The following is a 132,500-nucleotide window of genomic DNA, read 5'->3' as shown; positions in this document are numbered from 1 at the left end:
AGCGCCTCTGTCCCATGGGGCTCTGATCGTGCCCTTCACCCCAGGCAGAAATCAGGGTTTGGTGTTTGAGCAGAGCCATGAGGGAAGGGATTTAATCCCTGACGCGAGCAGGAGCAGCCACGGTGTGTTGATGGATGATCAGGGCAAAGACTGGATTCTGGAGACGTGGTCTCTGCCTCGCTTGGCCAAATGGTTTGATTTATCCACAACTCATTTTCATTCTGCGTAAAACCCGCGGATGTTGATACTCTTTGGCTTCACAAGACACGGTGCAAACGAGTTATTATTTGTAAAGCGCTGCAGGTGTTTTGGGTGAAAGGGAATGTTGTAATTGCAAAGCAATGCTATTAAGTGGCAAATTGGATGAAACCTTTTACTAAATGAACTGTGTTTCAAAACACTGCATTTGTGAAGACCGTTCCTTTGCAAATGAATCCACTTTTTAATGTTTCTTGCTTTAATCTTAGTTCTTAAAGGAGATTTACAGTCTCATCAAGTCCTGAGAGTCAATGTTAAATTATTGTAATTTATTCCACATTATGTTACGTTAGTTTTTGCCACATATGGTATGTTACATTAATTTAGCTAATGTATGCTAATTTTGTGCTAAATTTATGTCACAGTTCCCAGATAGTATGGCAATTGATGCCTCAGAAATTAATGTAATAATAGTAATAATTAATAGTAATAATATGAAGCCTTTGCCATTGCTGCGTTGTAATCTCTGAAACCTCCAACTGAGTTTATTGCAGTTTTGTAGCACAACTCACCAGCTACTCAAAGAGAAAAGAAAAAGAACTTGTCTCTCCTTTATGGAGTCATATATCAGTCCCATAAAACACAATCCCAGTTCTTGATAGCCCCATTGCAGCAAAAATTGTTAGTCTCTGTGGCACAGGACCTCCGAGCGCAATAATCTTTTGTGCTTGTAAACTTCACAACAGCTGGACATTAAATCTCTGGATTAATTCAACAAGTTTCCCTGTTTCTCTCCACCCAGTAACCAAAGGCTTTTTTATTAAAGAAAGCACCTAATATTTAATGGCGGGGCAGGGCTCTGGCTCTCTCCATCCCCTTGGAGGGGTGTGATGCTGGTGTGTTGCTTTCCAGCCTGACTCCAGATGTGGATGCAACATCTGGTCCAGCTCAGAGGCTTCACCTTCCCACCATGCGGGTGGCAGCTCCCGAGGGGGCTGCGGAGAAGGGGAAAGCACCCACCATGCACCCCATTCCCCATCCTGTCTCTTTCTGGCATTCATCCTTCACCCAGATCGGTTGGGATTTTGCATGTGAAGAATTTAACTGGTTCATTGTCGTGGGGGGAGAGTGTGGCCCCTTCCCTGGAGCCATCCAGCCCCTCCTCCAGGTTCCCCCCCGGACCACTGGGATGCAAATTCTCCTGCATTTGTAAGGGCTCACAAACCCTGGAGAAGGCAAACGCAGCCAGAAACACCCTAAACTGAATTTTCTGCTTAAAATTCCTTTTATGCAAACTCTGCCTATTAAATCTGCCCTGTATTTATAGAGTTATTAGTGGGTACGTTAATTACAACAGGCTTTGATTAAAGGCATAGACTGTAAAAGCAGATTAATGTTCCCCTGATTTTAAGCTTCTACGTGAAACTGTGTATGCACCCGTTCAGAAAAACCCCGTTGTTTCAGGAAAAATGAATCCTGCACCTTGCTGTGGGCAGAGCCTGACCCCACCCCTTTAATCTCGTGTCTCTTCACCACGCTGAATTAATGGGAGCTCAGAAGAATTTCATCTGTTGCTCTAAGCCCTCTTGGTGTTATTATTTAAGAATATTTAATCTCAAGGACAACAAGTAAATATTAAATCAGCGTCAAGCCATTTGTCCCACTTTGGCGGCTGAAATGCTGTTGTTACAGGTGAGGGAGGAGGAATCATAGAACAGTTTGGGTTGGAAAGGACCTTCCCAGCTCCCCCATCCCACCCCAGCCACGAGCAGGGACATCTTCACCAGCTCAGGTTGCTCAGAGCCCCATCCAGCCTGGCCTGGGATGTCTCCAGGGATGGTTCATCCACCACCTCTGGCCAACCTGGACCAATGTTTCACCACCTTCATTGTCACCGTCAGGTAGAAAACCCATAAAGCAGCAAAATTTCTCCTCATTTCATGGCAGGGAAATGCTTTTTCTTCTAAATATGACATTTGCAAACTATTGGAAATCTTTTTCCTCAAACCCCAGGCTGATGTGAAGAGTAGATTTTGAAAATTTGGTGCAGGCAACACAACCGTGCGGGATGATGAAGCGAGCAATATAACTTGGCCTGAGGCCCATGTCTCGGTAGCCCTGGAGAAACTTGCCTGGTGACAATGACAGTGATTTTATAAATGAATCTGTTTGTTATTGGCAGGCAGGCTGGTGCTGTCACGGGTAGGAAAATCAGACTCCCTTCAGACACAGTCCTCTGTTGCACAATGGCTGACAAATATTACTTGAAATACGTGTGTTGATATACAGCATCTTTAGAGCACTGTGGCTTACCTTCACATCTGTCATATTTTGGACTCAGGCTAAAATATACCCAGTGTACAAACTGGTTGCTCCCTTGCCTGGGCACTGGGTATTGTGGTGGGATGCTGGGGTTGGGTTAGATTTCCGGTTATTCATGAGAGGGAACCCCCCAGAAGTAGTTTGTTTTTCAGAAGTACAGACCAGAAGAGAGGCTCCTTTAACTAGCTAGTCTAGGAGTAGCTGAATTTTCTGCGCCTTGGCCAGACCCCCAGACTGTATGTCACAGACGGGGAGAGACAAAGACCTCTCTGGGTTTGCTTTTTGCTGCAGATTGAGGCAATGACAACATGGTCTCAAGTAAAAGCCTCCTGCATCCCCAGGCACTGGTCTCGGAGGCTGCCAGGCAGTGGGAGCTCTGAAAGAGCTCTTGCTTTTTGAGAAACCAGCTCCCAACTTTGCTTCATTTTGCTTGCTGGCAAGTCCTCTGATGGAAATGGATTGCAGCTCCTCCTGCCAGATGGTGATGTGAACCAAGGGCTGCAGACAGAGATCGCCTCCGGGCTGAATTTAAAATGCCTCAATACATTTTATTTTTGTCCAGGATGCCTTTTAAGAGCCACTTGGCTCAGTGGCAGTGAGCCATCCTGCAAAGTCCCTGGGACGTGCAAGGGGCTCCTCCAGCAGAACCTTTTGCTGCAGCAGCCATCAGCAATGGCTTGTATTCCCCTGGATGGGCTTGTATTCCCCTGGATGGGCTTGTATTCCCCTGGATGGCTTGTATTCACCCAGCACAACCCAGTGCAAACACTCCCTGTGCAGAGGAACAGCTTTTTCTGCAGCCCCAGCTGTCCTGGGCTGGGGAACGACCAGCCAGGTCTGGGCTCAGCAGAGCTCTACTGTGCCAAGAAAAATTAGAGAAATCCTTTATTTCATTGGAATTCTTAAGAAATCTCTTAGCTTGTGCAGTCCAATGCTGGAGGAGCCCCCAAGGGAGGGCTGGGAATGGGTTAGTACCTGCAAAATCACTTCTCTAAATGCTGTGTAAGTGGAGAGCCCTCCTTGGAACAACCCGTCTGATGGCTGGGATAGGGGCGCTCATCCTCAGCGGTGCTTGAGATAAAAGGCCATTTATGCAAACCCACGATCTGTTGTTTACTCAGCTTTCTGTATTCCCCACTCTACAGCAGGTGGTATTTGCTCTTGAGCAAAAAGTTCCCTCTGAACGCGGGTCCCGCCATGAAGTCATGTGCCCGCATTTATGACATCAGTCGTTGCTATGGCGGCGGTGTCAAAAATTCCTCTTTGATTATTGTTTAAAGGGAATTATTCAGTACGTTCCAGATCAGAAGCACTGGGATCTCGGGATGTGCCTCTGAGCTGCAAAAGAAACTCAAACAAAGCCAAAAATAGCAATATTTGGATAAACTGGATGACAGCCAGATTGTCCTGCGCTCATTTTCCTGTCTACATTATTCACTGCCCTTTTTAAGCTGCAGGGAGCTAATTCAGTGTCTGAGATGCATCTTCCCAGGAGCTTTCCATGCCGCAAGGCACGAGCCTCGGCACGCAGCCACCTCTGCGTTGCTGGCTGAGCCATGTGCACGTGTTCAACATGGCTTCTTTCAATCCCAGTTGTATTTCTGGCTCATCTCTTTGGTGATGGATGAGAAGCGGTACCCAGGACTTGACTGACAGTAGCAGACTCACCAAAATGATCTGGGTTTTGGTAGGATGCAGGAAAATTCAGGAAACTCTATCCATAGGCTCAGGAATCATTAGCAGCTGTCTTAAAATCCAGACATGATGCTGTTGAAAGCCTGGAGGTGAGATTTGGTTGACAGGTGACATTCAGAACAAGTCTTTGTTGGGAACACGAGGAGTCTTGGCTGCCAGTCCTGCCCTCCCACCTCTCTCCGGGGACAAATGTGGAGACTCTCTACTTATTTTGTCGAAATTTTTAGGAATTTAATATCTTGGAGATTTTCAGGCTCTGTCAGCATCAGCTGATATCAGCCATAGGCTCAAATGTTGGGAGAGGGAAAGGAAAGGTGTGAGAACACACAAATTCACGTGTACATGGCACTGTCCTGCAAGCCTCGTTTCATTAGGCTAAAAATATTAAGGTGCATGAGTTTAGCTGTTCATTTGCCTCATACCTGCTCTCAAAGGTCTCTCTTCCCCCCACCTCCCCCCCTTCCTGCATCTTTCCATCCTTCAGACTCCCACACAGGATCAGCCATTTGGCTCCTACAGCCTTGGTCACCTGCTGAGAGGTGGTTTGCAGCTGGCAGTGACAATGACCATTGATTTCCAATGGCAGTTAGGGACCGTAACATAACTAAATGAATGAATGGAATATATGCGTTTGCATTTGGCCCTGTATCCTCAAAGCTGGGGCCTTACAAGAGGTGCCTGCAGATGCAGAAGCATTTCAGTGACTTCTTTAGGGGTCTCTTCCAAGAAGCAGAGAGGACAAAACGTGCCACTGATGATGAGGATAAATGTTCCTCTTGGTACCACGATGCTCAGCACCATCTATATCCATTGCTGACAGACCGCAGTGGGTTGTCCTGCTTCTATGCCATCTGGAATTCTCATTTTTTTGCAAATGGCTTTGATCCCCGAGCAGCTGGTTGGGAGTGACGCCGGTGCCTCCTGACCCTCTCCCGGCGACAAATCTGCACGGCCGGGTTCACTTCTCACCCATCCTACCACCCTCCCACACTCCAAATTGTCATTCTGGGCCACCTCTCTGAGAAATTACAGCCAATGTTTCCAGTCAGTGCAGCTAAGGAAGACAGATGCCAATGGGATGGATATTTCACAGCTCCACCGACCCATTGATATAATTTGACTTTTATATCAATACCAAAGCGATCTGGAAAGGAGCTGGGGTATTGCAGTGATACAACACCGCACATTGCTATGGCTCAGCGTGTGTGATAGTGATTTTTTTAAGTAATCAAATGGCTTTCACAAATGAAGGGTAATTTCTTACAAGAATAAATCCTTTCCATTAGGAAAATATAAAGTGCGGGAGACAGGGTGGTTTTGTGTGTGTGTTGTTTTTTAAGGAAAAGCTTTGGAATTACTACTTATCATCCAAAATAGAGAGTTGTTTGGAGGCTGCATGTGAGAAAATTGTCAACTCTTATTCAATATCTCATTTACTTGCAAAGTAAAAAAGAAAGTAAATAAGAAGCTCTGCAAAATATCTGCATCTCTAGCAATTTCCCTGTGTGCAATCACATACACCGCCTACGGTCTCTGCAATAAATTGTAATCCCGGTCGTTTGCTTCCTCTCCTTATGTACATACATTATATTTTTGCTCAGCAATTTTGACTTCCACCCACTTTTGTTGATGGGCGGAAGGAGGGGGAACAGGGAATAAAAAATGTTGTCATATTTTCAGCGTGACAAACTACAGTGGATATTTTATTTCCAGCTGGAATGTCTAATGATAAATAAATGTGCGTAGTGTTGTCCCCCCAGGGTAGCCAATGGGCATTTGAGTGTTTTATTTCAAATATCCCTATATACAAGAACTGTGGTGTTTCCAAGGTGAGATGGAGCTGTGAGGAAGGAGTTGTTTTGTAGCATTGTTGGAGAAAACAAACAATCGTTTGCTGTTGAGCATTGACTGGGCTTGCTGTGCTGTCGTTGGCTTTTTCCCTGTTCAATCAACCATGTCTTATAGATTATTATAGTGACTTTCTGTCAGAGGAACCTAAAGAGGTTTCATCATTATCTGCTGGATTTGGGGCTGCTCTTTTGCACGTAAGACCAGTGGAAATGGAGATGCTGGTGTTCAGGGGGCTGCTGCATCACCCCCTTTTTGGGGCATCTCTTTGTGCGCATCCATTGCAGCGTGACCAAGGAACAACCTCCTGGTTTTGCTCCTGTGTGTAACCAACAGGATGGTCACTTCATCAGCAATTTTTACAGGTCTTGCAATTTACTCAAGTCCTGATTTTTCTGCTTAAAACTTCTGTCTTCCTCCTTTCTAAATCAACTTTCTGACGGTCTGACTATGGTTTGAAGGTGGCTCTTAGGCACATGATGGAGGCAGGACCATGTCTGGGCATCTCTGGCTTGAAATCCCAGTTAATTCAGCCTTGTCTTCACTTCTTTTAAAACATTAATTCCCATCAAGATCGGTTTTCCCGTATCTGTATTTTCTGGCCACATCCTCAGCCCACACAGCTCAGTCTATTCTATCAGCCCATCATCTTCCAAATCAAACATGTCAGCCGTGCCTCACATGAGCTGGGCCTCGCTAGGTCTAATTTGCAGATCTGGGGTAGCTAGATTAAAGTTTGTTAAAAAAATAATAAGTAGAAACTTCAATGGATCAGAAGAAGTTTAAATTGAAATACTATATACAACCTGTGCTAATCCTCCCCCACTGCTAGACTTTAATTACTCAAAGATATTAAGAAAAAGCTGTGTTTTGTGCCTGCAGTCTTTAAATATGATTTTAGTCTTCATTAAAGGGACAGCCTCAAGGGAGCGGTTTAAATTGATACTCCGAAATAGAAACCTGTTTTCTTTCTCATTCTTTTGCTCATCTATTGTGCATGTAATTGTCCTTAGTGTAAGGTTCTAATTGACCTCAGCTGCAATTAGATCAGACCCCAAAAGGCAGAGGACAAACCCAAAACCCATCCAAGCAACAAAAGCAGCACAAGCACTGGCTGGGGTCCAAGCTGGAGCCCTCTCTGTCAGACACATTTAGATGGATGTGTTGGAGGATTCATGTTATTGACTGCAGCAGTGGAAGCAGTGGAGAAATACGCCTGTTCTCAGAGTGTAGCACTTCCCTGATAATTTTGACTGTGAGCTCTAAACCCATCAATTCCTTCATGTTTGCTCTAGACCAGTGGATGCTGGACAAAACAAGCCCCTGATGTTACCTGCTGGTGGTCGGGGTGCGATGTGGGCTGGTGAGCATCACTTCTTGCTCTTGGATGGTACCACTGAACATTCTGTAAGGCACATCTGAGGCTGCAGAACAGGAATTTTATTTCCAAGCCCAACAGCCCGGAACCAGTATTTTACAATTTCAAGCCTCAAGGGGTTCGTCTTATTTACCATAAAGATTTTATGACCCAAGTCAAAAATCACTCAGCTTCATACTTTCCTCAGTCATGTTACACTCCTTCAGCTCAGCCCTGGGCTTAGCCTGTCTTCCGAGCATCAGGAGCTGTCAAATCCATCCGTGGGCAGGGGAGGATGTGAGCACAAGGGACACCAAAGGAGCTGCCGTGTTTCTAGGTCACTGGAGATGAAGGTTAAGGAGCTTACAAACCCAGCAGGTTTATTCGATGAAATGCTGGCTTTCCCCAAACCCACAGGAAGAGGAGCTGTGCCACGTGGTGCTGCTGGCCACAATGCGGAGATGTCTTACTCGTAGGAGACCAAGTCAGGCTTTATTCAGTGGTTTATACTGCATCCTGATTCAGGCACAATTTCCCTCAGTGACTGGGGATGTGACCTGTCCTATTAATCTGATGGTGGTGGTGTTTTGGGGGGAGAAATAGAAAAAAAAGTTGTCTTTTCCCAAACCGTTATTCTCCTACATGCACGAGCAATTCTGAAATTAAGGTGCTGCAACTCATTCTGCAAGGGCGGTTAACTTTACATCCTAATTGCTTAATTAAGCTGTCTTGATCCAGGTAATAATTGCAAACTTTCTATCTGAGAAAGGTTTGCCGAGTTAAGCAAGAATTGATTAAACATTTATGCTTCTGACAGAGCTGCCTGCCCTTTATTTCTTTCCGTTTGCTGTGAAAAAGTCTTCTCGAGCCAGACGTCTTCCCCCCTGACAGGTTCTATTTCACCCAAATTTAAGTGTGTAACCAACATCGCACCGTGGGTTGGTGCCAGGGGAGCACTGCAAACCGCTCCTGGCACGGCCGTTCCCTCCGACGCAGGAGCGGGGACACTGAAGGAACATGAAACCCGGCCAGCTTTGCATTTCCCTTAAAGGGTAGTTAGGCACTTTAGCAGCAATAAAAATAGATTTAAGAGCTCGTCAGCAAAATTGCATTAAAAGCACCCGCAGAAAAGGCACGATACATATTCATCTGCTCTTCTTCGGGAGTGTGCTGGGTCATGCTTTAAGCACAGATCAAAAAAACCCAGTGCAAAAGCTACTTGTCTGTCTAAAAGAATACATCGATTCCTTACAAGAGCGGAACAGGCAGGGAGGTGGTGGCATCGCCTCAGACACCACCGACATGCTCCAGTTCTGGAGACGTGACCTAATCCCTCGCTCGTGGCTTTGATTCAGCACAAATCAGAGCGCTTTGTCCAGCAGCCTGTCCTGGGTAACTGCTGGATTAAGGGGTGAAGAATTGGGGCTGGTGGCGGTTTAGGGAGATGCAGAGCAGATCTTCCTTTGGGGGCACTTTCTGCTTCAGGAGGATGCAGCATCTCGCTGCTGGGAGGTTTTGGGGGTACTGGCTGTGAGCCCCCCCTCCACGCTGCCCCTGCTCCCTCCATCTATTAACCAGGCACCCCCTCAATGTCAATGCTTTACATCAAGAGGGGGGAAATGAACAAAAAAACCCCACAGGGATGTGGCATCCTGTGAAACGCCCTGACCTACAGCTCCTTTTGATCCTCTGTCCTTGCAAATCTTGATGTGGGATATGTCAGCTCCATCAAGGAGTGTCCCCACAGTATTTCCAGGTGTCTTTTATCACTGCTGTCCCCAGTTACGTTTGTTTTTGTGGTGTGGTGAGGGTTTGTAATTTTTTTCCTGCCACTTAGAGATTCGGATCAGGAAGCAACTAGTTGAGGTTGCTATTGTCATGGTCTGACTTTCCGGGAGCCTTCTGAATAAATTTCCCTTTATTAGACACAAAGGCTCCCATTACTGCACCTTCGTCCTCATTACTCCCAGATAAGCACCTATATAACCCGTCTCAAGTTCTGCTTTGGTGTTCAAGGTCCTGTGTCTCTTACAGCTCCTGCTGATGTGTGTGGGAGCTGGAAGGGAAATAGAACCTTCTCCAGCCACTGATTAAGCAACCTCCCTGTGTCCGCTGCTGTCTCCATCTCCTGCAAAACCGCTGAGCACCGTCAATTAGAACGGCGTGACACATTCTCTTGTGCCTGTAAATGAGGATGAATTCCACTGATGAGCATGTTAGGTGAAAGGATATATTTCCCCAGTTCGTGGATTGAAAAAAAAAAGAGACATTTTTAATTGTCTCTATGTTTTTGAATGTTGAAGTCTGCCTGCTTACAGGGGATTGGCACTGCTGGGCTGAATAAGAACAGTTGTTCAGAGGCATTTTGGAGGGGAAATCCCTGCAACACTGGGCGGTAAGGGGGATTGGCGAGAGGCAAACAGCCCCTCTTGGCTCTCAGCTCTCATCTCTGCCCTTCAGTACCGGTGATGGGGTGGCTGGCAAGCAAAGACACATCTGCGTGGTTAACTTGGTTGGCTTGCGTTGTTTTATGCATCTTTTGGCTATGGCAACATCAGATGATGAAGCAAAGCTGGTCACTGTAGCATCATTTCAGCTTCTGGAGCAGTGGGAGAGTCAAGGGCAAAAAAATCCTACCTGTTTGTTTAAATTTCAAGCTGTTGAAACGAGGTGGAAGATGAGAGGGAAAGGACGGGGACAGCGGTCACTCTCCTCTTGCTTGCAGACGAGGGGCAGAGCTGGCTGGAATGCATGCAGGAGCATGGGAGAGCCTGAGGAGCAAATATTGGCTCCTGCCCTGTGTGAAGGGGAAGCTTGAAGCAGTGGGGGGGGATGCAAAACAAACGCCTTTCCTCCTGCTCCCTTCAGCTATCCAAACATCTCACGAGGCGAAAAGCGTTTTGCACTAAGGAGTGGATGTGCCATGTATGTCAAAAGCCCAAACTGTCCTTTCCTGTCGAAGGAGAAAGTTGTGTTGAATGCACAGGAGGAGGATGGGGATGGAGAGTCCTCGCAGCAGCGTTTGCTGAGTCCAGCCAGGGCCAGAGCGTTGGACATAAGGGTGTCAAGCAGAACAAGGAGGACACAGGGGTCCAAGGGCATGGTGGGACAACACCAGGACCGAGCTCCTGTGGAGTTAGGTGAAGGAAAGCTTTGCTGGTTTCCATTGAATTTAGTTGGTTTGAATATTTTATTATATTTTTCTGACAAAGACCACTGAGCAGTCAGGGTAGAGATAAGTTTGTAGCTGCATTGAGACTGTCCAGCAGCAGGGAGGGGGCTGGAACCCCTGGGGTCTCCTCTCCAGCCAGAACCCCCCCAAGTATACTTGCATCCTTTCCCTCTTTAAGCATCTCCTGTATCCCCATCCCAGAACCAGCTGCACTTCTGCAGTCAACAGCAGGAAAGCACTGAAGTCACAGCCACCAGTGTGAGGCCATTGGGGTCACACGTGTCCATTTAGTATCTTCCCACAAAGTCCATTGATCAGGTTTTACACACAGCAGCACATGGCCATAAAAAGCCTGAGGAGCTGTTGATTTACACTCCCTGGCCATCAGATTTTATCAGCGTTAAGGAGCCCGGCATAGTCCCAGCTTCCGCCCTTCTTCTGGGTACAGCCCAGCTCCCCATGCTGCCCCAAAAACAAGCCGGGCACCCACAGAATAATTCACAGAAGCCGCCAGGGAGAACCCCTGCTCCCCAGGGCTTTGGGAAAGTCAAAATTAGCCCCTTTTCCTGCATCTCCATCCCCCTGAGGTGCCCTAAGAGCCTGTGAACCCCTGCAGCCCCATTAGAGTGGTCCCCACCCCATCACCGGTGCTGCTGGTCTGGGGGATGGATGCTGCTGGGGGATGGATGCTGCTGGCAGCACAGGGCTGGGGTTGGAAAGGGAAGAACTGTGGTAAATCACTGTTTCGGTTGTGATGGAATGGGAAACCCCATGGGAAGGCAGGAGGGGACAGCGGGAGGACGGGCAGCACTGGGTGGTGGCAGCAGCTTGGCATGGAAAGGAACAAGGGTCTTCCCCACCATGGGCACAAGCATCCCAGATGGACCATTTCCAGTCTTCTCACCCCATTCCCTAATGATTTTGTTGGTCTGAGAACACACAAAAAAGAACAGCATCTATTTGCCAGTCAGGTGAGAATTGAGCTTTAAAATCCAGCCGTCAGGAATAAAATGCAAATAGGAGCACGCAGGGCAGCAAAGAAGCGATCTGATGTCTTTCATTGTTCCTGGCTGGGTCTCGTAAATCATTGCTGTCTCAGTCCTGTGCCCTGCTTTCTAATTCCTGCCATTACTACTGCATTTATCCACTCACATAGTTGGTTGGAATTCGAGATGTTGGTTTAATGTGGCACTGATGAGATGGTAGGCATTTATAAAAGGTACAGCAGCAACCTGCTTTGTGGAGGATACAGATTTTTTTTAAACAGTAATAATACAAAAGGAAATAGCATCTCTGGCTGAAACATCAAAGGCAATTGGAACAATTTTGCAAAAGGTTTTATGCTCTATAATAATTTAGTTATTTTTTCTTCTTTTGATTTCACCTTCCCTCTGATTCTAAATGCAAGTAGGCTGTGTATGATAAAGGCCATGCCTTGGGGGAACATGGTCCTTCACCTATTTCATGTGCACTAGTTGTATGTCTAACACAAGATTGAATTCATACTTAAACCATTGACACATGTGCCTGGCTTTAGTTCTGGTTTTGAATGGAGCCTGTGGGATGTGAGTGATACTCAGGGCGTATGAGACGGACTGTGGGAACTCTGTCCCTGGTGTGACACTGATGTCACCTCCATGAGAGATGACATGGGCACTAACAGCACTGAGGGTGTGGACTGGTGTTGGGCACAGCACTGGGAATTTACCCTCTAAGGGATGGGGTGAGGGAGCGGAGGAAGGAGCAGCGGGAAGGGATGGGAACCACGTCCTCCGTTTCCCAACCTCTCCCATCTCCCCTCCCTGTCCCGTGTCCCCCGTGCTGGTGGAGCACTGAGGTGAGAGGAGAGCATCAGCTGTCCTCTTGGAATAGGTATGTTTTGAAGTCTTATTGAAAATTAAAACATTTAAAATAGGATGGAGCCAATTGGGACCAGAGCCCTTTTGATATCACTGCAAAGCAGGGAACGAGCTCACCCCCCAGCAGCGGTGTCTGCTGGAGCAATTCAGCCTTAAGCACAGTTAATTTCCCATCGATCGCTGTCTCCCGGATTAAAGAAGGGCTTTTGATCGGAAGTGTCATGAACCCCTGTCACACAGAAGGGCCAGAGCTGCTCCCCTGGGGTATTGATCGGGGTGCAGGCAGGACAGCCGGTGTCACCCGCGGGCAGGGAGCAGGGAAGCGATAACCAGCACAAAGCTGGAGCCGGGTGCTCCTGGAAATGGCTTTTCCAGTGGGGTGTGGGGCAGGAGAGTGGCCGGGGCACCCATGGGATGCAGCGGCATCTCCTTGTTGCTGCCTGCTCGGGAAGGGCTGACCCATCCGCTCTCCCGGCCGCGGCAGAAAACGTCAGGCTGCCTCATGTTTTCAAACTGCAACGAAAATAATTTTCTTCTGGAGGCTTCAGAAGGCAAAAAATAAAAGACAATATTTACATTTCCCTGTGATGTGTCACTCTGCGTGGGCTGTCATCACTCCTCCTGCGGAGGCCCTGCAGGTAAGCGAGTGACAGGAGGAGGCTGTGACTCACCAGATGGGACACGTCTCTCCAATGTGACTTCAAACGTGGGACATTAAAGAGGGGTTGTCAGATTACAACAAGTACCACTCTGGATTTCCAAGCAGCGAGCAGAAAACCTGGTGCTTTGAGGAGGGTGCTTGGGCACCTGCCCCTTAAAAACCAGCTGCTCACCAGTGACCCTGCACCAAGTTGTGTCTGGTCTCTGCAGTTTGGTGTAACTGTTCTTTGTGTTTTTCCAAACAGACAAATAGCACCAAGCCCCCATGAGCTGGAGAAACCCCCTTTTCCCATGTGGAGCCCCGCTGTGGCACTGTTGTTCCTGGATGTGTCTTATGTGACGCCCGCGAGGCCAAGGGAACGCAAAGCACCTTGAGCGTTTGGCAAGGAGCTTGCATGCAAACATTAATACACAGAATGATTAATTACTATTTGCCTCCTATCATTATTTGTTTTCTATCAGCATCCTTGCTCTGGTTCTCTTCTGAATCCAGCCCTCGATGCCAAGCGGGGATATTTTAGGAAATGCAGATTATATAATATTTACATCTGTGCCACTTGTTTATTCCTCTCTGACGGTTAATTTTATTACTGCTCCTCTCGTACAAAAGCAGTGATTTGCAGAGCCAAAAGCATGCTACGTCTTTTCAAGGATGCACTAATTTTAATAATTAAAAAGCTGCTGCTTTCCATCTGCCCGGGCAGGGATGGTGGGGACAGCAGGAGGGCACGGGGGAGGACAGAGCTCCGACCAGCCACGGCCCCCACAGCATAAACGTACCCTCATGCCCTCCCACTGGAAAATCCCTCCCTGCACCAGCTCAATACAACCCAAAATGTGATGGAATTTGTGGGTCTGGTCCAAGGTCTACAGGTTTATCTTGGCTTTCTTTTCTGGGAAGAGGAAAAGACCCCAGGAAGGGAGAACAAGTCATCAGGGATTTTTTTTTTCAGGGCTATAGGGATGAGCTGGAAAACTTGGACTGGGACAAAGCTGCATTTTCCATTGGTCAGAATCAACTTTTCCCTTGACAAAAATCAGCAGTTTGGGACAAAGACCAGGTTAGTGTTGCTGGGGAGGAGCATCCAGCCTGGAGGAAGCGCTGGGGATGGAAACACTCTTCTCTCCATCAGGCAGTGCGGCCTGGGGACCCCAAAACGCAGCCCTGTCCCTGAGCCAGAGAGGGGCTGCCAGCCTCCAGCATGGACAGGGACAGTGCCACAGGGCCACCAAAATGGGGCTTCACTGGCACCGCTGCAGCAGACGGGCCATAAAGTCCTTTTGATAGATGCCGTGCCCCAGAACAGGTAGCTGGATACCCAGGACCCCAGGCGTCACCACTCAGACCAGCACCAGAACAAACTGGTACAGTTGGTCGCATCCCGTTGTGCAAAGCAAACATGAATCAGTCGGTTTGGCTCCTTCCAAACCTGCCTCTCAAGGCTTGGGCTGCGTCCTCGGGTGCCTATTAAACCCAGCTGTTGTAGCATTTCTGATCTCTCCCGGTATAAAAAGCTTCAGGCATTAACCTCCAGGACTGCAGCCGTACCCAGCTGCTCGTTACCACCACCCCCATTTGATAGCAGTCCTGTAGGATTCCCTCTCTGAGAACAAAAGCAGTATCTGTAGCACACGGGGATGTATAAGACAAATAATAGCAAAAGGTTAACAGCATTTAGTAATATAAACCCCCCTGGCACTACTACCACATCTAAGCAAGGAGCCTGACAAGCATAATCCAAAGAAAATATAAAAGATGCAAATGAAAACAGGCAGAAAGGACAGTGTGACACGCGGTAGGAGGTTTTTCTCTGTGGTACAAGCTCTTTTCAGAGGAGCAGATGTCTAGGCTGGCAGGGAGGAGAAGAGGGGATTTGTTTATTGAGGGGAAAAATAATCTTTTAATTTGGCTCATGGATCAAAATCTGAAAATTCATCCCCAAAGATCCTGTTTGCTGGCATTTCTTCTCACTGGTGCTAGCAGCAAAATTGAGGGAAGGCTGTTTGCAGCGGGCAGGGCTGGCCTTGGGGAGGCCACGTCCCCAAAAGTGGCTGTGCCACCACCCACCGTGACCCAGGGGATGCTTTGTGGTGCCTGGCCCTGGATCATCCCACACATCCACGCTCTGGCCTAACAGAGGGTGTATATAAAAAAGGAGCATGATGTATGGTTCCCACAAGGCTTGGCTAATTCCTGTCTCTCCTCCTGCCCTGTAAGTGCTGCCTTGAAAATCGGGAGGTGATGCTGCCGAGTGCACTGAGGGCTGCTGTCTGAGACCATAATTACACGCAATGTTAAGTGCAGAAGCAGTTCCAAGGCTCCGCTGAGACCAGAAGCAAAGGGAAGGGGAGGCTGTTTTAATTGAAAAAAAAGCAAAAAACAACAACAATCCTCTTATCTAAGCAAGCCTGTTGTGTCACCATCCCCCGCAGTGCCAGTGGCTGCAGAATCGGTGCTGTGTCCCGTCTCTGCTGTTTTGGGTGAGGATGATGAGGGTGTTTCCGAAGGGCTTTTCTGGAAGCCAGCTGAAGAGCTGGCAGGAAGCCACAGGCTCAGTGGTGCTGCTTCTCCATCCCTGCCGCCTGAATTAGGAGGAGCCCAACCCCGCATCAGGAACAGCGCCTAAGCAAACCCCTAACAACACCCTGCTTAATATAGCTACCAAAAAAATCCATGCAGCTCCGTTCACCTCCCCTCCCTGCTCTGCTAGCAGGTCATGCTGTATATGCAGGAGCCCAGCATCCTTCTGGCAGGGTGACCTGTTCCTGCTGCTGTTTAAATCAGTCACAAAAAACCCCAAACCAACCTTTTTCTCCAAAGAAGACCTGGGACGACAGCTCCTCGCACGTTGTGGGCCCACCTGATGGCTGAAAAGCAGCAAAGAAGGAAAAATTAGAAGGAAGGCAGTAATAAAACAAGTCACAGCTATTCAAATGGGAAGTGAGATGCTCATGATTTTTCTCCTCTACCCTTATGGGGCCGAGCAGCTCAGCTCTGGGAGTTTATCAAGGATGATTTTGCCAACAGCAGCACTGGGATGGTGACAGTCCTCACCCCAAAAATGTGTGGGGAAAATGGGGCACTGAGATGTACAGAGATCCCCAGCCACACACCTTCCGTTTTTGCCTTAAACACTGTGATTTCCAACCAACTCCCCCTCCAGTGTCCGCATCAATTGAGCCTCCTCCAGTTTTCAACACAGGCTGACCTGACAGCTGCTGCCACCTTTTTCAGGTAAAAAAAAATCCTTCAAATTGTTTATGATGTTTGACAGAGCAAATGAAGTGTGCCCACCAGTACCCCCAGATGTCATTTTACATCAGGGCTGGTCAAGATTACTGAGTTTTGCTGCAACCCAGCGTTCAGGCAGCAGCTTTGTGGTGTAGGAGCAGATTTTTAGAATGACTTAAAACCAGCCGACTTGATGTGCATCATCACGTTAGAAAGCAAGCAGGTTCTGCAAGGAGAAAATAAGCACCGTTGACATCACACTTGAGAGATCACTCACTGCTTTGCTCAGGATCCCCGGCTTCCAGCTCCCACCTCTTTTATCCATTAACTTCAGTTATTGGTCTTATCAATGCAAAGAATTAATGGTCTGTTATTTCTAAAGAAAGAAGGGGTCAATCTGAAAGAAATAAAAGTTTGAGTTAAAAACCTCCCAAATGGTTTCAACTTTTCTTCAGCAAGGGAAAACATTTCTACCCTTCTTCCCCTAGAAAAGCAGGTTGTATTTGCCATAAGTGTGCAGGATACAGTGATGTTCCTCTGCCTACAGAAAAATAAATAAATAAATATATAAATATATATATATATATATATATATATAATTTTTTTTTTTTTGCTAAAGACTTTTTATTCAGCCCCAATTCACGTTTTCTCTCTGCTTAGGAAAAGTGAATTTTCCCATTTTATGGAAGGAAATAAAATCTCTTTGCTATTATATCACAACAACAGTCATGCGTACATACATGAGCCGAGTGGTTTTCCCCTTGATAGTCCCTTCAGAGGAGGTGTTCGCTTGACATCAGTTACACACGGGAAAGTAATGAGTTATGTTAATTGAACTCATCCTTGCAAATTGATATTGCTCCTGCAAATAGAAAAAAAAAAAAATCTTTAATATGTTTGCGCACCATCTGTATGGAGCTCATATCCAATAGCAACAGGGTCAGCTGTGGCTCAGCTCTCCAGTCTTACTGCTAAACTAAGGGAAATGAGCTTTGACTGACGGTGATAAAAAGCTCCCCAGTTGGAAGGATGCTGCTTCAGCATCCCTGCCCTATGCGCCACTCAAACCTGACCACAGGCTGAGTTCAGACTTTGAAAGGGCATCTCTGGCTGAAGAGATGGGTTTGTTTCCCCCCCACTGCAGCTCCTGCCCTCCCTTCCCCAGACCCAGCCTTGGTTTTCATGAGTTTTGGTCCACGCTCAAGCCACGTCACCCCAGCCCAGCACATCTGTCAGTGACACCAGGCAGAGAAACCACAATTACAGCACCAGGCAGTTCCAAGACCAATTAACAGGGCCTGAACTTTAGGATACCATTTAATTGAAGAACTTGTGCCTGATTCGGGCTCTGCGGAGCTTGGAAGCAGCGGAGCGGTGAATGATAGATAATGAATTTCAAACCACTTTGCTAGCCCAGTAGCCTCATATCTACAAGGTGTTTTGCAATCGGGATTATTTTCACATTGATGTGTGCCTTGGTTTGAGTCTGCATTTATCATGTTTGCTTCTAATATCAGTGCATAAAACATCCATCAGAGAACAATATGGCTTTATATTCAATTTTGAACATATACATGCATGCATACATCTCATATGTACTCATTTATACACGCACACACACCTATAGGGGAATGCAGAGCTCCCTGCACCCAGCCTGGCTGTGAGCACGGCTCAGGTCTCACTCCTGGAATTGCTGAATGCAGGAAAAATACATGAAATCTCTGGGGAGGCAAATGAGAACAGGAGCTGGTAGATGCTCCCACCAGAGGTATCAGTGGTACCACTCAAAGTGAACATACTTTTCAAACAGATCCCCCCAGTGCGGGGGCAGCCCCCAGGACAGGGGTACGCAGGGATGGGGACAGGGACAGGGCATTGCAAGGTGTCCCTCTGCAACGTTGTGCCCTCTCAGTCATGTCTTGTTACCGAATGTCCGCACATTTCTCTGAGCACCAGGTCACACTTTTGCGAAGCTGCTTCTAGATCCTATCGATCCAGTGGGAGAAAGATAGAGATCATTAAGTATTTAAATGGAGACAAATGAGTCTCTGTTGCTGTGACATCCAATAAACTTGCAGCCAGCCACCCTAATTCCTAGTAAATTTAAAAAAAAAATAAATTTCTGTTCAATCAGTCATTAATGAAGCCATAAATCATTAGCAGAATAATTCTTTCCAAATTGAATTACTCCTTTCAATTATTTTGCTTTCCTTCCTCCTTTCCTTTCATTCCTTCATTCCCCAAGGAGCTGAACAGAGTCAATGCATTGGAATTAAACTTAACCAGCCTGATGCTGCTCAGTAACGCTTTGACTTCTCTCTTCTCCTTTCTGGTCTCACATCTGTCCTTTTTCTCTGCAAAACCTGTGGCAGGAGAAAATGAAAACCAGGATGTCAAAGACTCTGGTTTCCCCTGAGGATTACTCAGGAAGGGATTTGTTATTTACCTTTTTATTGAATGAGTCCTTCTAGAAAACAGAGAGCAGGAGCCTGTCTTTGATTTTATCTTAATGAACATTACTGATCCAGCTCGCAGCCTTTCAAACCTTATCATTCGACAAAGCTGTGCCGAGGTGTGATAGAGAGCCACGCTGAAACAAGATGTAATCTGTCCAGCATTTCTGCGCCAGTGCCTCATCCCTAATGTAATCTGGGCTTGTTCGCAGCCCCATGCAAACACAGAATGTACAAGTGGCAGGTGCAGAAGCAGAATCTCTTCCAGGTCCTACCACGCTACATGTTCTTACTCCCAGGGACCAAAACCAGCAGAATTATTCTAGCAAGATGAAAAGTGGCATCCCCAGGGTAATTTTAGGAGAGGATTTTCATTTTCCTTTTCACATTTCCACAAAAAACACATAACATTTGTCAACTTCTCCCCCCCATCCACATCCCCCAAATCCTGCAGAACAGATAGTGCTGTGCCAGATTTTTCCCCACATGCTTCTTTTGCCCTTCCTTTCCCCTGGCATTCACAAAAGGGTTAAAAACACCTTCTCTGTTTCATTTCTCATCCTCTGCACTGACCACCACCAGCTTTCCCAAGCTGTGCTTGAAACAAGTTAATTCTTAATTAAGCTCTTCCATCCTGTTTGATATTCATGATTCTTTTCATTACTTCTTAACTCTGTTGAGTTTCTTACCTTATTTTTATGCAACTCAGCCTACTCTCCATTCACTAAATCCTTTGAATCCCTGAATTGCATTTTTGTTATCCTTACTGTTATTGCTTACATCCCGTCTCGGCCGGTGTGGCATTTCGATTTTTTTTTTTCCCCGAGGCTTAGATTTGCGCATGTGTGCGTATGGATATATAATACATAATTTGCTGAGCAGCATGCAAATTGCAGTCTCTGGGAGAACAGCAACCTGCATATTGCCAGAATGAGCATCAGTGAAATATGGGAAATTAATTTAGCCCCATGAAGTAGATAATTACTATTTTGCAGATTGAGAAAGTGGGGCATAAAGAGATTAAGGCCCAAGGCCCCAATCTAGCCAAAACCCAATCATATGCTTAATTTAAAGGAGTTTAGATAGTTCCCCTAAAGCCAGCAGGAGCAGACATTGCTTAATATCAGGCACACATGGAAATGTTTTGCTGAAGGAGACAGCGTGGGGTTGGGACCAGGGGACAGAAGGACATGGCTCAGTGAGGAAGGGCTCGAGCAGCCTCTAACAAACCTGGGCTGAAATTCAAGGGCTGACAGTTGGCAGGAGGGAAAAAATGTGTCAGTAGGACTTGTGACCTCCAAACACTGTCAAAAGCCAGTTTAAGGCATCTCAGCGTAAGCAGCCCAAGTCTACCTAGCTGGTGATTGTTCCTTATTAAACTTCCCCTTGGGACAGCTCAAATCCCTTGTTTTTATGCTCGATTAGATCTCAGATAGTCCGAGCCTGCTGTGTCTCCGCAGCAGGGATGCGGCGCAGCCCATCTGGGTCCCTCTGCTCCCATCAACACCCACGGCATCCCCCGTCCTGCCCACGCCCGAATTGCTGGAGGTTTGCAAAATTAATTGCTGTTACCTACTAATGCGTGTTAAATGCATTGAGGTTCTCAGTTAAGCAGCTTTATGAAATTATAGGAGAATTAATATACTATAGACTGCTGCTTCGTCAGGTTAATCGAGCTACTTTTTTTAGTGCTGGATACTTGATTACGGAGGTCATGCCACACGTGTGAAACAGCGTGAAAACCTACTGGTTTACCTCCCAGGGCTCCAGAGGACGGGCACAGCTCCCTCCTCGCTTCCACTCTCGCATCACTTGGGGCAGGGACAGTCTCTCCAAATGTCCTTGGCAGAGCCAGCAAAATGGTCTGTGGGTAAAAAAGACAAAGTAATCAGAAACCCTGGTTGGTGCGATCTGCTTTTGCTTCTGCCACGAGCACCAGATGCACGGGGAGAGCAGTCATGGGATGGGAGCTGGATGTGACACATCTCACTGCTTGGCAAGGAGTAAAACCTGCGTGGAAAGCAGGAGCGCTTGTCCCATCAGGGATGGCGAGGTCTGAACAACCCAGCTGTGGAGGAGGATGATGCTGGGGGGATGAAGGTCCTGCTGCCTCACGAAAGAGGGGCTTTGCAAAAGACTCAAACGCCAAGTTTTACATGTTGTTAACATATTCGGTGGCTTCTCCCTGAAGTTTCACCTGCCATCCTCAGCTTTGGAGCTGGTCTGACATTAACACTGATTTTATTTTTTAACATTTTGAGAAAAGAGGAAAGCCTGTGAGGACATCTCCTCCTCCTCCGGCACAGCTGTAGGTGCCACATACACATCTCGAGGAAGCCACACATGTCATTTATACACAGATTCACGTCTTCACATGTAGCTCCTTGAGTTGGGCTCACCTTTGACAAGGCCGCTATGGTCCATCTAGCCTGTTGTATATATTTCAAACTAATGCGCAAATACAGTTTTACATAAAATACCAGAGCAGAAGAGTTATGCCAGTCCTCTGGGAAAGTAATACCCATCTTAATAAAGTGTGTAAATACATATTTATTTGCTAGACTGGAACCAGAGAGGCTGTTCTGGTCTGCCAGGGAAAAGAAATATACATTTTAAGACTGCCTAGGTACATAATTACCTTAGAGAGAGTGAAATAAATCATCAGTGTCTTCTTGCTCTCCAGGAAGGAACAGTCCTGAGCTCTCCTTTAGTTTCCTTTGCCAGCAACAAACATTCCCAGGCACTGTGTGAACCCACCCAGCGGCAACTAGTGAGTCTGGGAGGGAAACCAGTACAAACCAGTACATGCAGTGGTAGGGCAGACCCTTCCTCTAGACTTTGTCTTGGAAAACATTTGGGTCCTACCCAGCACAGGATATATTTATCACTACTAATGGAACAAGATGTCTACTCTATGGAGACAAAGTGAAGTGAAGGAGAATTGATTTGGTAAAGATACACCGGTGTTACCTGCCTGCCTGGCGCCTGGGGAGGGAGTCGGAGGCTCCGAGCCCTGGCTCTGACCTGGATTTGGGAGCAAAACTCAGTTATTTTAGGGGGTTGTGGTCCTTCCATTTGACATTAAGGTTCTGCTCGTTGTCCATAAAGAGTTAATGAATAGACGTCTTAATAAGCAGCCAGTCAATGCCAATGGATTGCGCAGCCCTCCAGTCGATAACTCACTGACAACATCCTTATGACCATCTGCAGTAAAAACTCCCCGTGTCTGCAATATGCTTATAATGGCTATTAATTATTTATTGGTCTTTTAGAAAATGTTTGCAAGCGGGGCCGCAGAATAAAAGGCTGCTGGCTCCTCTTTCCATCTCCCTTCTCCCACTGCTGCGCACGTACTCACGAGGGGCTGCATCTCCATCTCCCCCTGAGCCCAGGGGCGGGGCAGGGGGACTTGAACAAGGTTACACAGCTCCCTCCTTCATTTTCAAATCTATCGGCTCTTTCCTGAGCTGGTGGAAACTGGCTTTGCTCTTGGGGTGAGAGATGCAACCCCAAATCTGCAGCAACGCGAAGGCTTGTGCAACATGGTTCCCAGCACCAAGGGATGCATGGAGAGGACGGGCACCGAGGATGCACACAGACAGGGATAAACTCAGCAGCAGCTCTCGCTAGGCTGTCACATTCACATGAACATGAAGAAGCCAAGGACTCTGCACACCCAGATGCCCAAGTTGCTTTTCTTGAGGAGCCAGAAAGTAGATGCAGTGGGGAGGTGCCAGACTGGGCTTGGTTCGAGATGCAGAGAGAATGAATTATGCATCATGGCCCAGCCTGGAGATCCTTGATGATAAATAACGCTAAGTGGGAGCTTGCTGCATGCTTCAGCTCCAGCCTGCCCCTACACTGCTTTTTTTTTAAAGAGTGCTATGGATTATGGAGCACAGTTCGATGTGAAAGGAGTAGTTTTTGCAATTGTTCTTTAGGCTGGAAGAATTGCCTCCTTTTGCAAGGTTCCCAGGAGCTGTTCTTCAGTTGCATCCTTCAATCATCGCTCCAAGCTGTGGGCTGAAGTGCACCCCAGAGAATTCAAACACAAATGTCAGGCTGAGCAGGGGGTTCCCTGGGATTTGTTCAAACAAATGAAATTTCCTGGAAACAGAGGTCATAAAACTGCATTGCAGACAAGGTGAGGGCGAGAGAAATCACCTGGGGCACAAGAGAGCCCATGGGCAGGCAAAACCCCCCAAACACACACCCACAGCCCCATGCACCCTATGAAATTTTGCTAAATACCTTTAAAAACCACCCCACTCTCAGTTACCACAATGTGCCTCATACCTGCTGTGCCTCTAGTTGCTTTCTCCATTCCTCTTCAAACCAGGAGCTTATTCAAGCCCCAGACTCACTCAGATTTATGCTGAGGATTAATTAGGGTGGGTGGGGGTTTGGGAGAAGCTCCTGGTCCCATCACAGCTGGGTTTGTTAATTCCTGACATGGTTCTTTTCCCCACCTGTTAATCTCTTGGTTTTTCTCCCTTTCTGTTTCCTTTGCAGTATAAAAAGGCACAGGCATTCAAGGCTTTTTTTTAAAGTAATTAATAGACCTTGTTTATAAATGGTGACATCAGCCCTATTGCAAATGGGGCTCATTCCAAACATACCCCAGGAGAAGTTTGTCTGTGCTCTGTTTTTCAGGTGGGGGTGCAAGAAGAGCTCCAGGGCTGGGCATCTTCCACATCCCCCAATTCACCTGTTTATTGAGTAGCAAGAAGGACATAAAATCACTTTTGTGCTTGGAAACTGTGAAAGATACCTGCAAAGGGGTTAAATAGCATCATTACAGTTAATGACTCCTGATGACCACTTGCAAATAAAAGGACAGATGGTGCCACCCTGCCCAACCTCTGGCAATGCCTCAGAAACTGTGCACAAGCCCAAACCAGGTGATTAAAATTCTGTATTTTCTTAACAGCCCATTGCCATTTCAGAAAAGCAGATATGTAAATACAGCCTTTTCGTGTACAGGGATTTGTTATACCTTCAGCGCTCTGACAAGGGATGATTGACAACAAGGGCGATGGGACTGTTTGCCACGCTCTCTGCCAGGCAAACACATCAAGAAAAGCACAAAGAAAAGAACAGGGCAGAGCTTAAAGTGGGTGTAATTTATCTGCCGAGGAGATCACTTAGAGAAAGCCAGTGGGCTACAGCCGCAGGGTCAGGAATGGCTTCAATCTACCGGTTTCAAAACAAGCGGGGTCTGGCAGGAGCATCCGAAATAAAGGGCTATGTCTCTGAAGAAAAGGGCCTTCCCTCCTGCCTGCTCCTCTTTCCATTGCTCGCTGATGCAAGGAATTATCTGCTCATCATGGTGGTAACTGGGGACATCTGCTCCTGCATCCTCAGCCATGGAGGATGCTCTGGTCCTGCCCCTGGTGCCTCCCGCTCCCCTCTCCCCCATGCACAAAGGGACGTGCACGGGAGTTTTGCACCCAGGAAGCAGAAGCAAAGGAAGCATTAAGGGCTGCATTTTTCCACTCGTGCTGAAAAGCTATTGTCCTCGTTGGTGTCAAGCAGGAATTTTGAGCCTGCCACTGGCTCTGAGCATTTAATCGTATGTGACCTCTCCGAAGAAACATGGGAAATTAGCTGCAGAGTTAAGAACAGAGCCCAGGAGTCCTGATCCCTACCTCCTTCATTTAATCACAAGACGAAGCTTGCTCTTGATGGAAAGCAAACAGATGAGAGCTGGAACAGAGCTTTGCAGTGAATTACAAATGTTCTGACTATTGCTTAGATTTGAGTTGTTAATCCCAGTTTCTCCTGGTTTCTGCTCTTAACTCATTTCCACTTCTCAGCCTGCAAAGGGATCACACAGGATGTGGCTTTGCAAGAGTCTCTGAGCTCATGTACATGTTGTACACGTTGTTTGCCAGGTCTGGGGGATCTTAATCCCTACAAATTTTAAAGGCAGCTTTATCTGCCATAAATGATGCCAGAGGTGCTGCCTAAGATCCCACGCTTTCCTTCCACTCATAAAACCAGCTTCATCATCCAGAATTAATCTAGGACATCATACGGTGTCACGACCACTTCGCCACAATTGCCTCCTTTTGTTATTTTTAAGAAAACTCCCAACATCTTGGGGATCGCCAGCTGGCTTGGCTTTTTTGTCAGAAAACTGACTGATCCTCTGATCCATCATAGTCCTAATGTAATAAAACATGAAAGATAACAGGTTTTTCCTGGAGAAACCTTCTGCCACCAGTTAGATCTGGGGTTAAGGAGGTTGCGACTGCACGATATAAGTAATATCTTCCCTTAGAAGATGCATTACTAAAGCAGTTTGTCTTGAATAGGCATTTTGCTTTTCTGTGTATTTCTGCACTAGAGAGCGAGGAATTGACTCTGTTTCAACTGCTTTAATTAAACTGAGTTAAAATCTGTCAGAGCAAACTTTCCTGCTATGCCTACACGAAATCTGTTAAACGAGAAAACCAAAATACAATGGCTATTACTTTCTGTCAAGTTCTACAGGATTTTCTTTTTTTAAGAGAGGCTGAACCGCTCATTCTGCACTAGTTAAATTCCGGCTTTCACTTCGAAGCATTTTATTTCCAATGGATATATCTTTGTTAAACAAGCTGGGTTGAAATCCTGCCTTCTCCACCCATCCATTCTCTTAAGGAGCTTGATTGATGCAACAGCATCAACACAATGCAGGGAGTGAGACGGAGGGTGATGGGAGCAGAGGCAGGGACCTGCATCAGGGTTCCTACTTTCAGAGCAAAAAGGGAGATTTGTGCATCAGTATTGGTCCAGAGCAGGTCGGTTTGGGTTGCAATCAGCATTTAACATATCTTCAATATGACCGTGTCCGTCACAAGTGACCAACCCATGGATGTAAAAAGGGAAGCTGCTCCTGACAAGTGGAAAGGATTGTTTTTCTTTTATTTTTTGAGAGGCACCCCAAGCCATACGTTGAATGCTGGCGGCAGATTGGGGTGGGTGTGATGGAGGCAAGTGCCCTGCTCTCTGCCCCACTTCCCAGCACAGGGATGCAGGATGCTGCGCACTCATCTTAATCACCATGAAAAGCTTTGGGAGCCATGCAGGTAAAGACTTTGTTTAAACCTAAGATGAGGTATTAAGATACATTTGCTGCTCTTACTGTGATATGTGCCATTTCCAAAGGGTGAAAGGGCAGGTTCTTCACGCAAAAAGCAGCGCATGGAATTTAAAATATGCCAGCCATTACTGCTGTGCATCTCTTAGCATCATCTTATACCAGCAACCTCTGCTGGGGAGATTTCCAGGAGGATTAAACCGAAAAACCCTTTTCCAGCATCTGCTGCTTGGAGAGAGAGGGTTGCTATGGAAACAGCATCTGGCCTATTCACATGAGTTTTATAAGGAAAGAAACAAATAAAAAATAAAGCAAAAACAACACACACATCGCACAAAACAGAGGTGACTTTGTCTGCCTTCATCAAAGAGAGAATAAGAGTAGTAATGAATAATACAGCCTGGCTGTTTGTTTATGGATGCAGGTTTACCTCCCAGCCCTCCTGGATCGCCTCCAAAGCTGGAGTTAAGCAAAGAGCGGAGGACCTGAGGTGACAACACATGTGTTTGGTCTGTGCCATGGACACCTCTCTGGGTGACGCACCAGCCATTCTCCACCTTTTCTCCACCAGCTTCAGTGCGTCCTTGGGAATGGTTTCATTTCTAACAGCATGACAGTGCTGAAGAAATGTTGATAGATGCTCTTTGGACCCGACCTCTTCACCAGCTCAATTCACATTTCAGGGCACAATAGCAGATATTAGTTCTGGCTCCAAGCCAGTGCACTTGGACCAAGGTCTGGAGAATGGCAGCTGATCTGTGTGAACCTTCTCATGATGGGGCACTGGCAGCTAACCGGTTAATCGTGGCAAAACACCGGGAAAATGCAGATTTTTGCTGAGAAGCTGGTGCTGTGTGGGCTGACACAAGGTGCCCACACAGTCCAGCACCTTTGTGCTTCTGCTAATTCGGGTGTAAATTGGAGAAATGGTACCATAGTACCCAGAGCAGTAACTTACTCAAGGACTAGATCTAGATCAGGTGTTTGACCCAAGCGTGCTGTGTGCTGGCTTCACCTCTCTGAGCGCTCCTGGGGGTTCCTCCTCCTTCACACCCACACAGGTGGTTTTAAGGCTGAGGCAAAACACTGCACTGTAACCCAAGCATGGCTTGTTTCCCAGCTCATGCAAGCAGGGTCATTTCAGAGACCCGCTGCCATCACCAAAGCCCCATTCAAGCCCAGCATATATTTCTGTTGTTTTCAGGAACACACACAATTTACCATCTGGCCTGGTGCTCTTTATGCTCTGAGCTTGACGCAAATCAACACAGCTCCACTAATTGCTGGGATGTTAATGATGCTCACACCAAGACACGGTCCGGCTGAGCAGCCCAGTGCCAGCTCTGCACGGAGCAGCAGGACTGTCCTGCAGCCTGCAAGATGCCACCGACCCTGCAGTCCTGGTCCATGGCTTGTTGTGCAAGATAAACTTGCCTTGAGATAGATGCTCGCAGAACCTAAAATGAAAAGGTGACAGCAACTCTGGCTAAAGGAAAAGGAGCGGTGATGTAAAGAAGGAATTTAGCCCTGCAGATAAGCTGCCCCGCAAATGCCCTGGTGCAGAGAGGAGAGGGCTGGTAGTGATAGACCAGTGTTGGGTGAGTCTTCTCTGGGAGCAGATGGGCTGAAATCCTTATCAGCAGATACAGACGGGGAGAATATGGGAGTCAGCGCGGCGTGAAAGCCAGTGCCGAGGTGGTGTTGCAGCAATCAGCACTTAAGTAACAGCCAGGCAGCTCCTGGATCAGGCAGGCTGCCTGCCGGTGGTCCTCCTGCCCATCACCTGCCTCCTCCTGCCCATCACCTGCCTCCTGCCCATCACCTGCCTCCTCCTGCAGGCACAGAGCAGGGCTGATGCTCTGGGGATGCTGCCCAGAACAGTGACAGCCACATCCTGTATCCCCCCCAGGGCTGGTCCTGCCTCCCCACTCCAGCCCCAGCCGGAGTTACTGCTGTGCCTGCAGCATAGAGACTTCACTATCACAGTTAAAAATGACCCTGCCACTGCAAATCCACAGAGCTGTGGTCAAGCAGCAAAAAAGGAGCCAATTTGGGAACCCGAAACAAATGTATTCCCGTGGCTGGTGATTAGGAAGAGGCTTAGATTAGATGTAAGGCTTTATGTGTGTCTACGCTGGCTCATGGCTGTGAATCCTCAAGCATCCTCCCCAGTAACCTTTCCTTTGTCTTTATTTTGTTCTTTCATGACTGATCAGCAACTTCTCTTCCCAGCACTTGAAACGGGAGAATAAGAATTTCAGGGCACTCTGCAGGACTCATTTATTTACCTGTTACCTTCTCCTGCGTGGAGGAACAGCTCCTTTTTACCCGCTCAGTCCTCCTGGGACAAGGGCCGGCAGCACAGCTGAAGCCCAGCCAGGTTTGTGCAGAAACAACCTGCAGAAAGAGCTACGGGCTGGCACCGAGGATGATGCCCGGCTCCAGAGAGCCACAACCAGCCCAGGGCTGGACTCTGCTGCCAGCTGGCTTTAAAACATCTGCCCCCCTCTTCCCCTCCTTTTTTATTCCTCGTTCATCAGCAGTGGCATTAAATCCTTTAGGAGTTTTCCGCAGGTCCCCTTTGAGGCTGAGGAAAGGCAAGTGAGCTGCTTTCATGCTGCCCCGGTGTTTGCCCAGCGCTGATTTACACCCTTTCCCGGAGGGCACAGGTCGTACATCAGGGCCAAGCTCATGCTGCTCACCGCAGCAGTAGTTCTCCCCCTCTCCTGAACCGTGGCCTATTTTGGAGCTAATAAATCCCCCCAGCAGCCTGCCAGACTCCTCCTGTTCAACCCCAAAGAGTGGGAAAGGAAAGGGAATAAAAACAGGGAAAATAAAAAACTGGCATCACCATGGCAACCTCCTCTTTCCTGGCACTGCAAAACCTTAAAGTTCCCACTCCCCATTTATCAGTTGCGTTCGATCAGGCAGTGATGACAGTCGGCATCACTACGTGTTACAAGTGTCAGATGCTCATGGTTGTGCTTAGAGCAAGTTGCACTTTTATGCATCCTCCCTCGGGCCGGCCGGAGCTGTGTATCCCTCCGTGGGCTGTTTTCCAGTGGGTGACTGTGTGGTTTGGGGGAACAGGACCATCCCCGGGGCATCCACCCGGGCATTACCAAAGTATTTATCTACTGCATGAGATGTTTGACCAGACAACTCACCCCAGGTCAAAATGATTAAATACTTCTCTCCTTCTCAAAGCTGGCCTTTGCCAGGCTTTTCCTTTTCCACAGTGCTGCTGGACATCATTACCTCTCAGTCCAACTTTGCATTAAATAGTTGAGCTGTCCTTTACCAGGAGGGAAACTTGGGCACGGACAGGACCTTCTTGTGAATGTCCCTCTGCAGCAAGAGCACCGCAGAGCAGCCCCTTCCCCTCTGCCCCCCGCAGCTGAGCCGTCCCCCATGGCTTTGTGCAAGGCAGAAGCTCCGGCACTTGTCCCATCTTGTCCCCTGCCCTGTGTGTCACCACAACTCCCCAGGGCGTTTGCTTAATGGAGATTAAAGAAGCGCTGCTGCAAATATGTCAGTCATAAAATAACATAAAATAATAAAAGAAATAAAGCACTCCAGCTATCAGCCGGAGTGGAAGTCTCAATTAGCAAATATATCAATCATTGATGACATCTTAAGTAGCATTTACAGTGAGAGTATTACAAAAATGATTTGCAATTACAGCGCTGCTGCATCTTTGCTGGGAGCAGAACTCCTCGAGAAGCAACATCACCACAGGGAAGCACCATCCAGGCCCCCAGCCCAGCACAAAGCTGGGGTTCACCAGCCTGGGTGGGATTTGAAAGTAGTGGCTCTGCAACCCCAAGAAATGTTGTTGTCTTCAGAGTTGTCAGGACAGAGCCCTGGAGGTTGATAAGGATGCTGTGGCACAGCTCTGTCAAGGGGTACCCAGGTATGTCTGCTCCTGCCTTGGCCACTGCATTGCTGCTGGTGGCACTGGCCGAGGGTGGGTGGATGTTAGATTGGATATTAGGAACAATTTCTTCCTGAAAATGGTTGTCAGGCACTGGATCAGGCTGCAGTGGTGGAGTCACCATCCCTGGAGGTGTTTAAAACATGCAGAGAAGAGGTTCTTGGGGACATGGGTTAGTACCAGGGCTGGGTTAATGGTTGGACTTGATGACCGTGAGGGTCTCTTCCAACCAAAATGATTCTATGATTCTATGATGTGATATTCCCTTCCAGCCACAAGTTGGGGATGGAGGGAGAACACACAGCTGGGTCTCACCCAGCTTCGCTCCAGCCTCCTGCCCGGGAGGGGTTTTGCTTTGCGAAGCAACTGAGGCTCTGAAAGAGCCAGGTGGCCAGGTCCCATCTGGCTGTCCCTGGCCCCGGTACCAGGGGAATTAGCAGCCCCATGGCACTGGCTGCAAGGAGCAGGATAATGGTCCAGCACGCTCTGCCAGCATCACTGTCAGGTACCCGCTGCCTGCCCCTGCCTGGTGGTCCTGCCCAAGCTAGGGACCAGCCCACCGGGGATGGAGCCAAAGATGATTTACAGCTCCACTGCTAATGCCTAAGGCCGAGGATAAAAAGGGTCTGCACAAAGGCACTGGAACATGCACAGTCATTTATGAATTTTACTAAATTACAGGCGGCTTACAGGCTCCCAGCTGTGATCAAACCCCTCCAGACAGCCCCGGTGAGATAAAGATGATGGCATGTGCAGCAGGAGCAGTGAAAGCTCTCCCAAACCTCCCCCAGCCCTGAGATGTGTTTCTACACAGACACACACAAAATCCCACTGTTTGTTTGTTTTAAAAGAATTTGTTGGATTTTGCACAAAGCCCCAGCTACAAACATCCCACCTGGGCCATAGATTTCAGCAGCGAGGAGAATCAGAAAAGCAGCTTCTCCTTGAAGAAAGGAAGAAATGCACTCTTTTTAAAAAAAAAAAAAAAAATTAGAAACTCCAACATCTCCCACCAAGAAAAAATGATAGATAAAAGATCCATTTATCCACTTATTTTGTTTTCAATCCCTCTTCTACTCAAGCCCACACACCATCCTGCAGACACAGGTACTTTGCTGGACTGATTTAATCAGCTGTGCAACCAGATGCAAAGGCTGAATGGAAGGAAGACGCCTGGGAGGGCACAGCGCAGCCAAAACGTTTCTGTGCTCAACATGCAATGTGAGCTCCCAGGGCTCCAGCATCCCGGTGGGATGATGCCCAAGTCCCGCAGGGTCCCGGCTTTGCTCCGTGTCACTGCACATGTTCACAGGGAGCAGCGGGGAGTGAGTGCAGCAAATCTCTCCTGGGAGTCCCCCCTGCCCTGGGTACCCGCAGTTTTCTGCACCGATGAAAGTCTCACGCTCAGCTGCAAAACCTCCTTTAGCTTCAGGGCTTCATGCTGGAAAGGATGGAAGGATGTCAGGTTTCCCAAGGCATGTTTCATCCCTGCAGGTTTGGGCACCAATAGGAGACTGTGGTGCTGGTGGGACCTGCTGTCCTGAGTCCTGGTGCCAGCAGCATCCTTGGGAGCATCCCCTGAGCCTGCAGCCTCCTCCCAGCTCAGCTGCTTTGCCAGCTCAGCTTACATTTGCCCAGAAGTTCAGAAAGTTTATAGCAAATTTGCCCTTGGCAGTTGGTCTCCTTACAACCCTCTCCAAGGAACTGCAGTGGTCAAAAGAGAGCAGAATTATTCAGAAGAGTGTAACGAGGAATAATGCATTGGCGTGGGAAGACAGGGAGATGGGAAGTATGAGAGTAGCAGGAATAATGATTATCTCTAGGTGAGTAATTTGCCCAAGGGTTTGCTTTCTGGAGCAAAAGGCTGAATGGGGACTGAGGGAGCCCAGAGGATGGGGGCAGCTTGGGGTCGTCCCATGAAGGACAGTGGCGCACAGCTCGGTGATTTTGGCAACCTCCAGTTACCCCAGTGCAGGGTGGGATGTGAGCTGGAGGCCAGTGCTGGTCTCTCCAGCATCCCGGAGCTCCCGATTCTGATCCCACACTGGGGCAGCTCGTGCGCAGGCGCCGCTCCAATCCGGCACCGTCACTGTGATTCCATTAACGCGCAGGCAGAGCCACTAAATTACATTTAATAAATACCTAATGAGAAGATGACAGCCACTTCTGGACTCTCAGCAGTCCCTTTGGTTATTCACAAGCTCAGGAAAGTACAACTCGGCTTCAATAATTGATAGTCCACTGATGCAGAGCTCAGGGGTAGAAGGGGCCCCATTAATTACTGCTGGGCAGCCGCATGGCGTAGGCACCAAATGCCACCAAGTGAGCACTTCCAAAATGATGCTAATAAATACAGCAGCTCTGCATGCTGAAAAGAATGAGTGGGTCCTGTCTGTTCCCTCCAGAGATGAGCTGGTGGTTCTGGGGCTTCTCAGGGGCCACACCAAAGTGCAATTAAAATGAAGGTACTTTAGGAAAACCAACCTGATTGTGGGTCTGCAGTGATCTTTTGGACACTGGAGGGCTTGGGGTGAGGTGTGATCCCTCCAGCCCCAGCCCCAGGAGGTCAGCCCAAAGCCATCTGCGGCTGCACACCCCCTGCTCCAGGGTGGAAATGGGTCTGGCAGGGCTCTGCCATGTTTTCTTGTTTTAGAGCAGGGCGATGATCTTTCTGGAACGCTTTTTGAGCTACTTGAGTTACAGCCAGCAGCAGGTTGTTAGCATTGCCCTGGGGCTGGAGGGTGGGAGCTGCACGGCTCCCTCGGAGCTGGCTGCAAGGGGAGGGAAAAAAGGGATATTTGCAGAGTGGATCATCCAGTAAAGAGGAAAACAGAGGCAGAAAGAGGAGAGCTGCTCTTCAAACCCCTCAGGAGACTGCACCCCATATTCCTGCTCTGCTCCAGCCTTAGCCCACCCCCATGCTTCATCCGTGCAATAAAAATGGGGAGATTTCCATCTACAGCAAGGGAGGAAGAAAGATGGTCCCCAAGTCTGTAAAGGTCTATAGAGCAAACAATCAAAAAGTCATTGTAAATGCAATCACATTAAACCCTACACTTCAGAAATGTTCAGGCGGCTTCCTAAAGCCTTCCCCTGCTGCGGCAATGAATCTCTGGGTAATTTGCACAGCACCTGTCAATGAGAAAATTTTCACCTTTCAATGAGGTTTTTAGGATGTTTCGGTCAATGGGATTTGGGGGGGATAAGCGGGGAGGGAGGGTACGGTGGAGGCAGAGGCTGGTGATGAGCCCCAGGGAGCCACAAGTGCCTGGGGTGGATGATGTGCTCTTGGAAAGTCAGTGTAAACCTGGGCTGTGACCTGTGTCCTGTCTCCCCCAGAAAAGCTTTCCTCCCCCTGCCACCAGGAAGGGCTGCTCTTGTATTTTGTGAGAAGAAAGCAATTTTTGCAAGAAAATATGGTGTTGCAGAAGAGGGGACACAAGGAGGTGACAGCAGGTCTGGAGAGGAGAGGGCTCACGACGTCCCTATGCAGGCTCTGGGGTCCCCTGTCCCCCAAAGCAATGCTGGCTTGGGGGCTCCTGTGTCCCCAACACCTCCCCGCTGTTGGCATCTCTGCAAACCCTGGGTTCAGACAACTGGTTTTCCCTTTTAAAACTCCTTTTAAAGTTTTTAGCTAAAGTATCCAACACAAACCAGGCATTCAGGGCCCAGGCAAGGTGTCCTGGGAGAGAAGGATGTTAAATAAGCAAACCCTGCACATATATATCCACCAAAGATGCAGGAGTTATTAATGCATACGCATAAAAATGGTTTTTCATTAGGAGCCAAATAATACCTTGTCCATATGGTGTTATATTTACCATCCGCACTCCTCGTCAGCTCCAAAAGCTTCTCGCTAAAAAGAGGGTGGAGGTGATAATGGATTTTCAAAGAGACAATTATTTGCTGGCACTGTCATGATGCAGAGATCAATGGCAGATGTTTCTGCCATATCCTGGCCCATTTTTGATCCTGAAAACGAGTGCGTGTCAGGGCTGCCTGGCCCGTACAGAACTTGCAAAGCCAGGCTGGAAATTGTCCCTATCTGCTTGTTTTTGCATCTCTGGAAGGGACAGGAGCCATTTACTAATCTGAGCGACAGCTGGGCTGTGGTGGCATTGCTGGGGCTGATCCCCATCAATGGGCTGGTGGGGAGAGTGGGATTTTGGCTCCCCCAGCAACAGGGATGGGGATGAGACTGCGAGAAACCCCATCCCAGCCCTCCTGCCGTGGAAAACACACCCTGGTCTGAGCTGGCAGGTCTGGGATTTGATGTGACACAGAAGAAAAGCATCAGGGTGTCCCTGCATCCCCCCCAGCCCCTTGCAGGAAACCTGCTCTGGGTGAGTCATTCTTAAGCATCGTGCGGTGCCTGCGAGATTACGATAGTTCGGGCGAGCAGATGCCTCCCTAGATCAGCTTCCTGCTAAATTGGCATTAGCTTTTCACAACACCGGCAAGCTGTCGGCTTCCCAGAGCACACCCTTCTGCTGGGCTTTAAAAAGGGCTTTGCAATGTAATAACCAGCCAGCATCACAAGAACAAGTGTTTTCAGTTTCCAGCCCCTATGTGTTCTATGCCAAGCTTGGCAGGATGGCTGCGGAGAGCAAAGCGCCGACCTGCCCGGGTGCTGCTCAGCACGGCAGAGCCTGGAAATGGGGCAGGTTCCCAAAAAAGTGGAGCTCCCACTCCATGCCACTGCTGGGGCAAGAGCTGCTTTGATTCCCAGTCCCAAGGAGCACTTGTCTTGTGTGGGTTGGTGGATAATTTATAGTTTGCTCATGAGGAAAGGCAATGGGGAGTGTGGAAAGTGGGGGGAGAATAAATATGTATTTATAAAAAATGGAAAAAGCTAAAAAAAAAATAATAATGTGCAAACCTACCCTGTAAACTGCTCCTTTGATCTAATCCAGAATAAATTATACATAATGGAGTTGGTTGGTTTTGCTTGCCGACAGCATGAATAAAAAACCAGAAAGCAAGAAAGCGAGCCAAACCATTTGAGCTAATAACAACGTGCTCAGTGGATATGCTTCATCTGGTATAATTTTGCAGCAGCTAGTGCAGATTTTTATGCAAAAAACCCCCATTTTTAAACTGGGGATGTGCTGTGCAGGCAATGAGCTGGCAGTAATGCTCCATGGGCATGGAGCATCCAAGGAGAATCTTCTTCTTCCTCATGCAAGACCAAGAGATTCCCCAATATCTTCCAGTAAGAATCTGGAGGTCACCAGGTCTTTCAAGACAACACTTTGCTGCAGGCCTTAGTGCAGATGCATTTACTAAAATTCCGAAACAATATTGTTTCAACAACAAAAAAAACCTTAACTTCTGATTTACAAAATAGAACCACAGGAAAGTTTTGAGGGTCCTTCGCCCTCCTTCCTCTTCCTCCCCTCTCTACCCTCCTTCCTCCTCCTGCAGAAAGGAAATATTGAGTGAGGCAACTTAACAGAACTGATTGTTCACGAACAGCTCAGCTTATTGCTCCAGGATGCAGATTCATCAAGAAACACAGTCTATAAAGAATTCCCACCCAGCTCGGGAGCCGATTCCGTTTTAAAGGCTAATGGAAAATCACTACCGCTAAGAAGTCAGGCTGCACTGACTTTCCCAGGCAAGAAGGGTATTGACCAAATAGCCAATGCTCCAAAAGTTGGAAAAAAAAAAGTCCCCCAAGGTTGGTTTCAGCATCCAATTAAAAATCCCAGCAAAAATCCCAGCCCTTTGAAACAAGCAATTACAGAGCCGAGGAGTCAGACAGGTGCTGATATGGGGGCAGAAGGGGTCAGCTGCGAACCAAAAATGCCTCCTTGAATTTAGTCTTTTGTCAAAAAATGAGAGAGATCACCAGTGGAAAACGGCAATCAATTAGCTTGGGAAGAATAAAAGGTCTCGGAAGGTCTGCACTTAATCAGCATCCTCAGTTAAGGAGGGATCCAGCCTCTCCCACCGTGCCCTGGCAGAGCAAGAAAATCAGCCTGCCCTTTTTTATTGAAGGAAAGCCACAGTTTTCCTTCCGGATCGCTGCTTTGGGAGTAAAGAGATTTTCCATCTCAACCAGGATGCTCGGGATGGCTGTGGTGTGGGGACAAGCCAGGAGCATCGTGAGTAAACACGGAGATCATCAAGAGTTCCCCGAGAGCCTCCGCAGCTGAACCCCTTTCACACAGGGAGGCTCGCAGCAAAACCCAGGGTGAATGTCATGTTTGCATCACTAATTGGTACCTGGTTGCTGTGAGCTTTGCAAAGGAAGTATTAGCCCTGAAGCCCAGGAGGAAGGAAACAAGTTACCTGTGACCGCGCGGAGATGTGGAACAAGCCAAGCAAAGCTTCGGCACCTCGCGGATCAATCACAATTATAAATCTAGTTAGAAGTGGATGAATGTTCGCTGGGGGTCACCTAAGGGCACCCTTATTAGAGAAGTCTATTAGCAAAGAGGCTAATAATATATGTTAGGCTGCCAAATAGTCTAATTATAAACATCACACAATGGCACAGGCTCATCTGCTCCCTGCTGGTGTTTTGCTTTGCTCCAGATATCAGCTTCACGCTGGAGGTGACACATTTTCTTGGGGAAGATGCAGAGGTTCCCGCAGTATCTGTGGGCCCAGCTGTGCCCACAGTGCAGCACAGGGGTTCTGCATCTCACCCCAAAAGCACTGACCTGCTGTCCATCCTCAGGGGAAGGCGGTACCCTGCAGAGATGACATTACCCAGGCAGTGTGATCGTGTCCTTTTTATGGATGAGAAATGAAGACCAAGGTCCCACAGAAACCCGCCATCACCTGCGGTGCATCCTCTAAATGCAGATGAAGCTCATCAGCCAAAGATTTGCTTGCCCTAGAAGTCCCTCCTGTGTGACCTCTGCAAACCCTGTGCCCCCCCAGCACAGACAGGAGGCAGCCAGGAAGGGCTCAACCCCCCCAAAAAATGTCCCAATGGGACCATGTGCTGCCCTGCACACTCATCATCCTCCAGGGAAGGGACATGTTGGTACCAGGGGCTCAGGAGCATCAGCGAGGGTGTTGGAGCAGAGGCAGGCAGAGCAAGGCTGACCCTGGCCGCTTTGACGGAGACATCTTTCAAGGAATCCTAAACAGCCTTATTAGATGTTTTATTCAGTTTTTATAAGTATTCCTCGCTGTAAAAGAGTAAATGAGGAGCCTGGGGCAATGCCAAGGGGTCTCTTTTTGTTCCTCTTGGCAGTACAACAGCTTTCAAATGATTTTTGCCATAAGGAAAAACAACATGCAAATTCAGGCCCCTCTCCCTTTTATCTCCCCCTCCCCTCCTCTTCTCTGCAACCACTCCTTTCCTTTCTGCTGATTCCCCCTCTTTTAAATGCAGATCAGCCCTGGCACTCCTCATTCAGTCTCTCCCTGTTGTTGGGAGGTGGCACTTGTATTTTTCTTATTCAAACTGTTATTGGGGGTCGGGGGAGTCCTTCTTTCTGTCCTTCCTTATCCCATTTTAGGATGCAGGGCAGGAGCTGATGCCCAGGCAATGCAAGGAGGTCACAGAGATAAGGCTGGGGTGATACATCACTAAATACCATGTGCTTGGGTCCATCCACCTGCCTGAGCTGCTGATGAACATCTGGGATATATGAGAAATGCTGATATCTGGAGCAAACTGGGCATAGGAGAGGGATGGCGGGTTCCCCAAGCGGGCAAAGGGCCACATTGAGTGCAAAGCATCAGTTTGCACAATCCTGAGTAAGATCCAAAGCGACGGTGATGGGGAGAGGCCGAGCAGGTCTGAGTGAGCTGCTGCCAGAGCAAAGGTTTAACCTGACGTGGGCATCAAAAGAGAAATGATTGCTGCCCTCAGGATGGCAGCAAGGAGGGGAGTGGGGCTGGACTGCGGTGCAGGGCAGTGAGCAGTCAGGTTCCCACTGATGGAAACCCACCACGAGCACTAAGTCCCTCTCTTCAAAGCACCAAACATGTTCCCCTGCGAGCACAAGGCTGAGAAATCCTCTACTGCACTTCTTTCCTATTTGAAAACCCATTAAGAAAAAAAGAAACGCTGCAAACATCTATAGAAGTTGTAAATAAATTATAAAAGCAACAGAAGGGAAAGCCAAAGGGGAAAATCCATCAGTGGCTGAGGCAGCAACGCTCTCCCAGGGCTCGCAGTTGCCCCCGGCACCGACACAGCACCCACTGGGTGATGATGTATTTAAGAGGAGACTCGCGCCTCCGTGTCTGGGTAGACAAAAGGGCTTTGAGTAAGATCAGGTCTTCTGATCCTGCCCAGAGAGCCTGAGTCAAACACCAGCATTTCTCAAAGCATGACAGGAAAAACCCAACCCATTCATTAACTGTTCCAAAGCCTCGCGGTGCTGTGCTTGGGGTGCTGCGGGTGCTCCCGACAGCATCCTGAACTCCGCGGGATGCTGATGTGAACAGCAGGCAGGGATCCGGCAGCGGTGCTGAGCAGCTTGATCCAAAACACACATAAAAAGAGAAAAGTTGCTCTGAAGAGCAGCCCTAGAGATGCAGACGGCTGCAGTCACAGGGGCTGAGGGGTCACATCCCCAGCGGGCACGAATCAATGTGGTATCATTAAATCCCAGGCAGCTTTTCTCCTCCCGGAGCACTGACCCACTCACCTCCTGGCCGTCGTCTCGCCTCCCAGCCTTTATTAAAAACCTGCCTCAGGAGATGTGAATGGCATGAAATATTGCTGGAGATTTGCATGAATAAAACTCCCTGAAACAAATTACTTTCATGGGGCAAAAGTTCACATCAGAATGGCCCACAGGGCACCGGGGTGACTTCGGGAACATCTCAGTGTTGCTTAATGCCATCAGCATCATACGCTGATTTTCCCAGTGATGAGGCAGGAGCAGAGTTGTGCTGCTGTGAACAAGACCAGCCTCTCCCGACAGCTACAAAGCAACATTTCCCGAGGCTGCAAAAGGACCCTCGGTGGCTTTGGTGACCCCGTCCAAGTGACACCTTGGCTGGTATGTGGCCAGTCAGCCCGGACGGGCATCCAGACCCCGCTCCCCATCCCTCGGGTCCTGCAGGGCACAGATCCCTCTGGGGCTGGTTTGATTTGCAGTTTGGCTTCAGCATCTGCCTGGGCAGGTCGGAGCGAGCTCTCAGCTCCTGGAAATAACTCCCGCACCGCTATTCCATCAATAGCAGCCTCCGCACAGTCGATTGCTTTTTGTGTTTCTTCCCAACGCACTGCAGCACATGTATACACACATAAAAAACACAAACTAGTATAAATTACCTTCCAGGCAAAGCCTGAGGACTTATAAATTGCTTAAAAATCAAAGCACATTCCAGGGGGAAAATGCGGTAAATTGGAAGGGGAAAAATGTGCATATAGGCTTTTAATAAAAACAGTGTCATGGAGGAATCTCACAGCCCTTTCAAGATGTTAATTAACTGAGTCCCAGTGCACCCCTTCGAGGCAGAGAAGAGTTAATGCCCCTAACCATTTTCCAGATGGATATGTAGGCACAGCCTGCTGAAACACCCCAGCCATGGCGGGGGGAGCATCTTGGGGTGCCCTCCTGGGGTGTCGCAGCTCCGCTGTGCTGTGAGCACACCAAGAGCCAGGGCTGAATCGCTCGGGTGTGTGAGCCACCAACGGCTTTTCCAGGGGAAGGAAATAGGATCAGAGGGAAAATAGTTTGGAAGGAAAGCAAAACCTCCAACCAAAATATAAAAGAGTGGGGAAGGGGTGGCTCTAAATGAAAAATATAAATTTAAAATGCAACACTGGTTTTTCTCATTGCAAAGCAATGAAGTTTTAATGTCTGAAGCTGGAAGACAACCAGCAAGTGATGAAAAGGAGGTTCAGCCCAAATATCTCTATTGGGAAAGCAGAGACCTCCGCGCTCGCTCGACTGCAGGATCTGGAGCCGTGATCAATACACCAAATATTGCAAGCCGGGAGATCGTAAAATATTTGCTTTAATTACTCACACACTGCAGCTGAGCAGCAAGCCCAGATTTAGGACCTGAAGCCTCTTGGGGGCCGCGGTGGCTTTGCCGGGCAGCCCCTGTGCATGTTTTCCTGTTGAACTCACCCCAGATCCAGCCCGCTGCCCATTCCCCAGCAAGCTTTAGTATTTCCCTGGCTAATCTTAGCAAAGCCTGAGTCAGAATAGGGATTGATGTGTGAAATGGAATATATTGAGATATATTCTGAATATATAGCCGGGAGCATTTCGTGCTGCGAAACCAGCAATGACTCTTGCGGTGTTTTTTCCCCAGACTCAATCTTGGCACTCTTTGGTTTTTCTTCCCAAGGACCCATTAGTCACTCCCCTGAATATAAACCAGACCTGCGAGTAGCAAACCACCCAGTTCCTTCAGTCTCTCCAAGATTCCTCACATTGTAATTCCAAAATAACATCACACTTCTTTAATGATCAATAGCAATTACTAAGTCATTTATATCCAATAAAGGCTGCAGCAGGAGGTCTGTGTGATGCATTACTGTATAAATTCACACTATGAAACAGATTAACAAAGCATTATGAAAAGCAGGCTTATTATTTGCATGAATACGAGGCTCAAGAGCTAATTGAAGCAATCCAGCAAAATGTCAATGACTTCTTTTGTATATGAAATATTCATTAAAGGCGAGCACTTATTTGTGAGCGATTGTTTATTTATACCTTTTCATTTGCATTCTGCTGTAAAACTGGCTGTCTTTCCATTAGGGTCGCAGCCAGCGCCGCTATAATTTGGAAATGCTGGGTCTTTAAAATTGCCTCCTGTCTTGGGAGAGCGGTGGGGGATTTTTCTCTCGCTGCTCTTATGGCTGGGGAGGGAAGAGGAGCAGCCGAATGAGTGATGAGCCTCCTCGCCCCTCCTTATCCTCCCTCTGCCCTTGTCCTGGTGCTGCCCTTCTTGTCATAGAGCCTCATTTAATGCCATGTTGGACACCCCAATCCTCTGCAGGAAACCCCAGGGCTGTGCTCATCCCGGGACAAGGGCAGGTTCTCCTTCCCTCCCCCTAAACCCACTGGAAATGGCTGGTTGGGGTGTTATTGCTCTTGGTGTTGTGTCCAAGCCGCAGTGCAGCAAGTGCTGAGCAGGGCACACAGGGCTGGGGAAGACCCCGTGGAGCCATAGGGAAAAGCATCCCAAAGGAAAGAGAGAGAGCTGGAAGAACATCCCTCCGGGGTTCGCACCCCCTTGTGCCACGTGTCCCCAGGGAGAATGGGGACAGCGGGGTCTGGGCACTGCGCCCCGTCCCCATGCTCGCTGCTTGCTCCATTTTAAGTCACAAATGAAGTTTTTTCCCCAGCCCATCTATTTGCGAGGACAGCTCTCAGACTACAAATCAATGCGCCACCGTATCTTATTTGCTCTGCAGCCAGCTGAGCAAAACAATGTAGCACCAACAGAGACATGAATCTCCTTCATTTATCTTCACGCTAGAAAAATTTCAAGGCTGAAGCTTTTTTTGGCCATTTGGCGGCACTGTCAGGAACGTGATGTGTTACAAATGGCTGGATGGGGGCTCCGTGTTTGTTTTCTCCCTGATTTCCTTGGTCTAAATTGCAGTTTTACTAGCATACGTCCCCAGTTACTAGAAAGACAAATGTTTGACCAACGGCTTAGGACGGGATGCGAGGATCAATCTTGCATTGCCTCTTGGAGGAAGGCTGCAGGGGAGACGAAATTATAACTATCCCTAATAATACCAAAGGAAAACGCTACCAGCAGAAGCCCATGGAGGGGGGTTTGTCCAGACCCCATCCTACCACTCACCCCACAACAGGAGCGAGCAGGATCTTTGCTGGCCCTTCCCAAAGCCCTCAGCACATCACCGGAGCAGCGAACCCCCGGGAACCCTGTGGCCGCATTGCAGAGACATGTCCGGTCCTCACAGGTGGGAGCACAGGCTCCATCTCTTGAGCATCAGCAGGAACACCAGACAAACACAGGCAGTAACCCGTGTGTCCCACAGCCCCCGCATGTCCATCCTGCCATTAACAGCAGCTGTTGTTTTCATTGCCAATTTATTAGCAGAGATACTGAGGGGTAAAGACTTCTGTTTATTTTTTGAAGGCACCTAGCAAGCCCTGCCCGGTGCTCTCCCCTGAAGTGGAATTCAGAGTATGATGGAAAAATACCTGCTCCTGTTGCAGGAGCTCAGCCCCAGGTGTCCCAGAGACCAGCAGCGAGCATGAAGATGCAGGAGATGAGTGTGCTGAGGATAGAGGGGATGAGCATGTCCAAGGATGCAGGAGATGAGTGTGCTGAGGATACAGGGGATAAGCATGCCCAAGGATGCAGGGGATGAGTGTGCTGAGGATGCAGGAGGTAAGCGTGCTGAAGATACAGGGGATGAGCATGCCCAAGGATGCAGGAGGTGAATGTGCAGTGCCCAACGGTTAAGACGCAGACAGTTGCCACCCTGTGCTGCAGAGCTGCAGGAGGAGAAGGATCCCAGCACTGCTGAAGCCCCCCAGCAGCAAACACATGTTTTTTAGAGCCAGGAGCAGCACTGGGAAACTGCTGACACCAATGCGCTGGCTGGGGCCTTTAATGGCTTTTAAATCACAGAGGTTCAACAGGGAAAAACAACCCCTAATGTTTACTCACACTTGCGCAGTCTCTTATTTGCATATAATTGCTTCCTGTCACAACACGGACCATCCAGTGCCACCTTAATTGCAGCAATCAGTCCTGGCGCAGCGCAGGGCGTGCGAGCAAACAAGTCCTCGGATGCTCCAAGGAGCTGTGGCCACATCCCATGGCAGCACAGGGGCCCACGTGGACATCGCAGCAGAGGATTAATTATAGAGGAGAGCACAGCAAAAAAAAATGAGGCTGGTGAAAACAGATGAGCCCCCCTCCTTTTTTTTTTTTGCTCAATCCCCATTAATCACGGGGATCCCAGAAACACCAGCCACCAGCATCCGAGCACAGCTCGCTTCTGCAGCAGACTTTTTTTTCCTATTTAGCGTGCACTGCTATCATTTAACTTCGAAAGCACATAAAAGCTTCCCAATAATCACATTAAACTGGGGTGATTACACAGACCTACTGCGCACCCCGCTGCCCCAGCCTGAACCAGACCCAGCACCCTCCAGCGCAGAAATGGTTTTGATGGTTCATTTGCCAGTGGCCTGTGCCACAGGGTTTTCTCTTGCTGCTGATTTTCAAATCTGAAGTAAACTCGTTGCAATGCCTCCCAGGCCTTTCGCAGGAGAAATAACTGCTGCTCCCCCACTTTGGGGCTGGATTTGAGGTGAGGCATCAATGGCACGGAACGGCTCAGATGATCCAGGACTTAGTAAGCGGCACCAGCAGCCCAGCTCTGGTGGGGGTAGGCAGGCGTATGGCAAACATCGTGCTTGTCCTACTTTCCTGCTCATGTGATGGTGCTGATGATGATGATGCACTCGCGATGCATTTTTTAAAAACCCAAGTCTGTCTTGAGGCTTTAACTCTAGAGACATTTGCTGAGGATGACGCTAGAGAAGTTGGAAAACATCGTTTCCAGGGAAGGCTGAGAACCAGCTGAAACCAGTCCGCTGTGCATCTCCAAAGCTGTTAATTAGACAAGAATTAACACCCAGGGAAACACTTGATTCCTAACAAGGGCATATCTCTATTTCTCCAGGATTAGCATCATTTGGACTCCTCAAGCTCAGTAAGATTCTCCGGTACATATATCTGCTTTTCCCTCTCCCTGCCTTTCTTAATACTTTGGTGTTAAGTGGGCTTAGAAGGTTTTAGGGCTTTCAACCTCCCTCTTTACATAGAGCATCTGAGGTTCAGCGAGAAACTTTGGTGGAGAAAGCCTGGTTATAACAGCAAGGCAACAGATTTAGGCTGACATGTTATAGGAGGTTGAGATGAGGTAGTTTTTTCCCTAACAAAAGCCCTTAGTGGGGGGGAAGTGCCCCATATTTTGTTGTATTGCATTTTATTTTTCCTCTTTCCCAGTCCTGTGCTCTTCCCCCAAAGACGTCACTGCGAGCGAGCAAAAGTGTGAGCTCCCATGATTTATTCAGAAGCCATATTGGCTCTGCCTTCCACTCTAGCGGTCTCAGGATCTCAATATTTCATGTGGAAATCTCCAGTTCTCTGCCCCTGTTTCCGTTTAAAGCTGCTTGGTTTGTACACTCGTCTCCGGGGTGCAAAGACATAACAGGTGCCGCGCTCCTCTGCCGCTCCGAAGTTCCTTCTGAGTTTTCTGGATGCTTTTGGATGTCTCCCTCCCCTCGGTCCCTCCAGCAGCCCGGCCCGTCAGCGAAGTGACAGAGCGTGTGATGGACCTGGGATGGCACCGTGTCCCCAGCCAGTGGCACCGTCCCCGCTCTGTGCCTGCAATTCATCCACGAGCCGCTTCCCCGGGTGACAGCCGCAGCGCGGCAGCCAGCCGAGGTTGTGCCTGGAGTTAACCGGGTTTCACCTGCCATGAACCCCTCTTTTAGGTAAAAAACTCTCTTTCCTGGAGCTGAAGAAATGGTCCCTTTCAGGGTGGGCGCAGGGGATGGAGGGCAGGTTTTGTCTTTTTCTGCGCTGCAACATCCGCAAAGATTTGCTTTGTGCACGGAAAACAGCACCTGGGATTTATTAGTATTGGGGGATGCTAAAATCACTGCATTTCCGGGGCTGCATCCTGAATCCCCGCGGGCTCACCGGCATCTTGGGTGCTGTGCTGGGCTCTGGCACTGCCGACAGCGACACTTTTCTGCCCGAAACCACAGGCAGCACCTGCACGCTGATCTGCTTGTAGGATTAAGAACTGTTCTGAGGAACAAGGCAGAGAAACATGTACAACCTAATTGCTCCTAGGGAGAGGGTAATAGCGTTGATTAATATTATTCTTGCAGAAACACTTGGCGGTGATGCCATGTAACTTGTTGCCGGTGATGAGTTGCCCCAATTCTGTTCAAATTTTGGGAGGGGGAGCGGGATGGAGAACTTCACTGGTGGGGATGTCTGGTGGGACAAGTGGTCTGTACCCCCAAAAACCAGCACGGTCCTGTCCCAAAGTGATGCGCTGGTCCAGAGGGAGAATCAGGGATGGAGCAGAGGGGCTGAGATGATGCTCAAACGCTTCTTACATCTGGCTGAAAGTTGGGGGGTTTTTAATTTTAAGGTCTGCATTGCTCCAGAAAGAAAAATAAAAGTCTCTTTGGGAAGGCAATTGCAAACCCACCCCAAATCCTTGGTTGCTCAGGCCGGCTTTGGAGCTCCTCAGCACTTTTTAAACTTCTTGAATACAAATTTGGGTTTCGGTTGAAAGGAGTGAGGGATGTCAACCAGCTCGATGTAAAGAAGCCAGAGCAGGAGGTTCAAGAAACTGCTGTTCTCCCCTGGAATGTATCAGAGAGAAGGTGTGAGGATGCGCCGGGTGCAGGCGGCTGATTTCTGCTCCATATTTCCATCCCACTCCATCCCACAGCATCCATATGGAACAGGGCCGCTAGCGAGAGAGGCGAGAGCAAGCAGAAAGTTATGGTTCAATTGGAGAGAATAAAGGGAACAACCGAGATAAATCAATTTCAAGAGGGGGGAAAAACTCATATCTTTTACTGCTCTCCCAACAAAAACGTAAAACACAAACAAATCAAAGGGCTGGAACTGCTTCCAGTCCGGGACATGACCTGACTGAATAACAGGCTTTAATGTGGAGGAAGCTCCCGCGAGGATTAAACCGCTGATAATAAATTATTGAGAAATATTAAGCAGTGAATAGGCCTGACGCCAGATTGATTCACTGCGACATTTGTGAAGAACAAATGTAAAAAAAAAAAAGAAAAAAAAAGGAAAAAAAAAAACAAGCGGAAAGAGAAGCAAAGTGGCAACAAGACCACGAGCTTTGAGCTGAGAAAAAGGGAATGAAAGCCTCACCCAAAAGCTGGTTTGGGGCATGAAAGGGACCTGTGCAGGGGCTGGTGTTCACAGGGAGGATCTTCACACCTGGTTCAACTCAGTTTGGCTGCAAAAAATGTCGAGGAGCAAGAAACCTCCCAGGTGCTCGTGCTCCTGTGTACGAGCATCTCGGGGGCACAAGCATCCCTGGTACATGAGCATCCTGGGTACGTGAGCATCCTGGGTACGTGAGCCTCCTGGGTACATGAGCATCCCGGGTACATGAGCATCCTGGGTACATGAGCATCCCAGGCACGTGAGCATCCTGGGTACGTGAGCATCCTGGGTACATGAGCATCCCAGGTACATGAGCATCCTGGGTACACAAGTGTCTGGGGGGCACAAGCATCCCAGGGATGCAGGAGCGACCCTGCCACTCACCAGCTGCCTGATGTAATGAAGGGAACAAAGGAGCCACACGCAGCCACAGCCATTAAAGGCAGCTCCATGAATTTAATTTAATTTTATTTTTTTTGTTAATGCTATTAATCACCATAGCACACGTCAGGAGCCTTATGCATATTTAAACTGGGCCAGGAGCCAGTGATTTCTCGTATGCAATTTCCTAATGTTAATAATGTTTCCATTAGCCATATTCAGGAAATCTGCCGTTTTTTGTCCCCTTCTGGCCCATACTTTTTACTTTTAATTATGACCCAGTGTCAGCTATTGAATAGGTTGACGCATTTGAAGCGTCTGCAGAGATTTCTTTTTAATAATGCAATTTCTCGGCTGTAATAGCCCTATAACTTGAGTAATTAATGAGCGTCGCAGGCAGTGCGCTCTCAGACGCTGCCCATTCATTCGCAGCAAAACCTGCTGGTGGAAAAGACGCTGCAAACCAGGAGAGACCCAGGAAAAATCCAACAGGGCCCGTTGCCGCCCTTTTCCTTGGGAGAGCAGAGCTGGGTGCCACTGCAGCAGCCTTGCAGGTGACGCTCCAGCTGTGTCCCCTCCTTGGCAGCCTGTTTAATTCACACCGGTGTCCCAGTTGTCTGATTGCATTGCTTTGCCTCACGCATAGTGATACATGCAGAGATTTGGGGGAGAAATGGGTTATTTTCTGTTCTGCGTTCTCTTTCTCCAGCTTCAGTCCCTTTGAGCGCCACTGTTTGTTGCTCTCGGTGCTGCTTGTTTGGGAGCTGGTTTACACTGCCCCGAACAGAAGCTCTCGCTGAGGAAGTTGTGTAAGGAGCAGAGCGAAGGAAAATCTATTGCTGAACGTATCGATCTGCACATTTTTTGAGGCGAGGCGGGCTGAGATGATGGCAGCTGCTCTCCAGGTCTGCAGCGCCTGGGGCTGCTGGGGAGGAGGTGGAAGGAGAGAGGTTCCAGCAGAAATAGCAGTCTGCCAGGGGGCTGGGATGCTGCACATGGTGCCAGGAGCCCTGTTTGCCCAAATTCTGCTCGGGACCGAGAGGCAGCGATCCCTGGAGCAGTGGGGCTCTGTGTCCCCATCCCCATCCCTGTCTCCTTCCCCACCTTTTATGCACAAAGCATGGCAGAGATGGCTACATCGCATCCTGGGCAGCCCCGGAGCCCAGTGGCTTAAATAATCACCTGAGGCCACATTCCCAGCCTCCCACCACTCCAAAAATTAATAAAATCCAGCAGCAGAAAAAGCAGATATTTCATCCAAAACTGACTCGTAGCAGGATTTATCATTTATTGTACTGATGTGGCAGTCTATCGCACCGATGGGATACAAGGAATTTCACCTACCACTTTGCTACTTAGAAAAATATCTGTGAAAGCAAGAAAGGCTCAAAAGAAAAGGCCTGGGGCTCAGAGAGGGTCCTGCTGTGCCAGGCGGAGGGTTTGGGCTTTGGGGCTGGGACCTGCCAGCACCGATGTTCTCTGCAGTATTACACACTGGCTTTCTGCTTCCCCTGTTTTTTTGCCGACTGCTCAGCCGTGTGAGACAGCTCATTAGAGCAGCCGCAGATTTGAGCAGAAGAGATGATCAAGTTGTATGGGGAAAAAAATAAACCATTTAAAAAGTGGCTGGTTTCGGTTCACAGCTGTCGGTGGTGTTAATAACACAATCGCAGCCCATCTCCCCGCTGCCGGGGATGAGAAGTTTTGCTTTGCCCAACGTGATGCACCCACATCTGGGGCAGGAGCTGCTTTGGGGAATAATATTGAGTTTTGACTGAGGGTGAGGAAAATATGGGCCAGGATTCAGGGTATGAAAGTCTTTCTTTCTCTCCAGGGCACGTTTGAGTCTGTGCGAGGGCTGGGCAGCTGAAGCCTCAGCTGTGCAGCTCCGATGAAGCTCCAGCAGCAGGTTCCAGCCGACACGCTCGCTCCCGGCTCCTGGTTCCCCCATTGCGGGCACAGCTCGGTGCAGAGCCGGCTCTGCCTTGGCAGGAGCCACGCGGCGTGTTCCTGGGCTGGATGCCTGGGAAGCACCAGGGAGCCGGGCTGGTGACACATCTTGGCTGTCGCAAGAGGTTGGGATGTCCTGGATGAATTTTTAAAGTGTGGGGGAGGAAATCAAACAGCTAGTGTTGGCTCGGGTCTTCTTCAGCATTCAGCCAAGGCTTGCGCTGTCATCGGCGCTGAAGTCACCAGCCAGGGGACACAGAACCACCGGCACCTGGTGCCATGGACATCAGTGCTCGTGGGATGGTGCCTTCCCTGGCACTGCACCCATGCTGGCACCTGGAAATACTGTCGCTTCCCAGACCGTCCCTCCTGCCAGCCCTGCTCCCAGCAGATGGGTAGAAAAACCCTGATAAAAGCCGTGGCTGAGCATCCTGCCGGGCTCCGCATCACCCCAGCCCCCGCATCCAACCTGCCTCTGCAGTTCAGATGAAACATGACAACAAAAGTAAAGCCGGTCTTTGGGGAACCAAATGGGGGTTTTGCAGCAAAGAGTCATGAATCAGCCTCCTTGTTGGGAGCTATTAGTGTCTCCCTTGCTGCACCTTCAGGTACTCCGTGCTGAATTTCATGGCAGGTCGTATGTCTGTTACTAAACCAAAGGGGCCAAAAAGCACGTTATTAAATAAGCAATTATGCCGTCCCCCCACCTGGTTTATGTCTTAAAAAGTAGCTGGGTTTGCAGGGCTGTGGTGTGTGACAGAATCAACACACAGCACCGTGTCCTTTGCCCAGGAGGAGGGGACAGATCCAGACGGCTGAAACAGGACAAGAAGTGGCAGCTTCCCGGCCCCCACACCCGGGCTGAGGGTCCTGTGGCACCTCCCAGCTGTCCCCATGCTGTCACCTGCCTGCACACTGCCACTGCTGCTGGTGACACTTCAGCTCCTGCAAATACACCACCATTTATTAGATAAGTGCATTGGGGCAGCAGCGAAGCGACGGCGCATCTGAGGCGCCGCTGAAGCCCATCGCCTGATTCATTCCGATTTCTCTATGGGAGGAGTTCTGGCCCTGTCCTCCTGCCACACAACCACTGAGGCCACGGTGACAGGCACAAGGCTGCAGGGAAAGGTCTCCCGTGCCAGGGAGGATGGAGATACTGTTTCTGGGTAGCGCAGGTTGGGGCATCCCATGGTAAGAGGTTAATTTATTACCCACATTTGGTAAGAGGTTAATTTATCTGAAATGCAGGAAAAATATAAAGCGCTCTCTTCTTTGTAGCAACCAAATTTCAAAGGGGAATTATTTTACCGTAAGGTAAAAAATACCCCCATTGCCTCATTGTTGCGATGCCCGGGGAGCGCCTGCCCCTCCAAGGACCGTCCTTTGCCGCAGCAGCATCCGATGCACAGGGTGGGGAGGAGGGGGATGAATCCTCGCTTCGCCCAGCAGCTGCCTCTGCTCGTGGCTGATATTAAAAAGAGAGTGAGAAGGGAAATGAAGAGGGCCCTGAGAAGCCTGAAAGGTAATTAAGGTAAAACTCGTTAATATTTCAAGCCAACGCTGTGCCTATTACAGCAAAAGGCCTGGCTGGAGCCGGGGAAGTGACGGGAAAGAACTTGTCTTGTTGCATAACGGCACATTATGGGATCAAAGCAATAAAACTTGAGAAACCTGCTGAAAGCCCTTGCAGGGTGAGGGGGGGGAAGGTGCCTCTGGAAAAGCCTGGGAGAGCAGAAAATAAAAAAGCTGCCAGTTCTTGTTAGACGTGAATAATCACGCAGAAAAATTCCCCGCGATCCTCTTAGAACGGTGCTAAGTCTCCTTTGTCTGAGAGGAGCCCATGTAGGGAACGGGGCTGTCACTCCTGGGCTGTGGGGGGTTTGGGTGCCGTCGGGAAGGAGTTTGGTCCCGGCTGGTGTAGGGGGTGCCCCTGGGGAGCAGAGATGGGGGAACCATCCAGCATTCCTCTGTGCCCCCCAACATCTCCCCCAGACCAGCAGCTGCTGGGGCAGCCCAGCTCTGAGCAGGAGTGGAGGAGCTCAGGTAATTATTGGGGCTGGAGGGGCTCGACTGATTATTGGGGTTGGAGGAGCAGTTAATTATCAGGATTGGAGGGGTTCAGCTAATTATTGGAGTTGGAGGGGCTCAGTTGATTATTGGGGTTGGAGGGGTTCAATTCATTATAGGGTTGGAGGAGCTCAACTAATTATCTCTCACAGTCATTGCTATTCTGGCGGTGGCAGTGAGGGCGGCTCAGCTCTCCGGAGCAGCTCGATCTCCGTTTTAATCTCCATGAGGAGGGGAGGGGAGGAGAAATGTGGTTTTTCCTTTGCTGTAAAATCTTCCAGCCATCTCCCAGTCACTGTTGTCAGCACAGGCTGCTCAGGGAGGGGAGGTGGCAGCAGGTCCTGGGGGTCCCCAGCCTCAGTTCCCAGGACTGAGCCCATCCCATACCTCCCCACGGAAACCTCTCCCCTTTGCAGAGGAGCAGAAAAGCCCATGAAGGCCCAATGCCCCGGGCTTTCTGAGGCCACCAAAGGTCCTAAGGCAGCAGAAGGTCCTATTGAAGTTCTGGGGCTGGCAGCATCCCCTGGGACAGGGCTTCCCCGCAGCCCAAACTCAACCCCAGCCTCTCCTATGATGCTCTCGATGCGGGCTGCCTTCCAAATATTGGATTAGCAGATATGAGAGCAGGGACTTGCCGAGGTGTGGAGTGGATTAGAGGCACTCCAGTGCTCTGGTACCCAGTAATTACTGTCCTAGATCTGCCAAGAATACATCAGCAAATGTTTGTCTCTTAAGCAAACAAACTAAATCAACATTAATTCCCCATTTCACGCATCTCTGTGCGAGGGTCCCGCTGCGGATGGGCCGGGGGCGAGGGATGCCCGCATCCATCCCACGCCATGCAGTGTTCTATGCGGAGCTGTGAAATTCCCAACTTGTCATGATTTATTGATGCCAGAGATCTCCACTCTCCTCCTCTGCGGCTTCTCTGAGCAGAATGATTCCCAAATCAAATTGCGGCATTTTCTATAGCACCCGCGCCTCTGAATACACAAGGCATGCAGGTTAGGCAAGGAAAATAACACAATTGCAGCAGAGAAATTACAGGATGGCTTCTTTATTTGTGCTTCAGAACAAGGAGCTGGTGTCTCCCAGCTGGTGCTATGGGGATCAGCCCCAGGGAAAGGAATTTGGGAGGAAAGCAGGCAGGATTGGAGGGGCCTGCGGACAGGGCATATTCTGGGGGAACTTTTAGGAAGGGAGAGAAATTTAAAATGCATTGAAAACATATAACATAAGATTTAAGGGCTGGTAAAAGAGCGCGAAGGAATGAAGGGCTGGCTGGGAGTCAGCAGCTGGCCAGGAGGGGAAGCCCCGGGATTTGGGGTCTCCTCCCAAACCCATGAATCTGGCCCCGCTGGCCTTCCCTGCATAATGCAAGGGAAGCAGAGAGCTCGCTTTCCCGCTGTGCTGGAGATGATACCCAGAATATTCTACTTGGATCCCTCCAGCCTCCGTGAAAACCAATTTCCCTTGCACCAGCAAAAGTGGGTTTTATTAACAGCAATTTGAGCTCTCCGATAAATCTCAGCAAGGCATAATTTCTCCACAAATGGCATGTCCGCATTGTTACTATCTTGCTCTGAACCATTTAGGACAATACTTACTTGATGGAGTCTATTAAGCAGGATATTTTGGGTTGTGCAACAATTGCTGTCGTTAAGCCTTCTCAGGGGCTGCTCATTGACCAGGCAATGGCCCCATCTGAGGAGAGGATGCTCACCCATCCATCTTGGGTGAAACCACCTCGTTTGTGGGCTGGATGCTGCTACCACCACATCTTTGTGTCCTGATCTGAGGAAAATGCACTAAAACGGGAGCTGAGCTTAGTGGCAAGGCCGGATGTGCAGCGAGCGAATGCATTGGGTGGGCAGGGGATGGGAAAAAGCTCCTGAGTCATCTGGGACCCAACACCAAGGGTGCAAAAGTTAAGATTTCCATCCATTTATTTGCAAGCTGGACTGCATGGAGACAATGGCAGGAGAACATCCCCCTTCCCCTTCCCCTTCCCCTTCCCCTTCCCCTTCCCCTTCCCCTTCCCCTTCCCCTTCCCCTTCCCCTTCCCCTTCCCCTTCCCCTTCCCCTTCCCCTTCCCCTTCCCCTTTCCTTCCCTTCCCTTCCCTTCCCTTCCCTTCCCTTCCCTTCCCTTCCCTTCCCTTCCCTTCCCTTCCCTTCCCTTCCCTTCCCTTCCCTTCCCTTCCCTTCCCTTCCCTTCCCCTTCCCCTTCCCCTTCCCCTTCCCCTTCCCCTTCCCCTTTCCCTTTCCTCTTTTTCCCTTTCCCTTTCCCTTTCCCTTTCCCTTTCCCTTCCTTTTCCCCTTCCCTTTCCCAGCAAACCCAGCACTTTTGGGAGAACACACCGGCCTCTCCAGCAGAGCCCATATATCTTATTTTAATTTGAAGAATGAACAGTTTCCAGGAACTGCTCCGAAGTTAGAAACAATATGATGCTGCTGGTGAATAAGTCATGAGGGCTGGAGCCTGAATCTACATATTTATGTGCACACTCCCTCATCTGAGGGGATGATTTATATAATTTATACAAGTGAGAATACTTCGGTGCCAAACTGCAGCCATCAGAGCTGCTCTGCTAAGGGTCCCACTCAGCCCCAGGCCGGGTTGTGTACCCCAAAAGTCAAAGTGCCACCCGGAGTCCCACTGCAAGGCTGGCACTGAACCTCCAGCTTCACCCACTGCCCAGGTGGCTCTGGGGACACGTTGGTCCCTGCAAAGTCTGACCTCAAGTTGGCGGTTTCCACTTCTCAGTGCTGCCAAAGCCACCGACAGGAGCTTTCTTATTAGAGGAATTTAAAATATTGCCAGCCGATGGTATCACAGAGTGGGGAAGTCGGCAAAAACCTACTTTCATGTACTTTCCATACCCACTGTTATTATTTTTCCTTGTTTAATAATGGAAAGTTTCTGCATCGAAAAGCTTTGCTGCTCTCAGGGGAAAAAAAAATAGATTAAAAGGGCCTTTTGTTAATCTCTGCCTTTGAATCCACGGCAGAGGTGCAGTTATCCAGGAGCACTGGCTGCAGAGCCCCCGGCCACCTCCCCTGTCTGCAGCAGCATCAGCTGCCCCGGGGTTTGCCTCCTGCTCCCCGCTAAGAGAGAAAGCAAAACTAATTAAATCACAAAATTGCAACTGGCGCTTTTCCTTTATTTTTCCTTTTTTTTTTCACTCAGCGCTCGGTTTTGCCTTTAATTACCACCTTTAATTATTTATCACTTCAAGGCCCAAGCCCCACTGTTGAAAAGCCTTTTGCTTCAGTCAAGGGACAAAAACTGTGGAAAGCATTGGAAGGCAGGGGGAAACGAGCTTGTGTGTGGATCTCCCAGGCACCCGCTTAACTTAGGCATGTGCTTAAGTGCCTAAGTTACAGTTAAGTGTTTTTTGAGGCTCAGAGCATCTCCATGCCTCAGTTTCCCCCGATCACCCAGAGCAGCACCTGCCCCTGGGGCTGGATTTGTCCCTTCCTCTTGAACTGACTGAAGCCACCAGCATTGTCACCACTCTGCGGAGACACGGGCACCCCCTCTCACTGCCCTGTGGGGGCCAGCACAAGTACCTGACACAAGCTGGGGGGCACACAGAGCCCCTGGCCCCTCCTGCCCTTGAGCAGCGCTGGAGCCTGTGACAGCCTGATGCATCTGCCCTCCCATCCTGGTGCCACCAGCAGAAATGCCCCCATGGACTTTTCCCCCTCCAAGCCATCCCCAGGGCCCCGCTGCAGGGGTCAGAGGGGAGTTTGAAGCCAGCAGAGAAGGTTTTTCTCCTGGAGAAGCGTTTTCCAAGAGGGCGGCTTCATGAGTGCCCCAGGCAGGAGAGATCTCACCATGGTCACAAAAACATCGAGGATTTGGTTGGCGATCAAACGTTTTCCCAGTCTGCTTTCAAAGACAGCTGGGGTAGTGCTAAGAGCCTGGGATTTCTCTCCCAGCAAGCGTCCTCCTCCCCTCCATCCTTCTGAAACACCTCCACGCTTTCATGTATCCATCAGTGCCCCCTCCCTGCGCTAGCAGGACTGGCCAGAAAAATCCAAAAAGGGAACTAAATCCTCTCTGAGACACTCACAAGCTCTCCAGCTGCCAGACCTGCCCCTGCATAGCAGAGGGAGGGGTGGGGAAAAGCACAACTTGAGAAGCCCTTGCTGCTCCCCAGTGGTGGGTGCCCAGATGCTGGAGCATCACTGGGTGCTGAGCAGCAAAGCCGGCACTTGGGGACCACAGGGATTCAAACCGCTGGGGTCCCCGGCTCGGAGTGGCACAGGGAGATGTCAAGCAAAGTGTCCTTGTGCATGAGAATTCCTACAAAGATGCCGAGGGGTCTGGAGCATCTTCTGAGAAAAGGCTGAGGGAGCTGTGCCTGTTCAGCCTGGAGTAGAGAAGGCTGAGAGGGGACTTTATTTTTGTTGATAAATATCTCCAGGGTAGGTGTCAAGATGATGGACCAGACTCTTTTCAGTGGCGCCTTTGGGCCCAGCGGGTGCGCGGCTTCTACCTGCTCCGTCTCTTTCCGAAAGATCTGGGGGAGAAAAAAGAGAAGGAAAAAAGAGCTTGTGCAAGGAGCGGGGAGGAGGAGGATGCGTTTCCCAGTAATGAGTCCTTTGCATCAAGTGAGGAAGGGGAACTACGAAGCATTAGCACAGACATGAAAATTAAGAGTCAGAAGCAATTAGAAGAGCCTGGATCACTGCTTAGCCCCAAAGGAACCCCTGCTAACGGTGTGGGTGCTCATTAAAGAGATATAATTAGGATTCTGAAGCCACTGATGAGCCACTCTGCATCCCCAGCTCCGCAGTCTCTGCACAGGCGGCTCCCGCTCCCTGTTCTCCTCTCGCAGGACCCTGCGGAGCTGAGGCACACGGCAAATCCCCCCAGCCCCAACACTGCCAGAGCATCAGCAGAGGCGACAGGCAACCAGGAGCAAACCTGAAGCATCAGTCACTGCTTCCATCTGCATTTTGCATTTTGCAATGAGATGCCAAACCCCATGCGAGGGGTTTTTTGCCTGAGGCGGGAGCAGGGGTTTGTGGCAGCTGTGTGGATCATAAATCCCAAAAAGATGAAATGGGGAAAAGTCACATATGTGGGGCTATTTGTATTTTGTGGGGCTATTTTGGTGCATGCCAAGAGGGTTGAATGAGACTACGTGGCCTCAGGGAGCTGCTGTGCCCTGAGTTTGGCCAGGTCAGCTTTGAGATGCTCTTTGATACGGCTCTAAGGACGGAGCATTAACACCAAGGGCTGCCCGAGCCCTGGCAGGAGCAGGGGACACGTGACAGAAATAATTGAAAGGGCCCCACTCACACCGCAGCTGGACGCGACCCTTGGTCTGCCGAGAACTGCGGACGCAAAGATGCAATGAATTGTTTGAACACATGATGAAAACCCTTGAGTGAGCTCAGACTCAATAGGGTGTTGTGAGGCTTAATTAATTTGTGTCCGAAAGCACTTTGAGGGTGTCAGATGAATGAGGTTATTACAGGAGTGCAAAGAGATCCTTTATCCCACAAGATGGAAGCAGGAACAGCCCCGGCCATGCTCCCTCTTTAAAGAGCACAGGCTATTAGCACAAAGGCCAGTGATGAATAGGAGCTATTTTATTTTTTTTATCTTATGGAAATGATCCTGCAGCTTCTGGTGATGACACATCATCCTGGCACAAGAGGGCATGGAGGGGGACAAGTTCCTGGTGAAAAACAGAGAGCTAATTATTTCTTCCTAAAAGCCTGAGATGAGCAAACGTGAGAGTTTGGACCAAAATCCCCCTTTTCCACAATGCCCTGGGGAGCGCTCACCTCTGCACCAGCATCCTACTGAGCTTATCTGCTGGGGTGGGCAAAATGGGTTTGAAACCAGCCCCAGTCCCACAAGAAGGATTGTTTTTCCTGTGTCTCTTTCCTCAAGCTGGTGGCTCTTTGGCTGTCAGGGGAGGATCAGGCCCTTTTGTGGCTGTAGATCTTGGGAACTGCAACCTGCAGGACAGATTCCTTCCCAACTACCCTCAGAAAAACCTCTGGGGAATTAAAAGCACCCCCACACAACAGCCTGAAGCATTCACAGCCCCTGTGCAAGCCCTTCCCGGGGTCAGCAGCACCCGTCCTGCCCCAGGCCAGGAGAACTGGGGAGCTTGGGGTACGGGGGAGCTGGCACATGGACAAGGATGGGGACAGGAGGCACCGCAGGGTGGGAGCTGTGGAGGTTTCTCATTACACTGCTCTTGCAGGAATGTTTAATTGCAGCTCCGCAGCAGAGATAATTTGTAGGTATGAATGCCGTCCTCGTGGGCGTTAATTTTTGTTGGCTGTTTATGTGAGCGGGGAAAGCTTCCACTCCCAGGTTGATGCTTCCCGGCTGCTGAGACGCCAGAGCGCAGACACACATCCCGCTGGGGACACCTCTCCTGGTGGGAACACCGCCCCAGACACCCCCACACTGCGGAGCCCACCGAGGCAGCAGCTCAGGGCATCTCAGGGATGGATCTTTCTGCTTCTGCTGCTTTGCTGCGAAAAATCCCCCCAAGGAAGCTGTTTCTGATGCCCAGACCTCCTGCATTCGCAGGACGAGGTGCTCTGGTCCTGCTGGGAGCACAGTTTGGTGCAGCGTGGCCCCCCCAGCACCCCTGCACAGCACAGGGACGTGGGTGGGGAGATCTCGCAGATGCAGTTGCCATGGAAAAATAAAGCCCCTCATCAAGATTCAGAGGAAGCTAATGAAATAATTAGCAAGTAACAAAAATGAAAGAGAAGGATCGTTGTGGTGCTTCTGCCCAAGGTGGGCAATGGTGGAGGGGAATTGACCCTGAAAGTGAAGCAATGGAAAAAGCGGGGAAATAAATCCCACCAAAATCTGCCCTGGACCACATTCCTCCTGGGACTGGGATTTTCTGAATCTTCTTTTGTTTTCTGCCTGGGAGGGTCTGTGCAGCTGAAAGCTGGGGGGACGCTGGGAGAAACCCCCAGTTGCATTCATCTAAGATGTCTGGACACTGTCACAGAAGGACCAGTTTTTAAGAATCATGAACATCCTGATGGCAAAAGGCACCAACGGGAACCCTTGCTCAACTGCTCTGAGGGCTCAGTACTGGCCTCGAACTGGATGGACCAGCTCCTCCGTTAGCTGAAGGCTATGAAATGAAATACAGCATCAGACACATCCCTGCACCAATTTGTGCAGGCTTGCAATGTGTGCCTTCCATCTCCTCCAGACACCATTTGGCAGATCTGTGCTGTGAATGTCACAGCAGTCTTGCATAAGAACTTCTCCCACCATCCCGACGAGCGCGATGAGACGGGTGTACCATCTGCTGGGAGCTGCCATGTGCCGAGCCGCGTCCCTCCCTCGCTGGAGGAACCCCCAAACCCTTCCCTGGGCTCCCTCAGCCTGTCTCGGGGTGTAACACTTCTGCCCCTGAGCAGTCTTTGCTCAGAGGGGGACAAGCAGCTCCTTTTTATTTCCCCCCTGCAGATGCCCCTCATGTCTGCAGTGATGGCTCCGTGGGTGACAAGGTGATCAGGTCCATGGCTTAAAGCACCTTCTTGCGTGTGCCTTTAGCATTCAGCCCTAACATCACCTTCCAGGGTAAAACATCAATAGGATCATCTCCGTCTACAAGGCTCCTTCCCTGAAACAAGTAAGCAGCAGCACTCCAAGCCATCATGGATAAGAGATGCTGTAATCTGGTTTTCTCAGGCAAGAGCATGTCATTCACTAGGGGAAAAAGATTTGATCAACTTTGCTGAGACGGGCACAGAGCAAGAAGCATCCGCAAAAGGGGAGTTGCAAACCTGGCAGCACCAGGGAGAAGGTGGCTGGGTTGGACAAGGCAGCCAGGTTTCCAAATTTCCAGCTGATTAAATAAGTGTTCCTCAAAGAAAGCACTGAAACAAGAGAGCGGCTCCTTGCAGGAGCATCACTTAGCATCACTGCTCCTTGCAGGAGCATCACTGGGTGTCACCGGGCATCACCGGGGCAGCATCCTTTCGCTCGGGCTGTACAAAGCAACAGCAGCAAGGTGATTTATACCTGTGTTTGCACTGGGGGTGGGAGGAATCCAAGCCAGAAAGGCAATTAGCGCAAGAGAGAAAAATCTCAGGGCAGTTTAATACAATTTGGTTGATGATGTTGCGCTCAGCACGAGCTGGGAAAGGCCAGCGCAGCCTTGCCCTTGAGGAGCACACACTTTCAGCAGCTTGGATAATAAGAACAAGTGTTTTCTGAGGGAAAAGTGAAATGCTTTTTTTTCTTGTGAAGCACTCACTTTCTCTAAGCTGCCTGCAACATTTTTCCTAATTAAAATAGATCTATAATATCATGGAGTGCGTTTTGATACTTGCTCTCTCTAAAAGTGTGTTTTGGATCAATGAAAATGTCCTAGGAGCTCATGGTAACAACCTGGCTCAGCGGTTTTTTCACTTGAAAGAAACCCAAGGGGAAAAAAAGGTTCGTGGTTGTGCAAGAAGAAGGATTTTCCAAAAGGGCTATTCCCCACCCTGGGAAAACAAAAGCAATAATAACCTCCCCCTGGAGTTTCTCATCAAGGCCGATTTGCATAATTAACACTAAAATTAATCTCTGTTCTGTTGTAACAACCAGGACGGCTTGCAAAGGGAAACTGGCAAGAGCAGAGCTTTGCCCAGGATGCATCCCCCAGGTCCCCACCATGGAGGGGCCCTAGTAGAGCCAGGACCAACTTTGTGCCTTGCGATTGCCAACCCCGAGCACAGCCAAAGCCTGGCCCAGGCACTCACACAGCACTGAGAGCAATGATAATAGCAGTTAGATTTGATTTTGCCTCAAAAACACACTTTAATCAAACCTTATTGGATTAGCATTGAAATCTGAGCATTGCTGGAACCGAGAGCTGCTGCTTCCCCGCCATCAAGTTCTCTCGGCTTCTCAGCTGGGTTCTGTTTTAAACTTGCCTCCCACCCGCAGCAGTTGTGCTTGGAGTGGAATAATTATGAAAAGGGACTTTGGTGCCAAAGTGAAAAAAAACAACAAAAAACAACAAAACCAAACTCCAGCCCCCAAACCTGTGAAGACTCAGCTGCGCTCGCGCTCCGGCGCGCTCGGCATCACGAGGATTTTATTTTCTTTTCCTTCCTCTCAACAAAATGTCAAAAATGTACTTAATGAGAAGTTCTCCTCTTACAAACGAAGCGGTAATCTGTCAAAAAAGGAAAATGTGCTGTAAACTTAGTCAGAGCTCATCCTCTGACTCCTTGCCAGCACGTTCCAGCTCCGGCAGCTGGGCGGGCGGCGGGGCCCGAGTGCCATCTACAGCGGCTGCGGGGAACGGAGATATCCCAAATCCTGCAGCTCCGGGCCCTTCCTTCCCTCTGCTCATCCCTCCCACTGGGAGCACATTCCTAGACCTCACTGGAGGCAGAAAAGGCCTCGATGGGTTTTGGGGTGTTTCGCAAAAAAAACAGTGTGAGGCTGCGGCTTGTGGGAATCATGACAGGGATGTGCGGCAAGTACCCTGCAAATTAATCAGCTCTCCAGCAAAACTCACCCCGATTTCTAATAAGAGTTTATTCTGCAACCCGTGCTCATGGCAGAGACTTCAAGAAACACGCGGGTGCCGATGGCAAAGGATACGGGGAGTCCCCATGGGGCTTCTTCACCGGTGTGAGGAGGAGTTGGGGCTGGGGATCTGCTCCGATAAAACACACCGGGCGAGCTGGTGGTGCAGGAGGAGGAGATCCAGCCGAGAGCCACGTTATAGCAGCTACCAGAAAGATCTGCGGGAGAACATATGGTGTGTTTTGAAATGCACCCATAACATTTATTTAAAATATAGGCTGTGAAGCTTGCCAGCAAAGCTTAATAGGAGGAAACCTTTCTATATGCTGGAATGTCTCCTATTGTTTCACCCAAATTGTTAAGCTTGTATTTATTTGTTTTTAGCCTAAACAAATGGGGAGTATCGCAGGGAGAACTGCCTAGGATTCCCCTTGTGTCTGCAGGGCCCCAATCTGCTCGGTTTGTTGGTGGTTGTCCTCACCTGCTCAGGGGGTGGCAAACCAAGCGTCCGTCCCAACGCACACCCTGAGCCATAATTGCCTGTGAGGAGATGCTGCTCCTATAGAGGTGGCCTTGGAGGAGTGGGGCATCTGTGTGTGTCCTTCGTACTGCCATCAGATGGCTGGAGAGGCTGGATGTCCAGGAGGATGGTGAGGTTCGGTGTACCCAACCTTGAGCTGCCCATTGCAGGGGTCCTGCCCAGCCCCATGGGTTTGGCAGCCGCATCCCCACTCGCCTGGAGATGAGTCAGGGGATGGATGGCAGGCGAGCGGGGTTTCTAACAAAGGACTATGATGGCATTGCGGTTCCTCCATCCGGCCTGCTTCACACCCAGCGTGAACGGAAAGAGCCCAGCGGCCGCCAGGCACAGGGTCACCCCCAGACCTGTCCCCTCTCCTCCACCTTCCGCTGCGCTTTGCCAGCATCTCCCCCGGGCGCTGCCGGGACGTGCTCTGCCAAGGACAGAGATGCCAGGAACAGCAGGATATGGATTTCTCATCCCCTCGGTTCCACAGAGCAGAGGGATGATGCTCCACAGGTACCTGGCACAGACTCCAGGGTGGGTGACGCACGGGGGGTTGTGCCCATCAGCAGCCAGAGGGACAGACCTGGAGGGGGTCACAGGGAGACCCCAGGGCTGGCTGCACCCCCGATCTGAGGCAGGGGCTGGGGTCTGCCTGCATCTCGGTGCTTTTTTGTGTCCAATGGCACTTGCACCATCTAGAGGAAAAACGGGTATGGGTCCCTGTGCAGAGGCCAAGTCCAGGCAGAGGAGCTGTAGGAAAATGATAAGCAGAGCGGTCCAGTCATGAGGGAGAGGCAAATCCTCCAGTGAGGCACAGTGTGAGCGATTTTAGGGTCTCAAGAACAAGCCCAAATGGCCCATCTTTCCTAAAGAACAGGAACAGGAGGAATCGGATTCCAAGATGCTGGTACTGCCTGTTTGATGTGTGACTGATCTCTGCTGGCTGCAAGGAACAGGGCAAAGGAGAGGGGGAAAAAAGAAATTCAAAATCCTCAGCCTGCAGTCAAGCTGACCACACAACCCTGAGCTGGGAATCAACAGCCCTGAAAGCAATTTTGCTGCTCAGCTGGACCCGTATTATTTCTCAGTCTCTGAGCAGATGTGCCAGCGGCACTCGTATGAGTTACCGTGGTGGAGATGTGAGGGGGTGATGATCAGACCCATCCTCCTGCCTGGCAGCAGCGCTGATCCTTTCTACACTCCCCGCTCCCCTTTCTGCAGGGTGCTGAGACTGCCCAGCGAAGAAAAGAAGGCTGCACATCATGGGGTGGCTGTGCCAGCAGTACCCAACAGCGATGCACAACCAGCTCCTGGGACCACAGGATTGCCTCTGCACCCACCAGCTCGCCCACCTACTGCCCTGCGGCAGCCAGACGAGCCCGTGCTGCTCTCACTCATGTTGCCCTTGCACAGGGTGTGAGGGCTTCACCTTCTTTGCAGCCTCCTGCAGCATAAGGGGAGGTAGGACCTCCCTTCCCACTGATTTTTTTTTTTGGTACCACTCGGGCCCCTGCAGATTGTGCAAGCGACAAGGAAATGTTGATCACATCCCAAATACAACCACTAACACATCTCAGCTCTCAATCTGCCTCGTTTGCTGACACCCAGTTTTCTCCTCCTCCTCCCACGAGCTCCTCGCAGCCGGTTCCTTCCTCCCAGTCTGCGGCACATCCCTTTGCAAGCTGCTCCGGCTTGTCCGTCCCACGCACGGCTGCGCGCACAGCTCACCGAGGTGGTGCCGGGAGCCCGGGGTGCTGCCCCCACTCCCTCCCGTCCACGCTCGTGGGTTTGCTGAGCTTTGGCCAAGCTGTGTGGAGGGCTGGGAAGCCGGTCGAGGGTCAGTTCCAGCCCTCACCCTGCACAGTGTAGGGTGTAGTGAGGAGTGAGCAAAATGCAAAGCATGTCAGGTAATGGGAATGGGCTTTTTTTCCTCTCTGATTTTCTCAGGTCAGTTGGGGCAGCACCAGGTATCGGTGCATCCTTGGACCTTCTCCGTAAGCCACATTTAGGGTTCGTAGCCCCATGCTGCCATCTCGGCGTAGCAGCTCCGGGCTCCTGGGGTGCTGGATGGATTGGAGAGGGTTTGGGTTGTTTTTCAAGGGGCTTAGACCAGTGCAAGAGGATTCAAGACCAGGATGAGAAAACACTTCTACAGAGCTGTCGATTAGTGCCAGCAGCACAAGCTGCATCCAGGATGAAATGTCTCTTTAAATACCGTGTTTTGCTTAACACTCACCAGGACAGGATTTGATCTTCTCTGTTTTAAAGCTGTTATGGATCTGTTGCACTGAAGGCATCTGCGATGCTCAGTCAATACTTCTCCATCCCTGACAGCTCTGCAGAATGGGAGGGTGAATCTGACACTGCACTTAGTCCAAAATTGCCATCACTGGACACATGCCACAGCCCTAAAAGCCCCAGGTAAAGTAACTATTAGCATGGTTGCCAAATGCTGAAACTGCTCCTGGGAGGACCCGTCACCCTGTGGAGCAGCAGGGAAGCTTTTGCTCTGTTCCACTGCTCTGCTGAGGGTGATTTGCTCTGTGCTGGTTTGCTGGAGAAGAACCCAAGTCAAAGGATTGCACGGCCTCTCCAGCCCAGCATGGTTTTTGCAGTTTGATGAAAACCCAAAACAGTGGTGATCATTGGTTTGATCCAAAAGCCATTTAATGAAGCACATGAACCACTGAACCAAACAGCAGTTGTTTGCAAATCTTTAATCAAAGCCGGCTCAGGCAAAGTGCATTTTGCAATTGCAAAGGTGGTGGTGACCAAGCCTCATTGTGCCCTGCAACCCTGGCCCTTGCTGTCCCCACCCTGGTGTCACCGGGCAGGCAGTATCCCACAGTGACAGTGTGGTGACAGTGTGGACTCAACCTGCTCCACTGGGACCTTGGGGATAAGTCGCTTCCTTTGTGCTGTCTTCAGTCGGAGACTTTGAACACCCCCCAGCTGCCCTGTTGCGAACTCACCTCAGAGAGGTTCCGCTTGTTTGCAGCCAAGAGAGTCCACAGATGCTAAAAATAGAGCACTCCTTGAAGGCGATCTGAAAAGCTTTCCTAAATGTGAAGATGCCTTTTAAAAACATCGGCTTAGAGCTAATGGGGGCTGGATGGTGCTGGTGAAGGCTCTGTCGGGAACCAGGAGCTGCTCCACAGATGTTGTCCAGCGGTCCCCTGCCTCACGGGTGATGCAGGGATGCTCCTGAGCATGCAGCCGGTCAGGAAAGGCACTCTTCAGATGCAAAACATGATAATTGTGGACAGACAAGTCCACGGCTGTGCTGGGACTTCTCAGCCGAAGTCACAGGAGCAGTAATGAGGGGAGCTGGAGTGCAATGTGTTTTCTTTTCCTCTCCTAGTCCCCTTAAACCTCTCAGCAACTGCAGCACAAAGTCAAAGTCAAAGCAGTTTCCTTTTGAAATACATAGTGAGCACAGCGTCTCAGTTTCATTATGACTTTTCTTCATGCAGCAGGAAGGTATGTATCTCACTGTGCATCTTTGATCTTGCCCTTTAAATAGGCCATTTTGAAACTCACAGCCCCCTTTTCATCACCTTCCACCTTGGCTCATGGCACTAATGCCTGTGTTTATATCCCGGCTGAAATCAAAGTATTGCTGTGGGAAACCCTGCACATGGTTCATTAAAAAGGAAAAAAAGACTGACTTTCTGTCTCTGAACAAATCCCTGTGTGTTCAGCAGTGCTCCCAAGCCCTGAGATGTGGGAAACATCTGAGCTGCCCCGACGCCTTGAACTCATACTGATGACATGACTTAGCACCAACCCTCAACACTCAGCATCGACTGCTCATCCCCAAGAGGATGATGGATGAGGTAAAATGTCAATAGGACCATCTCCATCTACAAGACTCCTTCCCCGAAACAAGCAAGTGGCAGAACTTCCAGCCGTCACGCATAGGAGACAATGTAATCTGATTTTTCTCCCAGTAAGCATCACACCACCCAGTTTGTCCTTACTGGGGAGGACACATATGACCGTGCAGCCGGCTCCTGGCTTCTCATACTCTCCACCAAATCCCAGAAGCTGGAGGAGCTTGTGCCGATAAGAGTCTGACACCTAATGGGCACAAGCAGAATTGTGACAAGAACAGGATCTGGCTGGAAATGTCCTCATGGGAGTACACACAGCATCAGTACAGACAGCATCACCCCTGAGCAAAGCCATGGAGCTGGACAGAAAGGGAAGACTTGCATCAAGAAAAGACTTAAGAGCCCATATGACACATTTCCATTATTGTAAACATGAAAACTTCATAATTTAACCTAGATAGAAATGAGCTGTATGAAAATTACTAAAAGGTTCTAGGTACAGAATATGAGAACTGTGCCATCCTTTCCTTTGACATTTTACAGGTCTCTGCCACATAATAGCAAGGGAAGGCCAGGGTTGCAGTCAAACCTCTTGGTACTAAATTGTATTTCTCAGGTTGTGTTCTTATGCCAGATACACTGGGAGTTACTACTGAAAAGGGACATGCTCAAAACCAGTCAGTTGTGCCCCACAGAGACCTTCAGCTACATTTTGTGGAATGGTCAGTAATGAGCAGGAAGGTCACCAGATTTGACTCAAAAAAACATTAAATGTATTCTGTGCTGTACTTTCCACTGGATGCGTTTCATGGAGCTGGTGGGTCTCTTTTCTTAAAAGAATCTGGCATCCAAAGGTGATTTACAGCGATGGTGTTTTCTAAGGCAAAACAGCGGAGCTTCCCGGGACCCAGCTCCACTGAGAACTGCCCTGGGACCTCCTTGTGTCCTGGGACCTCGTTGTGTCCTGAGACCTCCTCGTGTCCTGGGACCTCCTGCCCCATATGCTGCTACCCCAGGCAGCATCCAGCCCAGCTGTGAGGACGCTCACAACATCTCTGCTCCGTTCAGAGTAAACAGAAATGTTCAATACCCAGAGCTGTTTGCTGGCAGCTTTCGCAAGCATCTCTGTTCCTTTTGTTCTGAATCAGATCTTTCTATTATAACTTCAAGGCCTCATGAGTCTCCTTGGCATTTATTCAATAACAACTAAACTCTTCAATTTACCATGTTATGACATGATCCAGTTGTGCTCTCTCTATTACGCCACCTGTGATCAGACCGAAGGAGCTGAACAGGGCAGAGGGATGTGGGACCAGGGTCAGAAAGGACTTTAAAAGCTGATCCAGTCCAGCCCCTGCCATGAGCAGGGACATCTTTACCAGCTCAGGTTGCTCAGAGCCCTGTCCAGCCTGGCCTGGGATGTCTCCAGGGATGGTTCATCTACCACCTCTCTGGGCAGCCTGGGCCAGGCTCTCACCACCCTCAGTGTAAAAGATTCCTTCCTCGTGTCCAGCCTAAAGATGTGCTTGGGCAATGCTAAACTGCCACCAGCTGAGGAAAAGCTCTGCAGAACCTGAAGCTATTGGTTTCCCTCATGTCCTAGACGTGGCTGTGCCCTGGGCTGGTGTCAAGTATGACTCACATTCCCAATGAAACCACAGCACGGCAGAAACGCCTGGTGTTCTAACACGGCTCCGTGTGAGAACTTTAATTGGCCACGAAGCCACAGGTTACTGACAACAGGAAGATCTGCGAGGTGAGTCCTTTCATTCTTACTATTTTGTTTTTAATCTTGTCCTTTTTCTTGCTGGAAAAAAAAAAAAAAGTCCATCACCTGAGCTCAGGTTTCAGCCTCTGATAATCCACGGCGGCTTTTGCCTCTAATGTATCCAGAGTCACCTCTAATGAGCGCCTGTTCCTACCCCCTGCAATAAGCTGCAAATGGGATGAGCAGATCCTGAGGCCGGGGAAGATGTTTCATTTTGAAAACATGAAATGTTTCCCTGCCATTCTGGCCATCCTAACAAGAGGTCCAATTAGTGCTCATGACTTTGTCATCTGTCCAGCGGGGACATGGGGACCACTGCTCTCATTTCCGCAAAGATCATGGATCAGGAAGACAAATCATCCCTAATGGGACCTTGGGGAGAGGCTCTGCTCCTCTTTCAAGTTCAAGGCTGCACATGGAGGCAACTGGCTCTGCAGAGCCACGTAATGCCATCTCTGCTGGTGACAGCAGAGGTTTCCAGCACCCCCAGCCCCCCCCTTCCAACCAACTGTATGTGTACAACATTTATCAGGCTTCTGGCCACATCTTTGACTTTATTTTTAAAGTGCACTGACGTGTAAATTGGCTTGGCCTGAGAGGATGCATGAATAGAACAGTTCTTTCTTCCCTCTGGAGCGAGTGGCAGTCGGAGGAATATGGTGAAAGGTGAAAAGTTTCCTCACCTCCAGGCTGCAATTCTGCAGCTACGGAAAAGCAAGTTCATTGTTTCCTTCTGCACACAAATGCCGGCTGCGCTGTTTTCAGCAGTCTTGTTCAAGCAAGCCATTTCAGAATACAAAAGCATATTACATATCCCAGGGACAAGAACACACAGCCAAATGTGTTATTGGCTCTGCTTTATCTATTGTAAGAGTGCGAGATAAGTTGAGTCTAACTGTGTGTGACAGTTTGAAACGTGGTCCTGTCCCACATCCCCCGGTCAGACCTGATTTGGTAGGTGGAGGACTCTTGGGGAAAAAAACATTAGAATGTGAGGTTGGAGTCCAGGAAATGGCCCAATTCCTCAGGGAGTGAAAAACGTGTGCTCCCCAAAACAAGCATCTCTGGGGCGAAAGCCAGCTCACCAGCGAAATGAGGCACTAAAACTTTGCTGTTTCTCTACATGAAACCCCCAACACTCTGGTAACTCCAGGAGCCAAAGCACCGACCGCTTCAGCTTCTGAAAAAACGGGCCTCAGCTCTTTTAACCCCACTTCTCATTTTGGTTCCCCAAACTTCGGGTTCGGGACAGCCAGCGGTGCGCTTTGCTGGTGTTTTGAGTTTTTCCCAGCCGCATCGCACCCCAATGGGAGCGTGAATTATTCTCTTGTGTGTTGTATTCGACTCTTGTCTCAAAAGCAAACGCTGCAAACACCCAGTACGTGTGTTTTCAAACAGAGCATTCGCAGGATCGACGTTTCGGAGCCAAATCTCGCCCCGGCTCTACAAAAGGCCCCGGCTACGCGGGGCCGGCGGGGCTCCCCTTCCTCCCCGGCGGACCTTCCACCATCAGTCGCTACCCGGGCTCCAGCCTCCGTCCCTCCCTCCCCTCCGCGCCGGCTCCCGGGCTCCAGCGGAGCGGCCGCGCCTGCCTTTGTGCCCCGGCGGTGGGGCCACCCGGCCCGGCCTCTCCCCGCCCCGCCGCTCCCGCGGGCAGCGCCGGCGGCCGCGGAGGGCCGAGCAGTCGCCCCCGCCTCTCCGGCGGAGCCCTGCGGCGCATGCCTCCCGCTCCCCGGGGGCAGGGAAGGAAGCGCCGCCCGCCCCTGCACCAGCGCGGCGGGCAGCGGCGGAGCGGAGCCCGGTGGAGCGGAGTGGCGCGCCCCGAGACCGGGCACCGGCGCCACCATCACCTTCCCCTCTCGGCCTCCCCCCGCGGCGGCGGCAGGTGAGCGCAGGGGAGCGGGCGGGCGGTGCGGTACCGCGGGGCCCCGCCGAGGCGGAGGCCCAGGCCCGGGTCCGGGCCCGGCGCGGCCGAGGGCGGCGGAAGGCGGGAAGGGGGAGCCATGGCGGCGCGGGCAGGGCCCGGCGGGCGGGGCGCCCCGCGGCGGTGGCTCCGCGTACGCCGCTTCCAGGCGGCCCCCTCGGGTGGGTGTCCCCTCAGGCACCCTCAGTGGGTGCCCCCCGGGTGGGTGTCCGCTGGTTTCCCCTCACAGAGCTCCGGAGGGCACCCCACGCAGGCGGGTGTCCCCTCACACCCTCTGTGGATGTCCCCAGGTGGGTGTCCCCTCATATCGCACCTCACCAGGTGCCCATGGGTGTCCCCCCACACACCCTCCATGGGTGCCCACTGAGGTGGGTGACCCCCCACACACCCTCCATGGGTGCCCACTGAGGTGGGTGACCCCTCACACACCCTCTATGGGTGTCCCCAGGTGGGTGCCCCCTCAGAACCCGCACCCCTGGGTGCAACCGCAATCCCAGCGTAGGGTAACGAAGCCACCTGCCCCTTTCCTGGAAACTGTGGAAATAGGTTAATAGCAAATAAGTTGGTTTATTTATTTATTTTAAAATGAAGCTGGGAGCTTAAGTGCGTTAATTGCATTTCTTCAGGATAATTAGGTATTCTAATTTATGTCTTTTTGATCCTTAGCTGCTTATTGCAACGAGAAAAAAAATAAAAGCTTTAAATTTATTGGCGCCCTGGCGGATGTGTTGGAGGCTCTTTTAGAAACTGTCATTTCGTTCAGGTGTTTCTGAAAGTCGGGGTTCCCGCTCGCGGCGTGGCTGCTTGTGGGACACCTTGGGGTTAGTTTGTGGCCAAATGCATGAACAGTCGGGAAAACCATGTTGTTTTGGTGTGTGTAGAGCACAAGTCAGTCTGAAGTGCCTGCCGGTGACTAAAAGGTGTAAATGAAAACAGCGTGTGCTGGGTTGCTCCAGGTTCCATCCCAGAAGGGATGTTATTGATCTTTAATTCTGCCGGAACGATGTTTGGAAAGGAATTAGCACTGAGGAAAAGAAAATGAGAAATGGATGGCCGGAGCTTGGGTTGTTGTAAACTGTATTTCTGCGGAGATGTTTTGCAGCAGAGAGACAGCAAAAAGCAAAAGCATTATTGGTGATATGTTCAGAGCAAACCGCCCTGTGGACATCATGTCAGGCATGTTCAGCACCACTCTCCCTTGGTCAATAAGATTCTAAGAATATTCTGGTCTACTAACAAGATGCCATTAAAACTGCTTCCTTAGCACACGTCCCAGAATAATTTTGACAAGAGCTTTCGTCATGTTAAATGTAACATTACTGTGCTCTTTTTAAAAGCGGCAAGGAGTTGTCTTCCCTGCTTGTCTGCTTTATTCTCAGCAGCAAATAGATATGCTAAGTTTAGAATCATTAATTCTTTAAAATATTTATAGGCAGTGATTAATTTCAAACCAGAACTAGGCAATCATTGACAAGGGCAAGGTCAGAGAGGATTCGGAGGCAGCAGCTCTAAGTCGGTAGAGTCCAGTGCCGGGCTGCAAACAGGGTTCGCTGGGTTTACGCAGGAGATTTAGAATTGGGCTTGAAGAACCGCTCAACCGCTACAGCCTTTTGTTGGGGTTGCTGTGGGTTTTGTGTCAGCCAGACGCTGCTTGGATCCCACCAAATAATGCTGTGGGTGAAACCTCCAGCCCTCGTGGGACTGCGTGAAGTTGTGAACTCTTTGGGGTGTTCTCTGTCATTTTCGGGACAGCGTTTTTCACTGTTCCACAAAACAGGGCTTCACTCGTTTGGGTTTTCTACTATAATACGATGAATAGTTTGTAGTCTTCATGCTGCTATTGCAAACTCCAAAAGATTTGTGTTTACCGGGAGCTTGTACCCCGCGGTGAGGCTGGAATGACTGTTGTCTCGGGGTTATTGCCGTATGGTGCGTTTGGGGGAGAAATAATCTCCTTTTCCTTCTCTTTGGGCTGCCCCACGTCCCTCAGTTGTGTGTGTTTCATGCCAAGGCAGAACTTGCAAAAGCTGTCGGGGGGTAGCGGGTGAGCTCAGGCATCGGCGCTAACACAGTTCCTCTGCCCTTTGAATAAGAGTTGCTTTGTGTTCCACCATCTCGGATCGTGGGCAAGCTCGCTTCACATCCGCCCATTATAGACCATGCGGACATAGCCAACATTGTTTTCCTTGCAAAACTGAAAAGCTGAGCTATGCATGGCAGGAGTTCTTTAAAAAGGTCAGTTATGCCAAAGGAAACATAGGGAGCAGAATATTTTGCAGGGTTCTCCACTCCCACCAGTTCCACTTTATTATGAGATTCCCTTAAAATTGTTTTTCCTCTTTTGCTGCAAGTTCATTTCAAAAATACTAAGACTATTTTAGTGCAGGAGGGGATGGCACATGCCTGTGCATTGAAATATTATTTGTGTGTTTTGACAGTACATGGTTATTTAGGAACGTATGCAAAAGAGAGTGCGACCTTCAGTGGAAAGGGCAGGGAGAGTTTTGGAAATGAAGGTAATTACCTGAACTGGGTTATGGTTGTGCCAGAAAATACTGGAAACCACAAATGACGAGTGCTGTGTCTTATCCTTAATGGCACTAGTGACTGATTTACTCCTTAAAGTGAAGCTGAGGAGTAACTCTTGTGATTATCTGGCACAGTAAGCCTGAGTGTTAATAAATTACAATTTATGTTACAGTATTATTACATGGAACTTCTAGAAGGTAGTTGCCTAATAGGAAATAATTTACTGGTTTTCTTTTTTCTTGTAGGATGGAAGAGAGGCCAGTCTGAAAAACGCTTCCATTGTGGACTTTGCTGTTGTCTGCTAGAATGTTCCTTATGAATGCTTCTCGTTTGGTAGCTCTTCAGACAAAATGGGAGTCCTTTGGAGCTGCGAGGAATTGTAGATACCCCGTTTGCTTCTCTGACGCTGAAGGGGACGTCACTAGAACCTCTGTAAGTGCAAAAGTTCAAATGATCATAAACAACCTGCAAAGTCAAGAGTCTCCCCTGGGTATGAACAATGAGTATGATTGTATTATGCAGAAGAAACAAAAGGGAGAAAAGGGCACTAGTAACAGAGTCACATCTAACACGACGTTGCTACAGAAGCATCCTCAGTATACCAAGTGTGGATGCCCTGCAGGTTTGGACGACACCGAAGTGGAAGAGAACGTGGGGTTTGGGACTCTCTTGCTCGATTCTGATAGCGATGATTCTGTTGACCGAGGTATCGAGGAAGCCATTCAAGAGTACTTGAAAGCAAAAAGCAAAAGTGACCAGCCCTTGCAAAGGAATGCAGAGTGTTCTGAGAATGTAAGCGGAGACAAAGGGTTTAAGAGAGAATTCTCCCAGAACAAAATGGCTGGTAACCTTCTCCCCGTGAACTTTAAAGCTGATGTGCTCTCTGAAGAGTACCTGTCTGACCACCTGGGAATTGGTAAAAGGCTGCAGCCTGCTTCCCCTCAGAGCATCAGCAGCGATGACTCTTTTGAACAGAGCATACAGGCTGAAATAGTGCAGTTCCTGAATGAGAAGAAGCAGCAAGAATCGAGTAAATGTGTAATCGGGGAGGATAAGAAAGACTCCCATGTGAGAGCTGTGCTAAAATGCAACAAAGAAGCAACAAACCAACCAAACCGTGGTGCTATAAAGCAAGGTTGTAATGCGCTCCTCTTGAGACACCATCCCCAGCTACAGAAAACCAGCGCACAGCCCAAGTGTTTGCAGTCGAAAATCCAGGAACAGCCCAGTGATTTCAGGCAAGCGAACCAAGCGTATCTGGAAATGGCCACTGCCAGCCAGCCCTGGTTAGCGGAGCGAAATGAAGAAAGTGGAGCTAATTACTGGGGGACAAGGGGAGCACTTATCAATGAGAGCGTGCACACATCTGACTCGAGCAGCGATGATGGTATAGAAGAAGCCATTCAGCTTTATCAGCTGGAGAAAATCAGGAAAGAGGCAGGTCATGCAGCACCCCCTGTGCCTTTGCAGAGGGAACAACTCGGCACAAAGGGTATGGCGGACATTTCTGCGAGCCTGACGATTAGCTCAACAAAAAGTGCCTCACCAGAAATCCATAAAAGCCGTATCGGCAGCAAGAGGAAAGAAATTAATTCAAAGTCAACAGAATTAGAAAGCACCAGCAATGAATTTAACAAGCTGTTTAAACCACTGAAAAAAGCCAGACACTTTGCACCTCCGGAAAACAAGATTGCTGCTTGCGAGCTCACGTTGCAGGCCTCTTGCAGAGCAGACACATCTGCAGAACTCATGTGTGCGGAAGCTATCCTTGATATTTCCAAAACAATCATGCCATCCCAAATGGGAAGTGACAGCAAATCACTGGCTGCAGACTCCTTCTTTTCTCCCCAGCTTCTCTCATCCTCCCGCTGTGAAAGCGACAGCAGCCTTGTGGACAGCGACGACAGTATAGAGCAAGAAATCAGGGCTTTTTTGGCTCTGAAAGCACAGTCAGAAAGCCTCGGAACAAAGCCTCCCAGCCTGGCACACTCGATCCAGATGCCTTTGCCTTCTGAGCAAAACAGCCTCACCGGCACCCTTGAGCCTTCTCTTCCCAAAACACTGAAGCTATCACTGAGTCAGAAAAAGAGACTTAAAAGGGAAGGAAGAATAGCCAAACAAGGTGCATCAAGAACACCTGAACAGCTGGAGACGGGACTTTTCCAGCCAGGTAACCATTCCAAATTTCCTGTGCTCCAAGAGGGATGTGCCCTGAGCAGCCCCGCGGAACTCTGTGATGCTCAAAGGCTGGTCAGCAAAGAGACTTGGCAGCAGCAGCCGACGGCTTCCGAATTATCGGGATGTGTGGCTTTGGACCCTGTAAACCCGTTCATGCAGGTTCAGAGTAGCACAAGAAAGCTTATGAAAAATACCATCCAAACTCAGGAGCGGGATGGTTCGGATGATGAGAGCAGTTCTCTCGATAGTGATGAGGACCTTGATAGCGCTATCAAGGACCTTTTACGGTCCAAAAGAAAATTAAAGAAGAAATCCAAGGACCAGAAGTCTCAGTGCAAGAAGAGAGTCAGATTTAGCGAGACTGAAACTCAGCTGCTGGATGAATTTAGTAGCCTCCAACAAAACGAGTGGAAATGTAAAAACCCCATGCTACTGAAAAGCTGCTTCTCAAAACCTAGAAAAGCTGTGAAAGAGAATGCAATCAGAAATCCTCCAGACAACACAAGTGTCAAACTTACCAATGAAAAACCAGAAACCGTGAAGAACTTAGAGTTGAACTTGCAGCTTAAAAAAGGATATAAACCGAAACCAATTTCAAACCAGAATAACCTGCGGGTAGCTAAAAATAGAAAATGTACTTTCACAGCTGCATCAGACGCTGATGACAGCAGCTCAGTGGACAGCGATGACAGCATCGAACAAGAAATTAGGAAGTTTTTGGCAGAAAAGGCTAAAGACACCGCAGGCAATTCAGAGATGCAAAAAGATGATGTAACTCTGGACCTGTTGAGCGTGACCAAACCAGCTGCTAATAAAGGAAAAGCAAAGCAACAGCCGGTTGAAAATGAGTCTGACCTCATGCTGGGCCAGAGTAAAAAGACTGAGATATCTCAGCAAACTGATGAGTTGAAGAACTCACAGAGAACGGAAGGGAAAAGTGCAATTTTACATGGCAGTGGGAAATCTGCTTCCTCTACAGACAATGTTCATACTACTGGCCGGTCGAAAGCTAAGCAAGGAGCGGTCGAGGTTAAAGGTGTTGCTGGCGGTGAGTTGGCTGGAAACTCAACGGGTAAAAATGATGTCCCTCCTATAGAGCCCGCGCAGAGAATGCTTCCACCTAAAACCAGCAAAAATGAAGGTCGTAAAGTGCAAAAAGCAATGAATGCAAAGTCTAGAGCTAAAAGAAAGAACACCTTTCACCTAAAAATTTCAAGTAAATTCATTGCAGGTCTAAAATATGCTCGGGACAGGAAAAAATCCCTGCTTTTGAGCAAAAGGCAGAAAGCAGAGTGTTTGCTCGCCCAGAGCAGCGCGTTAGGAGCAGAGGTGGCTTCCCAGGACACTGACAGACTTAACCAGGGAAGAGGAGCCCCCTTGCCAAAAGGTGAATTGAGTGGGGAGAGCACAACAGTGACAAAAGAATCCAGTTCTGCTCAGAAGCTCCCTGTGGAAGTGTCGAGTCCCCATGTAGCAGAAACCTGTGAAAGTCTGGAAGCTGCTCCTTTGTATATCAAAGAGGGAGCAGGGGGTTGCAGAAAGGCTGATGCTTCGGGAAATCAGTCACATTTGCACGCGAGTCTCCCCTTGCAGGAACGGAGTGTGGCAGCAGTAAAAGCAGATAAGGTTTGGGGAGGAACATCCAAAGCTGAGAGCATACAGATGTGGATCGAGGAAGGAGATAGCCACAAAAGCAGCTGGGCCAGTTCAAATTTAGATCCCCCACGCCCCGAGCACGGTATGGCGGTGGTAAACGCAGATAAAATGAGCAGAGACACATCTCAGCAGAGCGTACATGTGTGCAGTAAGGGAGAGGATACCCAGCAGGACAGGAGGCCAGATCCAAGTTTAGGTTGCCCACTGCAAACACTAAATGTGACAGCAGTAGCCATGGATAGAACTAGTGGAGGAACATGTACAAATACCAGTATGCAGATGTGCAGTAAGAAAGAAAAAGTTATCTACCAGGACAGTGACAGGCAGGAGGAAATTCAGATAACCAGCACCAGTTTGGAAGGAAAAATCCCTGTCCTGCAGGATAGGGAAACTGCTGGTGAAGTGGACCAAGGGCAGGAAGTTTTAGACAAAACCTTTGCAAAATGTTCTGCCGTACCTGCAGGGCACTGCCCAGATTCCCTCTTGAAAGGAAAGCTTTCAAATATGTAAGTACACTTCTTTTTTCTACAGTAGCAGTCTTTTTAGAAAAATAGCTATCGTTGTAATTACCTTGATAAAACTTGAGATATGAAAGGAGAGACAGCGGGAGATGCTGATATCTGTATATCATAAACACGCTAATGTGAAAAATGCTTCTATTTAACAGGGATATCATGGATAAACATACCTAGTTTTTGTAGAATTTTGTAAATTATTTAAAGCGCTCTAAGGAAATATTTTTTATAATGATTTTTAGGGCTCGCATTACTACAGGATGCTGTAGTTACTGTAGATAAGATACTGGCTAATCACACTTTAAATTATAAGGCCTCTAATCATACGTCAAAAGGAAACCTGGTTGCGCACAGAATGTATTCGGCAATCTGTGAAGAGATCCGAGGAAAACACAGCATTTGGTAGCAATGCCGTGGTTTCGAAGCGGATTATCTGACACCTGTTCCCATTCGAGCTGCCTTAGGACAATCCTATATAGTGATTTCATGCTGGGGCCTCGTTCTCCCACCTCGGGGACGTTGGGTGAGTTCAGTTGAGCAGAGCTCGGCGAAGTCGGCGCAGTTGGAGGTGCGGAGACCCCTCCTCGAAGATACAAGTGCACATTCAGGTAAATGAAGTCGGATCAGTCTGTCAGCACGTCCCGTGTAAAGCGATCTTGGCAGCTGCTGAAAGGACCTTTTAATACTGGAAACCTCCCGCTAGCAGATGATTCCAAGCACAATTGCCGTTCAAGAAAAGTGAAGGAGCGTGTTTGTATGTGTGTGTGTTCAGACAACACGATTTCTGTGGATTTCTCTAGTTTGATGTACTCTTGGGGCTGCAAGGCTGGAAAAGATTCCTCATTATCCTCAAGTCTAATTTTGATGCCCTGCGGTTCCCCAGAGATGGCTTTTGGTTTCCTGAAGGAACTTTCTTGACTTGAGTGCCCTTACTTTCCTTTTTCAAAAGTGGTTTCTAAAATGTTACATTTCTGTGAACTTTTCATTTAGTTTTTGTGCAATAGAACAAAGCTACATTTGCTATAGGAAGTCCCTCCTGTAAATGCCAAGGATCTTTTCAGCACTGTTCTTTCATACTGGTGGTACTTCCTCTGCCTCCGTTTCCAGCAGCCAGAATAAAGCAATTTTTCACTACTATATTTGTACTAATGTTAAATGGGATTGAAGTAGCGTGTTTAACTCACCAAAAAAGTGCCCCTGCTGCTGGTTTCACTGAAAAATCCACAAAGTGTGAATATAAGCGGGTCGGGTAGTTCTTTCCTTTTCATTTGTGTGTAGCGAAGTCCTTGAGTAGTTTGTCCTTACATCTTGTCCCTGTGAATTGATCCAATATTCCCTTTATCTGGTCTTCTCCAGAACTTCTCTCAGCCAAACTCCCCCTCGGTCTCGCTTTTTGTCGTCGCTCAGCAGTCTGCCCGCAGCCTTAATGCTGCAAAACGCAGCAAAACCAGCCAACAACGGATCCACTATCGCCGGAGAGATCCCTGGTGTGATGGCATTCGCAGAATATTGGCAAACTAGGGCATAGCGTAGAGTAGAACAAGTAACTGTGGCATGTAGGGAAAAAACCAAACCGACATCCTCTGTGTGTTTATACTGTTGTGCAGTTACGTTTTAAACATGTTTATAGTGGTCACTTGACATTTCTCACTGTCCGGCCAACTTTTTATAGCCCTTGGGTGGTTTGGTTGGTTGTTTGAAGAGATCAGTGTGCTAGATCATCTCATTTTTGTGGTAGGATACCTTGGGAAAGTGGTTTTTACTTAGCTCGTGTGCCTGCACTCAGTCTGCACAGGCGTTTATTTTTGTCTGCCTTGATTCAGTTGCAGGATTTGGGCCTTTTGTTTGGAATAGGTGAATAGGCTGGTATTTTAAAATAGAAGTTATTGGAGTACCTTGCTTTAAAAGGATTAAACTGTATACTTAATTTGAATAGAGATGATGGAAGCACTGTACTGTTTGTATAAAATAAGCTGAATGTTTCTCCTCAAAGTTTTCAGTAAATCAGCATTAAGACTTAAAATGTGTCTTGTGCCCCTGTCGATGTGTCTGTGTTCTCAATGCTACTCGTGAACTGGTTCACTTTCAGTTGAGATGCAAATCCCATTACCTTGTGCTTTAAATAAAACCTACTTTCAAACGGCACTTTTTAAAATTGATAAACTTGATTTGTATATAGGAAACGGTGTACATTGGTAAGTTTATAATGTTTAATAAATGGGGTTCTGACCATGGACCGTGAAACCAGCGTCCTTCTATGGTTTGCGTCATCGTCTGTAGTATTTCTGTGTTACCTGTTTTTCACTGTAGCTGGAAGATGTAATTAGCTTGTGCCAGGAACATTGTGAGCAAAGGGTGTTTCCCTTGAAGACAATCAGAGCGTTTGCGTTACCCGAACCTGGGGACAGGATCTCAGGTCACCTGCTGCTCTTGTCTCCTGTTGTCTCCGGCCACCGCGTCTGAGCCTGTCATCAGATTTCCTTGTGACCGTGCAACAGGATCCAGATCATCATTAAAGATGTGGCTGTTCAAGGGGATGTTGTTCTTAACAACAAAAAATGAAGAAGCAGAATCTACAAAGTACATAGGCAAAATAACCTTGTGTGTGTTCTTGGGGGTGGCAACGGTGCTTGTCATTTTAGCAAAACCTTAACAGCAGTTTTCTTTCCTGTTGTTTGTCATCAAGACGCACAGACTCTCCTTGTGTCGTCCCTCTCTGTTAGCAGCAAAAGGGGTTCCTTGTTTTCGAGGCAGAGCTGTGACCCACGTGGAAAGAACTCCACGTATCTCTAAACGGTGTCCGCTGTAGCGCAAGATCATCCAGGACGAGCTCACAATCCTTCCTGCCCCACTGTGCAAGGGGGTGGTGCTGGGTCTGGGGGCCCTCAATGGTGCAGGGACAGGATGAATGTGCTTTCTTGTGCACAGGGGACATTGTGACACTGAGCACGAGGTTTTTCTAGAAGACCAGGAGGTTGGGAGGGGAGGGAGACAGCTCTTCCCATACACAAACCATCCTGCCACCCTTGGTGTTCCTCTGCCCATATACTACAGGTATTTCTTTCTACCTCCAAGTCCTCCCAGTCACCTGTGGTCACAACAAATGAGTTTTCAAGACTTGGCAATGAAAGAGAATAAATTAATGAGTGAGAGTCTCACCTGTGTGGTACAAGGTTGGGGACCGGAGTGCAGATCTCAGAAGGTTGAGTCTTGATGGACATGGTACCAAAATGGAAAAGCTTTTGTTTTCTGCCTGTTGATCCATCCAGCCCTCCTGGCCCTTTGCAGCGCTCCAGCGGTAGTTTCTCTGGACCCAGAACAAGCTCTTTTTTCCATAAATTCAGCCTTCCTGAGTGATTAATTTGGTCCTTTATGTCTTGCAGTAGATACATGCATGGTGCCATCAACTCAGGTCTACTCAAGCCTCTAAATAAGTTACGTCTTTTTTTAAAACATGAGTGCTGGTTTATATTTTCTTAAAAGAACAAGGATTCTTTTTTTTCAGTCAGAGCACAGAAATCTGAGCCAAAACCAAGACACCTGCCCATTTGGATGTTAAGTTATTAAACTCCTTGGTATATTTTCCAATGGCTGTTGGTAAGGTAGAGCATCCTGACTGCAATACCATACTCAGATGGGCTCACTCAGGACTTTGAAAATAGGTACAGTGGTTTAGTTTTGATTTTATTCTTCTGTGCTTCGGGAAGGACAATCTCCAAGGATCCTCAGGGGACCACAAGAACTACCTTAATTTTTTATAAGCAATTCTACGCTGCTATTTTAGGAACACGTGTTTTGCCATGTTTTTATGCAAGGAAGGAACACACCATCGCCGCCGCCGTTCCTTTTATTAATGTGTATCTTTCAAACCTGGAAGAACTGCAGTTTGCCTTGGTTTGATAGTACAGCCTCATGGAATGTTATCTGCAAGTGTGAAAATACTTTCAAAATACAGAATAGAAAGAGACTTGGGGGTAGATTCTCTGCAGTAAAATGTGCCGTCTTAAGGATGATGCTTTGAATTTGTACAGCATCTCAGGATCCAGCCTATATGAGGGTGATGTGCATGGTGTGCAAAGCTGTTCAAAAGAACTGGTTTCAGTTCAAAAATAAAACAAAAAGGGAAGAAATTAGTGAGAGGAAGAAAAGAGGTGGGTGTTTTTAGATGTAGCACGAAAACAGGTGGAAAACGTGACAAAAGCCACTAAATTTTTGTTTTTAGGAGATAGTCTTACCCCTAAATTATTCCACCTACAGAAAAATCTGTGGATAAAAAATATACATTAAATTGTCACAACTGTTTGTATTAATTCTGTACTTTGTTATTTTTCATTTCAGGAGCAGAAAGAGAAGTTATGAGAAGCTCGAGGTATTGCCTAGAGCCTAATAGAAGAATAGCAGTGAATGATAGCGAGTTGCTTGTTTCTTTTCATGTGTTAAATATTTAAAAAGTTAACTTTTCAGGGCCATTTCTGCTTAGCAAACAGATAGTAGTACACTCATTTTTAATATCTATTATTAGTATGTTTTACATTTAAGGCAGGACCATTCCTCATCCATAAATAGACCAGTTTTTAAGCAAAACGTGCTGAGGTTTTCCCTTTAGCGCAGACACTAAGTGATGCAGATTCACTGGCTGTGTAACTACAGTTGTTACAATAAAACTTCAGAAAACGCTCTTATCAGTTGTCTTTATTTGAGTAATTTCTTAAAACATTGTCGTTTTGAGAGGTAAGAAAGACAAACATGTTTTCTGTAAGAAATCCAAAGGCTTGATGAACACCTCTGGAAAACATGCAGTTTGGTTATTCATTTAATAGTACAGAAACCATTTAAAATCTTAACTTCTAATGATACGTCCTGCTTTTAGATGAGGCTCAGCACCAGATTTAGGGTAAGGTCACTGATACTGTTTGCTTGGTGGTGTTTTATTTGTGTTCTGTTATTTTTTTGACCCAGGCAGCCAGCAGTAAACCGAAGCGGCTCCGCGCGGTGCGGATCTAACAGTGCGACGGGCCGCTGGGGTTGTAGCTGGGGTGGAAGTCGCAGTCGTGGGCGGTGATGAAGTTGCCCGGGCCGGTGACGTGGCTCTTCTCCAGGGCGGTGTTGAGCCCGTTATCTTTGTACATGCCAAACTGCGACAGAGACTTGGAAAACACGTGCGAGGTGCCGTGGAACGAGGTCTGTGAGAGCGAGAAAAGGGGAGGAAGGTGGTTTAAAGGCCAGCACCAGTAGCAGAAGTTTGGATGCAATGACGGGGGCACTTCATCTGCTTTGGGGAGCTCATCGCCTGGGGATGGGGTTAGACTCGATCATCTCCAGGAGTCCCTTCCAACCCCAACCATTCCGCGATTCTGTGGATGTTGCAGAAGCCACATCCCCGAAGCCTCCGGGGGCGCTTCCATCAACCCGCACCCCCCAACCTACCGGCACGTCGTGCACCGTGGGGGCTTTGCTGCCGTAGGCCTGGCTGGTGGTCCGGTACCGGGGGTGCGGCTCCGGCTGCCTGCGGGGAGAGAGCACCGGAGGGAGCGGGGCTGCCGGGGGCGCTCGGCGGGGCCGCGCTCGGCCGGGACCGGGGGCCGCGCTCACCCGTAGCCGCGGAAGCAGCCGGGCTGCTGGAAGCGGCCGGGCAGGCCGGGGCTGGTGCGGTACCAGTCGCTGGTGCGGGGGCCGGGGCCTCCCGCGGCCGCCGGGCCCGACATGGGAACGGGAACGGGCCAAGCGCCGCGCGTTGCCGGGTGACGGGACGCGGCGAGCGGGCGGCGATCGCTCCGCGCAGCTGCCCCGCCCCGGGGGAGGGCGGACGGGCCGGCCCCGGACCGGCAGGAAGCGGAAAGTGCCGCCTTGACCTTCCTCCTCCTTCTGTCTCTCCTCCTCCTCCTCCTTCTGTTCCTCCAGCCCTGCGGCCGCCGGGCACGGAGCATGGCGGTGCGGCGGCTCCTGCGGGCAGGTGAGCGGGTCGTGCCCCGCACAGCCCAGCCCGCCAGGCCCGGTCCGTGTGACCCCCGTGTTTCTCTCCCCGCAGCAGCCCCGCGGCTCTACAGCACCGTCCCGGCCCCGGCGGCAGCGGCCCGGCCCCGCGGTGAGTGCTCCTGCCCCGGGAAACGGGGGGACCCCCGAACCGGAGACCTGCACCCCGGCACCCGGGGCCAGGCGCTGAGCAATGTCCTTGCTGCTGTCACCATGCCCTTGTACTCAAGTGACCCTTTCTCCAGTCACATCTCATCCCCTGCAGACACAACAAGGGGGAGCAGCAATTTATGGATTGATTTGTTTTTTGCCCTGCTCTCAGCTGTGGATGACAAGCTGCTGACCGAGCCTCTCAGCCACCCCGACTTCTTCAACGTGAAGGAGCTCTTCTCCCTGAAAGATCTCTTTGATGCTCGCGTGCACCTGGGGCACAAAAAGGGATGTCGGCATAGGTGAGTGATACCATTTTGTGACCCAGTGCTTGTTGACATCAGGAGTGTTTCCCCAGAACCGTGTAAGTTCCTGGGGGCTGCACTAAATTGGTCTGGGGCTGGAATTGCCCACACAGACCCACATTTCCCCCTGGGCACAGTTATTACCCTGCACAAGTGCCTTTAGCACCACGTCCCTGCGTCCCCTTGTGTCGCCCTCCCGCTGTCCCCACAGGTTCATGGAGCCCTACATCTTTGGCTGCCGCCTGGATCAGGACATCATCGACCTGGATCAAACAATGCAGCATCTCCAGCTGGCCCTCAACTTCACCGCCCACGTCGCCTACCGCAAGGGCATCATCCTCTTCATCAGCCGCAAGCGCCAGTTCTGCCACCTGGTCGAGACCACAGCGCGGGAGTGCGGGGAGTACGCCCACACCCGCTACTGGCAGGGCGGCCTGCTCACCAATGCACACATCCAGTTCGGCTCCGGCGTCCGCCTGCCTGACCTCATCATCTTCCTCAGCAGCCTCAACAACGTCTTCGAGCCCCACGTGGCCATCCGGGATGCTGCCAAGATGAACATCCCCACGGTGGGGGTGGTGGACACGAACTGCAACCCCTGCTTGATCACCTACCCCATCCCTGGGAACGACGACAGCCCCAGTGCCATGGAGCTCTACTGCAAGCTCTTCAGGATGACCATCATCCGCGCCAAGGACCAGAGGAAGCAGAACGAGGTCTTTGATGAGCTGCGGAGCAAAGCAGAGGGCAGTTAGGGCCCTGGGGACAGGCCGTGCTGCAGGACTGGCCCAGCACCCGCAGCACCTGCTTTGGGCAGAGCTGGGCTGGTTGTGGAAGGGACCCCCCAACTCTGCCGTTCTGCTGAGATCCCGTGATGGTCACAGCTGCTCTGGGTCTCTGACGCCAACAAAATTGTCTGGAGCGATGCAAAGGGAGATGGAACCAGGGCAGACCCAGCTCCTGTTCTTGTGTTTGTCCCTGTTGCAAGGAGGAGCCTCTGTCGTGTGGCCTTCCTGTTCCTGAGCTTGTGATCTCACTTGAAAGCGCTTGTATCTCATGCCTTTTCCTAACACAACAAATAAAGGCCCCTGTGATCCTTTTTCTTGCTTTCCTTGCGAAAGGAGGAGGTACGGGGGAGTCTGGTGAACGTTTATGGTCACAGGAGGGGGGAGTGAAGGGTGTTCCCAGCTTGGGGACCTGCGGGCCATTGCAGTCCAGGGCAGGGGCTGCGAGTCTGGCCAATGCGTTGGGTGGTCCCTGCTTTGTCCCAGGGTGCGTCCAACTTCTGCCACCACCACAGGGAGGGGGTGGCTACAGGGTGCAGCTGTGAAAGGGGAAACTCAGCTCCTAATGAGCTTTGTGCCTCTGCGGGAGGGCTTAGGGCAGCCCCTCAGCGCTGGCTGTCAGGCCCAGCGTGGGGAAGAGGTTTGGACGAGGGGTCCCTGTCCTCTGCCCTGGCCCCGCATCCCCAGTCCTGGCCCCGCCCGCTCCCTGCTCGGCGTCCTCCTGTCCAGCAGGGGGAGTCTGCGGACGCGAACGCGCTGCCCGGATTGTCCCCGCGGCGTTTCCGTCCGCCTGCCCTATATAAGCAGAAGGCGGGCTCTTGCTCGTCCTTTCTGCGGAGCGATCGGAGAGGAGCGGTGTAGTATCGTGTGTCCGGCCTTGGGATGCTGGTCCCCTGCTCTTACTGGTCTGAGTGAGCCCCAGGAAAACCAAGCTCAATCCCCAGCCTTGCGTGCTCACCCTCCCCAGGTTTCTGGGGCTTAGAGGGGACAAAATGTGCCCCACTCGGGCCGCATGGCCGGACACAGCCCGGGGGAGGCCCACGAGTCCTGTCCTGTGCTCTATATTCAGCGTACGTCTGGTATATTATGAACTGATGTATAAGAAGGTACTAGGATTAAGGTAAATAAGGCAAAAAGATGTGGTTCTGGTGAAGGAGGGGAGAAAATTGAGAGCTGCAACCTTCTCAAATTAAAAAAAAAAAGGGTTTTAAAGATTGGTGTGACTAAACTAAATCTATTAAGCAAATTTTAATTTATTGTTATATAAATTTATTATAATATATATTTTATGTATTTATTTTAATGTTTTATTATTTATTGGTTTTTTTTCTTATGTTTTAATCTGGTTTTCTGTGGAGTGGTGCAGTTCACAAGGAAGATTCTATGCTCTCAGCTAAACGCTTGCTTGTTATTAATTACCTTCTTCCTTTGTCTTTATTCAGCCTGGCAGAGGACAAAAGGTGACGTGAGAAAGATTGTGTGTCTCGAAAAATCAAGGGTGAGTGGTGATTAACACAAAGGCTGCCCAAGTGAGTGTCTGGCATCTCATTGACAAGTGGTGTGTTGCATTTAGTATCTACACATGCACCCAGTACCTTTGTAATAGTATTTTCTGAGTAGGTGATGTGATCTTGTTTGCATAAATACCTGTAAATATCACCTTTTTGGGTCTTTGCGGGTTTTTTCAGCCTGCCACAGGCGTTGCAAAGGTGGCTGCTGTGGCATCTTTGTGTCATTAGGTGGCAGAGAGAGACAGGCTATGTTCTACGCTCGTTTGTTCTGACACCCGTGAGCATTCAGAGTGATTGATAGCCTGACATCTATAAATAGGACACTCTTCATAAACTAAGCCTTTCCTATTTTTTTAAATTGCCTTAAATGTGAGATTTCTATGTAGTAGGATATATGTGCTACCAACCAGGATTTGAAGCGTGTCTATATAAAATAAATGCTCTCTATTTTTCTAGAAGGCCGTGTGATGCGGCGGAGCCAGGAGTCCTCCAAGCCCTGAGGTGAGCAGCACTGATGCCGCTTCCCTGTGGAACAGCTCATGCCCCAGCTCGTGTTGCAGATTTGGCTGCAGTGCCACGTCTGTGTCATTGGGTGGCAGAGAGGAAGAGGTTTTGTCTTTCCTAGCGCTCCAAAACCTGTGAGCACTCAGGAATGATGAGCAACCTGACAGTTATTTCTTGCTTTTCCTGTTTCTTTCCTTTAATGTTAATCTTGAATTGTAAAGGATGGATAGAATTACGTTAAAAGCTAATCTGGGTTTCTTGTTTATCACATCTTTTGTTGTTACGGAGGAACAGCAAACCTCCCGTATTCTTTATTTTAATAGTCCTTGGAGATTCGCTCTCCTGACATGTTAATATCATTAGGGGTCGGAGATGAAGGGGCTTCCTGTGCCTGAAACTTGCAACTGCTCAGACATTGGTAGCTTAACATTGTTTCCATGTTTACCTCTTTGTCCAAAGAATCAGCGGAAGATGAAGCAAAATTCCTTTGAAAAGCAGTTAAAATGATGCCAGTTTTAACTGCATCAGGGGATGGTCCTTCCTTTTATTCTCCAAGGACAAATGGAAGTGACAGCTCTGTTCTTGAATTCTATTTTTGCCTTCAATAATTCTTTATGGCCTGCAAGACATCCTTTATTTCTGTCTGTGAAAGGGCACCTCTTGAGTTTGGCAGGGTTTAGTATTATATAGATGTAAAGAATCGTGTCTGGGAGTGGATTAGATGGGGGAAACAGGCGCTTAAGTTTGTTGTTTCTGAAGTATTGGTGTGATCTAGAAACAGTTGGGTGGGGAATCACGTATGGAGAAAATTGAACCCTGTTCTTAACATGAATAAAACACTCAGCCAACAGCATCTTGACTTCAAGGGTCCTGAGTAAGTTTGACCAGAAGGTGCAATCAGAAACCTTTGAAATGCAGCTTTATAACCACGTGTGCACGTGGGAGGGGGAACAAAACAAACAAAACTCCAACCCTCCTTCCCCAAAAAATGCCAAACTGAATTTGTTTCTCCTTCTCACAGTTACTTCTGAGAACAGGACTGAGCTCTGGAACCTGCTTCAAATGTTGAAGGTGCGTGGTGTTTTATGTCATTTCATGGAAAAGTACTAAACCTCAGTGTTACCAAAACAGTGTCCAGGCAGAAGTCCTTGGGCTGGTACAGCTTGTCCTGGTTTCTTGTGGGACATGGACAAACAAAGTAGTTTTAAAAAGAAGCTACTAGTGCATACTTGCAGAAAAAACCTCAAATTCAGTATTTTTTCATCTTTGCTGTCATAGTTGTACTTTAGGTGGAGCACTTTCATGTTTGTCTGTTTCAGTAATGCAGTAATTTTGTAAGGAACTGTAAAAAAACCCTTGTGATTAACTCTATTTCACTCAAACTGCCCTTCTCTGCTCCTCAAGTGCATCCTTAGGGGCAGCTGTCAGAACAAGACACTTATTGAGAGTTTACACTCTCATGTGCCTGATGTTACCAAAGCAGCCTCTTGTAGTGCTGCAGCCTGGCACAAAACGCTGCTGAAAAAAGAACGTGGCCCAGATGTGCAAGGTAACGCAATTGTGTCTTAGGCATAACGAAGGAAGAAACAAAATGATTGATTTTTGGTAATACAATCCAAAAATTAATGAGAGCAGCTCTGGCTACACATGGGCAGTGGGTGAGACTCTGAGGCTTTGCAGCGGCTAATAGCCTGACAAAATCTGGCAGTGCTAAATGGGGGAAAATGTCCTCATTAAACGGGCATTACGAGGGCCAGAGGTGCCACTAACCACACAAGGAGCTGCTGGCTGCAAAACGAGCCATTTAATTGGGAAAAGTCACTGCCCAGCAGCGGTGGCTTTGGAAAAGAATGCTAATGAGGTGGTTCGGGAGCTGGTTATGCAAAGAAGACGGTCTTAAGATGTGACTCTTCTGTTTAAATTTCCTGACTTCTTTTAACCCTGGAATACATATTTGAGTTATTTCATCAGACTTGACTCACATCAAGGGTCCTGTAGAGGTGATGAGTGTCTCTTTAGAACTTTACTGCGTGAGGCACAGGATAGCTATTAAAATTTGCCTAATAGCATTTGCTGTTAACCATGTACCCGAGGCTGAGCAGCAATCCCAGGCTGTGAATACTGCTTTACTGAAAAAATTATCTGGCTTTCAGTTGTGGAAAATATGAATATTTTGTATTAAAGTCACTTCGAGAGACATTAAAAATCTTTCTACGCGTTATCTTAGCCCGTCACCGTTTAGAACTGGTTTATGTCATGGCTGTGAACGCTGGAATAAGCTCAGCTTTTCTCTATTGGCACTATTAATAGTTTGCCTCTGCACTGGGATTGGCAAACTCGCCTTTGCTATTTAGGGAGCCTGAGAGTGAAAGAGAAACCAAGAGCGGGCTCCAGCTATTGTGCTGTTAAATTATCCCCTTACTTCCAAGGATTCCCTGTGAGTTGTGATCACCGAGCCCAGCTGATGACTCCTCTAAAATTTGATTTCATTTTATGAAGCTTTTCTTTTCTACTCTGGGATGTGAAAAATCTGTGGACGGTCCCAAGACAAACCTGATGTGATTCTTCAATTAGCTGAAAATGTTGCCTCTGAAATTAAAAGCAGTTCTCTGTCCCGACGCGCTGCGGTGCCTCAGCTCGGATCAGCCTCAGCGTGGTGAACAGTGGGAGGCTGGGTGGTACGGGTTAATTAGCTGCTTAGTATGACATTTATTACTAGCTGTAATTTGACATTGTCTAACATCCTGGTTCGTTTTGTGTTTGCAGATCACGCCCGGAGTTACAGAATTTGTAGCAAACCTGGCTGTGGCAAAAGAAGTGGCAGCGTCTGCATTTGAACATCTGCAGATTCCTAAAACTTCACCTTTTCCCATCCGTGGGTCCAAAGCGCTGCTGGAGGTTCTGTCTGCTGCAACCTGTGGACTCAAATGTCCCTTTAAAACAAGTTACAGCTCTTCTGCTCCCAGCGTCCTCTCTGCTTTTGTGTTCCTATGGAGCAACCGTACAAGTTGTCAGCTCATGTGCTGGTTTCCCAGCCATTTTTTAAAGCGCTGCTGTTTCTGTCTCTGTTTACATCGTTAAGAAGGATTCTTAAAAAGAAAACTAAATAAAGATGCCACCTACAATAAGTCTGAAATGATTATGCTTGTGTATTCGTAGCACCCCAAGTAACACTGATTTTTAACCAGGTGGGGACCTAAGACTTTTTATTTGTGGACATGAGAACTGGGCTGCGTTTTTACTTCAAACAGCTGAAAGTACAAGTCTTGCTGCTCACCTCTGTCCCCAACTGGCACTTTCTAGACAAAACGTCCTAGGAAATTTCAAACACCGGGGAGGGTGAAAAATGGCTTTCCTGAAAATCTGAGGAGAGGATTGGGTGGGGTTGTTGGGTTCCTTTTTTCTAATAGCAGAAGATTAATCGTTGGAGCTGGTTGCCATGGGAATGCAGGACAATAGATGAGGAGCTGGGGTGGCTGCACGGAGCCTGGTTACCAAACTCCACTAAATCCAGTTCCTCGGTACAGGTGAACGTGCACCCACCAGTGCAGCACCCACAGGTGGGACCCTGGCCACATTTGCAGTGTTTTTACTAAATTCAGAGTGACTGAGGGGCTGAGAACTCGCCAACCTTCAAACAACAAACCTGACAAATGCTCAACCTTCCTGCGGATGAATTATGTTGGGAAGGCAACTCCTCTGTGGGAAGCGAGCGACGGTGGCTCCGCGTCGATTTAGAGCCCTGTTGACACTGAAACATTTCCTCCATAAATAACACCGAGAGGTAATGATGATCCTATAGAACTAACAGAGGGAAAGACTGATATCTCTCCTCCCAAGGGCTCATAAACTTGCAGACAGGACACCGATTGCCTTCCCAGGCTATATATACTGTCAGATGTGTTTTTTTTCTCGGTGATTGTACTTCAGATATACGCTCCACTTCACTAAGCAACTGTTGGCAGGAGCGTCAACATATGGTCCAGCAGCAGGAGTACGATTGTGCTGGGAACAGCGAGCGTGGGGTAGTTTACATAAACCTGACCTCTCTACCCTGGTTTTAAAAGGTTGCTATAATAGAGCTTATAAAGGAAACAGACTGTAGTTAGAGACCTTGGTAGTGTGTACACAGCCAAACAAATGACTTGAAACCTGCTGAAAGCTTGCCTGGAAATTCATTTTTAATAAAGGGAGAAGCAGTGGATTATTCTCGTACTAATCTCTTAACCTCTGCAGTGCAAGCCCAGCTTAGTTTTAGGAGAATTAAACCAAGAGGTTGGCTTATCCCTGCACTGAGTATTGTGGGAAGTAACACACTGAGCACCTACGTTAACTGGTCAGAATTGTTTGTATTTAGCCCTTTTCCTTTAAGCTGTTCTTGGCCTCAGATGCCGCCAAAGCCGACACGTGCGAGGGAACGGCCTGAGCTGCCGATTTGAGCCCGAGGGCAGGAGCAGGCGGGTGGGAACCTCACACCAGCCATCGCATCACATCCCGTCGCTGTCTGGGGTCAGGCACTTGAAAAAGGAATCAAAGATCTGCCAGGATTCTCTGCTGTGGAAAAGACAGCTTATCCGCTTCCTATGCTACAGCTGGATCTGATGGCGGAATGACTCAGACACTTAAGGAGAGACATTTCAATAGGGAAATCTACCTTTTCTCCTCCTTTTTAGATCACAAACAAGCTGGTACTTAAAAGGCTGCTGTTGCGCTATTGATGTACTGGCGTGATTCACGTAAAAGCGATTTATTTACATCAGAGACGTTCATCAAAAGAAGATGTGACAAGTACAGCATGAATGATTCATTCTCGTCGCTCTGCGCTGCTCCCCTGTTCACCCAGGACCAGTCAGGCGTGTCCAGCTGGGCTCCGCTTCCTTATCGCTCCCCGCGGCATCTTCTCCCCCCGCGCGTCCAGCCCGGCTCCTGGTGCCCCAGCTCCGCAGCACGCTCCTGCCGACCGTACCGATGATTCTGCTGGGCGGTGGAAGTCATGACGCTTGGTTTTCCATGAAGGAGAAGCTGAACTCCCTGTGTAAGGTGTATTTTTTCCCATGGGGGAGATGATGGAGAAACAGACCTTCAACCCTTGGACTTCACTCCAAGATTGTGGGTTCTAAACTCCAGGGCCGTGCTTCCCACCGTTAGGAATATTTGGTGTTTGAGATCTTCTTCCAGAGCAAGGTCTTGAGGTTGTTCAGCACCAGGGAGTGGTGCACTTCCATCTGGCTGGCCAGCCCGCTGAGGGTCATGCAAGTTCGGAGCTGCTTCTGCAGCTCGTCCTTCAGCTCCAGCGGCGCCCCATACAGCAGGTAGTCCTGCAGCAGCCCGCAGACCTTGGCCAGGTTGGGCTGCACCACCTCGCTCTTGCACTGCTTCAGGAGTTTGTCGCACGTGGCCATGCAGTCCTTCCCGTAGGTGCAGTCCACGTTCTGCTCACAGTGACGGCCCTTGAGGAAACCTCGGATTGTCATCTCCGTCGCCACCTTCCTCAGGTTGACCATTTTGAAGTCAAATTTGTCGTTGTAGCCCACGTTCTTCAAGCTGGTCTCACAGATGTAGAAGTTCCCGTAGGTCCCGTGGAATATCTCCTCCACGAACTCCAGAAGGCCGATGGAGATCTTGGCCCGCCGGGGCCAGGCTGGTGCAGACCACTGGTGGATGAGTTGGTGGACAACTGAAGGCAGCAGCGTCTGGAGGAAATCTGGGACATCCACTCCGTAAAGCGAGGTGTGGGGGATCTTCTCAGTGACGTAGAGGTCCCCGCAGTGCCCCAGAAGCTTGGACGTGTGCTCTTTCTCATGCAAGGAGAGCATGAGAAGAAACTCGTTGAGCTGAAGTAGGGCCCAGATGGATTTGGCCTCTGCTAAAGACACTTTGCCATCCCGGTTCACATCTGCCATGGCGATGATCCGGCTCACCAAGGCTGCCAGAGAAGGCTGATCTCCCAGGTTGGACTGTGAACGGAACAAGAAGTGGCATCAGACCCTTGTGGCTCCCTGTGCTCGGGCTCAGGATCGTGAAACCGAACTGGAGAATCAAAACCTGAGCTCAGGATCATGAAACCAAACTGGAGAAACAAAACCTGAACTCAGGATCGTGAAACCGAACTGAAGAATCAAACCCTGAGCTTGGGAGAGGAGGAAACGGCCACCGTGTTCGAGCAAATTCGGTGCTGTCCCATAGTGTATGGCTCTAAATTCAGCTCCAGCAGAATTTTACCAGCCTTGGAGCAGCTCTAGAACCAGGTCTTGCAAATAAGAACTGCTGGGTGAGAATGGAAGGGGTTTTTCTTGGCTAACTCAGCACTTGCTCTGTGTTAAGGGTAAGGAGCCCTGCCCAGCGCCCAGCTGATGGACTGTGAGCCAGAGGAGCTCTCATTTAAGCGGAAGGAAAGACACATTTTAGATTTTTCTGAATCACAAGTGGCACCCCAGGCCCACAAGATCCCAGAGGGACCCTCCGCACTGACCTTGAGGAAGTTCAGGAGCATTTCTTTGAACTCATCCATCGACGTCCCCCGTGTGGGTTTGTCAAAGAGGACCACGTCCCTCCTGGGCACCGAGGCTGGGTGGCTGTCTGCCTTGAAAGCTTCTTCGATGCCACATTTGATGATCACCTCTGTCTCCCTCCAGAGCCCGCTGTAAACCTACAGCCAGGGAGAGGGGACACGGTGGAAAACAACAGCGAGTGCTGTTGGGTTTGGGATGGGGACCAGGGATGGGGTGAGGAACAGACATGCGGGTGGGTGGAGGAGGACATTTCCCATCTTTGATGCTCTCGCCCACCCCCAGCAATGTGGAAAGACCTACCTGCTGGGTGGGAGAGGAGGAGAGGCAGTGCTGGAAGTGGAGGCTGCGTTCCTCACACAGGTCTTTGCACGTGGAGCCAGAAATGATTCCTTTCTTGTACTGGTCGCACTGGGGAGGCAGAGAGAGGAGCTCAGTGGGGGCAGCTCCCCGTTTTCCTAAGTGCTTTATGCAAGGTGGGATGGGGACAGCAGGGACCCCCCCGTGCTGCTGGAGGGACCGCAGGGGATTTGCTCCCAGGTGCTCCTGCCGCAAGCCCAGGGGCTGGGGAGCTGCTGGGATGGAGGACAGGCCAGTGTGGGAATGAGTGAGGATGAGGATGCTCAGGCTGCTCAGCAGAACAGCAGCCCCCGCTGTGAGCTGGGCTGGCCCTGGTCCAGGGTATGGTGGGGACAGGGACAGAACGTGGCTCCGAGTGCAGTCGGGGTGGCTGGATGACATCCCTGGGCAGGAGAGGCGGCAGCTCTGCCAGGCACAACAGCCGCAGGGCTGAAAACAGGAGCTGCAGGAATTCACTGCCTCTTTCCCTCTTTTTGTTTGTTTTCCTCCCGACATGGATGGGAATTAACCCCTAGACCTGTTCGCAGGGGACACAGCCAGACACGGCATCTTAAACCCCGAGCTCAGCACAGGAATTAGCGCCCGAGACCCTGTGGTCAGAGTCATGCAGAAAATCAAATTAAACGATCGTTGCTGTTGTTATGGCAATTCCTGCCTCCCTTCTCTGCTGAAGGACTGATGAACGAGGCGTTCTCAGCCAGAGCCTGGCATCCCCCTCCTTGCCTGGGAGGGTGCCCTGCCATGGGGCACACACAGCAGTCCTGAGGTCCCATAGATGCTGTGGGGTGCAAGCTGCACCCCCTGCAAACCCCAGGTGTGGCAAAACACAGCGAGCCAAGCTCCCATGAGGGCTCAGCTCTTGGTGCAGGCTGGTGCTCTCTTTAGAGCACATCATTAGGCACAGAGAGGTACCCACCGCTCCCTTTTCCTCTGCGGAGCTCGGGGGGGCTGGCGCGATGCTCTCCCTGCCCGCAGATTCTGCTCTGACATTGCAACTTCATCTCCACAGACGTTAATCTGCCCACATTTGCCCGGCCTGCCCTGGCCAGCTTCCCTCCAACATCTGATTAAATGGTTTTGCCGTCACCCTGGCAGGATAAGGTCACCTCTCCCGCTCCGTGTGACACCGGGGATGCTGCTGCCAGGAGGGCTCCCTGTCCCAGCTCCTGTGAAGGGTGCAAAGCACCGCACAGGGCTCGGGGGGCTCGAAAAGGGGTTCCCACAGCCCCACTCACCCCAGTACCCCAAACGGGGACCAGCACTGGCCGCCACTCACGATTATCATCCGGCAGATGTGGCCGCGGCAGAGCTCCGAGTAGGACGAGTAATGCATGTACGCCACCCAGCTGCCCACGAAGATGCCCAGCCACACCACCAGCAGGTATTTCACCTTGATGCCCGGGAGGCGACTCTGGAAGGAAAAGAAAACGCTGGTGAAGGCTCGGGGTTCTGGATAAGGGCAACTTCTTTTATACAAACCAACCTGAGCACTGGTGAAACCTTCAGCTTATTTTTTTAATATACATTCACCAGCCTATTATGCAACTCCTGCTGCAAGTAGGTCACTTAACATTCCCTAAAAGCGGGGAGATGACAGCGCTGGGCTGTGAGGGGCCAGCTGCACCCGCTCTGCTGCCCACACCAGGGCTGAGCCGCTGCCTCTGCAACCCCAGGACTCACCATTTGGGCTGCCAGAGGTTCTGCTTCTGCCTGGGGAGACCCTTATCAGCAGAACCCCCCTTGCATATCCCACCCCGGGCACAGCAGGCGGCTGCTGCCAGCTCCCGCGTGGGAGCGAGCGAGTAACAAACCTGGAAGCGCGTGGATAATACTCGGTGCAAGCGGCTCGCAGCGTGATTTTGTTTTGCTGGCGTCGTTTCTTCCCCTCTGACCCTGCAAGCGGCAGCGCTGCTGCCATCTGGCCTCCCTGCAATACAGGTTGTTTACCTGACCCGTGTAACACAGTGCAGATCCCCAGCAGTTCCTAAGGGCAGGGAGCTGATCCTTCCATCTATAGATATTTCCTGCTTCTCACCAGGCTAAGAGAGCCTTTGGCCAGTGGCCCCCTCCAAACCCTCCTCTCTCCTTGTGCCCAGACCCCACAAATGGGCTTCACAGGAATCAGGCAGGCAGGTCTGTCTCAAAATTACATCTTGCATGTTAATTGGAAATGCCAAAGTGTGAAGTGAGCCGGGATGCCCGTTTTGCCCATCAAGCAGTGGCGCCACTCATTAACACCCATTAAAGTGAGCCCGACCACGGCGAGGACGCGGCAGAGACGAAGGATCCGTGGCTGCTCCTGGGAGCTGAAAAGCAGCTCAGGTCTGCAGTCAGAGACAAACCACTGTGACCCATGAGATCCTCCCCAGTACTGCAGCCCCCCAAAAACTGCCCAGTGAAGGGTATGTGACCCACCAGGCCCCCTGTCCTCAGCAAAGGGGCTCTTTCCATGGATTTCCCACTAGAGACACTGGAATGGCCAAAATGTCCTTTTTTGCTTATTTGGACCTAGAATCCATCACATTCCCAGGGCAGAAGAGGGATCAGGACTGAGACCTGAGCATGGCATTGGGAGTGCTGGCTTCATTGTCCCTCTAAATGATGGAGAGAAATGCGGAGGTCGGTTATGCATTGAAACAAAAGCTTCCACTGGGCTTTGGCAATAGTTTGGATTTGTGTTTAGTGCTAAGGCTTCTTCCAAGGGCTCAGTCTCGAGGCACAGGGACTTCCCTGCCCACCGCCTCACCAGCAGCCTGCACCACAGCCTGTTACCCTTCGCTTCAGTGAGCTGCTGTGTTTAGTTTTACGGTGACTCTGGGGGACCTGGAAGTGACTTCAGGCCACAACTGTTCAAAGGCAAAATGGATGCAGCAACACAAAATCCCGCTCCATCCCTGCTGCTCCCCTGCAGTGCCCTGGGAACATGGGGGGTTGTTTCGCAGTGGGTCGCAGCGGTGGGGACGGTGCCAGGGCTGGCGTGCTCCCAGGGGCAGTTGGTGTGACTGTCACCCCCTCCAGGGTGTATCCTGGCACAAGGGAACCCACCCTCTCCCCAATGCACCCAGCTTGGCTCTCCTTGCCAGACCCAGTCCCCAGCCCCTGCCCACCCCCGTGGCCCCACACAACCGTTCCTCAGCCCTTTTGTCTCGCAAGAAGACAACCTGCATGGAAGCTCATCAACCAAAGGCCCATTTTCCTTGGGAGCGGAGCCACAGCACCCATCTGGCTCTTGACTGTCCTGGGGACACACAGAGCCACCTTCCTGTGTCCCTCCTTTTTCTCTCCAGCCACCATAACCTCTCTGGTCCAGGACCTTTGTCAGTCAGGGTTTCTCACTCCATGACTGCAGAGAAAACACCCAGGCCAGCATCCTCAACCTCACCACCGCTGGGTCCCAGGAGCACCGAGATGAGTTCCCACCAACCCCCAGTAATTCAGGGAGGGGAAGCAGGGAAGCAAAAATAAATAAATAAATCAAAGAAAGAAAGAGAGGGAAGAAGTCATCCCTGCCCTGAGCTGCTGCATCGGCTTCTTCATTCACCGCTGAGGGATGGGCTGCCCTGGTGCTTCGCGGCCAGTGCGGCTCCCCCAGCACCGCAGAGCGAGGGTTATGCAACCGCCTGCGGCTCACGGTGCCGCTCTGGGCTCCCCCGGTGCCGGTCCGGGTCCTCCCGGTGCCGGTTCGCGGCTCCCCAGCCCCTTGCACCGGCCAGCGGGGGAACCGCAGCGGAGCTTCCCTTTGTGAGCGGCCGGTGCCGGGATGGAGAGACGGACATCACCGAGCAGCCCCCGGACCCGGCGCATCCCCCCACCCCAGCGCATCGCCCCCGGTACCTGCAGGCCCTTGGAGAGGGGGCAGAACAGCACCAGATGCACCAGTCGCCGGATCCTCCGCATGCTGCGGGCGCCCCGCGGCCGCGGGCCTCAAGCACCGGGGGGCATGGCCGCGGCCCCCGCCTCGCCGCCGGGGGGGAGCCGGGGGGGGCCGGCGGGGGTGGCCCGAGCCCTCGCCACCCGCTCGCTCCGCCGCAGCGTCCGGCCCGGCCCGGCGGGGCTCAGCGCGGCTCCGCCCGGCTCGGCGCGGCGGGGGCGGCGCGTCAGCTCCGCCGCAGCTCAGGGAGGCGGGGGGCGGCCGCCCGGTACGGCCCCACCGCATCAGCCCCCACCCCACCCGCCCCGGGGGTAAAACCCACCCGGGAGTCCCACCCCCAGGCTCACCCCACCGCCCGGGGGTACCCGGTTGGGGGTTCATGGAGATGCTGATCCCCGCCAGCGCTCACAGCAGCTTGGGTTTTATTTAAAGCGATTCGGGGGGCAGCCTGGGAGAGCCCCCCCGGCCTGCAGCGGGTGAGTTGCAAGCACGGCCCCAGGGCTGTGTGCCCCCCGGCATCGCCCCTGCTCGCTCCCTTCCCCGCTGTCTCCCTCCTGAATCTTAAACCCGAGCAGCAGTGTCTGTGTCCCTGTTTGCATTGCGTCTGGGCAGCGAAACCTCCAGGCGAGACAGGGACTGCTTTGTGTCAGCTGCGAGCAGACAGCCCAGGGACAGCCTCTCATCCAGGGGGGCTGCTAGAGCAAGGGGGGAGACAAAAATATGATGCAAAATGGTCTGGGAGGGTCAGTGATGGGGCCATTGTTAAGATAATTCCTCACTCGCTATTAGTAAATCTTCAGATTATCCATTTGTCCCCTTTTCGTGGTTCAGATTGCTTCCTTCCATTTGAATTTGGCTCAAAACGATCTTTGAAGACAAGCTGGTCGCATCATAACCCAGCGGTTCCTACTCGTTGTCAAGCATCGGGTGCCTGAGGACTAACCAGCAAAAGCCTTTGCTGGCCTTATCTGATCAGCTACTATAAATAATGAGCATCACAACAAATTCACACCAAAACACCCCAAATCCTGCAGCTTGTTTGCTGCCTTCTTTTAATATCAAGGAGATCCCTGCTGCTCTCCCGCTGTGCGAAGCCAGAGCGGCGCCGTGACCTCCACGCTCGCCTCGCCGAGCAGACATTGCCCACGGTGTTGCTTCAGCGAGGGGCCGGGTTAACATTGCCTTGTCTGCCTGCAGCTCTCCTCCGTGCAGGATTTTACATCCTCCTGAAGCCAGGATGGTTCTCTGGAGCTTACACAGTTTATTTTTAGTTTTAATTAGCCCAATAAAAGAGAGATCCATTGTGTTTTTTTTTTTTTTCCTGGTGGGGCTGGTAATTTGGAAAACGGTGGGGACAGGAAGATGCGTTGCTGGGTGTCTGGTAGCTGAGGCAGCTGTGAGGATGAGGAGGGTACGGGTGCTACAATATGCTGCTTTGCTTCACAGCTACAGGAAAACAGCTCCTCTGCTCAAGCAACCATAAATTCCTTATTTCCCTCCCAACCTGAAGATGGTTATTTTCATGCTCATCAGAGATGGGAAACGACGTGTCTGGGCCAAAGCTGAGAGAGGCTTGAAGTGCCATGGATCTCTGCTGTGGGGCTCTGCAACGTTCAGGGGTGGATTGTCCAGAGAATCTAATTAGGAATGAGCAGACCTTCCCGAGCTGTAATATGCCAAGTAATTAAGTGATTAGTATTGATTGTTGGAATGCCTAATGAGCAGTTATCACTGAATGATTAATTAATCCAATCAAAAGAGTAATAAAAATTCTGCAGGTGTGATTATATCTTATATTCAACGCACAAGGGCAGCGGGATCTCTCCCTGTGTGCCTGTCTCCCCTTTATACCCTGGGCATGTGGAGGACCAGAGATGCTCGCGTTGCCACCCCGTGCCCATAGCCCGGGCTGCCCTGTGCAGGGGGTCTCTCTCCTTCCCAAAAATCCCCCAGCAGTGCCAGGCCAGGCTCCTGGCAGCAGGCAGGCACACAGAGCTGCTCCGTGTGGCGGGGAGATGGCGACAATGGTCCCCAAGGAGCTGTCAGCATCCAGATGATGCTGAAAGCAGCCGATGCTGATCTCCTCCCTGGGAGGCTTTCGCTCGTTCCCTTGATTAAGTGGCTTCAGTTTCTCCCGGGTCACTCGGCCCAGGAAAGCCCAGCTAATCTCTGCTAAACCCGCGCGCTGGCCTCTGATCACTTCCCAGCCATGTGGTGGCTCTGCGGGCACATCCCCAAGAGCGCTGCGTCCTGGGGACATGGGAGCAATCAGGGCACCCACAGCCTTGTAACGGTCATCCACTATCCCATAATATTTGCCCGATTACACGATAATGTTATTCAATACTGAATAAATTATCTTGCCAGGTGGTGCTAACAGCAAAGTAGTGAGAAGCCCTGACTTGTGCACAATGATCTCCAGCCCACCTGCCCCTTTGTCCCCTCCCGAGCACCCTTTGCCACCCACCTTCCTCAGGGGGGATGCCAGTGGTGGGTGACAGCTGGGGACAGCATGGCCAGATGCCATCACCCACAGTGGCCAGAGCTGCTGTTTGGCAGGGGTACAGGACCCAGAACCGAAATAGGGACACACGCTCCCCCCGTCACATTCTCCCCAATCCAAGCAGCACCGCCAGCATCACCCGCGTGGCTGCAATCCAGAGGGATTCCTGTCCTGGGGGGTGTGATGGTGCCCAGCATTCCCTGGTGCTGCTGCAGCTCAGGAGGTGACAGATCCAGGCTCTAACGCTCTTTTCTGTGCATCCTTTAAGGATCTGAGGCTGATTGCGGGCGCTCCCTGCGTGGCATCCACAGCTGGCTCTGCACACCCGTCAGCTGCCTCTGACGGGCCCTGATGGGGCTGGGCACAGCCAGTATAATTAGAAATGCTAATCAGCTCTTGTGTTTCTGGCTTGACAGCCCTGCCACCCCCAGCACAATCTTCCCTTCAATCTGTCCTGTGCTCGCCCCCTCCGCTTCCTCTCCAAACCCTTGCTACTTGTAATTAAGCGCTCCGGAATTAGAGAGGGGAGAAAGATGGGGCTGCGGGGGTTCCTTGTGTGTTTTGGGCCAGACGTGTACCCCCCGCAGAGCTCCTGACTTGCTGGGGATGGTTTGGAGGTCTCACTCTCCATTCACCCCCAGCCCCTTGGGCTGGGGACACCCCAGGGGGGTCCCTGTCCCTCTCCAAGAGCTCTGTGGGGTGGAAGGGGGGCAGCCCAAGGGCTCTGCAGGCAGTGCCAAGCTTAAAGACAGAGCCTGGTGACTGTGGCTGGGAGCCCAGCAGCTCTGCAAGGGGAGCCGCTCTCATTAGGATTTCTGTCATGTGTCAACCACGGGCTCTTCCCAGCCGAGGAGGAAAAGGAGCTTGCAAAGGAGCAGGGACAAGGAGGCTGAGCAAGCAGATCCCTGCACAGGCTTAGTAATTCATCATTACGCCTTAGCACTAAGAGACACAACCCAGGGGATTCCTCCCTCGCCGTGCCCACAGACAGCCCCTGCCAGCCCCCAGCCCCTCCGCATGGATCCCCACACCGAGCCAGAGCGCTCCTGTCGCTGCCAGAGCCAGGACAGGCTTTTCTGCCCGAGCAAAGGAGACCCCTTGCACCCACCCTGCCCGGGACCCCCAGGCACGGCCACACTTCACCTGGGACACACACCTGCTCCCCATGGCATCTTACAGCACAGGCTGGTGGTGGGAGAAGCAAAGGGCTCCCCCCTCCTCCCCACACCCCGAGCACCGCGATTTCTGGAGAAAGGGAAATAGGAAAAGCAAGGAGGTATCACAAAACGGGTGCTGGGCGGGGGGGATGGGGCAGGGTGGCTCTAATGGTGAAAAGGCCCCTGCGGCACAGGCAGCTGACCGGGAAACTTCTGGGGATGAGTCAGATTGGATTTGTCATGAGCAATTGACTCCCCCAGCACTGCGGTACAGGTTTCACGTGTCGCGTGAGCGGGATCCCGAGCATCCAGGAATTAATGAGGGTTTGACCCTGTCTGTGCAGCCAGTTGAGTTTTTCCAATGCAGACAGCTGGCTTAACAGGTCCCTCTATTCTTTACATATCAGATCAATCGGGATAGTTATAATCTAGTTCTTGTGCAAGCTTGGGGCAGCCTTTGCTGCCCGGCTAGCTCAAGGGGAAGAAAAGCAAGCGAGAGGGAGAGGTCATGATGAACTATTGATTGAGCGGGTGGCAGTGCTGCTCCCAGAGATGGCTTTTGCAGAGAACTCGCCTGGGACACTTTGCCTCTGTATCTCTCACTAATGCTGCTCCATTGATCTTCCGTGACAGGCAGCAACTACAAGATTTTTTTAGCTGGAGTCATTAAGAGGCATTAATCAATAACAGGGGAAACAAAGTGTTTCATGGAGAGATATTCCCCATGTGCATTTTAGCCTGCTGAGGTGCTCCTGTTGTATTTCCAACGGCCAGGGAGGTGTGCCAGGGAAAGAATTCACCTGGTGCTGGACTCTGGCGCTTGGAGGAGATCCTGAGCCATTGCAACATGCTGGCAGCTCTGGCCATGCTGTGCAATGAGAAAAGACCAGCTGGGGAGTTCATGGCATCTGATACCAGGTACCCCAGCACCTCCAAATCACCCTCTGGTCCCACACAAGTACCCCAGGAAGAGCTGGGTGTTAATTTAACGTGCCTGAAGTGCTGGGTACTGTTTTCATATCGTGTTCCTGCTAAATGCAGCCGCCTCCTGGCCGCGATGCGCTGGGTCCCGGTGCTGGAGCTCAGCCCCTGCCCCTGCTCAGCCTGCCATGGGCAAGCCCGGAGCTCATTCCTGTGGCAAGACTGGAGTTGTTTGCAAGAGAAACCGTCCTTGTGCTGAAAGTGCCTCGGGATGCACCACTCCCCAATGCTGTCAGTACATTTCCATCACTCTGCAGCTGCAACACCTATTTTTCTTCTCTCGCAGCTCCTGTGCTCAGCCCCACCAAGTGTCTGTGCAGGTGCCGGAGCCTGTTTTTACACAGAGAGCTGGAGCAGAGGGCTGGATGATGTGCTCAGGAGCAGGAGGAGGGAATTGCCTTCAAAGGTGGCTGGAAAGAGAAGCGGCAGAGCCGGAAGGGCAACCGGTGGCCCCGGGGCCAGCTCAGGCTGTGTAGGTGCCGCAGGGTCCCACACGGCTGAGCTCGGCTCGGGAACAGCCTGTGACGCAGCAGCTGAGCCGATATTTAACTGCACTTGCGGACTTAGCCCAAAGGCCCGTTAGTGCTGCTGCATCCGGGGTGCAGCCTGGGGACACCGTGCCCAGCACGATTCTCACTGCCTGTGCACCTGAGGGAGCACGGGGAGAGAGCACAGCTCCTGCTAACCGGACCTGCACCCAGCAGGTAGCAAGTGATGGTTCAGAGTAAGAGAAATGCCCTTCTGGAGGCAGGGATGGAGGTCGCAGGGGAGATCAGCTTCCCTTTGTGCCCTGGGACACATCTCTCCTCGACTCCCAAAGCCCCAGCCTCCCGCTGCTCCAGCTCTCGCGGGCTGGTAATTACTGCAGCTCCCCGGGGAAATGGGATCTTCAGCTTTGCTGTAATTACAGCTACATATGCACAGCAAAGGGATCGAGGGGAGCAGAAGAGGGGATGAAGCAGGTTGCACCAGCGGTGCACACTTGGGCACGCATTGGCCACAAGCACCTGGGAGTCACAGCCCTGAAAAGACACACACAGGGCTCCGCACCATCCCTGGAATCCAGCCCAGATGGGGTAAGTTACACTGCTGCGGGCTGGTGGTTCCCTGAGATGAGGTTCTCTGACGTGGGACCCTCTTCAAACCCAGGGTGCCCATCAGGAGAAGCCCTTGGCGAATGGTTTTGCCTTCCCTGCTCAGCCCGTCAGCCTCCAGGTCAACCACCCAGTCCCTTCCACCAGCACCAAATCCATTAGAAACAATATAACTTCCTTTATTTACACCCGACCTTTGGGGAAAAGCCTAATCCTATTGCAACTGAGTAAAAAGGAAAAGTAATTCCAGTTTTACAGCCTTGGGCCTGGAGGAGCTGGATCGCTGCACCCAGATGCCCTTTCCGAGGCCGGGTCCTGTGCCCGGAACACTCTCCTTTCACTCGGAGCTTTGCCTGGGCTGGATGGTGCAAGGTCTCACAGAGACCAGCAGCTGCAGGGGATTTCCAGGCTGGGTTTACAACTGCGGATGCACTGGTAAGATGTGCAGCCTCACGTTCTTGCTGTCTCCTGTTTCTGGCAGAGTCTACCAGGGGGGCAGTAATCATTGGCTGATGGTGCATTGACTCTGCAAACACATCTCCGGGCTCAGGGGCAGCCAGAGGAGCAGTGCCCTGGCTCTCAGTGGGGCTGCCTGGGTGACGTTCCTCATGTGGATAAGAATTGTGCCAAATCAGCCTTGGATCTGACGTGGGTTTCAATAATTGGTTGAGTTTTTCAAGGCAGAGGTGAGACGAGTTCAGAGAAAGCAAATCTTTAAAAAGCACAGCTGAGAAATGGGTTTAGGGATGTCAGGAGCAGTAGGGCTGGGTGTCCCAGGGCACACACAGAGCACAGGGATGTTTCCTGGGGGGCTCGCAGGGGCTCGTGGGGCCCAAAACCTGCCAAGTGCTCGTGGCCCTGACAAATGAGACCATGAAACCACAGCTGGCTGGAGCGAACATCAGATAACACAGTCACTTTCTCAATAACTATTTGTAGGTGAGTAAAGGTTACAGGAAGGAAGGCTCCAGTTATCTAATACAAACTTACAATAAGTTTCTTTCTTAATTGCGTGCTCCCAGACTCCCTCAAGCTCTCTCTCTTTTCCCGGGGACGCCCGTGCATGCAGAACCCCAGTACTGGGGCAGTTTGGCAACCTCATGCTTCTGGTTTTCCTGCGCAGCCCTGCGGTAACGGCAGCGTCCCAACCGCGCTGAGTCAACGGCCCAGTTCCTCCCCAGGTGTTTACTCTGTTGTCAGGCGAGCGCTGATGTGTCATTGCAGCAACTAAAAGGAGGGTGACCGTGGGGCAGCAGGAGCCGATGCAGCAGCTGAGGGTCTGTCTGAAGCTCTGCCCCTGCAGACTCGGCCACGGGCTTCAAAGTCACCCACATGAGGGTTTCACTTCCCAGGCACTGGTGTCCTTTTAGGCTGAAACAAGTGAGACGGAAATGTGATTCACGCACATCCTTTGCACAAACTGCTCAGTCTTTCAAGGCAGCCTCTTGAGGTCTGTGTTCCGAGGGGCACTGCGTGCCACACGCACCTCCAACCGCAGAGCATTTACTGCCTGTTGGGTGCTTGCTCCAGACAGTGTTTCTGGACCCCGCTCAGCTAGACTACCTGCAGGGGACACAGGCAATGGGTCTAAATAATTCAGCCGGTAGTTTAAATATGCAAAACACACAGTGCAATCTAGTGAGCTGTGGTTTTTCTCTTCTCTCTTCTCTTCTCTTCTCTTCTCTTCTCTTCTCTTCTCTTCTCTTCTCTTCTCTTCTCTTCTCTTCTCTTCTCTTCTCTTCTCTTCTCTTCTCTTCTCTTCTCTTCTCTCCTCTCCTCTCCTCTCCTCTCCTCTCCTCTCCTCTCCTCTCCTCTCCTCTCCTCTCCTCTCCTCTCCTCTCCTCTCCTCTCCTCTCCTCTCCTCTCCTCTCCTCTCCTCTCCTCTCCTCTCCTCTCCTCTCCTCTCCTCTCCTCTCCTCTCCTCTCCTCTCCTCTCCTCTCCTCTCCTCTCCTCTCCTCTCCTCTCCTCTCTTTTCTTTATTTGGAACTCCTTCATTCTGGCTGCTCAGGCTTGCAAGGGCAGGGCAGGAGTTGCTTCTTCCTCTGCCCAGAAACAGCCACATTTCAGGGCTGATGACACCATCCCTGTTGCGTTACGCAGCGCGCTGGGGCTGGCGGGCCCCCTTCCATCAGGCGGTTCGCTATGGCACTGTTAATGCACAGGCTGTCGTCATCTGGCAGCAGAACCGCTTGCCTTATGAAATAACTCAGCATGACAGCTCTGCTTGCTAGCAGGCAGGCCCATGTCTGGCTTCTAATCTGGCATCAGAAATCACTCCCCTTCCTTGAGCTACAGACTAATATTAAACATTTCATTTGCATTACTCTGTTGGAGAGTGTGGGGAGAGCAGCCCAGCTCCTTTAGGAGCCCACACAAGAAGCAAACATGCACTTGCCATCCCCACCGTGCCATATCTGCTAATGCCATTTGCTGTGAGCACCCTGGCTGTGCTGGAATTCGCATTTCAGTTTCCTCATGTCAGCCGGAGTTTGCGAGTTGAGCAGATCGGCTCTCACGGTGCCCTAGTGACAGATCACCGGTGACTTTCTCCCCGTGTCAACAAAAGCAAAAGTCACGAGGATAATGCAGAATCGCTCCGGGCCAGCATATGTTCATCTGAAAAGGCCTCAGTGGCTTCCCAGGCATATGCTGGAGCAAGGCTCTGTGCACAGCCTGTGCGATGCAGACTGGAGGGATTAACCTAATGCTGCATCGAGATGCTAATACAATAAAGGTTCTTTGTGGCATTAGCAAGAATCATGAGACCAGCTCTGAGATGTCATTGCCTGGCAGCTGTAGGAAGCGCCGGCCTCGAGCAGAGAGAAGGAGCTTGTCTGCTGCTTCAAGCATTAAATCTGCTGAGGGGCAGTGAAAATGCATTAAGCCCCCTTCTGATTTGGTGAGAGCTCTTTTGGGAACAGCCGCTATGTCTGTTGTTGAGTCTAGGGAGAGCTGAGGGAACAAGGATTATGTGGAAAGGGCTTTTCCTTGAGTTTTCCAGGAGCTGTAAAGCTGCAGATACCATGAAGGTGCTCAGGACTGCAGCCCCAGGGTTGCGTCATAGCCCAGTGGAGTCACCACCACGCGTGGGACTTTTGCTATAAAGAGTGTTGCAAAACCTGCCGAGGCCGGTGAAAGTTTGTGTGGGTTCCAGCAGACATGCTTTCCTCTCCCTCGACAGCTTCATACCCACAAAGCCACTGGGTCTGATCCTGGCCTAACCCCAGTGCCAGCCAGGAAAGCTTCATCCCACTCAGCACGTTTGTGCCAGTGGAAAACCAGCATCAAGCACCAGCAGAGCACACGGGTGACACAAGGGGACAGGGGAACATGGTGAGTGGGAACCTGTCGTGAACATTCACAACTGACACATGCTGGTCTTGCTCAGTTGTGAATTTTTGTGACAGACCCAAAGACCCCACACCATGCCATGAAGTGACCCAAAAAGCCCACGTGACACCATGAGAGACCTCCAAAGACCCTACATAGCACTGTGAGGGGACCCAAAATCCTCCTCACCATGCCAAGAGAGACCAAAAGCCCCCACATAGCATCATGAAGGACCCAAAGACCCCACACTACACCATGCGGGTCCCATAAACCACACATAGCACCATGAGGGCCCAAAGACCTCCCGCAGCAACATGATGGGACCCTAAATTCCCTATATGGCACCATGACGGATGCATGTCCCTTATATGGTACCATGAAGGGACCCCCCCCCCCATATACCTTATATAGCACCATGATGGGATCCAAATCCCTTTTATGGCACCATGATGGGACCCTCCATATACCTTATATGGCACTATGATGGAACTCAAATCCCTTATATGGGAACCATGACGGTATCCAAATGCCTTATATGCCAACATGGTGGGAACCCCAATACTTTATATGGCACCATGGTGGGACTCCAAATCCCTTATATGGCACCATGAAGAGACCCTATATACCTTATATGGCACCATGATGGGACCCAAATCCCTCATATGGTACCACGATGGGACCCCAAATCCCTTATATGGCACCATGATGGGACCCCAAATACTTTATATGGCACCATGGCAGGACCCCAAATACCTTATTTGGCATCATGAAGGCACTCTATATACCTTGCATGGTACCATGGTGGGACCCCAAATAATTTAATTAGAACCATGGCGGGACCCGAATCCCTTATATGTCACCGAGATGGGAACCAAAACAGCCACATGGCCCCACGAGGGGCTCAAACCCTTACGGCCCCCGCCGCTCCCGGCCCGTCCCGCCCCGGCGCGGGTAGCGGCGGGCGGGGAGCGCCGGTCGCTCCGCACCGCCCACAAAAGGCGGGGGCAGCGGCGGGCGGTCGGCGCAGCCGGTAGCGGCAGCGGCTCGGTGTCCGTGTCCGGGCGGCAGCAGCATGGAGCCGGGCTGGCTGCTGTGGGGAGCGGCGGTGCTGCTGCTGCTGCACGTCCTGGCGGGACTCAGCCCCGCCGTCAACTTCGTGCTGCGGATCGGTTTCTACTACGTGCTGTGCATCGTGTGCTCGGCGTTCACGGCGGTCGTCTGCCTCCTGGTCAACGGCGGCCGCACGGTCAAGAACATGCGGTGAGGTGGGGGACGGATGGGGTGGGAGACCCGGAGTGTGGGGGGGTGGGTTTTGAGCCAAGCCTCTGCGTGGGGATTTTGTGTGGTGGGGGTGATGGTGGCCTCCTTTATGTGACAGCAGACCCTTGGGTGGCTGCCCTGGTGACAGTGATGTTGCTTCTTGGCTCATGGAGGGTGCTGGGGGCTGTGGTGAGGAGCCGCTCCAGGGTTGAGCACCCTTTGGAGTGGTCTGGAGGGGGTGAGGATGATGGTCAACAGCTGTGCTTCAGGGACTGCACAGGCTTTGGGGAAACTTATATGACACAGTGTTTATTTGGGGGTTTTCCCCCCGCTCCTGCAGAGGCTGTGCCAGCAGATGGTGTTTAATGCACTGCCCTCAGCCTGGCGCAAGGAGCAGAGCGGCCACGCAGCTGCCTGGGGACACTTGTTGCTGTCAGGCCGCGCTGCGTGTGTCCTCTGACGGGCGCCTGGGGCGGCTGTGGAGGAGCTGCTGGAAACGAACAGCTCATCTACATGCGGCGGCACATTTTAAGGGCACAGCTGGCACTTATGCTGGCAGCACAGGAGAACTTGGGTTCCTTGCTTTGCTCACCTGTAGGCAGCTTTTTTCTTTAACCACCCATGTCCAGACCAAGTTATACGGGTGGGAGGTAGAGGAGCCCTGTTACCTTGCTACTTCCTTTTGGATCGAAGGTTGGGCAACGTCTCAGCTGGCGGAGCTGGACTTTGTGATGCGGCTCTGGCAGGCAGGGCTCGGGGCGGGGGCAGCGGGCACAGGGCACCGACATGCTGCCTGGTGGGCTCTGCCCTGCCCGTGGTCTGCGATCCGCTCTGGTGCTGCGGGCACGGGCACTGGAAACAGCGACCTGCTCTGGGAGCTCCAGCTCTGTCTCCAGCCTTGGCTTGCTCAGGAGCAGCTTTTTGATGTGCAAGCAGCTTCACTGCTGAGAGAGTTCATGATGTTATGGAGACGCTCTGTCTCTTTTTCTTCCCCACCCCTAAAACTTTGTAAATCTCCTGTAAACTTAGAAGGAATTCTTTGGAAACAAGGACTCCTTGCTTTGGACAACCCATCGTGTTGAAACACAGAGCTGTATTTTGGCCAGAACCGCCCTTTTCCTGTAACTTAAACCCATCATTTCCATGTGCTGGTGCTGGCTGATGATCCTGGTTGTGTGTCCCAGCCCCTGGGAGGGCTGAGGTGATCCAGTGAGCTCCTTATTTCTACAACATCCCAGCCTGTTTATTCCAGCTCGGGGAAGGGGGTTGGAGCAGAGCACGTGCTGGTGGACAGACAGTGATAACGGGGTCACTGCCCGGTGCAGAACGCCCCGTCCTTGCAGTGCTCCTGGCTCCAGTGCCAAGCTGGTGTCACTTGGAAGAGGTTGCCCTCTGTGTCTGATAGAGATAGAGCTGTTTATGTAGCGGTGAAACCTCTTGCAAGGGCTTCCAATCTGGTAGGCATACTTCATAAATCCCTGAAAATCAAAGGATCCCTAAAAGGCCCCTGTCACAAGCTGTGGAGCTGAGGCTGCTGGATTTCAGACTCAGGCTGTTACAGATGCCCTGAAAAAGCACATTCCCTCTTGTTTTTCCACTCTCTCTTTGCATCTGGCAATAAGTGCATCAAATTTACAGCTCTCCGCAGCTGTGACTGCACCGTGTCAGGATCATTCACTCCAGCAGAGAAGCTGCTTGCAGGGTTGAAGGGGAGCAGGACCTGTCTTAACCCCGTGGCTGACGTGGCCAGCTCAGCGAGGCTGCTGGTTACCTGGTGGTTCTTTGCTTGCCCTGGGCTCTGCCCCTTTCCCTCTTTCAGTGGCTCAGGCCACATCTTGTGCAAGGAAACGCCGGCTCCTTACTGGCAGGAGGAAGTTGGGTGGTTGCTCTTGAGTAATGTGTAACCAGCCTCTCCCGGCAGTTACCGAGCAGTGTGACTTCCAGAGCGGTGACCTCTTTTTTTGGTTGGCAGTCAGAAGGGAGGAGAAGTGGGATTTAGGTCAGTTTGGTGGCATGGCATCCAGCATGACCTCACTGATTTGTGTCACCCTGCCTCTCCTCACCTGCCCCCTTGTCCTTCGCCCGTGCTGCACTCCCATGACCTCGGTATGGGGCCGTGGTGCTCAGGAGCCTCTGAACCTCCCCGAGCCCTTTCCCTGGGTGCGGCTCCAACCTGTGCAGCGAGTTTGAATGACGGGGGCTGATAACTGCAATGTCACTCAGCTGTGTCACCTGCGGGTGTTGGCCTGCCCTGAACTCCATTGTCAAAGCCAGGGCTTGGGCTGTCGGTGTGGTGGGACACCCCACAGAGATGTGAACCCTGCTGTGGGTAGGGTTGGAGTTCCCTTGACACAGGCATGTGGTTGGAGATTTGATGGCAGGGATGGGGAGGCTTTTGGAGAACAGATGCTGGGAGCTGCTGCCAAGCCAGGATAAGATGGCTGGGTGTTCACCTCCCACCCTGGCTGATGAGGATGCTTCCCAGGCTGATGGTGCTGGACCATTTTACTGGGGAGAAGCTGACACTGTCCCTTGGTCTCCTCCTGCTGGGAGATGATGGGGCCAGAGACTGAGCATCCAGGTGTGCGTTGGAGGGCAGGTCAGCCCCCGGAGCTGCTCTAGGGGAGAACAGAGCAGAGCTGGTGGCTGCTCCTGGGGACATTGTTCACGTGCAAACTCCTCTGCCTCCTGTCCTGGCAAACAGCTGCTCCCCTGCCCAAAATAGCCCCTGTGTGCTGCCAGCGTCTGGCTGCGTCCTTTGGCCCAGTTGGAGGGTCCCCAGCTCCCACCTGTCCTGGGGGTGGCGCAGATGGGCCCTGATCCCATGGGCTGGCGGGGTCTGGATGGGTGACCCGGGCTGGCAGTGCTCACAAAGGCATGGCAGCCGCTCCGTGCCTGGGCAGGGCTGAGCAGAGCTGCTGGCGTTTCGAGCATGGGGAGAAGCAGCTTTGTGGACAGACTTGTAGATCCACTGGGGAAGCAACTGACAGGCAAAAGCCTTTGGCTTGAAGATGGGTTTGCCAGGGGCACCTTGCCAAGCTGCCTGGGGAGCATCCCGTTTGCTGCTTGCATCCTCGCGGTGTACAGGGAAGTGTTTCTCACCTTCCTTCTCCTCCTTTCTTGGACTCTCCTGAGGTAACGACACTCCCAGCATCTTCCAGCACTGCAAGGATCAGAATTGGCAGAGCCTTCCCTGGGTGACGGGAGTGCAGGTCCATACCTGTGTGCTGGGGAGTGGCAGCTCCCAGGAGAACTGTTTAAACAGCTTGTGAGGCTCTTCCAAAGAGCTTATTGTGATCCTGGCTGTGAGCTGATGCTGTTGGCTTGAAGGGAGCATGGACCATTGAGTCCAGCTGTGCCAGCCTCAAAGTTACAGTCAGCTTCCCCCAGATTTCCAGGAAGATTCCCACACTAGAAGTGGACAGGTCTTAGCATGCAACTAAAGCACCTTGAGCACATGGGACTGTGCAGGACAGACACCTAGGTGGCCCACGGGACAAATGAGACTGGAGGCTCTGTCACAGACCTCTTCTTGTCTCCTTCCAGCCACCCTGGGTTTAGCAGACCCTGTCACCTCCCTGCCCTGCTGCTGACTGCTCTTTTCTTCTGCAGAATCATCAAAAATGTGGTCAAGACCTTCAAGTATTTCTTCGGCCTGAGGTTTGAGGTGAAGGGACTGGAGAACTTTGAAGTGGAGGGCCCTGCTATCATTGTGTCCAACCACCAGAGCATGCTCGACATGATGGGTGAGCAGCTGGTGGGAGGGAGGGAGCAGTTCTCTTGGTCACTGTCAGAGGAATCCTGCTCGCATCTCCTGTCCAGTCTGTGCTGGTCCTTCTTTGTCAGTGCTGGTTGCAGGAGGGGTCTCCCCTTGCTCTGAGATCTTGTGACCTGCAGCCACCCTGCCCCTGCAATTCTGCTCTGTGCCAAGTCTCCTTATGCTCTGTTGATGACAGAAGCAGAGAATTGAGGCGTTGGCCTGTCCCTCATTCTTCCACCCTCAGATTGTGTCTCTTATCCCACCTGAGTGCAGGCTGGGGGGGTAGTGGCTGCTGAGTCTGACCCTTTGCCGTCATGTTAGGGATGATGGAGATCCTGCCTGACAACTGTGTCCAGGTGGGCAAGAAGGAGCTGATGTACGCCGGTTCAGTGGGCCTCATCACCTACCTCGGCGGTGTCATCTTCATCAACAGGAAGAGCACCAGCAGCGCCAAGATGGTGATGGCAGAGGTGGCCAAGACTATGACAGCTGAGAATGTGAGTGTGACCATGGCATGTGACAGGGTGGCCTGTCTCTGGGTGTCCTGGGGTGGCATGGGGAGGATGTGGCACTCCTGATGCTGGCTTGCCTGAAGTTCCAGCCGCCTGCAGCTCTTGGCAAGGCTAGCTGGTGGCTCGGCCAGCGGCAAGGGGTTGGATTGCTGGAGCAGAGCCTTCTGTCCCCACGTGCAGGTGAAGGTGTGGGTGTACCCAGAGGGCACGAGGAACTGCACAGGGGATTTGCTGCCATTCAAGAAAGGAGCGTTTCACCTTGCTGTCCAGGCACAGGTAACAGCACTTTGGTCCTGCATGGGGACCCTGAATGTTTCTGCAGTGGCACTGCAGGCTGGTCACACACTGGGACGGTTTGTTTGCTATCAGGTGAGCCGTGTTCCCAGCCCTGCAGGTGCTGCACACCGTGAGCTCGCCAGGGAATCCCAGCACTGTCGATGCATTTCTCAGTCCCCCAGGTCACAGTAGCATATTGTTGGTTCAGGATTGTTAATGCAATGGCTTCAGAGCAACGTCTGGGCTTGCTCTGGGTGGAAAATGGCTCCCTCCCAGACAGCCATATGGCACTTCTCGATATGTCCTAAATGCCTTCTCTCCAAAATTACAAGATCTATGAGTTGGTGGGGGAGCAGACAAGCAGCTCCAGAGCTGTCAGTGCTCCTGAAGGAGAGGTGGGCACAGCTCTGGGACAGCGTGATGGGGACACCAAAGATCTGCTTGTGCATCCTAGGGCACCCTGCTCTGTCACAAGTGCTGGGGACCAGGTGACTGGGAGCAGATGGGTGTCCTTCCTCCCCATGCATCCTCTGCCTCACATCTTCAGGCTGGGATGACTGGAGCTTTGGGGGGAAACTGCTTTCCCTAAAAGCTGTTGAGAAGGGACTAGGTGCCAGATCTCTGGGTGGGTTGGGCATGGCCAAGCCCAGGGCGTAACCTGTGTTGTAGCATCCCCATTCCTGTCTGGGTGATGCAACCAAGGCGGGGGCTGCAAGAAAGAAATGGTACCACCTCTGCTAACACCGCCTGGGTCACCAATTGCAGATCACATCAGTGTTATCAGCACTGAAATAGTGACTCTGTGCTGCCCTCCTGGCTGTGTCTCTGCTTGTCTGGAGCTTCCCTGGTGACTCCTTTTTGTAGAAAATGAAAGCACACTAACCACGTGCTTGTACAGCACAGCAAGGCTTGTCAAAACAGGTGTCCTCCAGTGCCTGCAGATCACAAAAAAACTGGGTTTTGAAGCCTGGCTTGGGACAAGTAGCCCCAAGCCAGTGCTGACCTGAGGCTGAAGTGTAACTTGGCCCTGGTGCCTTGAACATCCCTGTGCCTTGAGATGCTGGGGAGTGGATTTGATCCCATTTGTCTGCTGACTGTCCCAGCCTTTGGAAGTGGGTCTTGCTGTGGGTCTGTGTGTGCCCTGTGGGTCTGAGAGCGGGGCCAGGTCAGCTCTGTAAGTAACTCCTCTTTTTCCTCTTCTTCCCCAAGGTCCCAGTGATCCCTGTGGTTTATTCCTCCTTCACCACCTTCTATAACCCAAAGAAGAATCTATTTACATCAGGTACCAAGGAGCCTGAGGGTCTTTACAGTTGCGTGGGGCCAGGGTTGATGCCAAACCCATGTGGAGATATGGTTTGCAAGGGTGCGGGATGGAAATGGAACTGGGGTGAGCAGGAGGAGTCTGGGAGATCTGAGGAGTCAGTTCAAAGCACTTGACACCAGAGCCTGCACTGGGTTCACTCAGGAAAGGACATAATTAAATATGATGAGGGATATTTTCAATAAAAAGTGGACATCACCTGCTCATAACAGCCCAAGGTGTTTGGTGAGGGCCTGGGGGGAGGAAGGAAGCTGCTCTGCTCCTGAGCTTCCAGAGCAGCGACTTCTGCCAGCAAGCTGAGGAAGCTGGGCAGAAAGTTGGCTTTCAGTCAACTCAGAGCAGTACTTCTCATTTCTGGGAGGCAGCCCTGCCTGCTGTGGGGCCAGCCAAGGCTGGGAGGGCTGGGTGGGAGCAGATGGAGCAGGCTGTGCCCATCCATGGCTGTGGGATCCCCCTGCTCTTGGGCCAGTGAGGGCAGAGCAGCGACACCGGCCTCGGGAAGGGATGAGCTGTGTCTGGGCTATCAGTTTGGGGCACAAGGGGAATGCTCTGCTTGGTGTGGCTGTTTTGAGGGCAGGGTCTTTGGGGTGGCAGAGAACGGTGCTCCTGTGACTTATGAGTTTCTCATGGGCTCTTCTTTTGTTGCCAGGAAAAATCAAGGTTGAGGTTCTGCCTCCAATAGAGACCAAAGGCCTGACATCAGATGATGTTTCTGACCTCACTGACAGATGCTTCCGCACCATGAGGGAGACCCTCTTCAGGCTGTCGGGTCGGCCAAGCGAGGCGAAGGACTCATCCTAGATGTGTTTGTGGTGGCGTCACCGTATGGTGGTGACCAAAGGGACCTGTCCGTTGCCAAATACTGAAGGAACTTCTCTCCTCTGCAGCAGCTTCTAACTCTGGGAACACCATGGACTGGCACACACGGGGTGTCGAGCCAGCGCTGAGGTGCCCCTGTTGAGTGGATTTCTCTTACGGGTTCATTATCTCGCAATGAAACGTCTCCTTTTTCTGAATTTCTCAGGCATCAAACTTGTGCTACCAAAGGGCTCAATGACCGGAGAGATAAGTCCCCCCAGCTCGGGCAGCTGGCGTGGGGTGACAATGAAAACCTGGCTGGATGCTGGGCTCTGCCTGTGTGTTCCTGCAGACTCTGCTAGTGCTGGCCTGTCCCCGTGCCGTCCCTGATGAAACCACCAGGCAGCTGTTTCTATCTGCACAACCTTGATGCTGGCCTGTCCCTGTGCCGTCCCTGATGAAACCACCAGGCAGCTGTTTCTATCTGCACAACCGTGATGCTGCTCAAATGGGGCTGGGTATCGGGTGGAAATCCGGACTCTGGCTATTTGACAGCACTGGGAGCTCGCTGTCCTCGCTGGGCAGCCCGGAGCGCTGCCGTCCGGCACTGTGGAGCTCCCAGGACACATCCTTGGGTCACAGCAGCATCTTGTGCTGGGGCTTTGTGTTGCCCAGGCACTTCTGAGCTGAGTCTTTCACTTCTGAAGAAAGCACCTGGGGCAAATAACCTCAGCTGGGCTGCAGAGGGGAATGTGTGGGGCAAGTCAGCCCTATAGTGTGTTTTTGGGCTGGTTTGCCTGGTTGGAACAAGTGCCCTTGGCCACTGAGGGGTGCAGCAGTGGAGAGGGGAGCTGCAGTCTGACCCAAGCCAGTTTATGTAGTCTGGGCAGGTTTTAGTTGAATGCTGTCCAGCCTTGCCAGTTCAGTAGTCTTCTGAATGAAACCCCATGCTTTTTTCTACCATTCAGACCCTACCAGCTTGATTTGAAAACTGCATAGATCTGTTAGAGTCCTGGGCCAGCCTGTCCCCACGTATGACCTGTTGGTGGCACACCTGGACACCGTGTGTGACATGCACCTGGGGTGGCTCAGAGCTTCTTCGGTGGTGGGGACCTGCTGTGGCTTGTCCTTGTCACAGCAGTGCCTGCAGGATTTGTTGCAGATGCAAAGGGCTCTGTCACGCTTGTTTTGCCACTTGTCATGGTCAGCAGTGGCCGAAAGATGGTGCCTGTCCCGCGTGTCTGTGCAAATCTCCGGCGAGCCACTGCTTTGCAAGGCTTATGAAACTGCAGAGCTGCAGGGGGGGTGAGCTGCGGCCGTAGCGGGTCTTGGAAGGTTTCAGCTCTCCCTTTGGGGGAAACAGGCTCATTCTCCATTCAGATAAAGGTGTTTCCCTGGTGCTTTGGGGTGACAGACCAGCAGGGCTCCTGGATCTCTTGCTGTGAGCTGCCAAATTGTTGGTGACTTCTGCAAAGAGCGAGGCTGGGCAGGCCCCGGGGGGTGACCTTCACCTCGAACTCGGGTTCAGGGAGGCTTCAGCTCTCCTGTTCATGGTGCAGGGTGTAGAACCATGAGATAATCCACCTGCGGCTACTCAGGTAACCAACACAGAGGCATTTGCAGCCTGTCTGGGGCTGTGTTAGTGGAATCGTGCTTGTGTGGCATTTTGGGGTAAAAGCCTCAGCTGGGAAAGGTGGGGGATTCCAGTACAGCCAGTGGTCCCTGAGGGACGGAGCCCTCTGGCTGAGCTGCTGCTGGCAGGGGCTGTATCAGAGGGGCCTTACAGTACAGACTCAGGGGTCAGACCCACCGTGGGATGGGTCGGGAGGAGGAGGGTGGAAACTGGACCAGCACTTTGTAAGAGCAGCAGATAAAGGACATGGAGGTTAAACCCAGGAGGACTCCTGGAGGGCATAACCACATCCATGGAGTGACACCTGCAGCATCCTTCCCTTGGAGGAGGGAGCGGTGCCTCCGTGTGCTCTTATCTGCTGCTCGCTTTTAATTGGGTCGAGAATCATGTTATGTGCAAAAAAAGAAAGAAAAAAAAGAAGTACACCTTTGGTTATTTAAGTAAAGGAGAGTCCTGGTCTTGTGTGGGAGCTGGGGGAGGAGGGGTGCTGTGAGGAGGACGGTGCTGACCCCCCAGCTCTTGTAGAGGGGTTTGGTGACTGAAGGGGGTGGCAGGTCTTTGTCCCCTCCCTGTGTCACGCACGCAGAAGGGCTGTGCAGCTGCACCCCATGCTCACAGGGAGCCACAGGAGGACCCACACCTGCAGGGACCTGTGGCAGGGAAAAAGGAGGGTGGTGCCTGTGTGGATGGGAAACATGTCAACGCACCTTCCCAGCCAGGAATGACCCCAGAGCCTCAGTGTGTACCACAGGAGGCTTTATTTGGTACAACCCCCGCAGCACCCCCTTGCCCATGCAGCTCTGCTCCAGGCAAGCAGGAAAGCGCTGTACCAGGTCAGTCACGTCTGCTCTGCTGGACCGGTGTCCTTGGCCTTGAGCAAACAGAGCCGGGGTGCTGCAGGGACGTGTGCTGCGGCTGCCGTGCCCGTGCCAGGTAATCAGGGGGGTGTCCCAGCCCAGGTGTGCTGAGGACTGTCCCTCCCTCCTTGACCTCACTCTGCTGGCACTACTGGGTGGCACTGGTTTGTCCCTGTCTGCTCTATGCTGTTGACGGGAGTGTCACAGGGAAATGTTTTCTATTAAAGCAAGTAAAAAACAGCCTCTCTGCACCTTTGGACCCGTGTAAAAGCTTCATCTTTGTTATGGCCCAAGGATGGTGCAAAGCAGGTAATTTCAGAGCAAGCTGCTGTAGCTGCCGTGCTAATGAGCAATGAAGCACCAGCTCACCTCCAGTGCTCATGGAGGGAGGCTTGTCTCAGGGAGCAGACCAGAAGCTACAGGGATGGTACCCGGCCAGTGTGGTACCTTTGCAGGGACCAGTTGCACCCATGCCCTGCTGTGATGCCTGGCTTGGGGCTGCCATAAGCCCTTTGTGGTCATAATCTTCCAAAAACAGGACTTGGCCCCACCTTGTTTTGCAGAAGCATGGCGGGGTGCAGCTGTCCTGCCTGGGCTGGGTCTGTGCTCCTCTGGGAGGTGATATCCCAGGGTAATGCTAAGGAAAAGCCAGGCGAAGCTGAGCACCATGCGGCCCCTGGCACAGCCTGACAGGCACTAACAGCAAGAGGTAAGGCATTTATTTTCTGCTGCTTGAGCAGGAAGGGGTTGAGATGCTGAGGGCTCAGAATCCAGTTTGGAAATAACTGCGTGACCTTGGATAAGGTGAGTTCGAAGAGAAAATGAAGGAGATGCTGATGGGAAACCAGCATTCTCCTGCTACCCTGTGCCTTTCTGTAGATGATGTGGCTTCATCTTCACGGGCTGGAGAGTGAGATAAGAGCTGCGGCTGCACTCCGCTTGCTCCCATTCCTCGGGCACTCAGAGTTCATTCTTGCAGGAACCTGGGAAGATGGCAAAAAGAGAAGAATTCCAGCAACGTTGTTGGCTTGGGCTTGGTGTGTCTCTTTGCTCCAGAAGTTTGAGATTGGCCTCAACCTCTGTGAATGTCACCCGCAGTTGCTGCTTCCCCTGTGCCAAACCCCCCCAAGGCTGGCTCTGTCCTGCCACATTTGAGAGCGTCACTCTTGTCCCTGGCATGTCACAGTCCTCGCCTGGGTGCGGGAAGTCCTGTACAAAGTGTCCCAAGGGGGTGGGAAAGTTGGTGACAATAACACTGGCTGCCCTGGGACTTGGGGAGGGGACCAGCCTGTCCCCACTGCAGACACAGCCGGTGGCAGCGTGACAAGAAATCACAAGCAGGTGCTGCTGGTCACCAAAGTCCCCAGACAGCTCCATGGGCTGGGAAAGGGACTGTGTGTGGTTTAACAACAAAAAATGATTTTTAGTCCTCACACACATCCCTGCTGGGCAGATAATTGGAGGGTGTAGTTGTATCTTAGCATTCAGTTGTGAAATGCTCTGCAAAGCACAGCAAATGGGTGGCAGCATCACTCTCCCTGGGATGCCCTGCAAGCCCCAGTGCTTTCTGGAGTATGAAAGGACAGTCTTGTGTCCTCTGGGGACTTTCAAGACCATAGCAGGGACAAAAACAAGTCTTGCTTGCCGGCACAGGCTTGGCAGAATTAATTTCAGGACTTTGGAGTCACCCCTTGGAATAAATCCATGTTACCTTGTGACACTGCTCACATTCCTCGGTGCTGTCACTAATAATAAGTCCAGGGCAACACTAGGAAACTCAGTCTGCTGGAACACTCAGTAGTTCTGATAATTACCCCTTTCTGAGATGTTTTTAGGTGTCTATTTGCAGCTACTTAGGCTTCAAACAAATTCTTTGAAGTCTTTTCTATCTAAGCCATTACTTCAAGCAGTGAACTGGGACTGGAAATGCCCTGAACCAGTTTCCCCTTAGTCTTTCCAAGCCCTCTCACCCCTCTGCGCTGAGCACCAGTTTCTGGGCATGTTTAACTGGAATTATTTAATGGAAAAATGAGCTGCCTATCAAAATAAGGTTTCATATGGTTTGTGCTCTGATCTGGGTCAAGCTGCTCCAGGGAGAGCATTGCACACACCGCTGGGACCTGGGGAGATGCTGCCCCGCTCTGCAGTGCTGGGGGAGCCCACCAGGCAGGACCCCCCCTCAGGCATTTTGCACATGACAGCTCTCACCGGTGTCACTTCTTCGGAGTTTGCTACTTAGGAGACCCTCTCTGGTCCACTGCTTGGCAAAGGACCGCTCTGTAGACTTCAAAAAGAAACACCTAAAACTTCCCAGGCTCATAAATCTGCCAACTTCTCCACGCTCCCTAAACTTTCCTGATTGACTTTTTGGATTGTTAATTTCCTAAGAGTTGCGGTTTATTTTCTAAGGACTAGGTTATAATGGCACAGGAAGGGAACAGAGCCGGCAAGGGTGCCGATTGTGAGACATGACCCACAGCTCACAGTGGGCTCCCTCTGCTTCTGCCCCAGAGCCACATTTCCACATGCCAATCTTACAATTTTTGCCTGCTACAAGGGCAGCCAGTTGGTGCAGCCATACAAACAACTTTGAAATTAAGCTAATGCACTGTTTGTGTTCATCTTTTATTAATTACAGGCTGCTGAGCTTGAGGGAGATATAGATTAATAGTGGCATTTGTGTTACTGATCTCGCTGGCCCGCATCTGCTCGCTGTGGCCAGTGTGGGTGGAGGGAAATACTTCAACCCTGTTTTTTCCAGGCACTTACATGTCTCCAGGCGCTCCTCGAGGAAGGAGATCTGCTCACTCAGGGAGTCAATTCTGTCCAGTTGCTGGAGGGAGTGGGACAAGCGGCTGATGGGGTCTGCACCGACATCCTCCGGCGCAGACGGCATGAGGTTGTGGAAGGGGGCCAGCACCAACTGGAGTTTCTGCAGGGAGATGTGGAGCTGTCAGCATGTCCCCCCAGCCACGAGGACCACCCGGCAGGATGCAGCACACGGGGCTTTGGTTGCGTTCAAAGGGCCGGGGGGGGTGGATGAGCTGCTGCGTGGGCGCTGCCGGCAGCGTGGAGCACAGCTGGGATCGCTGCGGCATGAGGCCAGCAGGACGTTAAAAATCAAGCCGGGGTGCAGTGAAACCCCGGTTGTGCAGAGATGGGGTGGGAGCTGAGCACAGCCCTGAGCCACAGCCAGGCAGGGTGTGTGCTGAAAGCTCACCTGCTCCAGAGCTTCCACTCTGCTCTTCAGCTCATTCATTTCTTCCTTCATTTCACTAGGGGGACCTGAAAAGTGACGGAGAAAAGGTCAGTTAGTCAAAGCTCATTGCCCGAGGTGCAGTGAAAAGTGAGCTCCTGGGGTCTGCCCCACTGGGACCAGCTCCCAGAACATCAATTGGATCCAACGCCTGCTGCAAATGCTGGAATCTTGTCCTGCTGCTAATGTGCACAAACCTCTCCTTGCTGCTGGAGTACCTGCAACAAAGCGGGGGAATTCTTCAGGCAGTGGGGTGATGCTTAAAGGACAAGATGTACGGGAAAGCCTGGCCTTTCATGCCTATGTTGTTGCATTAGTTAGCACTCGACTCTGTGCTGTCCCACGGTAGGCACAAAGGCTCGTTCCTGCTGAAGGCCCTGGATAAAGGCAGATGGGTTGTGGGGTATGTGCAGAAGGTGCTCTGCTCTCCCAGGTGTTTACTGCATGATGCCCGTGCTGGCCACAGCGCATTATTACTCACGGTACGAGTTTGAAGTGTCACAGCGCGTACCAAAAGTAATAATGGGCCGTCACCAGCGGTGCCCGCTGCTCTTCGTGGCTCCAGGATTGCCCTGTGGGAGGATGATGACGATGGAGAGAACAGCTGCATCTCAGCCGCTGCATGCTGTGGATGGGCTCTGTCGCCCTTGCAGATGGAGCAGTGGCTGGATTTGTGTGAGAGGAGGTAGTTTGGGTGGTAGAGGGACTCCTTGGTCACTGGAAATAAAAGTAAGGGTTCTGGTTGTTGTTCCCTCGCCTGTCCCTTCCCACTCCTGCTCCAGCCACCCGGTGATGCTGCACATCAATCCCAGTTTTCATGGCAGTTCCCGAACAGCCAGAGCTGTCCTGCAACAGGGGCCAGGTTACCTGCTTGGCTGAAGGTTTCTGGCTCGGGGGCTGGCACCAGGGGCTGGCACACCTTGTCATCGGCAGCGAGGCTGAAGCCGTCCCAGCAGGCGCAGTGGTAACTGCCAGCCGTGTTGATGCAGAGCTGCCCGCAGCCGTGGCCCTGGCTGGCACATTCATCCACGTCTGAAAGCACAGTGAGGACAGGGTGGTGAGGAGATGCTCATGGGGGGCGAGGGGCATAGCTGGAGTCAACCTGACCTCACCCCAGGGGGGAGCTGCACTCCTCCCCTCCGCCTGTTCCCCCACAAAAGAGCCAGAAACAAAAGCCGTGGTCAGAATGTCCCAGCTCTGGCCGGGCAGAGCTCAGCTCTCATCCTGGATTCACAGCCGGGGTTTTGGTTCCAGCCAGCCATGGCGAGGAGCTATTAGCCTTTCAAGTGTGTACAAAACCCAGTAACCTCTCCTCACACGGGGGAGTTATTAAAGCTGTTCCCACAAAGCAAAATGAGCTGAACCGCTTCCCACGCCCAGGCGAATCTGTTTTAGGCAGTGGGAAAATCCTTCCTCCCCCCCGTGCTGGAGCCAGAGCTGTCAGCAACGGGCTCAGCGCTGCCTGGCCCAGCGTGGGTCAATGCCACACGCTCGGGAATGCCGTGGCAGGGGTTTGCCCCACGCTGACACGCACCACACTGCCTGATTGCTCTGTGGAGGAGCATCGGGGCTGCTCCCACACCAGAGAGGAGCTCAGTGCTTGGAAATCGCCCAGCTTCCTCTCCACCCCCGGATATTTTTGCTTTGCAGATTTAGTCTCTGCAGCAAATGGGCATCTTAGTTTACAGCAAGAGTTTACAAAGCCTGGGAGATGGGTCATTACAAATACACAACCTCTGGCCAAGCCCACGGCTGCTCTGCACAAGGCCCTTCGCTGGCTGCACAGTCACGGCACAGAACACCCTCTGCTCACGCTGACCCTGTGCAGAGCAGCAGCAGAGAGAAACCACAGATGCCAGAGCTGCATGTGAGGGCTGGGAGCCCTGACACAGGCAAAGGGGGCTCAGAGACCCCCAGGAACCAAACTTTCCATCCTTTCCTGGCCTGACCATCAGGTATCGCTGCCCTGGAGCAACGTGTGTGTGTGTGGAGGGGTCACACCAGGCTTGTTGAGGAGCCACAGTGCTGGTCCCTGTGCCCTGCCAAGGGGTCAGTCTGTGGGCAGAGGACACTCAGCCCCATGGCAGTTCTGCTGCTCCCCAGAGAAGATCTCCCGAGCAGCAAGCCCGACGCAGGGAGCCGGGAGGGGAGCAGCACGGTCAGTACCTGTCTGGCAGGCTCGCCCCATCCAGCCGGGCGGGCAGGCACATCTGCCGGGGAAGGTGCAGGTCCCACCGTTCTGGCACGGCACCCAGCAGAGAGCTGCAAGACAAAACACGAGCACAGCATCACTGAGCAGCTCTGGCAGTCCCGAGCTCCCTCCCCTGCCACCATGGATGCGTGTACACACACGGAGCACAACACACACACAGCAAAACACACACCAGCATCAGCCCGGGGCCAGGATGCTCTTCTGTTCCAGCCCCAGAGCAACGGGGCTGAGCTGTGCATGGGGCACAGGATGGGTGGGATGAACAGGACCTTCATTTTGCAGCCTCTGACAGGCAGCAGAAGGCCCTGGGCAGCCCCTGGTACTGCACTCTGAGCTCATCTGGGGACAGACTAGCTGCTGATGTATTGCATCTGTTTTGTGCTGCACATCACAATTGCCTCCTGAACGCATTTCTCATCCATTACCGCTGATTTATATGGAAAGGACTTAGTTGTTTTATTTATCCTCTGGTAACTATAAAGTTAATAAGCGATCCCAAAGGAAAAAGGCCTGAAAGGTTGGGAATTAATCAGAAATTGAACGACATTTGGTTGTGACACCGAAAATTTAAATGCTTTCCTACATGGAGAATCTTCCTGATGCACAGAATGCCAGTAAATGAGCGAGCTGGCTGCCAGGGAACATGAGCTCATTCAGGGACATGAACTACACGTCCCATGGGAGCTGGGGAAGGATGAGCGCTGGCCCGGGGTGGCACCGCAGCCCCTCACCTCTGTCACAGCCGAGCGCGTGGCTGTTCGCTCTGCTCCAGCCGGGACAGCACGGGGCCGCGGGCTGCGCCACCTGCCTGTACGCCTGCCGGTACGCAACCCTGTAGATGGTCCTGCAACGCAAAGAGGGGGCTGAGAATCCACCCCAAGCCCCCCATCCCGCTCCTGTGCCACAGGTCACACCTGGGAGCTCCTTCCCCACGGATCGAGGCAGGAGTCCCACAGGTCGCTACCTGGCCGGGACAGATCCAGGCCCCTCTTGGGGACCAGGACGGTGGCACTGCCCTCACCTGTAGGTGCTGCAGAGGCGGTGGCCCTGGCAGGTGGTGAGGTAGGGCTGGTAGACAGGCTGGACGTGGGACTCGGTGTAGGCGACTGACCGGCTCTGCGGGGCCGTGGCACAGACTCTGCGGCTGCGGAGAGGGGAGCAGGTCAGACAGCGGCTAAACACCAACCCGACCCTTCTCCCTTCGGGGCAAGGGGGCTCTGCTGATTTAAACCACCCCAGGACATGGCCTGACAGTCCCTCTCTACAAAAGGCCCATTAAACAGCAGCGGCTAATTGCCTGAGTGACCCAGGAGGTTACTTCATGCTGGTTTAGGGCAGCACCACAAAGCTGGAGCTCTGTGGGCTGCACAGGCTCTTCCTCGCCAGCCCCTGCACGAAGGTGCTGACGCCTCCTCGTACGCTCATCCCGGCACAGTCCCTCTGTCCCGGGAGAGCGGTTGGGGCCCAGATTTAGGGAGGATTTTCTCAAAGCAGTTCTCCTTTCCTTTGCCATCTCCCTTCACCTAAAATTACTCACTTTCTAGGTGAATTTTTATTCTCTGAGACTTTTGCATTCCTGAAATAGATGCCCCTGTGGTCACCAAGAACTTAATTATTTCACAGGAAGGGTCGGGCTTACCGCAAAGAAGGTATAGGCCAGAGGAAAGTCAATCTCCAGGCTTTCTAAGCTAACTGTGATGCAGTAAAAAACTTTCCCAAGGTTAACAGATGAAGTGGTCTTGGCTAAAAACTCTTATTTGTTTCAACATTTTGCAGCCCGAGCAGGTCAGCCCCACCGAGGAACTCATCTACTTGTCTCAGCCTCCCAGCCCAATTAGAAACTAGAATAAAAAGCCTGGGAATTAGCACGGAGATCAGCTGGCTTCCATTAACTCCAGAAAACTCCTCACAGCTTCACTGATTAATGCTATAGAAGATGCAATTTTAAATGGCAATTGTTTGCTTTGCAAAATTTAGAATAAAGCTATAGCTAGAGCCTGTGCATGCGAGCGAGGAATTCAGTTTGTGGTTTTAGTCATGACCAGAATGCAAAAGATCTTATGCTAGAGGAGAGTATTTCAATGTAAAAACAAACTTTGCAGAAAATGTGAGCTGTATGTGGGGGGTGGGTGTTGAGCTCGAGCTCCTTTTGGCTGGGGAAGAAACTGGGGCACCGAGCTCTGGGCTTTCTCTGACCCAGTGGGGGCTGAGCTGCGTATCCCAGTCTGTGCTGGGATCCAGGACACCGTGTTGGACACATTTCCCACAAAGGGAAGGGGAATCGCTGGAGCTGCCACTCCTGGGCTTGCGGGACCATGGACCGCAGCCACCACAGCATCCCAGGGAGCAAAGGACAAAAAGCCCAGAGTGTCTTTGTGTCCCCTGCATGGAGCTAAATGAAGCTGGGGTGTTTCCTCTGAGAGGTTTTTTTCTTTAGTGACAAAACAAATAAAGAGCAGTGAAGGGCTGCTGAGCCCCGGCTGTCCCAGGAGGACTCTGCAAACTCTTTTCCCAGCTCCTCGCCACCCCGGCGAGCTGCCCGTGCAGCCGGCTGCCGAGCAGGGCTCTCCATCACCTGGAAAGGATGCACCTCGCCGTGACATGTGACAGCATACACCCGGGAGATGGAGACAAAACCAGTGCTTACCCTGCCCGGGCAAAGCCGTCTGTGCTGGCCATGCTGAGGATGAAGAGGAGTCCCGACAGGAGGCGGCTGATGTGACGCATGTCCTGTCCCTCCGGCGGTGCCCTGGGCTGCACGGTACGACAGTCTTGCTCTCGGATGGGAAGCGCTGGCTCCTACCGCATGTCTTGTCCTTCAGCGAGGAACCCTGCAACTGAGAGAAGAGCGGTGTGAACATGGAGCATCTGTCCCCAGCTGGTGGCATCTGATGGGGCCATGGGGACAGTGTCAGCCCCTGCTCCCGGGATCAGAGGGACAGTGCCGGGTGTGCACAGATCAAAGCACAGGGGTAGGGGGGACATGAGGGACCTGTGAACCCCTGGCAAGGTGAGTGCTCCTCCAGGCACAAACCCACTTTGCCCCACTCGTTTCAATGGTGTGGCAGTGATTTAGCCCGAGAGGACACAGGAGATGGTCTTGCAGTGCTGGGGGCCACACAGTCGCTTGTCGAGTGGCAGGGAAGGGACCTGTGTCACATGGAACATGCCAATTCCAGGCAAAACAATGGCCCGTAATTTCTTAATCTATACAGCATTGTAAAGCTGCGTTTTCCCACCACATAACACACTGAAATCTGATCTTCTTCTCTTTAAAATACAAGCTCTTGCCAGAGAAAAGTGCTGTAAGGACAATATGTACTGTCTGCAGAGTCAGTACTAACAGAGTCACAAATAAAGAGGATTTGATTTTCTAGCAGAGGACAAATACGAAACAAGGCTGAAGAAGGTCAATAGCAATATCTAATTTAAACAATATCTAATTTAAACAAAACAGTTGGCCTCCGGATGGCAGCAGTTAAAGGAGGAGGAAATAAAGAAACCCACCTTAAATATATGCCAGTTAAAGAAAGAATCAGTCTTTCTGGTTAAACCTCGAGAAAGGAGAGGCTTTATGGGGAGGCAACACAAAATGAAACATCCTTCTGAAACTGCACATCACATGAGCTGGAAATAAACTTTCTAAAATCCCCAGGTGATGTAGGATTGGGGATTGCAGGTTCATCCCAAACTCCTTCAGGACAATTGCTAACTCTGAGCCAAGCTGTTGGGAATAACCAGTATAACCATCACAAATCTGTAGAGCCTGCAGGTCTCAAAGCCCTTCGCCAAGGTGCTCAATATCAACTTTTCCTTTGTGCAGGTGAAGAAACTGAAGCACAGAGAGATGCAAACCTGCATCTGGAGAGAAACCAGCTCGTTGCCTTTCTGCCCCATTATATATAAATGTTTTGTGCATGTTCCCATGCAGCGATAGTGCTGAGCAGCCCCTTCCCATGTCTCAGCCCACGAGCAGGGCACACAGCTCTGCTTAGCTGAGCAGACGCATGGGCTCATCTTAACCTCTGTACAGGCCCAGTTTTGAGGATGTAAGGAGGACTTTTAGTGATATAAAGCCTGTAGTCCTCCATTCTCCTCCAAACATAGCAATAAATTTCATCTTTTAATGGTTCATATGTGGTATCTCCAGCATAAGAAAATCAAATCTGCGTTGACCTGCAGGAAAGTTTTAAAAAAATAGTAAAGAAATCTTCTTTCTCCCCAGTCCTTTTGGAGACATCGAGGGACACCAGCATACAGAGATGTACAAACTCCGCACTGCTCAGCCAGTGGCTTTTCCCAGAGCTATACTGGGACACACATTTTCCTTCCAATCACAGTCGCAGTGCTTCTGCAGAAGGCTGTAAGTCAAACTCTGCCAACCGTCTCCATCCTCCCACAGGATTCCCGTGACCGCTGTGGGAGCTTTCCCTGCGGGGAAGGCAAGAAACGCAGGGCACGAGCTTAAAATATAGACGGTTTGTTTTTTCGCTTTGAAATGGAGCAGCATTGCCCTACCTCAAGTGGTCAGAGTATCCCTCTGGGTCAGGCAATTGTGGTTGCTTCATACCAGGAAAAGTTTCAAAAGTGGAAAATATGACAGTCTATACTTGTATTTTTACGAGCTTATGAAAATCGGCCTCTTTAAAGCCGCTGAAGATCCTCCAACCTGTTTTCATTATCTAGTCTAATATCCATCTTTTAAAGCACATAAGGAAAATGTTTCCATAATTAAGAAAAAAAACAGGGTTTTTTGTCACTGCCTTTCTAGTCTCTCAAATAAAGAGGCGAAGCCGCATGGTCTTGCAAGCAAAACAATGTGGGTGTATCTGAGCTTCTGCTGTTTCAGAGGCAGCAAAGTCTCCTTGCGGCCCATGTGGTCCTGCGAGTCTGGGGGTCCCTCTCCCACCTTCCAGACACATTCCTGTAATTCTGTCTGCTCTTGCCTAACCCACCACAGCAACTCACGGGAAAATCCAGCCCCTCCCGTGTGGGTGAGCAGCGCTCTGGCCACCTCTGCCCATGAAACCAAGGCTAAAACCGCAGCTGATGGCAGCAGTAGGAACCGGGGTCTGTCTGCAAAGTGGTGCAAGACAATCCAGTCCCTCAAGAGGATGCAATTACCCTCACGGGAACGCGACGGCTGCACTTTTCCAAACAGCCTGGCCTGGTTCTGCAGGTGGAACCGCTGCTCCCAACTGCACGTTGTACCCGGTCTGTGCTCTTAGAGCCAAGCGCTCCTGGAGAGAGTCAGCGTCAGCAGCAGAGAGATGGATTTTCCTTTTCAAACACCCCCAGCTGTTCTCTCCACACAGGCTGGGATGCAGGCACCGCGGAGCACAGGCACAGGGATGCGATGGAGCAGGGCTGGGGATGTGGGCACAATGGAGCTGGGCGCAGAGAGTGGGACACCGCAGAGCAGGCTGCGGGGGTGCGGGACCGTGCAGGAGGGCACAGGAACACGACACGGCTGCAGGGACGCGGGTGTCACGGAGAAGGCTGCAGGGACATCGGTATCAGGGCGCAGGGACGCGGGTACCGCGGCGCAGGGATGCTCCCCCCGCCGCATCAGGCCGAGCCCCGCTCCCCCGGGCGCTGCCCCTCCCGGGGCAGGCGGAGCCCTGCCCGCCGGCCCGGCCGCTGCCTGCAGCCCCGTCACCGCCGCCGCTCCGGAGGCACCTCCCGGGCTGCACCCCCCCCGCTCCGGCCCCGCCGGGACCCCCCGAGCGCCCCCGCTGCGGCAGCGAGTCCCGCCGGGTGAAACACCGCCCCCGCTCCCCCCCGTCCCACCCCGCCGGAGGATGCGGCCGCGGCCCCCCCGGGCGTGCCGAGCCCCCGGGCGGTGCCCGCCGGGACTCACCGGTGACGACGGCGGTGCCGGAGCCGCGGAGTCGCCGCCGCGCCGCGGCCCCCCGCGCATTTCCTCCCCCGGCCCGAGCCGGTCCCTCCGCCCCGGCCCAATGAGCTCCCGGCGGGGGGGAAAGCGGAGCCTCCCGGCCGGGGGGAAGCGCCGGGGCCCGGGGAGCCTCCGCCTGCCCCCGCCCCGCCGGCCCCCGCCGGCAGCCACCTGCCCCCGCGGCCCCGCCGAGGTGCCCTGGCTGCCCGGACAGGACCCCCCGGAGAAGCCTGGTCCTGGGGGGACACTCAGGAACATGGCAGGACCCCCTGGAGAAGCCTGGTCCTGGGGGCACACTCAGGGACAGGACAGGACCCCCAAGAGAAGCCCAGCCCAGGGTGGGGGGACATTCTGGCGGTGTGTCCCATATCTTGTCGCTGCTGCGCTGACCCTGATGGAGATGGAAATGCAGGGGATCGCTGTCCTGGCATTGATCTGGACGCTTACCTGCAGGCTCGGTCCTGTGTGCCCCATGCTATGAGGACACAAGGACCCTGACCCCCCCCCAGACCAGCTCACCTGCAGATTAAGAGCAAGAGAGGAAGATCCCAGAGTAGCCCCTAGCCCCTTGCCTGGGGGTGTTCAGGCTCCCAGGTGAAATGGTTCAGCACCAGTGCACGATCAGGGCAAATTTATTTCTCTTTGCTAAAAAATACTGTAGCTGGTTCTGCACTCCTCAAAAGGACACATTGTAAGAAGAGACATCATCTTTCCCAGGGTAGAGACCTAACACACGCCTCCCACCATGCTCCGTTAATCACCCTGAGCTCACTACAACAGCAAAGTCCTCCTGAAGCAGGCGATGAACTGCCAAGACAAGGAGGCTGGTTTCCAGTGAGCCCGAGATGCTTAAAGGTGTCCTTGCACACTCCCCCAGGCACGGAGCAGCGTGAGGATCCATCCAGAGACATGCCCAAATTCAACACACAGACCCACCCAGGGCGCAGCTGCCCAGCACCTGCCCAGGGAGAGATCGGGCTGATCCGATCCCCCTGCTGCCTGCAAGCTTCTCGTGTTAAATGCCCTGTTATTAATCAAAGAAAATTCTGCAGTTTGGTTTGTGCCAAACTGCCACTTGTTTTGTCTACATTTTTCTCTGGGAAATTAGAGCAGAGAGGCTAATTGGTTTTCAAATGACTTAGGCACCTGCCCATGTACAGAACCAGCCTTAAAGGTAGCAGGGGTCTGATCTGCAAGTGAATGGCTGGATACAACCCCCTGGGAATATTTGTTCCCATTAAGCTTTGCAACTTTTTTGAAAGCCTGTAGGCATTTGAAGGAAATATTTACCAGTTAAACTATAATGGCTCCAAATGAGCAATTGGGATCACTGGTCCTGTATTTCCTCATGGATATGCTGAGGCTGCTGATCAAACTGGAGCTGCCTCGGGTTGTGCTGTGCCCTCCGGGGAGGCTGGTGGGTGATAGATGTGCTGGCATGGGGTGCTCAGCTGGACCCATGTAAAAGGAGCATTAACTGTTTGGGGCAGATCCTCTCTGGGGAAGGGAGGAGAGCAGAGGGGAATCAGTTCTGGCATGTGCCAGTGAAGATGGAGTGTGCGGGAAATGGGATCCCTCCCAGCAGCGAGGGAAAGGATAACTGATGCTGGTGGAAGCGCAGCTCCGCATGACATGGCATCTCATGCTTGCCCAGCCTGCATCCAGCCTACCTCTGGGGAATGATTTCAGCTCACTTAATCTCATAAGCACAGAGCACAGCCAACTTTTCCCAAGAGCACTGAAGGGATGGTAATTATCCTGTTAAGCAGAGAGCGTTATTGTCTTTTCTAGTGTACGGGGGAGATGAATAGAGCCTGACGCTTAACTTGTCTCATAATTGCAAAATGCATTTGGAAGCCAATGGAAAGCTTCTCCATTTGACCACAGTGAAAGCACAGGATCTAATTTCATGGCCAACACACTCACCTTATCTGTGGTGCTCCATCATTTATCCTGGGCAGGGATCCTTTCCTTATGGGGCCATCTTGGTTTCTTACTGTCAGAACAGAAAAAAAGAAAAGCACTGTAACACTCATTGTCACGGAGGCAGAGATCAGTGGTGCAGCCCATGACGGACCCAGTGTGGGGCTCCCCGCGTGCTCCTTGTGAAATGGGGAGAAGGAGGAAAGCAGGATCATGACCGCAGCGTGCCTGTGCCTGGCACTGGGCTCACGCTGCACAGGCTCGCCAGAGTGCTCTGCTAGCAGGGCATGGGGAGCCTGTCCTGTCCCTCCTGTGCTGTGATTTAGGAGCATCCAATGGGTCCTGATCCTTTCTCCCACGAGCTTGCAGTGCCACCATGGTGAGGTCCTGCCGACACTCACCAGAGTGTATCCAAGTTCCCTTTCTGCTCATTTCTGATCCCATCTGCTGTACTCCAACACCATATTGAACCATTTTCAGCACATGCACACATTCATTTAAGGCTCCTAACTGCCCAGGCATCCTTTGCAAGAGTCCCCAGGTGATGGTGAGAAAGGGGATGGACTTGTTGGCACTCAGAGTCCCTCGTGGCACTCAGCTCTCAGCTCCTTGTGGGACAATGACACGCAGTGCATGACCAAGCATGTCACCATTCAGGGTCTCTGTTAGAGCCTTCTCAGCCACCAGACAATTATTCCCTAAGTGCACTGCAGCCTTTTTAAATTCTGCAATTATTTTAGTTGCAAAGTGTTTGCTTTTCAGTTCCATTTATTGAGTCAAATCTTTACTCAAACAAGTGCCCGTGTCAGCTGCTTAAGAACTGCATATTGTCCATTAAAAGGGCATTTAATCCTCCGCTCTTAGGGAGTGTTCAGTGTCTTATATGCTAATATTCATTATGCTGGGAGAAAATCCCCCAGCACACAGCCTGGCAAAGTTCCCTTAAAAGAAGAGGAGTGATAGCAGGTCAGAGTGGAGGAAGATCAGATCTCTTGGCTCTGTTAATATTGGTGTGATGAGCTTCTGACAAAGCCAGTAAGAGATTTTGGCTCCTGACTACAAGTCTGTCTGAATTTGAAGCCCTCCCTGGATCAGTGTTTTACATGTTTCCTCCAAAGCTTTCTCCCTCGCACACTAGAAGTGTACTCCCACGACATCTAATATTAATGCTTGTCTCTGAGCCAAGAAATAAATGTTTCTGCCCAAAACTCAACTTTGCTGTGGCTCTGTAGGCAGGGAAGAGGAATAATTAACAGAGGAGACCAGGTTCCCATACGAGGAACCCGCTCACAGAGACCAGTTCTTACAGCCCCTTGCAGTAAATTGGATGTGCCCGAGCACACAAATTCTTCCCCAAACTGGGGCCAGACGTGCTGAAGTGGCAGATGGAGATGGATGGATGGGGAGACAGTCAGAAGAGTGACACACATACAGATGCAAAACTTTTCAACGACTACAAGCCACAGCTGACCCCATACCTGCTGTGTACAATGGGCTCTCGCTGGCCCCCGCGGGGGTCTCGCACAGAACTGGAAGTACTTGCTAAAGAAATAGGAGGTTTTGATGCTCCTGAAAAGAGGAGGAATGGCTTTTCCTGTTTTAGGACAAATTCTTCTGCTCAGGCTTTTCATAAGGCTGTTTTTAAACTTTACACTTAAGTTTAGGCTTTGGAGCAGCCCCCGTTCTGCAGAGCTCTGTAAGGAAAACAACCTCCCACTATTCTGTTATGTCTCATATTGTTCTCAGTTGCATCAGCTGCAGACCAGTTATCTCAGTGGAAATCTAGAGGAGTCCACTGATGTCAGTGGGATCAAAGAAGGTTAAACCAAGAAAAGTACTTGGCCCATAGCTCTCGGGCTGTCGTCACCAGTTGCGCAGTGCTATGCCTATTATGACCCAGATCTGATTCCCACAAAGTGATTTTTTTTTTCCCTAAAGCTTTACAAGCTGTAAGTGTCTCAGGACTGGTATGTTGTAACTTAAGGCAACCATAGAGACGTGCAGCAGCCTAGCTGCAGCTGTGGAAAAACAAATGCATGAACAGGGCGACACCCCATAGCCAGGTTTATTTTCTCTTACGTGCACACAGATGAGTTCTTATTTACATTTAGAGGAGGCAGTAATGGCTGCTGCGTGAAAACTGGGAAATGATTCATGTCACTCAGGAATAAACTGAATTTCGCGGCTTTCTGTGAAATTTCCCTGGCAAAAAGTAGCATTAGTCAGTAGGGAATGGTCCCAGCCATTCCCCTCTGCATTTTCCCAGTGAATCATTCCCCAAGGAGCACATGGGAAGTGCGGTGGGAATAGCTGTGAGCTGCTCGGACCCTTCACCACAGCCATCCCAGTGAGCAGCTCAGGAACGAGCATTTAGCCCAAGACAGGTTTTTGCTCTAATTATGCTTCCCTATCATCTTCAGCTCCAGAAAGTTGCACCAAGCAGAGCTCCTCTCTGCAGTGAACTCCCAGGCTACGGGAGCATCACTTTGGGAGAGAGGATGGAGAGCGAAAAACCATTTTTGATCACCCTCTTCTGTTTGCAGAGGCCCTTTTCTTTCTCTGTGTGCTCTGAAACCTCAAGCTAAATCTTCCCTTGTGTTTCGCCATGCCCTCCTGCTGCTGGTGCGTCTGCGAGTCAGCTTCGTTTACTCTAATTTGTTGCAGTTTGTAAATCTGTCTCCCCAGAGCCGGCCCTGTCTACAGCAGGAGTGGCTGGGAAATGGTTCGAGTGAGTCTGCAGCCCGGATTCAATTTCTCTTCCTTACCTCTGGGGAAACTTGTGCAGAGCTGGCAGTTTAACAGCATAGAGGGGGACTAACTCAATCAGCAGAGTGAATGCTGGATCACAGGGAGCAACACTGCAAATATGCCAGAGCAGACTCGGTGTTTGCTGCTGCTACCCAGAGAACAGGCGGATTTTCGAGGAGGCTCAGGGTCCAGCCACCACATTGGGGCTTCTGCCTTGCACAGCTTCCCAATCCACTTTTAAATTAATTTTATCATTTGTTATTCCTTCTCATGTTTGATTCTCTACCCAGTGAATTGGTTCCGTGAATGTTAGACCCTGGGAAAAAGTATGTCGGGTTGTTTCTATCGAGTCTTGCTCCATATTCCTGCAGAGCCCAGCAATGCCCGGACATCCCAGCTGCTCCTACGCACAGCCAGCCTTTTATCCCAAAACACCTGCATTGTGCAATTGCATTAGGATGATAGGACCTACAGGTGTGCAGGTAGCTGAAAACAAGCAGCACACTAATCGCCCAGTTCCACGGTTATAAAATTGAGAGGCTCCTGGTGTGCAAACACCGGCACACTCCCGGCTTGGTGCGTGAGAGCAGGGACTGTCCCTGCAGCAGCCCCGTGTCCTCCTGCTCCCCGGGGGCCAAACTCTGTGATCTGTGGCCTGGCTCGGGGTCCCGTCACCGAGAGCGAGTGGCACTGGCATGTGCTGCACAGAGGGGAGAGAAAAGGGGATGGGGGAGCAGGGGTGGGAGGATGAACAATGTGGGGTTGTATCAGAGGTGTTCAGAGAGCAGGAAGATGGAAAAAGAGAATGAGTTACGGAAAGAAAGGAGATTTGCTAAGAATTTCCAGCTATCTTGCAAGTATGTACAAGGGTTTGCAGCCTTTGTCTACAGGCACGTGAGGTAAAATTGACCCTCTGAGTTCTCTGCTCCTGGAAAACAGCCTGAGTGGGGTGAATTAAAAACAATAGTGCTGCAGGTTGGGCTCCGCTCTGGGCAAACCAGCGCTGGAGACGTTCCTCAGCTCAGCACGTGCATGGCTGACAACAGCCACAGCCAAAGGATGGTTTAAAAACCCGTTTGCTCTGGCGGCCCTTTGCCAGCGCGATGTGTTCGACCAGCCCCTGAGGCTCCCGCCGTCATCTCCACCTGAGCTGGGGCAAAAACCCACCCCAACCCTGTGGGGTCTCGCCTGGAGTGGACACACTCCTGCTGCCCCCAGCTCCCCATCCCATCCACCTCACCCCCTGTGTGGTGATGGCCACAGCTCGTACGGTACCTGCGATGTCCCAGTGTCCCCTGCCGTGCCAGGAGCAGCCCCGCCGCCATGCTCCCCGATGGCTCCCGGCGCCATCCCCGCCTGCCCGCCCTGGCTCTGGCAGGCCTGGACGTCCGCCTCGCACCCTCGGCATGGCCGGCTGCCGGCCGCGCACAGGCAGGAGGTGGCTGCTGAGGTGGAAGGGTGGCTTTTTATGCTTTTCTTCCTGTATAAATCAGGCCGGGGATGGACAATCCCAGACAGGACTTCCTGTGTGTGTTGTGCGCTGATAACAGGCGCCGCAAGGAGAACAAACACGGCCGCCCCACGCCCGGAGGGGGAGAGGGGCCATGGGGCGGCACCCCCACCCCGTGTCCCCTGGGGATGGCCACGGGGTGCCAAAATGGATGGGAGGCAGCCATGTGTCCCCAGGGACATGGGGAAGGAGAGGGCTCCCCACCTGTACCTCACAACAGACATAAGATGGCTGCTGCCCCCGTCTTCCCGCCTCACTGACATGGGGCATGTTTCAGCATCACCCTCCACAACCACCCCTCATTCCCCCTCAGAGGGGCTGGGTGGGGGGCCCTTGGGAACCCCCGCAGCACCAGGGTGTCCCTCACAGCCCATGGCAAGCATGGCAGGGCTGGCAGCCATCTTCTCAAGAGAGTGCCATGTTGGCATTTGTGACCCCCTGAAATTTGGGTTGCAAGGTAGCAGTCAGTCAGGTTGTTGGATGCCTTGTCACCCCTGTCACACTGTCCCTGTGTTGAGAAAGAGTGAGGTACGGGCAGTTCGGGCCACTAAACACATGACATGACCCAGCAAAGCTGGGATCTTCAGTGCTGGGAGGTGTGGAAACAACTGCCCCAGCTCTGTAATTTTCAAGGCCATTCTGGTGCAAAGCTGGTTTTGATTTCAAATCAAATACATGTGTATGTGTGACATTGGTTCTGCATAGCCAAAGGAAGAATAGTATACTTTTTAATTGGAATTTGAAACTTTGGTCCAGACTTTGTGCTAGGAAAGGAGACATTTTGGAACATGAGGGCTGAGGAGCTGGTAATTATTTCTTGATTCTCTCTCAGGTGACCAAGCGAGCAGCTCCATGGCTGCCAGGCTGTTGCTGCCTGCTGCTGCCCCATGGCAGCCCCATGCTTTCACAGAATGATCATAGGATGATCCTCCCATCCCAGCAGGGTGCACAGCGT

The 132,500-nt window shown here is 51.2% G+C and overlaps 6 protein-coding genes, 3 long non-coding RNA genes and 2 other non-coding genes across 21 annotated transcripts; 7 read left to right on the top strand and 4 right to left on the bottom strand.

The window, feature by feature from the left end:
• Positions 1 to 11,752: 11,752 nt before the first annotated feature.
• LOC110355004 (uncharacterized) lies at positions 11,753 to 23,177 on the bottom strand. Of its 5 annotated transcripts, none has more exons than XR_010467169.1 (7): positions 23,093 to 23,177; positions 20,552 to 20,660; positions 17,965 to 18,706; positions 17,084 to 17,205; positions 16,621 to 16,740; positions 15,919 to 15,979; positions 11,753 to 15,734 (listed from the first exon to the last, which is right to left on the bottom strand). It is a non-coding gene; the product is annotated as an uncharacterized LOC110355004 (long non-coding RNA). The 5 variants fall into 5 exon arrangements; XR_010467167.1 differs by having other exon boundaries at positions 11,753 to 15,694; XR_002407304.2 differs by lacking the exon at positions 17,965 to 18,706 and having other exon boundaries at positions 11,753 to 15,694.
• A 26,673-nt stretch (positions 23,178 to 49,850) lies between these two features.
• On the top strand, positions 49,851 to 58,406 carry LOC135575839 (uncharacterized). The gene is made up of 2 exons (XR_010467166.1): positions 49,851 to 50,064; positions 56,432 to 58,406. It is a non-coding gene; the product is annotated as an uncharacterized LOC135575839 (long non-coding RNA).
• An 8,518-nt stretch (positions 58,407 to 66,924) lies between these two features.
• On the top strand, positions 66,925 to 76,793 carry PPP1R26 (protein phosphatase 1 regulatory subunit 26). Its single transcript, XM_065035642.1, has 2 exons — positions 66,925 to 67,632; positions 70,446 to 76,793. The coding sequence occupies exon 2, from the start codon at positions 70,507 to 70,509 to the stop codon at positions 74,542 to 74,544; it is 4,038 nt and encodes a 1,345-aa protein (XP_064891714.1). The 5' UTR covers positions 66,925 to 67,632; positions 70,446 to 70,506; the 3' UTR covers positions 74,545 to 76,793.
• Positions 76,794 to 79,226: 2,433 nt separating this feature from the next.
• PIERCE1 (piercer of microtubule wall 1) lies at positions 79,227 to 80,354 on the bottom strand. The gene is made up of 3 exons (XM_065035649.1): positions 80,142 to 80,354; positions 79,977 to 80,055; positions 79,227 to 79,732 (listed from the first exon to the last, which is right to left on the bottom strand). The coding sequence occupies exons 1-3, from the start codon at positions 80,252 to 80,254 to the stop codon at positions 79,550 to 79,552; spliced, it is 375 nt and encodes a 124-aa protein (XP_064891721.1). The 5' UTR covers positions 80,255 to 80,354; the 3' UTR covers positions 79,227 to 79,549.
• Positions 80,328 to 82,076, top strand: MRPS2 (mitochondrial ribosomal protein S2). Of its 3 annotated transcripts, none has more exons than XM_065035647.1 (4): positions 80,328 to 80,502; positions 80,578 to 80,634; positions 80,845 to 80,974; positions 81,189 to 82,076. In XM_065035647.1, the coding sequence occupies exons 1-4, from the start codon at positions 80,475 to 80,477 to the stop codon at positions 81,730 to 81,732; spliced, it is 759 nt and encodes a 252-aa protein (XP_064891719.1). In that variant the 5' UTR covers positions 80,328 to 80,474; the 3' UTR covers positions 81,733 to 82,076. The 3 variants fall into 3 exon arrangements, with proteins under 3 accessions (XP_064891719.1, XP_064891720.1, XP_064891718.1); XM_065035648.1 differs by having other exon boundaries at positions 80,394 to 80,502; positions 80,581 to 80,634; XM_065035646.1 differs by having other exon boundaries at positions 80,405 to 80,634.
• Positions 82,077 to 83,450: 1,374 nt separating this feature from the next.
• LOC135575879 (small nucleolar RNA SNORA17) lies at positions 83,451 to 83,583 on the top strand. Its single transcript, XR_010467245.1, has one exon. It is a non-coding gene; the product is annotated as a small nucleolar RNA SNORA17 (small nucleolar RNA).
• Positions 83,584 to 83,811: 228 nt separating this feature from the next.
• LOC135575880 (small nucleolar RNA SNORA17) lies at positions 83,812 to 83,945 on the top strand. The gene has a single exon (XR_010467246.1). It is a non-coding gene; the product is annotated as a small nucleolar RNA SNORA17 (small nucleolar RNA).
• Positions 83,946 to 88,508: 4,563 nt separating this feature from the next.
• DIPK1B (divergent protein kinase domain 1B) lies at positions 88,509 to 94,817 on the bottom strand. 3 transcript variants are annotated; one of them, XM_065035643.1, is made up of 6 exons: positions 94,481 to 94,817; positions 92,458 to 92,573; positions 91,923 to 92,057; positions 90,590 to 90,697; positions 90,250 to 90,426; positions 88,509 to 89,734 (listed from the first exon to the last, which is right to left on the bottom strand). In XM_065035643.1, exons 1-6 carry the CDS (start codon positions 94,800 to 94,802, stop codon positions 88,922 to 88,924), a joined length of 1,671 nt encoding a protein of 556 aa, XP_064891715.1. In that variant the 5' UTR covers positions 94,803 to 94,817; the 3' UTR covers positions 88,509 to 88,921. The 3 variants fall into 3 exon arrangements, with proteins under 3 accessions (XP_064891715.1, XP_064891716.1, XP_064891717.1); XM_065035644.1 differs by lacking the exon at positions 92,458 to 92,573 and having other exon boundaries at positions 91,882 to 92,057; XM_065035645.1 differs by lacking the exon at positions 92,458 to 92,573 and having other exon boundaries at positions 94,481 to 94,708.
• On the top strand, positions 94,759 to 96,301 carry LOC110354982 (uncharacterized). Its single transcript, XR_002407259.2, has 2 exons — positions 94,759 to 94,993; positions 95,964 to 96,301. It is a non-coding gene; the product is annotated as an uncharacterized LOC110354982 (long non-coding RNA).
• Positions 96,302 to 104,570: 8,269 nt separating this feature from the next.
• AGPAT2 (1-acylglycerol-3-phosphate O-acyltransferase 2) lies at positions 104,571 to 113,588 on the top strand. The gene is made up of 6 exons (XM_065035639.1): positions 104,571 to 104,843; positions 108,456 to 108,589; positions 108,925 to 109,100; positions 109,296 to 109,391; positions 110,601 to 110,673; positions 111,362 to 113,588. The coding sequence occupies exons 1-6, from the start codon at positions 104,656 to 104,658 to the stop codon at positions 111,511 to 111,513; spliced, it is 819 nt and encodes a 272-aa protein (XP_064891711.1). The 5' UTR covers positions 104,571 to 104,655; the 3' UTR covers positions 111,514 to 113,588.
• A 296-nt stretch (positions 113,589 to 113,884) lies between these two features.
• On the bottom strand, positions 113,885 to 131,479 carry EGFL7 (EGF like domain multiple 7). Of its 3 annotated transcripts, XM_065035636.1 has the most exons (10): positions 131,311 to 131,479; positions 127,291 to 127,360; positions 122,116 to 122,305; positions 120,490 to 120,612; positions 120,200 to 120,312; positions 119,423 to 119,518; positions 118,124 to 118,288; positions 117,221 to 117,285; positions 116,770 to 116,932; positions 113,885 to 114,983 (listed from the first exon to the last, which is right to left on the bottom strand). In XM_065035636.1, exons 3-10 carry the CDS (start codon positions 122,193 to 122,195, stop codon positions 114,961 to 114,963), a joined length of 828 nt encoding a protein of 275 aa, XP_064891708.1. In that variant the 5' UTR covers positions 122,196 to 122,305; positions 127,291 to 127,360; positions 131,311 to 131,479; the 3' UTR covers positions 113,885 to 114,960. The 3 variants fall into 3 exon arrangements, with proteins under 3 accessions (XP_064891708.1, XP_064891709.1, XP_064891710.1); XM_065035637.1 differs by lacking the exons at positions 127,291 to 127,360; positions 131,311 to 131,479 and adding an exon at positions 125,329 to 125,517; XM_065035638.1 differs by lacking the exons at positions 127,291 to 127,360; positions 131,311 to 131,479 and adding an exon at positions 124,593 to 125,035.
• Between the last annotated feature and the right edge of the window lie 1,021 nt (positions 131,480 to 132,500).

Source organism: Columba livia, chromosome 19 (genome assembly GCF_036013475.1).
Source record: "Columba livia isolate bColLiv1 breed racing homer chromosome 19, bColLiv1.pat.W.v2, whole genome shotgun sequence".
NCBI lineage: Eukaryota > Metazoa > Chordata > Aves > Columbiformes > Columbidae > Columba > Columba livia.
The sequence above is the reverse complement of the archived record's forward strand: the minus strand, read 5'-3'. Positions and strand labels throughout refer to the sequence as shown.

Excerpts from the sequence above, each read along its gene's own strand:
- PPP1R26 (XM_065035642.1), top strand. The coding sequence starts at position 70,507 with ATGTTCCTTATGAATGCTTCTCGTTTGGTAGCTCTTCAGACAAAATGG.
- PIERCE1 (XM_065035649.1), bottom strand. The coding sequence starts at position 80,254 with ATGTCGGGCCCGGCGGCCGCGGGAGGCCCCGGCCCCCGCACCAGCGAC. Across the intron at positions 80,056-80,141 it reads GGCTGCTTCCGCGGCTACGG|GCAGCCGGAGCCGCACCCCC; the intron begins GTGAGCGCGGCC and ends CTCTCCCCGCAG. Across the intron at positions 79,733-79,976 it reads CCACGGTGCACGACGTGCCG|ACCTCGTTCCACGGCACCTC; the intron begins GTAGGTTGGGGG and ends TCGCTCTCACAG.
- MRPS2 (XM_065035646.1), top strand. The coding sequence starts at position 80,475 with ATGGCGGTGCGGCGGCTCCTGCGGGCAGGTGAGCGGGTCGTGCCCCGC. Across the intron at positions 80,635-80,844 it reads GGCAGCGGCCCGGCCCCGCG|CTGTGGATGACAAGCTGCTG; the intron begins GTGAGTGCTCCT and ends CCCTGCTCTCAG. Across the intron at positions 80,975-81,188 it reads AAAAAGGGATGTCGGCATAG|GTTCATGGAGCCCTACATCT; the intron begins GTGAGTGATACC and ends CTGTCCCCACAG.
- DIPK1B (XM_065035643.1), bottom strand. The coding sequence starts at position 94,802 with ATGCGGTGGGGCCGTACCGGGCGGCCGCCCCCCGCCTCCCTGAGCTGC. Across the intron at positions 92,058-92,457 it reads TATTATCCACGCGCTTCCAG|AGTCGCCTCCCGGGCATCAA; the intron begins GTTTGTTACTCG and ends TTTTCCTTCCAG. Across the intron at positions 89,735-90,249 it reads TGCTCCTGAACTTCCTCAAG|TCCAACCTGGGAGATCAGCC; the intron begins GTCAGTGCGGAG and ends TTCCGTTCACAG.
- AGPAT2 (XM_065035639.1), top strand. The coding sequence starts at position 104,656 with ATGGAGCCGGGCTGGCTGCTGTGGGGAGCGGCGGTGCTGCTGCTGCTG. Across the intron at positions 109,101-109,295 it reads AGACTATGACAGCTGAGAAT|GTGAAGGTGTGGGTGTACCC; the intron begins GTGAGTGTGACC and ends CCCCACGTGCAG. Across the intron at positions 109,392-110,600 it reads ACCTTGCTGTCCAGGCACAG|GTCCCAGTGATCCCTGTGGT; the intron begins GTAACAGCACTT and ends TTCTTCCCCAAG.
- EGFL7 (XM_065035636.1), bottom strand. The coding sequence starts at position 122,195 with ATGCGTCACATCAGCCGCCTCCTGTCGGGACTCCTCTTCATCCTCAGC. Across the intron at positions 118,289-119,422 it reads GGGGCGAGCCTGCCAGACAG|ACGTGGATGAATGTGCCAGC; the intron begins GTACTGACCGTG and ends CTGTGCTTTCAG. Across the intron at positions 114,984-116,769 it reads CGAGGAGCGCCTGGAGACAT|GTTCCTGCAAGAATGAACTC; the intron begins GTAAGTGCCTGG and ends CCATCTTCCCAG.